This window comes from Gouania willdenowi, chromosome 1 (genome assembly GCF_900634775.1).
Source record: "Gouania willdenowi chromosome 1, fGouWil2.1, whole genome shotgun sequence".
Classification (NCBI taxonomy): domain Eukaryota; kingdom Metazoa; phylum Chordata; class Actinopteri; order Blenniiformes; family Gobiesocidae; genus Gouania; species Gouania willdenowi.
The window spans coordinates 4968534-5084479 of record NC_041044.1 but is presented as its reverse complement, the minus strand read 5'-3'; the positions used below and the strand labels follow the sequence as shown (position 1 = coordinate 5084479).

Below are 115946 nucleotides of genomic sequence, written 5' to 3'. Positions count from 1 at the left end.
GTTATCACTTGTGACCTGGGCTTGGTTTCATGCCAGTAATTCCTGGATCTACAAGTGTTTTTGCTTTAGGACATTGTTCTTGTTTACCCTTGCTCCATGTCCTTGGTTTTGCCTTTTTGTGTTTTTGGATACCTCTGCCTCCCTGGACTGACTACCGGTGTGCCAAATTCCTGCTTGCCTGACCATGCTTAAGAGAACAATAAATATTGGTATAATGCCTCTGTCCCTACACTTGGGTCTGCACCTACACCTGCACGTGACAGTGAAGTTGTTCTCGGCGCACACAGGGGGGCAGACGTCACCTGCTTCGAAGCTGATCTTTCACAGAGTGTTTGAAAAAAGCAAATCTTTGATTTGCTCCACCTCTGATGTAGAGATGCCAATTTTCATCTTGGTAATGTTTCTTTTCCTGTTTCACCTCAGTGGGCGGGGCCTCCGAAACAGTAGGGCATAAATCCCACAACGCGAATGTAGTGTGGTAAAAATCCACAAAGAAGAATGACGATAACGTTAATGCCAGCACCCGATCCTTTCCTCACTCCTTCATGGATTTTTACAGGACTGCGTTTGTTTTGTATTTTGAGCGTTCATGTTGTGTTGTGGAGTGTGTATTTGTGTGCGCTTTCGTTTTGTGGTGTTTGTCATTCTCTGTTGTGTTATGAGCTCTCAGGGTGTTTTTTTGTTGTGTTGTGGAGTTCTTCATTTTGTGTTGTGTTGTGAGCTTTTACGGTCACCGTAGCATTGCATGTAAATATGGAAATGAGTTTGGTTACGTTGGTCTTTGACTGTACATTCTTGCACATGCGTGGTTGTAAAGTTTAACTGAGAGGTTGTTGGAAAGACCTGCATCAGTCGTTTAGGCTTTAGACAAACTCACTCCAACCATCAAGTCTTCAGTTTTATTATTATCAGTATAATTAAAATGTTTTCCTGCTGTATTCCTATCAACACAAACGGTGGACAACGTTGACTTATACCTGTCAGTGTGTCTTCATGTCGTCACTATAATGAAAAGCAAAGCAACAGTTGAGCAGCCATCGCCCTGTGCCAGATGAGATCAGAGAATGCAGGAACAGAAAAGGCTGTAACAATGCTGCGTTGGTCATGATTAAGGGATTTTCAGGGCCGCTGCTCTCATCTGTGGCCATCAGTAACTAGAGTACAGCAAGGATCCCCAGGCTGTGGCTGGATGAGAGTTAAATATGTCCTTTACACCTCCATATCTTTCCCTCATCGCTTACTATAGGCCTTGTTTGGTATCTGGCCTGATTATGTGCATCACTACATTGTTGTAAAGTTTATTTTGTAATGCCTGGAAACAGGGTTGGGGTCAATTATAACTTGTCGCGTATTTGATAATTATTACAATTATGGCTCTATTATCATCTTAATTTTTAAAATATGCTTTTGCTGTATTATTCCTAATTTAATTGTAATTGAGTTTAGATTATTGACTTTGTAATTGTAATTTCCATGAAAGTTTTATAAAAAATTGTCAGTTATAATTTAAGGCTCAACTTGTGAACCATGTTACAGTTCTATGAATCAGAACCAGAAAGGATTTTATTCTTCAAGTACAGTTTAAAAACAGCACAAATAATCTAACTTGTGGCGCCATCATGTTTAGATGAAAAGTGGGAGAACAGGAGGAAAGGAGAGGGGGAAAAAGGCAGGTCCTGAACTGAGTTCCCTTTGGAAAGCACAGTGTAGAACAAGGAAAAACCTCCTCAGCAAACATGCACCAAAATAATACAATCACAGCAGAACCTGAAGTGCCGGATTTTGCTCCGGCAGGATGCGGCACAAATTAAGCTCTGCAGAAAGCTAACACAAGAGGAAGGTTAATGCTTTATTGGTTATTTAATTCATGCTCAGTAATTGTGATTAATTGTAATTGAACTTTAATAATTGAGAACTTAATTGTAATTGACTTTCTGAGGATAAAAAATAATTGTAATTTCATTGTAAATGGAAAAAATGCTGGTCACTGTTCTCGTCATTGAATTGTAATTGAATATGGGTAATTGAAAACGCATTTGTAACTGAAAAATGTAATTGACCCTAACCCTGCCTGGAAGTGCAGAGAATGTTATTAAGGATACTAGTACAGTGCCTGTCGGAAGTGTGTATTCATATAGTGGGAGGAGCTTAAGTAGAGTTGTCAATAATGGCCAAATGAGTATGTGTTGAAGGTTGGATGTACAAAGAGATGTACTTACTCTCTACTCTGTAGTGTTATAAAGGGCTTTATTTGTGGGTGCAAAGAAATATCACAAAATAGCGTTTTGCGATTTCCCTGGTTTAATTCTTGGTGACATGAACATGATTAATGTGTTTGTTTTTTTTACTCATTTTCATATTTTTTTGTGTGGTGTATTTTTCTGTAATGTATTTTTTTTTGAGTCATTGTGTATTTTTGTATCTTTCTGTTGGTTTTTTTTGTGCATTTTTTGTATAATTATTGTTTTTGTTGCCATTGTAGTGATTCTGGAGTCATTTTGTGTATTTTTGTTTCTTTTTTTGTAGTTTTGTGCATTTCTGTTGTCATTTTAGTGTTTCTTTTTGTATAAATATTTAGTTTAGTATATTTTGAGTCATTTTCATAATTTTGTTGTCGCTTGGTGTATTTTTCTGTAATATATGTTTTTTGGAGTCATTTTGTTTTTGTGCATTTCTGTTCTGTGCATTTTGTGTACTTTTTGTATAAATATTGTTTGTGTGTGTGACTCGCTACCTGCTCTCTCTCACACACACTCGCATCAGCCGCACACATGCACATACTCGTTCACATATTGTTAAAATGCATGTGTAGCCGCTGGAACTATTTGAAACTTTCGAGAACTCTTCCGTTGTCGCAACTCCCTCTCTAAACTGCTCTGTGTGCGTTCAGCATGTACATCCAAGGTGCTCTTTTGGTTCTATAGCACATGGTGAAAATATCAGCTTTTATAATGCCGTATCCGCGGAGAAATGTGCAGCTTTCAATAAACAGCTCCTTGAACTTTACAAATGTATTTAATCAGTATTGTGATTAATTATAGATGAAATTGGCTGAAGGCATAATCATTTTTAAGACATTTTTTTAAAAGCATTTTGATCGTTGATTTCTTTTAATGTGATATTTATTGTCTCAACCTGTTTATACAAATGTGTAACTACCACTTTTCAAGGTAACTATTTTACCAAATAATACGAGAACTATCACTAATAAAACACTGCAGTGTGTGACACTTTAAATGTGAAACTACACATTTTTTTCAACTGATATTGTGTGAGTGCAAATTTATTGATCCATTGGATGCTGACTTTGGTGTAACTTAGAAATAATTCTACATTTACTTCTTTATAATCAGCTGGATTTGGAAAATGAGCTTAGATTTCTCATCCTATGACGTTTCATTGGAGGCTATTCTTGATAAATGAAAATGTTGGTAAGCAACTCAGAGGAAGACCCAAGACACACTGGAGAGACCATGGCTATTTGCTGGACTGGGAATGCCTCGGGATCCCTCGAGAATAGTTGAACGAAGTGGCCGGGATGAGAAAAGTCTGGGCCTTGCTGCTAAGGATGCTGCCTCCGCGACACGACCACGAATAAACGGCAGAAAATGAACGTAATCAACTTATTCATCCATGTTGTTTTTTTTAACAGCATGGACGATTTTCCTGATGATTTTAATAAAAAGCAATAATGTACAGATTATTTCATTCCTGGGGAGAATTATGTCAAATCTAAATCTAGATTTTCTTTATAAAGTGAGTTATCTGATCTGCTAGTTTGTCTGACTTTTAACTAACACTAAATTTTGACTTAATGCCCTTTTTGTTCAGTGTTTCATCTCAGTGTGAAATTCTCTTACATTGACACTGAATCACATTAAAAGAAAAACTCACACCCTGCACTGCTGCAGATACTTTTTTATTGTGTGATTTTCTTGTATTTTTCTTCTTCTTTCTTGTTAATTTAGTTTTGGACTATTTTCTATCATATTTGATATATTTTAAGGCAGGCACTGTGTATCAGAATCAGAATCAGAATTGCTTTATTAATCCCAGGGGGAAATTGCTTATGCTACAGCCACAGAAAAGAAATGTTTAACAAACACAAAAGAAAGAAAAAAACTTTAAATAAGTTTATTATTCAGTAAAAGACTGTTAAAAAATAGGGATCAGATACACACACATTACAGAAGTAGAAAATAAAGTAGGATAGATATTACTAATAATGATAATAATAATATACAAATTATTTACAAATATGTTACAGATATTTACAAAAATATAGATGACCTGAGGCTACTGAGGCACTTGAAAGTGGTCGCTATAGAAACCAACTGCCACTATAAATGTGTGTGTTTCTTAAAACCTGCATTAACAAACCAACTTTTAACTGAAAAGCAGCAAAACATCAGTCTCCAGTGTAGAGAACCATCTTTCTTCTGTTTTTCAGCTTTTAAAGAGAAGAAAATCAGCCTTGATAGTGTCCATCGCTCACTGATATTTAAAATAGTTAATATTTTTTTAAAGCATCAGCAGCAAAACATAAACGTTTCCAGCCAACTCACAGTAAGTGTTTTTAAAGTGAAATAATGTTTCCAAACTTAATGTGACAGTGACCTGATTCATATGGTTTCTGCATAATTACCATAAGTGTTATCAAATATACATCATTTATCTATAAATGATCAATACAGAGAAATACAATGTAACAGTGATATGAATGAGATTCTTTCATCTCTGCTGTGGTTAACATGTAGTGTGGTGAGTTTTATTATTACACTGCAATAGATCACAGTTAGTGTGTATTAATATTTCTATTTGTATCAGAATAATGTGTATTAGTAGAAATAACTTTACCAATTGTTACTAATACATGTCACTGATCTGCTCACTGAACCTCTTTCCTCCCTCAGAGTATGGAGGATATTTTATGTCTCAATGATGAGCAGCTGTGGACCGAACTGCAGGAGTTTGTTCAGCTGGTAAGAACCTGGACAAGCCCCCATACTGTTCTTCTGTAGAGTTCTCTACTTAATAATTCATGTTGATGTGTTTCAATGGTTCCTAAAATATGGATGCTTTTCTGCTTTTCAGGAACAAGTTCCTTTTTATTGGCCTGAAGAGCACAGGTACGGGGCCCAACAGAATGGGGGCCAGCAACATCAGGGCCCCACAGCTGATGATTGGTATGGGGCCTCAAACAATGAGGAAGTCAGAAGCTTCACCACCTTGTTGGATGTCGAGGACTGGCCCTCACAAAATCCTGTTCCTTCAACCATTGCCCCCATTCCTAATGTGGCCCCACAATGGATTGACCTCCAAACCATTGACCTCCTGGCTATCACTGTGCCTGCTATGACAGTAAGATCTTTGTTTATCACATGTCTTCATGTATTTCTGTAGATCTTTGTATTAATACCATGCAGGGGTGGGGTCAATTATAATTGTAATCGCGTAATTGATAATTAGTTACAATTATGACGTAATTTTAATTGTAATCGTAATTTTAAAAATCTGTTGCTGTTGTCATCATAATTAATTGACTTTGTAATTGTAATTGCCTTGAAAATTCTATAAAAATTATAATTTAAAGCTAAACCTGTGAACTATGTTACAGTTCTATGTACAGTTCTACACATATGTAGTTAATAATTATTGAAATATGTTTCATATCAAGCTTTCACACTTTTTACCATTTAAAACAAAATGTAATCTAGGGGTATACTGACACAAAAAGGCTCAGACGCCCACACTAAAAATATTAAAACCTATATTTTCATTGATTATGAAGCCTAACAAGGAAACCAATAGATAGGAAATACATTAGATGATTGATATTTGTTATTAGTGTATTTTACAGCTGATTTAGGACCTGTTAGCATTAGAGATGCTAACAGAAAGCTAACACGAGGAAGGTTAACTTTTATAAAGTTATTTATTTCAAGCTTTGTAATTGTGATTAATTCTAATTGCACTTTATTTGAGAATGTAATTGTAATTGACTTTCTGATGATAAAAACAATAATTGTAATTTAATTGTAATTGGAAAAAAATGCCAGTAACTGCAATCATAATTGAATTGCAATTGAACATGGTTAATTGAAAATGTAATTGTAACTGAAAAATGTAATTGACCCCAACCCTGATACCATGACAGGGTGTTTAACATTCACATGTTTCTGTGTCTCCAGTTTGATGGAATCCCAGTGTACGCCCCAGGGGGTCATACAGCCCCCGCTTATGGAGTAGAGTAAGTAAAGCCAACAAACAGACGAGATCAAACACTGACGTTAGTTCACATGTGACGTGATTTCTGATCCAGTGTGTGTGTGTGTGTGTGTGTGTTTGTAGGAATGGGAATGACTTTGTGCCCCCAGTGCAGACAGCGCCCCCAGTGAAGGCCCCAGTCTCACAGTGAGTTGTTTTAATCCTACATGTCTTTCTTGTGTCTGACTCTGGGTCGTGCTCTTACACTGCGTATTTATGTTTCCTTCCTTCAGAAAGGTGAAGAAGCCTCGGCAGAAGAAGGTGGCAGAGGGGCCGTACGTCAAAAAGCCCCTCAACGCCTTCATGCTCTTCCTGAAGGAGAACAGGAAGTCTGCGGAGGAGGAGCTGGGCAAGAGGACGAGCGCTGAGGTCAACAAACTTCTCGGTCAACGGGTGAGTTAGTTTGTTCCTCCATGAATGATCTGTGATCTTTAAACTCTCGTCTTCAGTGTGTGTGAGCGACACTTTTCTTGTTGTCCATCCAGTGGAAATCATTGTCTGCAAAGGACAAAGAGAAGTTTACTGTTGGGGCTGAAATGGAATCTTTACTCCACTCTGTTGAGTTCCCCGACTGGACCAGCAAAACCAACTATGTACGTGTACTCTCTGACATGCTGACACAGCAACCTTATTCACCGTTATGAAAAACAAGTATATTTAAGTGTGCTTAGAGGATACTTGTTTTAAACTGAAAATTATAAAGTATACTTTCAGTTTACATTTCCCGTACTTATCAGAAATACACTTAAAAACACATCACTTTAGTATACTTGCAATGCACTGAAATATATACAATAAAGTACAAGTAAATTTACTTCATACTTGCATTTAAACTTTTGATATACTTAGTACAAGTATTTAAATTACCTTTAAGTATATTCAGCTTGTGAATGTGCAGATCTTAGTGATTGCAGCCGAATAAATACTTTTCTCCCCACGTCCATAATAGCTTTATAGCAATAAAATGTGAATTAATACTTTTTTATTAAAAAATCAAAACACAGGTCAGTTTACAAGTCTACGAGAAATAAAGTCAAAAGTATATCACACAAGAAGAGCTCATTTAAATGAAAGTGGGTTAAATTCTAGTATAATAATTCTAGTACAGTATTTTTGTACCTATAAGTTTATTTGCAGTATAAAATAAAGCTTTTGATAAACTAAAATTGGCCCAATTTAGTCCCAAGAAGTATTGAATTAGTACATTTTGAAGTATACTGTTAGTATATTAGGTAAGTGTACTTGGTACATAAAAGTATACTGAGCAAAATATACTTAAACTATACTTAAGTATACTTAGTATAATGCACTTTAGGTATACTTCTTTTTGGTAAGGCTAAAGGTGACGGTGAAAGTGTTTTATCATCTGACTCAAAGTTTCATGTGTTTGGTTTTAGGGGAATAAGAGGAAACGAAGTAAAACCAAAGTCTGAACCATGGACACCAACCAACGACACTACACAACATCCTGTTCCTGAACTGTCCTTGGTTTTGGTGGAGTTGATGGTTCATCCCAACTGGTGTCAATATCATGTTTATTGTATATAATGTTAATAAAGTTTGTAAAATTATTATATTCAAGTTCTTTCATTTAAAAATATAAACTTGTGAACACACACACACACACGCACACACACACACACACACACACACACACACACACACAGACACACACGCACACACACACACACACACTCATAATTTCTTTTATAAAAAAACATCTTTGTAACCTCAGAGGTCTGTAGATATTATTCAAGTTTAATGATTTGTTTAAATATCAAACACCACAAATAATGTACAAAGCAAAACAAAATCAATTGGTGGGAAATATCCAACAAAGAAGAAAGAACTTCAGAGATATTATAATTTACACAACTTTCTGTAATGTGTGTCTGTGGAACTGTTTGGATATGAAGCTCAAACACTGTCTCAATATGGACATAAAAAAAGCCTTGTTTAACTATCACATAATAACTTTAATATGGTGCTGTTTATTTATCATTTGAATATTCTTTTTTCTTGTTGTTGTTGTTTGTTATAAATATGTCATTTTTGTGTATTTGTATTGTTTTGTGTGTTTTCTCAGTTTCTGTTGTCTTTTTGTGTGTTTTTATGTAAATTTTGTAAGTCTTTTTGTCTATTTCTGCTCTTTTGTGTATTTTTCCATAAATCTGTATGTTTTTGGCGTAATTTTGTTCATTTTTGTTTTGTGTTAGTTGACTTTTTGTGGATTTTTGCAGTCTTTTTGCTTATTTTTCTCTAAATGTTTTTTTTTGGAGTCATTTTGTATATTTTTCCACTAAATTTGCATGTTTTTCAAGTCATTTTGCATATTTTTTGTATACATTTGTATGTTTTTGGACACTTTTTTTTTGTATTTTTCTCTCAACTTGTTTGGTTTTGGATTTTTAGATAAATTATTTTTTTGTTGTTGATGTTTTGTAAATTCTTTAATTTTTTTTTAGTGTATCTTTGCTGTTTTGTGATTTTTTTTGTGTTTTGTGTATTTAGTTTTATGCAGTCATTCTGTCTATTTCTGCTCCTTTGGTATTTTTCCATTAATTTGTATGTTTTTGGAGACATTTTGTGTAGTTTTGTTATGTTTTGGTTTACCTTTTGTGTATTTTTTAAGTCATTTTGTTTATTTTTCACTAAATCTTTATGTTTTTGGAGACATTTTGTGTAATTTCCTGCAGCACATGATTAGGCCGAGAGCAGCATGTGGGCCCCGAACCACCAGTTGCTCATGTCTGCAGAAATATATTAACTTTTTTTTAACAAAACATGTGACAATGTTATAAAGAGAGGAATCCTTAGAAAAGGTGTGTGTGCGTGTGTGCGTGTGTGCGTGTACACAGTATGTGTCATTGCCCACAAATGGTGCAAGCAGCTGTAGGGCGATCTCCCTCATTACATCCACATCTAAGCTGGGCTGCACTCTGTGTGGCCTTTCAGCGTTTGACGTTTTGACATTTATTTACACTATCCCCCAACAGGCAGCGTAATGTCATTGCAAAAATGCTGGAACAATAGATCTCATTGTTCCCACTTTGTTCTGTGAAGTGTTCCCACTAAGCCTGCAGCAGAGCCAGTGGAGCAAACAGCTTTCCATGTACACATGTACGTATAAGTGTGAAACGCTCAGGTGCAGCACGGACACATCCTGAGCCTTCCTCAGTGACAGGTCGGATGTTAGAGGTCACACAGACACTGCACAAAATGACCCCCACAACATACAACATAAATACACAAAAAGACAATTATACCAAAAAATACCTGAAAAATATACAAATGCACAGAATAATAACAAATATTCTCAAAATAACTAAGTATTCTACCAATAGTCAACAAAAAAGCACAAAAACAAGCACATTTAGAGGAAAAGGCCCTATAGGACAACAAACCTACATAAAATAATCAAAACATTTAACAAACATCAACAAAAATGGGAGGAAATTTACACAATGACTCAAAAACACAAAAAAAAAACCAAAATCACACAAAATGACAAAAAATATACATAAGGAAAGAAACAAAAATATGCAAAAGTTTGACATTTACGTGCAGTAATTAATGAAAATATACTAAACAACAAAAATGTACAGAATGACAACAAATATACAAAAAATACCTAAATATTCTACCAATAGTCCACAAAAAAGCACAAAATGACTCCAAAGACAAGCACATTTAGAGGAAAATACACTAAAGGACAACAACTCTACATAAAAATACTGAAACGTTTAACAATTATCAACAAAAGTACACGAAAATGGGGGGAAATTTCCACAATGACCCCAAAAACACAAACAACAATCACAAAATCACACAAAAAGACAAAAATGTACACAAAATAAGAAACAAAATGTACAAAATGACCCCACAAACACACAAAACAGCAAAAATACAAAAATGACTCCAAAATATACAAAATTAGAGAACAATACACAAAAAGTCAACAAGAATACACAAAAGCTCGACATTTATACGCAGAAAAAAGTACACAAAACATCAACACAAATGCACAAAAATGACTGTCAAAACAACAAAAAATACATAAAATGGGAGAAAAATATCCACAATGACTCCAAAAACAACAAAAATGCTGGAACAAATGCAGATCTCATTGTTCCCACAGACATGTCTGTGTGGGATGTGAGACACAAACTCTTCTGATCTGATGAAAATCACTGATAAACACTATCAGGTTTATCTTTGAAAACTCCTGGAAAATAATCATTCTTTCTCAGATAAAGTCTCTGATCAATAAATTAAAGATTATTTGCTCAAAAAAAATGTATATTTTGAAATTGTGGCTCAAAAGTTTGTTTTAATCTCTTCTGTAAACCCTTTTCTTGAACAAGTTTGGTGAATTGCATTGTGGGATGTGGAGTCCTGCAGACTGATGCATAGAAGTGTTTTTACTTCTTTCTTTCTGTGATTTCTTTTGTTTCTTTTCTAAACAAGGAGGACAGTGTTCCCAGTGTTCCCAGTGACATCACCTCACTCTGTGAGACGTTTAATTTCAGCCAGATTCAGATCTTTCCACGTAAAACCCAAAAATAAACCTCTGCCTTTGTTTTGCTCCTCCATTCAGTGAAAACATCTGAAATGTGTTGGGAAGCAACTTTGGGAGAGTTTTTGGGGATAAACACAAGAAATAACAGTAAGAATGATGTAAATGTAAAAACACTTCCATCTAACCGACTACAGGACTCCACATCCCACAATGCAATGCTGACAATGTTAATAAACTAGATGCTTGTGTTTCACATTTTTTTTTCCAAGCAAATGAGCTTCAATGTATTGATCTGTGAGGACTAAACTATGTTTTTACAGCAATGTATTTAGTATATTAATTATTTATGCCATATTATATAGTCATCTGAAAGATGTAAACCCTTGTTTTAATCAGAAATAAAATGGGTTAAATGTGACCAAAAATGGTAGAAAAGGTGCTGAAATGGGATTTTAAAAACCACAGAAATTGATTAAAAGTAAAACGAACAGAAAAAGGGTTCAAAGTGTCAATATTGGCTTAAAAATGGTGGAAGTGGGGGGGGAAGAACCATTAGCTTAAACTGGATAATAATGTGCATGACAAACCGTGAATGTGGTTGAATTGGAAAAAAAAAAAAAGCATTAAATATGGTGAAAAGGGGTTAAAAGTGACAATAATGGGTCAACATATGTGATATTAGGAGGAAAAGTGGTGGAAAGGGTTTATAAGTGCTGAGAATGTCTTGACAGTGGAAACAATTTGCAGAAAAGGCATTGAAATCTGATGGAAAAGTGGCAGAAATGTATCAAAAATACAATAAAAAGAGCTAAAATATGACAAGAAAAAAAGATGAAAGTAAGTTAAAATATGGCCAGTTTGGTTTGGTTGCAGATAAAGCGTAAAAAAAAAAAAATGGGCTCAAATTGTTCAAAAAACCTAATTAGTGTCTTATAGGCATCTCTCAGTGTGTCGCAACCCCAAATGGGGCCCTGACCACAAGCTTGAGAACGCCTGCACTGTAGTTCACATCCCACAACGCAATGCGTAAAACTCTTCCAACTATAACAATAGGAAAGTGTTTCATATCCGTTCTTCAGCCAAATGAGCTTCAATTTATTGATTTCTGAGGCCTAAACTATATTAAAACAAATCATTATTTAATATATTTCAAAATCTGGGGATGATTTTATGTGAGATGTTTCTTTTTCCCTTTAAATTGTGTAAACCTGTGTCAGTGAGAACATGAGATTTGATCATGTGCAGCCATCAGCAGAGGGAGACACTTTCACAGGCTAGTGGTTAGACTGAGGAGCTGTTTCAGCACCACACATACAGACTGTGTGTGTGTGTGCAGCACTATGTCAACACTCACAGCACTGACTGCACAATCACAGCATTTACAATCATGTCCCATTTCAGCAAATTATGCAGATTTTCTGTGTAATAAGGTATTTTGTTTATTTTTCCCCATTTTGTTTCATTCTTCTGGTCATTTTGTGTATTGTTTTTGTCATTTTGTGTATTTTTCTTGTTAATTTGTGTGTTTTGGGGTCATTTTGTATTTTTTTTTGACATTTTAATTGTCTTTTCAATGCATTTTTGTTGTTTTTTTTTTTGTCATTTTGCATATTTTTGTAGTCCTGTGTATTTGTGTCATTTTGTGCATTTTTGTAGATATTTTGTGTGTTTTGGGGTCATTTTGCATCGTTTTGTTTATTTTTATTCTTGTTTTATGAACTATTTGCCATTCCATGTATCTTTTGTCATTCTGTGCTGTCATTTTGTGTATTCTGTTGTGATTTTGCATTTTTATGTCATTTTGTGTCTGTTTTTTGAGGGGGTTGCATTTTATATTCTTTTCCATAATTCCATGTATTTTAATTGATGTTTTACATATTTTTTTTTGTCATGGCATGTATTTTGTAGTCATTTCAATACATTTTTGTGGTTGTTTTATTTTAAAATGTTGTTATTTTTAATGTCTAGTGTACTTTTCTGTGTTTATTTATTTATTTTTTTCTCCTTTTGTTTTAGGGGGCTGTGCAAAAGTAGACCGAGATGCACGTGTATCAAATGTTACAATTACAAATAATACAGGAAAGAAAGAGTGTTTTGTTGTTTTTTGTGTGTAAGAAGTTATTGTGTTTATTTTTTCCCCATTTATGTTATTTTAACTGTTTTGGGGTTATTTTGTGTAGATTAACATTGTTCTTTATATTTTCATTGTTATTTTGTAGACTTTTTGTCATTCCATGTATATTTCTGTGTGTTGTTGCTGTCATTTTGTGTAACGTTTGTCATTTTGTATAATTTTTCAGCTGAAAGTCTTGAGCGTATGTCAGAGAAAATGTTAAAAGCTATGATGAAAACTGTGAGTTTGACACAGGGATTGTTTCTATAGGATAGTTCCTCTTCCATTACTGGTAACTTGTGTTTTATCTCAGCTGCTGTGACTGTGTTTGAGTCGTGTGTACGTGTGATGTGATTGTGAAGCTCTTCTGAAGCACCAGACATTGTCAGATATGAAACATATGAGAGTCCAACACAGTGAGCACAGATCAGCAGCTTTTATAACCTCACCATCTATTTCTATTAAAGGGGGCCACGCTCTCAGCCCGCTGAGTCGGGTGTTTTACTGCCACGTCGCTCTGAGTTTCTAAAACCTGCTCAGAAACAATAATGTGCTGATGATATTAGCATGTGACATTATTGATTCCTGTCACACTTGTTTTATTTCTCTGAGCATTCCTCAGTGAAAGGTCAGATGTTAGAGGTCAGACAGTGAGCAGCACCCAAGGGAGCACAGAGAGGGAGGAGTTTAGTGAAACACTTAAGAGGTGGTCCGGGAGCCACATGAGGCCCTCGGCCCCATTTTGTGTGGCACCTAAAGTAAACCCAGAAAGTGATAAAAAGAAAAAAATACATAAAATGACAGAAAAATAACTGGAAAATATACAAAACATCACATCAAGAAAATACACAGAATGACAACAAATATACTATATTCTATCAATATTCATCAAAAACATGCAAAGTGAGAGGAAAAAATTACCGGGAGCTCAGCGCTCTTAATGGGAGCTCAGCGCTCTTACAGGGAGCTCAGCGCTCTTACAGGGAGCTCAGCGCTCTTACAGGGAGCTCAGCGCTCTTACAGGGAGCTCAGCGCTCTTACATGGGGTTCAGCACTTTTACCGGGAGCTCAACGCTATTAACGGGAGCTCACCGCTCTAAACGGGAGCTCAGCGCTGTTACCGGGAGCTCAGCGCTGTCAATGCCGCTCACACACGCAGCTCTGCTGGTCACAGTCTACCTGCTTATCGTCGTCAAAACATAAAGGGCCACAGATTTATTAATGGTCAGATTTAACACTTTTATGGAAGGATAAAAGCTAACATGTCACACATCATGTGAAATACATTTTGGTATAAAACTATTGTTGCTATTCATCTGTCCCGACTTGTGAAACACAATATTTTTAATTATATTTTACGTGTTCACAGACAAACCTGGCCTCATTAGACAGTAATGTAAATATTGTGATTATTACCTAAATATCTTGTTAGTACTGCTCTCAGTATATTAATGATTACATCATCAGTCTGACCTAGTTTAATTATAGGAAATCAGTGAGATATTTATCAACCATAACTTTATGTAACTTATTATCAGATATAAAATAAACTAGATTCAGCAGCAGTAAAAACACTATTGTAGTTATTTTTGCTTTTAATGAGCTTTTCATTTTTTTTTAAAGAAAATAATTATATTATAAATTAAGAACTAAATTAATTTTGTACAATTACACTGAGTGACCCACATGCACAAACATGTTTCATAAAATATCAGCCCATGAGATCAATGAGTCAGCAATTATTGTAGCTTTTTTTAATGTGTATTGAATTGAATTTATGTTTGTAAGGAACCTGTTTACACTTTATGTTGGGAATTGTTTTATTTATTTTTCTATTGTTTTTATTTGTCATAATTTGCCCCAAGACAAATTTAAAAGATTATTAGCATTACAGAGCAAATAATTGTACGATTTGTCATCATATTAGTCGATTAATTGTTTCAATAATCGATGACTAGTCGACTATTAAAATAGTCGTATAGTTGCAGCTCTCGACTCTACACCATGGATATATCTATGTATAATGAAATATCTATTATGAAAATAAATAATAGCTTTCACGTTTTTATGGCTTGTCAATCACTGAAGCCTCTGTGTTTCCTGGTTTTACGCCTTGGCCATGTTTGCACTTTTTTATTTATGTTAATTTGTTTTACTTTTAAATGTGACCAGCAATAGCTGGTTTTAAGATTCAATAAGATTTGACTTAAATGAAAACAATTGATTTTATTTATTTATTTATTTATTTTAATTTATTTTAATTGTATTTTTTTTGTGTGTTTGTTAAAACCATATTTCAAAATTGTGCCCTTTTGTAAGACTCTACGTTTAAGTATCGTTAATAAATGGCTTATAATAACACATTATTGTCATAATTTCAAAATTCCTCTCAACTTTTAACATTTTTTTTTTATAAAAACACGGTGGGCCAGTGGTGGGCTTCTCTACCACCAGGCTTAGCACATTTTCTGGGGGAAACCTTGGCTGATATAATCTTAAAAATTGCAAAGTTTGAATGTAAATCAAAGGAAAAGAGGTTACCAGGCTACGAGGAACAAAAGTGAAACGAAAAGAACCTCACATTGAGAATGTTTGCTCACACTCAGAAATATGAATTATGTTGAATAAAACATAATGTGGCTGATTCCTTATTCTTGAACCACAGAGTGTCTGTTTTATGTCAGTTATAATCTGATAATATGGTTTACATATAAGATATGGGTTTTAGATAATTTATTTAAAGTTGTTCAAAGCATTCTGTTGCATTGGTAATTTACACGATCTCCGTCCCTTGTCGGTCATCGTGACTTTTCGTGAGCGCTCGGGTGTGCGTGTCTCTTTAAATGTTGTCGCCGCAAGGAATTGTGGGTCAGCATTATGTGTTCTCCTTTAGTAAAGGATGCATCAGTGTTTCCTAGGCTAAAGGAGGTTATAAAGGAAGTATTGAGCCTCCTTTCCTGAGCTTAAAAAAAACTTGAACGCTTTTTATCACTTAAACACTTCTGGGTGTGTAGGAACAGTGGATAGGAAAGGAGATAGGAAAGGAGATAGGAGGGACTATTCGGACACAGCTTTAGTTTCTTGTCTTAACTGTTGTCTTTGTGTTCCCTTGTGTCTCCTCCTCCCAGTGATGTCAGTGTATTTGTGTTGTGAGTAATTAGCTGCCTCATGTTTCCACCCAGGTGTGATCCATTCCCAATCAGGCCTCCCTCACTATTTAGCTGACTGCTTGGACACGGAAGGTTTGCTGGTTCACCCTCGTGTGCTTCTGCGTTTTTGCCTCTTGTGCCTCGGTTTCCTTGTGCATTTTTTGGATTTTGGTTTTTTGTTGCCTTGAGAATTAAAAAGGAGCTGTTTTTATCAACGTAATCTGTGCCTGCTGCCTCCACCTGTCTCTGCATTTAGGTCCTGCACCAACACAACTCCACATCATGACAGGACTGAGATATCTACAACTGATTCATGTGGTACTTTACACAATGATTGAAGTTTTGTCTGTTTTTTTGCCGAATTAGATTCTCGTAGGGGCTCGATTTGGCCCCTGGTCAAATTTTGAAAAATAACTCAAAATATGATATTGTGATAAAAGTCAAAGGTTTGCTAATGAAGTCAAATCTACAGAAGCTGACTGGGGCCAATTCACCATATATGACAACAACAGTGTCCATCTAAACTGGCCCTAATGTGTTTCCGTGGCTCCTCAATAGCCACAGACGGACTGAATGCTCCGCCTCTACAAACTTTAAGTCCTTAAAAAAATACAACACTGTTTATGAGCTAAAAGAGAGAATCTCTTTATTAAACCCAACTTTGAAGTATAGTTTAACGCAGAGGTCATTTTCTAACAGCAACACCATGTCATCAGTTAAAACTAAAATCAGATTTACCAGATTTCAAACTAGAAACATGCTTATGACAGATGTAGTCAGAGCCTTAGTACATTTAAATACTGTTAGACCTGATACGTTTTTGTTTGTTTTGTCTTTTTTTAAATTAAATGTGTATTTTTACTGAAAGTTTTGGACAAATGTGGTCAAGTATCACAGATAGGATTCTGTTTAGGTTGATGCAGATTTGGTGTTTAAAATAAATAAATAAATGAAATTAAAGAAGAAAATTGTTAAATTGTGAGAATGTGTTTCAAGTACACGTGGCTAGCAAATTAAGAACATGATGATTCCCTATGAAATGCTTCAGAAATGGCAATTTGAAAATGTAACAATTGCAGAAATTAAGAGAAATAAATTGTAGCATGTTGAAATGTATCTTTTTAAGTGGGTGCTAAATCTTCCTTAATTTTCTTTCCCTGTAATTAAAACAAAAATTCAAAAATTGTGGTAGTATTTCAGTGTATATTAAACTAGTAGCCCGTAGGATTATTCAGTAATGTTGAAGTCACGGTTTCAGAAAGGGTGGTGTCCCCTGGTTTAACACATTCACCGATAAATGACCACGATCTGCTGTTTGTTGTCGTGTGGTGAATAAGCCTTTCCACACTCTCGGAAATCTCGCTCTTGTTCAGTTCTCGTACATGAGGTCAAAGGTCGAGAGGGATAAACTCAACTTGGCTGACAGCGAGTCTGACAGAGATTTAGTTATTTTACCGTTGTAGCGTTGATTCCTTGAAAGATTTTTTGGGTAAACGTGGTGTCGGTCTCCGAGGCAGAAATACTAAACACTTCTAGATTACTATATAAATAAAGTTTCATTTCATTTATTTAAAGCTAATGCTGCACACGAGCTGGAAATTCTTTTTTTCCCCCTGGCTTTTCAAACTAGGGACGACCACGTACGACGGCCTTAAGTAAAAACATATCACCAGAATGACTGACAATTAGGAAGAATAATAGTCCTGATGATCCACTCAAAATTTGAAGCCACAATAACATCCTCCACAATGCCTTTAATTCTCAAAATTTCATGTTTTTCTCGACTTTTTGAATTTATTCTTGATTTTCCCAAAAATATTTTCTCCAACAAAAATGGCTGATGTGATAATAATGTATCATGTTGTTCTGCAGTCAGTGTCTTCTCCTCGTCCTTCTCTCTCTGCTCTGTTCCAGGTGTCATGAAGCTGATGATGTCAGTTCCTGATCTGTGGTTCACGACTCAACTAGTCTGAGACACTCTGATGTTCTATCTCTCTATCCTGTTCTGTTTGTCCTTCTGTCCACTAACCACAACCAGTCCACGCAGATGGCTGCCACCTCTGAACCTGGTTCTAACGGAGATTTCTTCCTGTTTAAAGGGAATTGTTTCTTCTCACTGTCACTAAATGCTTGTCCATGAGGGTCTTGTTGGGTTTTTTCTTTCTTATTATGAATTTTATATTTTGATAAGCGCATTTAGATGACTTTGTAGTAAATTGTGCTATACAAATGAAGTTTTGACTAAAAATTTATTAGGTGTTGTACTTTTGGTTCAACCATAGAAAACACAGATTTGAGTCAACCTGAGGAGGACTTTTTTTTTTACAGTGTGCTTGTTTTTGCGCAAAGAAGAACTCTCTCTCTCTCTCTCTCTCTCTCTCTCTCTCTCTCCTCTCTCTTCCTCTCTCTCTCTCTCTCTCTTTCTCTCTCTCCTCTCATCTCTCTCCTCTCTCTCTGTCGTTCTCCTCTCTCTCTCTCCTCTATCTCCTCCTCTCTCTCTCTCTCTCTCTCTCTCCTCTCTCTCCTCCTCTCTCTCCTCTCACTCCTCCTCCCTCTCGTCTCCCTCTCCGCTCTCCTCCGCCTCTCTCCTCCGCTCGCTCTCTCTCTCTCTCTCTTCTCTTCCTCTCTCCCTCTCTCTCTCTCTCTCTCCTCTCTCTCTCTCTCTCTCTCTCTCTCTCTCTCTCTCTCTGGCTGTTTCGCTTTTTTTTTCATCCTCTTCCTCTAACCATCCTCCTCCTCCTCTTCCTCTTCCTCTTCCTCATCCACTTCTATCTCTGCTCAGAGGAAGAAAAGCCAGGAAACCGAGGATTGATGTGTTGCTGCTCTCCTTTATATATATTTATATATTTATTCTGTGCGTCTTTTTGCGCGCACACGAGCCATATAAACGCGTGTCAGACAGTGCTGCCACACACACACCAAAAAAAATCGCTGCTCCCGGCTCGTTTTTTTTATTTTATTGTATTTCTTTATGAGATGACAGCGCACGGCTGATCCGTGATAGAAGCGCTTGGATGCCGGAGAAAAAGACGCTGAGGCTCCGGGAAGCTCCGTCCGTCCCTGGCCGCTGCTGGTCCTGGTCCTGGTCCTGGCCCTCCTCCTGGTCCTGGTCCTCCAGCTCCTGGTGCTGATGCTGATGCTCGGCCTCTCTGCCCGGATGCTCCTCCGTGTCCGCGCTGTGCCGCTCGTGTCCCGCTGTAGCAGATCTCTGTTGCCGGAGAAAGGTCTAGGGACCACATATGGAAACTGGGGATCAGAATTTTAGGAAAAAGGGAAACTAATCAACCTCTCGTTTGATTTTTTTTTCTTCTTCTACAACTTAATACGTTTTGCTCCTTTTCATTGTGAGTGCTTTTGGAGACGGGGGAGATCGACCCTGGTTGGTATATTTTTCCATCATCTCCAGAGGAATGGATCATAGTTTTCATGGCTGATAATTGTCAGTATCTTTGATTCAGTTCTGCTTTATTTTCCTTCCTCTGCACATTCAGTTTTGATTATTTTGACTCCGGGCCCTGTGTTGCCCTGTGTTGCCTGTCTTGTGTTGCCCTGTGTTGCCTGCATGTCTTCCATCACACTCTTCCTTTACTATTTCTTCAGAAAATGCCTGAGCTGAGCGTCCATCCTTCACTGGTTCCTCTGGGTTACATCCAACCGGTTTGATCTCATCTCTGCTCTGTGACATCATTGGTTGGATGTTGGATGTTGGATGCTCTCTGGTTTTTTTGGTTGGTTTTATTAAGAAATCAAGCCGCCAACTGTGTCAACCACACTCCACCGCCCCCAACGCTCTTCCATCCGTTTTTCAGTATGAATTAATTCATACTGCATGCATGCAGGCACTGTTCCACGTACAGGTGTGTGTGTGTGTGTGGCCAAAGTTTGTGAGCGAGTGTGTGTGTGTTTTAGTGTGTCAGACCCCATTAAATCCTTTAGACACATACTCCATTGATCGGTGTTGGAAATAGTTTGGGGTTGTGTCGTATATTTAGTCACCTTAACCAGCTCAACAAGCCAAAACTAGCCATTGAGAATCTGAGCCAAATCCTGCATCTTCACATCATCTCAGCCTTTTTTTTTTAAGGTTCTGTCTTTTTGATTCTACATCGTAGGCCTCAGATCAAAGCAGCTGTTTTTAGGTCAACATTAGTGGTTCAGTCCAATCAGGACAGTTTGATTTCATTGGATGGTTAGAGCAGAGGAAGTTGAAGGTTCTCCACCCTTCAACCTAACAAACTTTACCCTCCTTCTTTATTTTTCATCTGTTTGCTGGTCACCACCCAAAACCAACCATACGATTTCCTCCGAGCTCCCCTAATTCCCCCGCCCCCCCAGCGGCCCCCCGCTATCGTCGTCCGCCCAACGCCGCCCACCCCCCTTCTTTCGAGCTGGCGTGGCGACGCAAACTCACAAATATTTACTTCCTATACATCAAGAGGAAAGGGGGCCCCCCTTTCGTGGAATGCGGCAACATGGGCGTGTTTGACCGCGGAGTTCAGATGCTGCTGACCACGGTGGGGGCCTTCGCCGCCTTCAGCCTCATGACCATCGCCGTGGGGACAGACTACTGGCTGTACTCACGCGGCGTTTGCAAGATCAAGAGCACCAACGAGAACGAGACCAGCAAGAAGAACGAGGAGGTGATGACGCACTCAGGCCTCTGGAGGACCTGCTGCCTGGAAGGTGAGCTCACGCACACACACACACACACACACATCCGCAAAGTTGTATATATCTACACGCACGCACATCAGAAAGTAGATCTGCTCCTTCCCGCCCACGCACACATTCACACAGATCAGCATTCACACTTGCATGCCTACACATACGCTTAATAGCCCACACACACATCCCTGCATCTATTTCTATACATGCAAACTCTATCTATCTATCTATCTATGGGACAGATGAACAAGGCATGGTGGACTTTGTCTTTTTCTTTTGCAATTTTGACATCACAAACCAAAAATACTTAGGCTTAAAAATTTACATTTGAAACCGAAAACATGGGCCGACAACGGAACACAAATGAATCCCATTTGGAGAACCAATTTCTTTGTTGCACGCACTAATACGGTTCTGCAGCGAGGATTCATTAACAGTCTTATCGTTGACACCTTTGGTTTCTGTGTGTAGTCGTGAAGAAGAAACAAGCACGTGTCCTTGTGAAAGCAGTCTCACACACAAACCCTTTGGGGTCCATTGACGCGTCCTCGGCCCAGTAAGACTCATCGAACAGGTCTCAGATCTGTGAGTGAAAGGTGGAGTCGTTTGGGCAAACTTTCTTTTTTTTTTAGTGTTGTTTTTGTATTTTGTCACTGAACTTGTTCCGCCTGGGCATTTGATGTTATTTACAGTTGAACTGTTTCTACCTAATTCATGTTGAAATTTTGATGAAAACATTTCCTATTGGCTCCCTAATTGTTCTCCCTCCTTGGAAATCTGTTGGATTTCCTTATGTGTCAGACAGCACCAAAAACTGGGAGCATCCATCATATTTCTAGTCATAAATCCATCTAAACGCTCACTGTACATTCACCTGATTAATTAAATTATTGTTTTCTGATATTCAGAATAACTCTGGACCTATTAGTAGCTGTGTTTCCTTATACCCTTGGAAATGCACAAAATCTAAATAGTGATATAAAAACTGCTAATGTAAACACCTACATTGGGAAAAAAACAAGTTTTTACGCTTTCATGAGTTGGAATTTGAGACGTATCAATATTGAAATGTGTCGCAAAAGCTCAATGGCAACACTTTTTCCCCAAATACACGTCACAGAAAGTGACGTACCTGGTCACATGACCACTTCCTTCTGAGAAAACATGGCGCGGTACGTGTGGACAGAAGAGGCATTTCTTAGCATTATATTTTAAAGTTATTACTGGCACATGCAGAGTGTTATAAGGAGGTTCTGAGCGTCCGTCTTTTTGCAGAGAAGTCTCGAGGGATGAGATTTCACAGGAGTTACGAGGCTCCAAAACAACCTTCAATGGAAACACGTTCAGAGCACAATTAGACTTTAGAAATATCACTTTTATTTTGCAAAAATCTGTAATAGAAACACAGCTAGAGGCTTTTAAATACATAGAAGAGTTTTGTTTTTCCCCCTGAGAATTTGGGGAAAAAAAAAATAATTTGTTAATAATTGACATTTTTACACGTTCTGCTTTGAAAGAGTTGTAAAACACCTTTTATTTTGTCTGTCAAAGGTATTGAAACGAAACTAAAACTAAGGAGAGAAAGTTCTTTAACTGTTCAGCTTTGTCATGGTTTTTGAACCCATGTCAGTCATGTCTCGGTCTTGGCTTGGCTTGGTCGCGACTCCCAAAAGTCTTGATCTTGTCTTGGTCTCGGTGCATTCAGAATGGAAAGAAATCCCGTTTGCAAGCACTGACACAGTTCTGCAGCTAGGATTCATGCACACATTAACATCTTATCTTATTGTTGACACCTTTGGGTTCATTTTGGCATTCTCATCTTTCATGTGTGTAGTCGGGAAGCTATTTGTGTTTATGAAGAAGAAATATGCATGTGTCTTTGTGAATGTAGTTTTGCACAAAAACCGTTGGGGTCCAGTAGGACACATCAAACAGGTTGCAGATCTCTCTGATCAGCAGAGTGAAGCCATGAGCTCTAAAATGTGCTGATTGTTCTTTGACTTTTTTTTTTTTTCTGTTCACATGTCGGTGATGATTGTGTTCACGTTTGTCAGTTGAGGTTTATGGGAAGTAGCGACTGTCAAAAAACATGTTGTATGCAGAAATGTCAGGCCTGGAACAACATTGGGGAGTAAACATGACACAGTGTGACATGTTGCTGAGTCGTAATTCCACCCACCATTCTGTTCACGCTGTGTGTGAGTGTGTGTAGTGGAATGTGTCCATTCATAGTGTGAGTCCCTGCAATCGTTGTCTCAGGAGTTAGTGCTTTGTTAGTCATCCTCACTCGGCCAATCAGGAGCCTTTATATGGATAACTCACTGACTTTATCACCTCAGGGCTTAGAGAAGCTAAAAACTAAAGTGACTTCTTTAAGTTGTTGTGTTTCATGCAAAAAAATTCCAGCAGCATCAAATTGTATAATGAAATGAAGTGTACGGTAGTGGATGCTCAGATTGTAGATCAAAGATGGATCAAAAAACAGAAAACACACAAAATGACAACAAAAACACACAAAGTGTGAAATATAAACAAGATTCCATTAAAAAAATTTAATAAAATTGCTACAAAACCACAAAAACACAAAATAAGAACCAAAAAATGTTATTTAAATACGGTAAAAATGGCAAATGACAACACACACACAAAAAGCAATAACAAAAACAAGCAAACAGAGTGAAAAATAAACAAAATTACATTAAAAACTATATAGAATGGCTTCAAAACCAAAAAAACACAAAATAACAGCTGAGTTATTTTTATAATTACAGTAAAATTGAAAAATGATGACAAAAACATGAAAAGCTACAACAAAAACACACAAAAAAGAGTAAAAAATTAAATTACATCAAAAACTATATCAAATGGCTCCAAAACAAACTGTGTTGTAAATGTTATACTAACGTACTAAGTATGATGCCAAAATGAGTACGTAGTGCGTTCACGTTAGATAGTATAGAAAGATTGACTGGAACGTAAATTCGTCTTGGGATCAAACATCCCCTTTTCAAACTAAAAGCATCTCTTCTTGTCTTCTATTAGTTTTTTTTTTTTTAAATGTTTTTTTTACTCTTTTATAAATAGGGCTCTTATTTTGAAGTTAACCGGAAGTTCTGTCAGTAGCACAATGGAGGGTCTTCGAAAATCACTGAAATGTGTGAATGAAATGTGTTTACGTGAGTTTTATGGATGAAATGAGCACATGTTGATATTCTATTTGGTCACTTTCTCATTTAAAACACTACCTCAGAGCGGCGTAATACACACTATCCAGAACGTAGTAAGCAGCGGTAAACGCACGATCTTAAAGGCTTAAGCACGTTCATACAAACTACTTGTAAAAGTCAAATTGTGTCCGTTTCAAGGACAGAAATCATCAAATTGTATCGAAATGCAGCGATACAACTTTGCTGTCAGCGATGAGCTTATTTTCCTCTTTCAGTGGCTTTATTTTTCACACTCAAAGCTTTGGCACCAGAGATTAGAGACGGTTTAGAGCAGAGAGGAACGTGAGAAGGTTCCATACTGTGCTTCTCCATCATAGCCACTGTTGCAGTGTTTAGCAGAGAAAAGAGGAAAGAATTTAGTCGTTTAAGGAAAAAGAAGGATGTTTAAAGAATAACAGGGGGGCGGAGCTGGCAGCCACGGTGACACCACAAACACAACTTATACTTTCATTAAAAACATCATGTATAAAATGTATCAGTTACTGGTAATTAGTTATGATTTTAGTTACAAAGGAAAGGATCAGTTCAGGTAAATTTCCACAAGAAGTTATTAAAAAATAGTCATATTTCCTTGGAAACTGCGAGTCATTTTAATCAAAACCACAAGTGTCATATTTAAACCTGGCTCTTTAAAAACTCCCAAATCAGCACACGGGAGAAAATAAAATATGACCCATTGTAAAAGTCACCAACTAATTCAGTTGTAGATATCTCATTACCTTCAAATACACAAATTCAATAAAACTGCATATTTTTTTTACAGGTTTCACAGTTTCACATGATGGCAGTAATTTTTAACTTCAAATTATCATAAGTACTCTTTATTCTTACAAAATGCTACATTTTTCCTCACATTATTTCCCAAAATCCTGCAGGGTAGGATATTTTTCACTTATTGCTTAAATGTTGTTGGTGTAATGTTAATGTAATGTTAAAATTGCTTAGGATCAAATATTATAATAATATTAGGTTCCACGTAAAATAATGCAGTTAAAATCATAGATTTATTTTGAAGTGGAATTTTACAATTTTTCAAGTTTTGTAAGCATCTTGTTTTTCTTTCCATCTTAAACATGACAAATGTGATTTCAGATTAACACTTTAATAATGAAATATGTCATTGGTACAAACAGCGTCACTGATACCAATAACACATAATAACTGCTCTACAAGCACAAACAGTTTAAACTTCAGTTTTTTGATGGAACAATCAATTCTTTCACAAAAACATCAATGTTGATTAAAATATTACTCATCTACGTGACACCTTATTACAACACATGGTTAGGGTTATGTATGCAGGGGGCGTGGCCTCCATACGCCCCTGCAGTAGCAGTGAGCCATATGCATGCTGTGATTGAGGAATTATTAAGTATACTTACATTATATCTGGTTGTTAAAGTTAAGATTGTGCTAAAATATATCTTTGTAACTTTCCCTTTCAGGACCAACCTTCAGTTTTGTAAATTTCCCGTTTAATCCGGTAAATTCTTGTTTATTTCCATTGATTTCTATAAATTCCAGTTAATTCAAAGTTTCCAACCTTGAAAATTCCTGGAATTTTTCAACCCTGGTTATGATGAACTTTAGGAAACAATTACAATTCTTCGTTTAAATGATTTGTTTGTGCCTAAAAGTTAATTAAGTTTGCTAGGATTATTATTATTATTAAAACAATATCTTGGTATTGGGGTATGTTTTATGAAATTGCATGCATTCAAGACACACTTTTATTTATGATGCAATTTTTTAAATTGCGTCTTTTGTGAATTATTAATCATATGATGACAAAACTTGAGAACAACTTAGGAATATTTTAGGCTGTAAAATGAGGCATTTTGAACAGAATCAAAGGTCCTACACACTGTTATGTACAGTATGTGTTCTATTGAAGCCCTGGGTGAAGACAGGAGCTCACAAACAGTCCCATCCAGCTGTGGATTTTGGTTTGTGTAAAACAAGTGAGTGACAGGTGAAGTGTGCCATCGAGTCTCAGCAGTGTCAGTACAACTTATCCTGGAAACAGGAAGAAAAAAACCTCTTTATTATAGAAATGTCACTTTGTCCTTCAACACATCATCAGTGTGGCTGCTGCACTCAAGTAAAAAAAGTGTTGCAGGTTAGGGCTGGGGGCGATATGACCTTTTCTCAATATTTTCAAGCTATATCACGATACATTATATCTATCTCAATATTTTGCCCTTTGCCTTGAGATGATGCTTTGACGCATACAATCCAACCAGAATGGCAACAATATATACTGATTTATTTTTTTTTTTTTTTAAACAATATATATTGTTTGTTGATGTTTTTCTGTGATGTACTGGGGGTTTCCCATTACCATTATAGCATAGCGTACCTATTAGTTTCTTTTTCCCTTAAAATAAGGTCATTCAGTTAAAGTCACATGTCAAATGTCACACATAGACCTTTATTAACAGAGGTGTAGAGAACAATATTAACATTTATAAAACATATTTTAACTATTTTACACTGTTATAATATTAACATTTATAAAACATACATTTATCACTATTTTACACTGTTCAGTTTACACTTTTCTGCAATGTTCTGTACTAAGTAGCGATGTCCGATATAATACCAATATTGCAGCCTTGCATATCAGCCGATACCGATATTGATCCAATAGCAGCATAAATCATACATACTTTTTTTTTTAATTTAAAATTTTTTATTTTTTTAAAATAAAATAATTACTTGTTTTTTAGTGTGAAATGTTAGATAAGGCTTGATCAAGTGATGTTACTCACACAGAGAACAATAGTCAGCAACACTAGAGATGAGAAAAACTGACCCATTTATTATTAACCAATTGGTTAAACACATTTTAGCCTTCAACAATATATCTACAGCATTCTACAATTGAATAAAATACATGAAAAATTAATGTTCAGGCTAATATCGGACCGATATTCGATATTGATATTGGATTGGGACAGCCCTAGTACGAACTCCTGTTTTTATTTTGATACAAAAACACATTTATTTTAGAAAGTTGACAAAAAACCAGTAAAACTATGAATGTATTTTAGTTAAGTTAGTGCTTTGTGAACAATGCAATCATAATATTCTTTATTCATATTACACATTATTTTAGCACTCAGTGATGGAAATAATAAACACTAATTTGTTGTTTAAACTCATTTATTGTTTTCAATGATTCAAAATCCAAAGGCAATTAATTTATATTAATTAATTACAAAGTCTAATTAATTGGATACTTTTTTTAAATTGAGTCCCACCTCTAATATAAATATAAAATTACTAACAGTGGTTGACCCGATTAACCCTAATTAGCATGTTTGGGATGATTTTGGGACGTTTAATAACCAGTAAAGTCATCTGTAGGGAAAGACGATGGGAAGGAAATTAAAATGAATTCAGGACATTTAGGCACTCGTCATGTTGTCACGTTTTAAAAGACAAAAGTGCAAGAAAATAAAGGCCATGGTTGTGACATACAAAGATTTACATATTGGACGTTGTGTATTGTGGTATGTTGGTCAAAATTAGCAACAAAGCTAAATAAAAGACAGAGATAAGTAAGTACTTCATCCACATGATGTTAAAATTGTACGTACCTAATCCAGATTAACTCATGCTCTACTAATCTCATCCTGGCTCATCATATATATATATATATATACATATATATATATATATATACATATAAAGGCAGTGTAAATGTGTATTTGTACAGTGTGCTATTATAAGTGCACAATTCCTCAGAAATACACACAATCCCATGCAGTGTGTGATAGCCATGAGTCACCATCCGTCCCCTTGGAGCCGGCTCTCTCCTTCTGAATTCTGCTCCGCTTGGACTCACTCAGCGTGCCTGTCATCCATCCAGGACGGATGAGTGGGTGTCAGTGGTCCAGCTGTGGGTCTGACTGCACACGTCCACCCTGTCCTGGACCTCCGTGATGGATCTGGCCCCAGGACAGTGTCCTGTCCTCAGGTACAGAGCGTAGCGGCCCGAGGAGCTCTTTTCCCTGACAGGTGGAGCTCAGCGGGCTCTAAACGCTCCCATTAATCTGAATCATGAGTGTGTTACAGGAGATACAGTAGGTTTCTGGGAACGCAGCGTAAGGGGTTACATTTCAAAATGTATCAGACTGCCTGCTTTGAGAAAACACACAAATCTGATTGTTTTGAAAGTTTTGCAAATTATCTGCGGAAAGTTATATGAATCAAAAAAGGATAAAAACAATAAAATCAATATATAACGGAAATATCACCCACACATGCATATTTTACCACAATATTACATATTTACACATAATTCTTCCACCGTAAACGAGTGGGCATAAAGAAAAACAAACATCTCGCACAAAATATGATGTAATCTGAAGCAATATCATGGAGTTCACCTCCTGAAATACATTTTTCCACTGTAAAAAGGGTGTTATATTACAGGGTTTCTCAAATGGCACCACAGGGGGTACACAGGTAGTTTTATCTTGTTTATTTTTAGTTAAAAATGATAATCATATATGATGGTGGAAATAATCGTAATTAAAACATGAACTGAAAATACAAGGGTCGGACTTTGTCCCACACCTGGTGGGAAATGACCAGAAATGATAAAAACTGTATAAATAAATCTTTTTAGGAGCCAATAAATACTGTTTAATTTCACTTATTTACAATGGGATTCTTTAAAATGTGTGTTAACATTCATTATTATGCTCTATAGGTGTTTTTTCATAGAATTAGGGGCAAAATATTGTAGTCGGGCAAAGGGGGTATTGGACCGAAAAAGTTAGAAAACCACTGTTAAAGCAACTTTAGCAAAATCTGTCGTGATTTAAACGCAAATACAGCGTAGAAATACAAGTCAATTAACTGCATTAACTCTATCCTTGGGGTCAATTTGACCCCATTCAATGTTTATCATTCCAAACTTAATAGTTGACTTTTGTTCCCTTCATATTTCATGACTTTTCCTAATTTCATGGGTACAATTGATTTGACGTATTGCATACATTGTTTTTCCTCTTGGGTTAATTTGACCCCAAGGTGTTTTAGATCCAGATGAATGAATTCTAAAAGTTTGTCCTGATGGTGGCGCTAGAGAACAGGTCAATGTTTCATTATTAAGGACTTTTTTACGCATTCAACAAATAAACAAAGTGTTTGACACAAAAAACTTTGGTCAACAATTTTCTGAAAATCATTTTCTGGAGGCAAATATCCCTGGGGTCAGATTGACCCCAAGGGTAAAATGTGTATTTGAGGATAATTGGAGGGTTAAGCATGTTTGACATGATTTTGAACATTTCTGAAGTCAGTAATGACATCTGATTAGTGCTGGACAATATATCGAGATTCAAAATATATCAAGTTTTCTATTTCAGCGATAGAGAAAATGACAATATTGGCTCTATCGAGATCATACCTGTAAAGTATCCCGTTTTGGAAACTCCCGTATTTTACCCCTCTTTCCCGCCATCGTCCTGTATTAGTATTTTCCCGTAAATATCCCGTACTTTAATGTAATAATAATTAAAAGATGTCTTACTAAACTGAACGCCATCACTAGCCTCGTGTGAACTTCCACCTGAAATGGACTGAGTGACAGTTCTCACGAGATTAGTGCTGACATCGGCAATAAACCCAGAAACAACTCAGAACAGAGATGATGAATGAAGACGTTCTGGTGAAAAAAAACAAAGAACTGGTGTAAATACATTGTAAAATATAACATAGAGTTTATCTTCATAAAGACCATCAGGATGTGACACAGTTACACGTTCTGTTAGATTAATAACTGATATTATAACGTCTACCACAGCAGAAAGAACCACGTAAGTCACCATGAAAAATCATCCAATCACAAGCTCCACAAATATACACTGTTTATAAAGTGTTAAAGCAGTGATTCTCAACTGGTGGGTCGGGACCCAAAAGAAACTTTTCTTTTGACAGGGGTACTGTGAAATGCATGTTACACGGGAATATACTGTATATCAATTTATGTTTAAAAAAAGATTATATATATGTGTGTGTTTTCAACAGCTATTTTAAGGCACTTATAAGCTCTTGCTTCGGCCCACTCCTTTTGAGCAGAACTTTAATTGCTCAAATAAACAAATAAACTAAACTAAAAAAATTAATTTGGTTGGTTGAATTCTAAAAAAAAAAACTGGGTCACAATTTAATGGTTGGGTAAAATGTGGGTCACAGGGTAAGACCAGCTGAGAACCCGTGTGTTAAAGGATGTAAAGTCTGTAATAAATGTGTCTAATAAGTCATTAGTGAATACCAGAGAACATAGCATGAGAAATTAAAAGAAAATATCTAATGAAAATTAAATGTTAATGTCTAACTTAAAGACAAACAATGTGAAATTAACAGTAAATATGCAACATGTTGACTTGTATATAAACTGTAAGTATATTGAATAAACACATGTGCTTCATATACACATTTATGTTTTTATTTAGGCTGTTTTATAATTCAGGAATTAGGGCTGGGCGATATATCGAGATTCAAGATGTATCGAGTTTTCTATTTTGGCGATATAGAAAACTATAATATTTCATATATATGTATATATTATAGCTTATTATGTATCAAATACTAGTTTTAGGAGTCGCTGCTTTTACTTCTCAGAACAACATGTAAAGCTCAGTTAGATGATTAATGAGTGTCACATATTGATCAGCTGTTTGTTAATAAATGAACCTGTGTAGCATTTTGCATCAGCAAATTTAACCCAGAAATGTTTTTCTGGTCAGACTTTATTTAATAAAATTATCCAGATTTATATCATAAATCTCCATTTTGAGAAAATATATTGAGATATGAGTTTTGGTCCATATCACCAGCCCTAGTAGGAATGTTCACAGCATTTTAATGTTAATAAAGGTCGAGCTACCAGATTATAATCTCATAATTATATTTAGTAAGTGGTTGATAAGTGAATATTTTAGATTTATTGTACATCTATATTAAAATATAAGAGATACTGGAGCTTGGTTGGGTGGTGGGACGGCTTGTAGTGGGCGCCAGAAAATTTCCCTTATTTTCAAATCCAAAACTTGACAGGAATGATCGAGATATATCTTTTGTCTTTTTTTTTGTTTTACTTGTTTTTATTTGTACAATCACAGTACAAATCACATCATATGTATGTAATATTATTCATTCAGTACAGTCAAACAGTGTCCTTCTTTACAATGTTTTCATTTCTCTGAGATGTATATTTTATAGCTTATTTTGTATTAAAATACTCGTTTTAAGAGTCGCTGCTTTTGTTACTTTTCAGAACACCGCAGTTAAATAGATTTCTGAATGCGTCCTAACTTACACCTTCCCCTAAACAAGCCCCACTACAGAACTCACTCACACGTGCTGTCCCTTAGAAGAGGAAAAGCTAAAAGTGGCACATATTGTGCAGCTGTTTGTTAATAAATGTGTGGCATTTTGAATCAGCAAATTTAACCCAGAATTGTCTTTCTGGTCAGACCTTATTGAGTTAAAAAAATATTAACATTTTGAGAAAAAATTATGGAGATATGAGTTTTGGTCCGTATCGCCCAGCCCTACATCTGATTATTAAAACAAAACGGAAAAGAGTAAAAGTGACAGATTTTGGTAATTTTGAAATGAAAAATGGGAGGCTGTAGATTTCTTGAAGTAGTTTTCTTGTTGATCTTTAACCTTTAGTTACAAACATTTGAAAAGGATATGATTTGCTTTCTCACAGGATGGATCTTTAAGACGTTGTGTGTGCTTTCATGACCACGGTTATTCCTCCCATGAAGCTCTCCTCATTACCTGGTGAAAGAGGTTTTGTTGTAGCTAGCGCTCCTTGTCCCTTTTCATCGTGGTATCGTCGTGACAAAGCGTAACTATGGCGATGCAGCACAGGGTTCGCCTGTCAAAGTCTCTATCATGGTCACTCCATCACAGACGCTGTTTAGGAGCTCTCACACACCACCTGGGACGGACACAGAGCCACGGGAGGGCCATCACACACACACACACACACACACACACACACACACACACACACAGAGAAACAGGTGTTGTGGGCATACAAGGTCATGTAGCCTTCATAGAAATTGTATATTATCATTTTTTAAAAAAATGTAATCATGTGTAAAGGCCTATTTTATACAGGCTGAAAATTTCATGAACGCTTTTGGTTCCCATATCTCACATGCACACACACACACACATCTGTAGTTTGACAGCTTCATTTGTTTTACTAGCTATAAGATGGGCTATACAAGTGCTTTACTGTCTATATTTCACAGATAAGTATGATAATAAAGACTCAATCCACTGCCTGTAATTTGACACCAGCCTCATCCAGCATGTATGACAGCGAGCGGTTGTAAAACATTTTATGTTGTGCCTCTCTTTGAAGAATGAAAAAGCAAAAATGGGTCAAAAATGTATTGAAAAAAGCAGAAAGTGTCACTATTTTTTCATTCAAAAGTCATTAAAAAAAAATAACATAAAATAGGTCAATCATATATCATAGAACCATAATAAAAGATATGTTTTTATATTTTGGCTCAATCTTCAGTAAGGCTTGTTAGAGTCTGATATGTAACAAAACCTGAATTGTTTTTTTTACAATTTAATAAAAACCCAAAATGAATAATTAATGGCACAAGACGCTGAGCCCAGAACACACCATCTTTTTGCCTTTCTTATATATATATATATATATATATATATATATATATATGTTAAGATTGTCCAAAATTCTATTGGAGGACAATTTTTGCCTGTCCCATATTGTAATAATGCAAAAAAACAAAACATTTTGGGCTCAGCATCTTGTTACATTGTTAATCAGTTATTACATGTCGTGCTCTAACAAGACTACGCTCACTGTCATGATGTCACGCCCCCCAGTTTTGGATCATTTTATTATTACTATTCATTAGGTGTCTGTGATCCACATCATACCTTGTTAAACTACTTCACTAATCAATGCATTTTAGCTTAAGGATGATTGTACTTTATTTGTTTAAAGTATGTGGATTCTTAAAAATTAATAAATAAATAAAATAATTCAAGAACTTAATGGGATCATAATCTGTTGTAGAAGTTAAACTTTTTTGAAAAATGTAATTTAACAATTTGATAAACATACTACTTGTTTTTGATATTTTTACTTGAATTACAGTTAGTTACCATTTATTTGTTCTCACAAGTTCAAAAAAATAAATAAATGAATTGTATTTTATACCATTTTGTAGTTGTAAAGGTGAAAATTGTAATTATTGATATTGTGATACCAAGTTAAAAACATTCTTTTTCTCTACTGTGTCTGACATTGTATTAATATTATTAGTTTTTAAGCTGTTGAATGTTTTCTGTTGCACTTTTTGATCATGTAAAGCACATTGAATTGCCTTGTGCATGAAATGCGCTATACAAATACATTTACCTTACCATGCATAGTGTATTGTTTAGTATCGGGTTATATCGTATTGTGACGTGCAAATTGTGAATTGTATCGTATCGTCAGATTCATAGCAATGTGCAACCTTAAAATACACGATTCATCTGTTATTCTGTCCTCAAAAACAAGTTTTTGAAGCTTTAACAAATTGGTTTAATTTGACTTATTTCATATGAAACTGTCTTCGACACATCCTCATCTGTCATTTTTTACTGTGAAAGAGCTGTTCCAAAACTTCATCAACAGAAAACCTTTTCCCCATGTCATGTATCAACTCAAAAGTATCAACTCTCCACCTGCGGGTGTGGGGATGTAAGGTCACACATGGGTCACACGCAGACAGACAACACAGTTAAAACACCTTGTGCTCAAATTGACCCCGGATTAACACCAACAAGTGTATATTTTTTAATAATAAACATTGAATGGGGTCAAAGTGACCCCAAGGACAATAAGAGGGTAAACATGCACATTATGTTTAATATTTACATGTCATGTTATATGCACGACTCGTACAGGTACGCTGTAATACGCTGTTATTAGTGTCGGCCGATATGGACCAAAACTCAAAATGGCGATATGCGATATAAATCTTGATAATTTTAATTTAAATGAAGTCTGACCAGAAAGACAATTCAGGGTTACATTTGCTGAGGCAAAATGCCACTCAGGTAAATTTATGAACTAACAGCTGCACAAAATACGCCACTTTTAACTCACTCACACAGGACAGCATGTGTGAGTGAGTTCTTTAGCGTAGCTTGTTTAAGGGAAGATCAGGGTTCGGACACTCAGAAATCTATCCAACTCTGCTTTTTAATGAGAAGTAGTGAAAGCAGCCACTCCTAAAACAAGTGTTTCAAAACAAAATAATCTATTAGCATTAGCATAGTGTTAGCATTAGCCTAATATTAGCATTAGTATTAGTCTAATTTCTGCAGGTCAACTATCACACACACACAACCTCCCACAGCTGTATGTGATCACTGCTGTTACCATGGTAACTATTTAACTGGTGATTAAATGTGTGATATGCATGTTCTCTCAGTGCTTGCATTGCTCATGTTCAGCTCTCTGATCCCTTTTAGCTCAAATATTCAACCTTTTTCCAAAATTTTCAATCCATTTCAACTTCGTTTTTTTTTAACCTTTTTCAACTTAATTGCTAATATTAAGCTAGTGCTAGGTGATATATAGGTTATAGGCGATATTGTAATTTTCTATAACGCCAAAATAGAAAACTTGATATATCTTGAATGTCGATATATCGCCCAGCCCTAGCTGTTATTTTGTCTTTAAAGTTAGGCTTTTGTAACTTAGATCATTTAATCAATTAATTCAATTTACAAGTTGTAATACATGTATTTAATTACTTACAATACAAGATTTATATGAAAATCTCTCTGGTGTGTGTGTGTGTGTGTGTGTGTGTGTGTGTGTGTGTGTGTGTGTGTGTGTGTGTGTGTGTGTGTGTGTGTGTGTGTGTGTGTGTGTGTGTGTGTGTGTGCGTGTGTGTGTGTGTGTGTGTGCGTGTGTGTGTTAATCTTAAAATTGCTTTGTAAAGCTGCAGCAGTGCGTCCAGCCGTGTGTTTGCTCTGCTGCAGATGCTAAAGTGTTTCACTAACACTGTTACGCAACAGGACGGAGCTGTTAGTGTGTGGTGTGACACGAGGCGAGTGTGCCAGAATGTGTAGTGAGTGTGTGTAGTGTGTGTGTGTAGTGAGTGTGTAGTGTGTGCGTGTAGTGAGTGTGTAGTGTGTGCGTGTAGTGAGTGTGTGTAGTGTGTGCGTGTAGTGAGTGTGTAGTGTGTGCGTGTAGTGAGTGTGTAGTGTGTGCGTGTAGTGAGTGTGTGTAGTGTGTGCGTGTTGTGAGTGTGTAGTGTGTGCGTGTAGTGAGTGTGTGTAGTGTGTGCGTGTAGTGAGTGTGTAGTGTGTGCGTGTAGTGAGTGTGTAGTGTGTGCGTGTAGTGAGTGTGTGGTGTGTAGTGAGAGTGTGTAGTGTGTGCATGTAGTGAGAGTGTGTTGTGTGTGCGTGTAGTGAGAGTGTGTAGTGTGTGCATGCAGTGAGTGTGTAGTGTGTGCATGTAGTGAGAGTGTGTAGTGTGTGCATGTAGTGAGAGTGTGTAGTGTGTGCGTGTAGTGAGAGTGTGTAGTGTGTGCGTGTAGTGAGTGTGTAGTGTGTGCATGTAGTGAGAGTGTGTAGTGTGTGCGTGTAGTGAGTTTGTAGTGTGTGCGTGTAGTGAGTGTGTGTAGTGAGTGTGTGCGTGTAGTGAGTGTGTAGTGTGTGTGTGTAGTGAGAGTGTGTAGTGTGCGTGTGTAGTGAGTGTGTAGTGTGTGCATGTAGTGAGTGTGTAGTGTGTGTGTGTAGTGAGTGTGTAGTGTGTGCGTGTAGTGAGTGTGTAGTGTGTGCTTGTAGTGAGTGTGTAGTGTGTGCGTGTAGTGAGTGTGTAGTGTGTGTGTGTAGTGAGAGTGTGTAGTGTGTGCGTGTAGTGAGTGTGTAGTGTGTGCGTGTAGTGAGTGTGTAGTGTAGTGAGTGTGTAGTGTGTGCGTGTAGTGAGTGTGTGTAGTGTGTGCGTGTAGTGAGAGTGTGTAGTGTGTGTGTGTAGTGAGAGTGTGTAGTGTGTGCGTGTAGTGAGTTTGTAGTGTGTGCATGTAGTGAGTGTGTAGTGTGTGCATGTAGTGAGTGTGTAGTGTGTGCATGTAGTGAGAGTGTGTAGTGTGTGCATGTAGTGAGAGTGTGTAGTGTGTGCGTGTAGTGAGAGTGTAGTGTGTGCGTGTAGTGAGTGTGTAGTGTGTGTGTGTAGTGAGAGTGTGTAGTGTGTGCGTGTAGTGAGTGTGTAGTGTGTGTGTGTAGTGAGAGTGTGTAGTGTGTGCGTGTAGTGAGTGTGTGTAGTGTGTGCGTGTAGTGAGTGTGTAGTGTGTGCGTGTAGTGAGTGTGTAGTGTGTGCGTGTAGTGAGTGTGTAGTGTGTGTGTGTAGTGAGAGTGTGTAGTGTGTGCGTGTAGTGAGTGTGTAGTGTGTGCGTGTAGTGAGTGTGTAGTGTGTGCGTGTAGTGAGTGTGTAGTGTGTGTGTGTAGTGAGTGTGTAGTGTGTGTGTGTAGTGAGTGTGTAGTGTGTGCGTGTAGTGAGTGTGTGTGTAGTGAGAGTGTGTAGTGTGTGCGTGTAGTGAGTGTGTGTGGTGTGTGTGTGTGTAGTGAGTGTGTAGTGTGTGCGTGTAGTGAGTGTGTAGTGTGTGCGTGTAGTGAGTGTGTGTAGTGTGTGCGTGTAGTGAGTGTGTAGTGTGTGCGTGTAATGAGTGTGTGTAGTGTGTGCCTGTAGTGAGTGTGTAGTGTGTGCGTGTAGTGAGTGTGTGTAGTGTGTGCGTGTAGTGAGGGTGTAGTGTGTGCGTGTAGTGAGTTTGTAGTGTGTGCGTGTAGTGAGTGTGTAGTGTGTGCGTGTAGTGAGTGTGTAGTGTGTGCGTGTAGTGAGTGTGTAGTGTAGGAGTGTGGAGTGTGTGCGTGTAGTGAGTGGTAGTGTGTGGCGTGTAGTGAGGTGTAGTGTGTGTGTAGTGTAGTGAGTGTGTAGTGTAGTGAGTGTGTAGTGTGTGCGTGTAGTGAGTGTGTAGTGTGTGTGTGTGTAGTGAGTGTGTAGTGTGTGCGTGTGTAGTAGTTAGTGTGTAGTGTGTAGTGAGTGTGTGTGCGTGTAGTGAGTGTGTAGTGTAGTGCGTGTAGTGAGTGTGTAGTGTGTGCGTGTAGTGAGTGTGTGTAGTGTGTGCGTGTGGTGTGTGTAGGGTGAGTGTAGTGAGTGTGTAGTGTGTGCGTGTAGTGAGTGTGTAGTGTGTGCGTGTAGTGAGTGTGTAGTGTGTGCGTGTAGTGAGTGTGTAGTGTGTGCGTGTAGTGAGTGTGTAGTGTGTGCGTGTAGTGAGTGTGTGTGTGTGTGCGTGTAGTGAGTGTGTAGTGTGTGCGTGTAGTGAGTGTGTAGTGTGTGCGTGTAGTGAGTGTGTAGTGTGTGCGTGTAGTGAGTGTGTAGTGTAGTGAGTGTGTAGTGTGTGCGTGTAGTGAGTGTGTAGTGTGTGCGTGTAGTGAGTGTGTAGTGTGTGCGTGTAGTGAGTGTGTAGTGTGTGCGTGTAGTGAGTGTACAAAGACACAAAGAGTTGACTGTCCTTCCTTCATCCTGGATTAACCAGAGTGGAGAAATGTTGCTGCTGCTGTTGCTGCTGCTGCTGCTGCTGCTGCTGTTGCTGCTGTTGCTGCTGCTGCTGTTGCTGCTGTTGCTGCTGCTGCTAGTGCTGCTGCTGCTGTTGCTGCTGTTGCTGTTGCTGCTGCTGCTGCTGCTGTTGCTGCTGTTGCTGCTGTTGCTGCTGCTGCTGCTGCTGCTGCTGTTGCTGCTGCTGCTGCTGCTGCTGCTGCTGTTGCTGCTGTTGCTGCTGCTGCTGCTGCTGCTGCTACTGCTGTTGCTGCTGTTGCTGCTGCTGCTGCTGTTGTTGCTGCTGCTGCTGTTGCTGCTGTTGCTGGTGAGACTTTCTACTGGAGATGTTTGTCATCCAACATTGATCTTGTTGTTGGACTAACAGCAGATGTTGCATCCTTCTGTGTGTTTTCCATGTCAGTGGTTCTCAAGCTATGGCTCGAGGACTCCTGCAGGCTTGTGGGTCCGGCGAGAAAAAATTTTCTGAATAAAACTAGTATTTATAAGCCTTTTCACACTCTCGCTCTGGTTCAGTTCTTCTGCATTTGGTCAAAGGTCAAGAGGGATAAACTCGCAATGGCTGACGGTGTAGGAAGTTAGTCTGACAGTAGTTTAGATTATTTCTACCATTGATTCCTTAAAAGTTTTTTTGCGCTAATGTGGCATCAGTCTCCAAGGCAGAAAGACCGAGTTAGCTGCTAAAGCTATTGCTGCTAAAGCTAATGCTGCACACTAGCTGAAAATTCCAGTTTCAACAGTGACCCAGGTTATATATACATTTTGTAAACGTGAATCAGCTGATCAGTGCTGTTTGACTTAATCAGAATCAGAGAATACTTTATTAAACCTCGAGGGCTTTAATAAAGTAAAATATAAGTACAGCATAAACTGCAAAGAGTGGTGTATTAAAAAAACAACACTAATAATGATTATTATACACACGCAGAATAAAGGAGCAAGAAAAAGCAAATAAAATGAAATGTCCATATTGTGCGTTTCCTTAAAATTTGTAAATTTGAATAACATAAAGAGATTTTCACCATCTCACAGCACCATACCATTAATACTGTATATGTTTAGTTATAATTTATCATATTAAACAATATAATACAGTACATAATTTATATTTATCAATTGTATTCACACATTCAGCTAACCGTAGATTATACCAGCCACTTTTGCTGCTCCTCGTCCATTACAATTAAAAATGCAAATACTCAATGAAACGTGTTTGTTTAAAGCCGGTATAGGTGAGTGACTGCAGTTTGCACTTGCAATATATTGAATGTTAGATCGATTAGGCCTTTATCGTACAAAAAGTCAGCTGAAAATGTCAGCACATAACACAATCAGCGCCGTGTTTTATTTACTTTTTTGTATTAAATCGTACACAAACTGCCGTAAATTAGGCCGACCGGATGTAGACGGCTTTCACGCATGCGTTGAAAGGATCCAAAAGGATCCAAATGGTTCAAGCCTGTGAAATGATTGTGCGCTGACAGGTGAGCGCAATCACACTGATGGAAAAATCACACAAAACGCAAAACCAAAAGATCTACTGGTGAGCTCATAATGACTGGACTGTTCAAATGTGATCTCATCGTTGTATAAATCATTTGCTGAGTTCATGAAGTTGTTTGTATGAGAAGAGGAAAATAGTTTAAAATTTGCTTAAAACCTTGTTTATATAATTAAGGATTTCTCTTTAATAAAATTCAGGGCAAAAAATATTTAATTTATGTATGAAAATAGTACAATGTAATTGATATAAAGTTGATGCCTGCATTGATTTTGTAAAAATAATACCTTAAAATATACTTTTTCCTATTTAAATGTGCTAATTTAAAAGTGGTGCTTCCTCATGTATGTTGATTTGTAACAATGATAGTGGTATGATGCAAAAATATTTCTTGGAAAGCGTTTTACAATTAATTGTGTAAGCAGGAATGTGGTGGGTGTAGTTTTACATTATGTTTATTAAAAACATTTTTTTCTTTATTAGATATATTTTTTAATGTATTTGAATGGTTTAAATAAGTAAAAAGAAATGTAAGTAGAATATTTGCATTCCTGAAGAAAATGCAAGTGAAGATGCAGGTGCTGGCCCGCGTCGCACTGCATCAGCTTAGCATTAACATTAGCATTAACTTGCATTAGCATTAACTGGCATTAACATTTGCATTAGTTAGCATTACATTTAGCAATCGCTAGCATTCCACTAGCCTAGTGGTAGCATTAACCTAGCATTATCACTAACCTAGCATCAGCCTAGTATTAGCATCAACACTAACCTAGCATTGGTCAAGCTATAGCATTAACTAAGCATTAACCTAGCAATAACATTAACTTAGCATTAACACTAACCTAACATTAACATCAGCCGAACATTAGCAATAACTTAGCAATGGCATTAACCTAGCATTAGCATTAGCTTACAATAGCATTAACCTAGCAATAGCATTAACCTAGCATCAACAGAGCATTTACTTCACAATAGCATTAACCTACCATTAGCATTAACCTAGTATTAGCATCAGCCTACTATTAGCATTAACCTAGCAATGATATTAACCAAGCATTAGCAATAACTTATCATTAGCTTAGCAATAGCATTAACCTAGCAATAGCTGAAAATTAGCAATGGGTTGAAGGCAATAGCTGAACATGTTAAAGGTTTAACTCAATTGAAGAATGGTTGAGGATGAAGGGCTTCAAAGTTGAAAAAGATGAAATTTCCAATGGAAATTAATGGGATAGAAAATACGTAATAAGTCAAAAAGTTATAAATAATAAAAGTATGAGCATAAATCTGAATTTTTTTCATAGCTTATATGTGAAAATCAGACAAACTTTGTAGGAGGAGTTAACAACGATGGAAGAAAGAATGGTTAACAATAGTGAGGATGTCCTGCTTCTCACTAATAAAACAAAAGATGAATAAAAGTAGTGAAACAAACAAACAGTTTTTCAGTGTGAATGTGTAGCAGAGATTCCTTCTATAGTAGCAGTGTGTGCGTCATCGTTCACAGCAGAGTCCAGTGCTGTAGTAACAGCATGTCACGGCCATTGTTTTACAGTATAGTTGCAGGCAGCAGAGCTGTTGGCACCTCCACGCAGCCTGTTTAACGCCTGCTGGGAGAAGTGCGGACAGGCCGATTCCTCCTGGTTCCCACAATGCATCAGGAGCCAAAGTCAATGCCAAGCAAGTGTAGGGATGTCCAGGAAGCTGCACAGCGTTTAAAATGACCAATGGGTGCCATTAGACCAAATAACAATACTGACATCTGTAAGCAACATGATTAATAAGCTATTTAACAGTTTTATGACTCATTAATGAACTTCTTTCTGCTCTGTTTGTTTAGTTTAATCTACTTTATTAAATAAAAGGCTAAAATATAACTAAAGCGTTTGGGATAAAGTGACCATGGTCTGGTTTTAAACTGAAGTTTGAACCAAATTGAGAAACATCTTCTGATGGGATAATGGTTCCAATCCAAGGACTTGGCAGGTAATGAAGGCAGAACCGTAAAATATGTTCTAAAGCAGTGGTTTGGCTCTCGTCCCCCCTTTCTCTTACTTTTGAATCTAAGTACCCTCTGACAATATGTCTGACAACTACATTTTGCTCAGAATTCTGTGAAAAAACAACTACAGATCATAATGATGGAATAAATTAGTGATAAAGTATTAAAAAAAGAATCTCATTTTATAAATAAGTGAATGAAACAGTATTTAGTGCCTAGTGAATAGATTTATTTCGATAGTTTTGATAATTTCTGGTAATCTCCCTCCTGATGTGTGACCAGGACTGACCTTGGTATTTTCAGTTCATGTTCTAATCATTTCTATCATTATTTTTGTGTGTTTTGGTGTCGTATTGTGTATTTTGTTGTTGTTAGTCTGTTCTTTTTAATATTTAGTAAATTTTTCTCCTATTTTGTGTGTTTTTGGTGTCGTTTTGTATGTTTTTCTTTTATTTTTGTGTATTTTCTAGTGATCTTGTGTGTTTTTCTCACATTTAGTGTCTTTGTTGTCATTTTGTGTGTTGTTGGTAATGATAAGTATTTTTCTCTCTTAGTGTGTGTGTTTTTGGTGTCATTTTGTGTATTTTGTTGTTGTTTGTTTGTTCTTATTATTCAGTATATTTTTTCTTTTATTTTGTGTTTTTGTTCTTGTTTTGTGAGTTTGTGGTATTATTCAGTGATTATCATTTTTAACTAAAAATAAACATAAAACCCATATTTTTAATGCTTTCATTTGTTAATTTTCCTGTCTCTAGTACCCCCTGTAGTTCCATCACGTACCCCTAGGGGTACACGTACCCCTATTTGAGAAACCCTGATCTAAACGATTCCTCATCCCAAAGTACAAAGATGGTTTTCTGTGGATCTGTACGATGGATCTGTAGTAAGATAAATGACAGTGGCGTCCAAATTAAGGCTGAAAATACCGTCTGGTTAAGCCTGTATGTCCGCGTGTGTGTAATAAGTCTGTGTGAATGTCTGCATGTTTATGCTTCCGTCCGTCTTCTAAGGTTCTTTTAAATAAATAGTCTCGGCTCTTGTCCGGGCGGCCATCTTGGATTATGTCGTCACTATCGCGACTGAGCGAGCGTGCTCAGAATGACTGGAATTAACTTAAAGCAGAATTAAATGTTTACAAGATAGAGAAATGATTTAATTCAGAATTAAAATCTTAATAAACCAGCTACCTAATTCGGATTTAAGTTTGATTCGGATTTACATTTGCATTAGGAATTAAGTGTTTACATGGTCAGAGGAATGATCTTTTATTCTGAAATAAAGGGGAATTAAAGCTTCCATGTAAACGTGGCCATTGTCAAAATGTTTGGTGCAGATGTTCAAAATGTCAATGGGAACAAGGAAAATAATTTTCATTATGTCACAAAAAAAACACTCATTATTTGATATTTGTTTCCAAAACCAAAATGAAAAAAACTTTTTAAATTTAAGCTCTTTTGCTTCGGTAGAGAAAACAAAAAAATGGAAAACGAACATCTTTATTTGTTTTGTTCATTACCAATTTGCCAAAGTACGTGACCCAGAAGTGTACTCTCATCCGACGCTAACGGCTATGCTAACGGCAGTTCGGCATGACAAGATGGCTGCTTCCAACTGTGCATCAGAAACGTTTCTCTTTAGCTGGTGTTATAACAGAACGTCCTCACGGACATTTAGGAGGATTTAGAGACTCAGAAGTGTTGCAGAGCTAAAGATATCTCAGAATGTGTAATGCTTCACTTCCGGGTTGGTTTTGGAAACAAATATCAAATAATGAGTGTTTTTTTTGTTTTTCATGTCTTTGTTACATAATGAAAAACGAATGAATGAATGATTCACAGATTAAGGAATAATGTGATCTGGCAAAATTTGGAAAACTTTACGTTATACTATTATATTTTGAACCACCCAATTGAGCATGGATAGTTGAAGACGTAATTGTAATTGACCCAAACTCTGGTTACGAGACCTTCATAATGAAAAAGAGGCTATTTGGGGCAAAGCGATGTGTGTCTGTGTGTGTGTGTGTGTGGGGGGGGGTTTGGGTGTTTGTATTTGTCAGAGAAAATAAGTAATTACTTGTGTGTTTAGACTGGAACATGAATTCTGCTTCCAATCAACCCTACAGCAAAATGATCATATGTCTACTTTACACACACACACACACACACACTTGTGCAGCTAGCGTGACATGATGTGTTGCACATTACTGTGACCAACCCAAACAACAAGTAGAACTCTTTTCCCTTCAGGACTCGTCAGCTGTGTTTTCACTGCAGGAGAAAAACCAAAGAACATCTGGCAGATGTGCAGAGGTGCTACTATTGGGCAGCGTTGGGCTCAATTACTTTTTTCAGTTACATTTATGTTTCCAGTTACCCATGTTCAATTACGATTACAGTGACCAGCATTTTTTTCCAATTACAATTATTATTTTCCCTCTGAAAGTCAATTAAAATTACGTTATCAATTACTGAATTTCAATTACAATTAATCACAATTACTGAGCTTTTAATGAATAACACCATAAAATGTAACCTTCCTCTTGTGTTAGCTTTCTGTTAGCATCTCTAATGATAACGGGTCCTGAATCAGCTGTAAAATACACTAGTAACAAATATCTATCATCTAATTTATTTCATATCTATTGATTTCCATGTCATAACCATTGAAAATCTTTGTTTTAATATTTTTGTTATGTGAGCATTTTTTGTGTCAGTATAGCATCAATAATTATTTTTTAAATGGTAAATTGTGGAAAAGCTTGATATGAAACATATTTTTATAATCATCAACAACATATGTGTAGAACTGTACATAGAACTGTAACATGGTTCCCCAATTTTGAGTTAAATTATACTTGACATTTTTTATAGAATTTTCATGGCAATTACAAAGTCAATTACAATTTAAATATGATGACAACAGCAACATATTTTTAAGATTACAATTACAATTATAATTACGCTAAAATTGTAAGTAATTATAATTCTAATTTACCCCAACCCTGATGTGGGGCCAGACCTAGAACTGGGTTTAGAATGCAGGAGATGTTTTAAAGGAAGAGTTGATGAAGTGAAAGTAATGGATTACAAGTACTCACGTTAATGTAATTGAGTTTCTTTAATGACTACTTGTACTTTTAGAGTGTATTTTCTGAATCAATCATTTTAATTGTACTTAAATAGGTTTTAAAAGAATGAAAGTAATTTGGTAAGTTTCTACACCCCATTGAGTAAATTAACTATATTTTTGTTTTAAAATGATCAGCGGACATTGTGAAACTGCAAAAAAATAAAATGACCAGAAAACAATCGAATGCATCACATCATATCCGACCAGGCGTTTGATCAGATCAGATTAAACGTAATGCACCAAAACAACATTGAATGGAGTTATTTTCTCAGTTTCAGAGTTCATAAATATATCTATACTTAGAGCCTGATATTTTTTTTATTTTGAATTGAATTCATTGGTGTTATTTTATTTTATTTTTTTAAATAATTGTACATTTTAACAAACCTTTTATTTTATACAGATGCCTTTATAGAAAATAAATTAATTTCCTATTATGGTAGATTTGGTCTCTTCCTTTTTAAGTTTATACATGAGATGTTTACTGTATCCAAGGGAACCGTGGCAAGATTGGGGTGAAAATAACTAGTAACTTTTATTTTTAAGTACTATTTAATTCAACTACTTTTCACTTGTACTGGAGTTTTTTATGTATAACTTACTTGTAGTACAGTATTTTATGTATAACTTACTTGTATTCGAGTATTTTATGTATAACTTACTTGTACTAGAGTATTTTATGTATAACTTACTTGTAGTACAGTATTTTATGTATAACTTACTTGTACTAGAGTATTTTATGTATAACTTACTTGTACTAGAGTATTTTAAGTATAACTTACTTGTAGTACAGTATTTTATGTATAACTTACTTGTATTCGAGTATTTTATGTATAACTTACTTGTACTAGAGTATTTTATGTATAACTTACTTGTAGTACAGTATTTAAGTATAACTTACTTGTAGTACAGTATTTTAAGTATAACTTACTTGTAGTACAGTATTTTATGTATAACTTACTTGTACTAGAGTATTTTAAGTATAACTTACTTGTAGTACAGTATTTTATGTATAACTTACTTGTACTAGAGTATTTTATGTATAACTTACTTGTAGTACAGTATTTTATGTATAACTTACTTGTACTACAGTATTTTATGTATAACTTACTTGTACTAGAGTATTTTATGTATAACTTACTTGTACTACAGTATTTTATGTATAACTTATTTGTACTAGAGTATTTTATGTATAACTTATTTGTACTAGAGTGCAATTTCAATCATGTAACAGTACTTCTACTTGAGTAGGATATTATCAGTACTCTTTACATGTCTGATGAAGTGTGTGTGAGGAGGAAGGAGAAGAGGAGAGGACGACATCTGTAAAGGAGGGACTCAAAGCTGTGAACGCCAGCTTTGCAAACAACATCTGTAGATCAACATCTGTAATGAGAGGGCGTGAGGAGAGCAGAGATGAGGTCAGAGGACAAACGGTGAGGACTGATGCTTCATTGAGTTGATGATGAGTCACAGCTCATGCCACAGGACATCAACCATTGTGTTGGAGTTCACACGTTTGCCCTTTTTGGTGGGAAATGATGCTTCAGGACATGGGTGGAGTTTGTGATTTTTAGCAGGGGGACAAAAAAAGAAAGAATTAAATATATTGAACGTCGATCACTGCAGTCACTACGTCACTACGTCACATCAATGCATCACTACGCTACTACGTTACGGTTGGAGAAAGCTCCTGATTGGTTAACGCGCCACAAAAGTTCAACATTCCCAACTCTAGTGTCGGCTGTGTTGGAGGCATGGGACGCACGTAAAGCTTCAAAACGCGTGGCACAGGAGGAGCAGGATGGGTAGCGGGACCTCTTGACACTACTAGATGATGATGATGATTGATTTTATTTAAATGTAAAGCACAAGCAGGCCCAGCCCACAAGACACTGACTCAACATAAGCAATAAAACAGATGGTTACAGGCCAGTTTCACAAACATCCTTCACAAAACTTAGCATACTGGATTCAGAATTGTTTCCCGTTTTTCCAACGTTTTTACAAATAAAACAAACAAAAGCAAAAGTCTCTTTTCTATAAAGCCAACTCATAATCTTCCCCTCAGGCATCCAAAAAACATCTGGGTTAGACAAATGTACACTTTTTGTAGAAATGCGTCCACCATATATTGTGTATGTACACCTGACGCTTTTGAAAGCTGTATTATGGACCTGCCAAAAAAAAATCCAAAATGTGTAAAGTTGCTGAAATTAAGCACTGTTATTATTTATCAGTCAAGTCAAGTCAAGTCAAAGTGTTTATTGTCATCTGTACAGTTAGAAACACGTTTCCCTGTACAATGAAATTCTTGCTTTTGCCGACCGCCAGTGAATGCCTACGTAATAAAGGAATAAATAATAAAGGACTAAATCGAGATAAAGAACTATAATAAATACAGTGGCATGCAACACTGTTATTCAACAAAAAAACCTGAACATTAAATACAAAACACCTGTACAATTAAAAATACAAATATATTAGCTATACAGAGGAGAGGTGATATATACAATGGTATGTGCAAAAAAGCTGTTTCATAATAGAGAGACATGGTGTTAGCTGTGCATGGGCGCATCTAAAGTACGAATGCAGGTGGTGTGCAAAGTACAGTGGAGAAGGGGGGGGGGGGGGGGGGGGGTGAATGAATAGTTCATTAGACTCCAATCACTTATTTAGGAGTCTAATGGCCGAGGGGAAGAAGGAGTTTTTGAGTCTGCTGGTCCTGCATTTCACACTTCTGTACCTCCGGCCTGAGGGTAGAAGTGTGAACAGTCCGTGTTGGGGGTGAGTGGAGTCCTTGATGATGGCGGCAGCTCTCCTGTGGACTCTGCGCTTGTAGATGCTCTGCAGAGAGGGCAGAGGAGACCTGGTGATCTTCGTAGCAGTCTTCACTACTCTCTGCAAGCGTTTGCGGTCCATGACAGTGGTGTTGCCGTACCACACGGTGATGCAGCTGGTCAGGATGGGCTCAACAATGCAGCTGTAGAAGTTGCTGAGGATCTTTGAGGACATCCCAAATTTCCTCAGCCTCCTCAGGAAGTACAGCCGCTGTTGAGCTTTCTTCACCAGCTGTGTGGTGTTGAGGGTCCAGGTGAGGTCGTCTCTGATGTGGACCCCAAGATATTTGAAACTGCTCACCCTTTCCACTTCCAGCTCCTGGATAGACAGTGGCTGATGAGGACGCCTCTCCTCTATTTATGATGTTCTACATGATATATCATCATCCAACAACGTATATTATGGCATTAAAAGTCACCCACGGGGGGGGATGGGAGTAGATTAGCACAACACCGCTCAATCCACCGCTTCATATCCCCCCGCATACTTTGCGTACGCTGCGGGACCTTCTTTGATCACCATTAATTTTATCGATTAATTTTCCTATTCCTGTGCTTGACAAGTTGTCCTTCCTGATGACACTCATCAATCTAAAATCGTTTTAAAAACTAATCAATTGATTGTATCGATACAAAGAAATAACACATTGGATTTAAGCACGTCAGACTTTATATGGATGTGTTTTAAAAGCTATTTTAATAATAAAGACGTTACGGCCTGTGACGAGCAGACATCAAAACAGCATCAGCATCAAAACAGCATGGAGGAGAAGCCGGCGAACGAGAAATCGATGGTCGCTCACTGTGTTCACCGCCCACCACCACGACCTTCTGACAGCGTTCACTGCAGCAGCACATGTAGCGTTAGCTCATTAGCATTAGCTCTGCAGAAGCCACATGATAAAGTATCAGGTTCAACCACTGCTGATTAAACATGAACAGATGTTATTAGCACTTCATCTTTAATATTATTTGTATTAATTTGATGTACGAGCCCATAGGAAACATGTAATGCTATAGAAAAGTGGGAGCGTAAGTAGCTTTTTCATGGATGGTTAAATGAGGTTGTGTTTGAAGGAGGGACATCATCACTGTAGAGCAGGGGTCCCCAATCCTGGTCCTCAGGGGCCACCATCCAGCATGTTTTAGATGTTTCCCTCTTCCAACACACCTGATTGAAATGACCAGGATCGTTATCAGGCTTCTGCAGAGCTTGATGATGAGTTCATCATTTGAATCAGCACATGCTAATAGCCTGGGAGGAGTTAAAGGACAATAATAAGAACTCCAACGAGAACAATGTATTTGGCAATTTTCATTTGCCAAATACAATGATACGCCACATAGTGTATCCATCACAAATATTGATGAAAAGTCGAGTCAATGGCTCACATGTATCGTTTACTTTAAAAAAGACTGATACAGACGATCGTAACCATGGAGACGCGATGCGAACAGATCCAATCTGTCAAGTTATTTGAGTAGGAAATCCTAAAGAATTCATCATCTATTGCAAATAAAAATGTATAAATAGAAATCTCCATCTTTGGAGGCTAAACATTCCACAGAAGATTAACTGACGTTTAGTTTTTCTACAATCTCATAAAACAGCAGATGATTCTAGACTTTTTTTGATTAAAATCACTGGTAATGTAAATCAATCAACACAGATTTCTATTGTTTTTGCGAAAACAATTAATTTACATATCATCCCTAAAACACATCCATATAAAATTTTCTGCGCTTAAATCCAATGCGTTATTTCCTTGTATCGATACAATCGATTGATTCCCTTTTAAAACGACTTTAGATCGATGTGTGAATTGCCGAGCACAGATTGATGTAGTTGATCACAGGAATATAAATCGACCCATGGATCTAATGGATCAGTGCTATCATACTTATTTTAGTTCAGGAGCCAAATACTGACCAGTTTGATCTCAAGTGGGCTACGGCGTTATGATGAAAAACAAGTAATGGATGAATTGTTACACTCTTATTCAGGGCTACAATTACGTTTTTAATTAGAATTCAATTACGGTTACATTTACCAGCATTTTTTTTTTTTCCAATTACATTTAAATTACAATTATTTTTATATCTTCAAAGTCAATTCCAATTACATTCTCAATTCTTAAACTTCAATTACAATTACTGAGTTTAAAATAATAACCTAATGAAAGTTAACTATTGTCTTGTATTAGCTTCTCTTATGATAACAGGTCCTAAATCAGCTGTAAAATACATTAATAATAAATATCTACCATTTAGTTTCTTTCGTATTTATTGATTACTTTGTTGGGCTTTTTAATCAATGAAAACATAGGTTTTAAAATTTTCGGTTTGGGCATCTAAGCCTTTGTTTGTGTCAATATACCCCTAGTTTTCAATTATCTTTTTGAAATGGTAAAATGTGTGAAAGTTTGATATGAAACATATGTTAATATTCACTACATATGTGTAGAACTGCACAATTTTCATGGCAATTACAAAGTGAATTATCAGAACTCAATTAGAATTTATTTATGATTAAGACAGAAACACATTTTTAAAATTACAATTATAATTACACCATTATTGCAAATAATTATCAATTATTCAAATACAATTATTACTGACCCCATCCCTGACCTTATCATTTACCCATCCATCAGAAGTTCAAAGGTCATGTTTTTGAGTGAAATATCTCTCCTTTAAGCTGTAATTTAATAATCATATATTTCATATATAGTTCAACCTTGAACATGATTTTAGTTGTGATATTAAAAGGTTTTACTGGATGTCTCTACGAGCCCTATCGGTGGCATTAGACTGTTGTGTTTATTATTCCTTAGGTCTCCTGTTAATTGGCTGCTCCTCGATCAGAGCTGGTTGCTATGGAACTATATGAGCTTTTTACTGTGGCGTTGCTATGCAGGGAGAGAGTAAAGAGAGCTAGGACGGCAGCCAGAGGCCCATGCAGTGGATGAGTCATAGCCCCCAGCACACACACACACACATGCTTCCTATACCAATCATCTCAGCAGTAGTCAAACCTGTTAACATGTCTGCGCTGTGGATAATGGCACAGGCTGACTGTAGTGTACGCACACAAATGAATATGAACATCATACGGTGAAGGCTTTTTACGTGCTAAACACACACACACGGGTTCCCCACCTCACAGCAGTTTTACCAACTGTTCCTTTGGTGTTATTTGAGGACAGCAGATAAAGTTTCTAAAGAGCTGAGATTGAACAGTGACGTAAAACCACAAACGTTTATCAGTTTTCCCTTAAAAAAATGCATGTTTAAAATGACTTGTGATGTCTTTCAGCAAGACAAATGTATGTGTACTGTATAGTGCATTTCATACACAAAGCAATTTAATGTGCTTTTCATCAGTTTTTCTCAAATAGGGGTCCGTGTACCCCTAGGGGTACGTGATGGCAGTACAGGGGGTACTTGAGAGAGACAGAGGAAAATCAACAAATGAAAGCATTAAAAATATTAGGTTTTACAATGTCTATTTTAGTTATATATGATAATCAGCAACTCACAAAATGACAACAAAAACACACAAAAGAAAAGAAAAAATATACTGAAATATTAAAAAGAACAGACAAACAACAACAAAATGACACCAAAAACACACGCACTAAGAGAGAAAAATATTTACTATTACCAGGAACACACAAAACAACAACAAAGACACACAGAGAAAAACAACAAGATCACTACAAAATACACAAAAATAACACAGAAACATACACCATGACACCAAAAAACACACACACTGAGAGAGAATAATTTAAATAATACCAAAAACACACAAAATACGAGAAAAATATACTGAATAATAAAAACAACAACAAAACATGAACTGAAAATACAAAGGTCAGTCTTGGTTCTATGAGGGAGATGACCATAAATGATAAAAACTATAGAAATAAATATATTCATGAGGCACTAAATACCGTTTCATTCACTTACTTACAAAATGAGATTCTTTAAAATGTGTGTTATTACTCATTCTTTCCATCATTAAATGTTCTAGTTAGACCTAAGGGGGTACTTGGATTCAGAAGTTAGAGAAAGGCGGGACTTAAGCCAAAAAAGTTTGAGAACCACTGCTTTACGTGATTAATAAAGCACCAGAAATATTAAACAGTTTAAAAATCATTTAAAATCAGCAGTAAAAACATTAAATCAACGATATGAATAAAAAAAATCCCTCTCCCTCTCTGTGGGTGTATTTATTTTATGTTATTTCAGTATATTACCTGGCAAATGACTCAGTTACTGTGCTGTTTACGTAGCATAGCATGTACGCCTCATATGTAAATAAAACTGATAAAAGACGATGTCCAAGCTTGAGTGACACTGTTTCACCAGTTAAGCACACCCTTTATGGTGGGAGTTATTGGATTTATGGTTGATAGTTCAATAAAAACAATATGGTCTGCTGGAGATAAAAGCATGACTAGTTTCTCCTGATCTTTCTGAGTCATTAAACCTTTCACTCTGGAGATGTTCTTTAGGTGGTAGAAGATGTTTTTGTGATAGATTTGATCTGACTGCTGAATGTAAGATCTGAGTCAATCAGAACACCAAGGTTTTTGACTTGGTCTTTAGCTTTTAAAGATCCAGACTCAGATACTTGCTGACAGCAGTCCTCTTTCCTTGTTACCAAAGACAATCACCTCCATCTTGTCATGGTTTAGTTGATGGAAGTTTTCACTCATCCAGCAGTTTACTTTTCTAAGCAGTCACACACACCTCAATGGGACCATAGTCGTCTGGGTTCAGTGATAGATATAGTTGTGTGTCATCTGCAATAGCTTTGATAATAGGAGTAGGGGCTATATAGCTTCAGGTTAAATGTCTGAGGTGTACGGGACTCTGACAAGTTTTGAAACCACGGAGCTAAAGCAAAAAGTATGCTAACTAGGGTTGTAACAATTCACTCAACTCCCGATACGATTCGATTCACAATACTGGGTTCACGATACAATTCTCTAAAGATTTATTTTACAAAATGGGACTGTAGAAAAATGACTGAAAAATAGTCCTTTATTTTTACTGTATTATTTTATTTTTATTTTTCATTGTCAAAAGAATCTCTTGATAAACTATGCAAACAATGCAATTTAACTAAAAATAAATCTTGAATTAAATAAATAAAGGAATAATACAAATGAAGAAGAAGCCTATTAATTTAAATTCTGGTTCTATAGTAAACAATGCAAAACTGCATAATAGTTATTTTTCTTTTTAAAAGTGCAACTGAAAATGTATTATGTGCCTTAACAATTGGACTTTTGTATTATGTCAGATATTTGTTTGGACCAGCAGAGGGCGCTGGTAACCCAGTGGTCGGTTGGCATGCAGATATTCTTGCAATGAAGAAGAGACGCTATGCTAGCAGACAGAGCTAATGGAAAAACGTGACTTTTACGGATATTCACGTAATATTACAGATATTCTTTCGGTGCTAAAGAGGTAAGGAATCATTTATGAACATGTATAAGAGTAGAAGGCGGCCAGGAAGAAAGTAGTAGGAGATTCTGCCCGTCGCCTATATTTCAGACAAGAGAAGGATAAATATATTTATTTAAAAAAGGTACTGCGATTCAATTTTCAGAGTATCGATGTCAACCGTGATAACTATGAATCGATTTTTAACTGCCTTACGATTAATCGTTACATCCCTAATGCTAACGTGTACAAACCTGATATAGCAGGAACAGAGTTAAGTATCATGTGCAACAGAAATAGTGGACAATCTGTTTTGCTAAAAAAAACAAAACCAAACAAACAAAAATATGTTTACGTCAATCAACATCAAATTATAATACTAATGAGAATAAGAATTTAAATCATAACATTCCATGTAAACAATACAGATGGTGGTGGTGGGATTAGAAAAAACAAGGAAAGCAATTGTGACCAGTGTCTCAGTGTCTCTCAACCTGGTTATTTATAGTCTAAACAATTAGACTTGTTTTGCCTGAATTCATTGTCTGCCCATCTTTCTCTATCTCATCCCTCCATTCTCTCTCTCCATCCTCTTCTGTTTTCTTTATCTGTTTCCTTGCCCTTCTTTCCCCTCTGTCGCTCTGCTCTTTCATTAGATATTGGGTCAGTGCTCCCTGCTCTACTCCCTCCCCCTCACTTCCTGCTGGTGTTCTGCTTCTTTAGCAACGCTACGCAGTGGCTATCGCAGACACACCAGGGGGCATCGGGACAGAGTTGGAGTAAAGAGAGAAGAAGATGGATGGGAAGGGAAGGGGAGACAGTGTTGTGGTCCCGTCAGTCAAACGTTTTTTGACCCAAATACAAATGTGTCCAGCACTGAAGCATGTGTGCGTTACCATCTGCCACACAACAAAATCAGACCATAGTTTAAAAACATTTAGTTTGTGATAGTTTTCTGACCAGAATGACTAAGGCTTCCTTCAGACTACAGCCCAAATGTGACCTCAATCAGATTTTTCTGCCCTTATGTGACCTGGATCCGATCTGTCAACGACACATCTTTTAAATCCAACCCAGACCACTTTCCTATGTGCTCTTAAATCTGATATATCTGATATTTTTCAATGTGACTGCTGTCTGAGTGGCCTTTTATCTGACTTTTACGTAACTGAAATGAGATAAACGTCACCATTCTGCAATCTAGGAGGAGTAGCAGGAAAAAAACAGGAAGGAGAGAAAAGTAGAAGAGTGAGATTTTAGAATGAATAAATATTCATATATTATACATATCATCAATGCCACACACACGTTGAGACAAGATGTCTTCATATTTACTTCTGTAAACACAGTGCATGCCCGCATGATCACGTATTACTTCAGGAACTCTTTTGCACATGTGGGTCACTTCAGGGTCACATTTAGTCCATACTCTGATAGAAGTTACATTTAATGTGTAACATGAACGAGCACGCAGAAAAAAATCAGATTTTTCCAAAAATCCACATTGTGCATTTAGACCTGCGGTGTGAACGTAGCCTAAATAAAGTTCATATCAAACAGTGAAGTTGTTTTGTTTTCGTCCGTGTATTTCTTTACAAAAATGTTGCTCTCCTGGACTTTTCAACAATTACTAAAATCTTGAGGATATACAGAAAGAATGAAAAAGACAATAAGAAAGTGTTTATTAGGCTTAAAAGGCTTGTTGGTTACAAAGTTTGTAGATGTCGGAATCCTTGAATCCTTGGTTGGATTGAATTTTTAAAAAGTAGATGTTATTATTCAGATGATAAGTTGAGCATTACAGAACATGATTTGAAACCAAGTATCTATCCTGATAGCTTCCTATTTAATTGAAATGAAATGACAAAGTTATTACAATAAACAAGTACATAAATACAGAACAATATATAAAACAAATAACCAAAATACACAGAATGCCTGAAAAGAAAAAGGTCATTATTCTAAATGTTGACAAGAATGTTAATAATGTGATCCTCAGGTTGGATACAATCACATTTTTGTGGCCCCGTTGTGATAAAAGTTGGTCATTCCTACCTTACATGTTGCTCAGTTTTTCCATTTCACATACAAATTACAAACACTGCATGTCTAGCGTACAGAAAACACCTAATAAAGGTTTCTGAGTTTTCCCCAATGACTCAAACCAATTTGCTCTGATTTTGCTGGTGAAGAAGCATTTAAAAAACTTAACTGACCATTACTGAAATGACCCCAACCTACCTGCATGTGGAACACCTTCACATCTGTTATATTACAGCAGTCACAGGTCATGTGGTGTTGATTCACCATCATCTTCACCATATGTGGCTTTAAACGTCTGATATCTTTCTACCACTTTACCTCATTTCACTTCTCTTCACTCCATCTTTCCATCTGTGCCAGATGAATTCATCAGGGAGAGAGGGGCTGAAAAACACTGGAGAATGTTTCACAAAACAAAACTGGGATAGAGCTGCAAAGGGACCACAGAGATCTCTGAGGGATTCCTCACATGGGGGCCAGTTTGCCAGCTCGTAGGTGGTTGCAGTCGTTCCCTGCTAGAATATCACTGTTTATTATTACTTACTGTTTGCTGTTTTGACCCTTTGTTTATGCCATGGGCACATTAGCAGCTACTTCTAGTTCTTCAAACGTAACGTGTGTGTGTTATATGGTCCAAATTGGTTGGATTTTGTCGGGTTTTTTATACATTTCCATCACTTTTTTACAAAATGACTAATGTTCGCAGTCATAGATTTATATTTTCTTAGCATTTTTCTTAGCATTTTAAAGGCTCCATAATACAAAATGCATCATATATATATATATATATATATATATATATATATATATATATATATACATTCACTGTTTATCAATCAAAAAATAGTGCATACAATTGATTAAGCATAAATATGTACTGTATATACACTACCAGTCAAAAGTTTTAGAACAACCTCATTTTTTCAGTTATTTATTGCAGTTCAAGTCGTGCAGGTCCAATGAATAGCTTGAAATGGTACAAAGGTAAAAGTACTGAACAGCCAGAGGAAAAAAAAAAAAAAAAAAAAAAAGGTTATATATAAAGTACATTTCAGAATTATACAAATAGGCCTTTTTCAGGGAACAGGAAGTGGGTTAACAATTTAAAGCTGTTCTGCTGTAATGAAGGTTGAATCAGCCTTGAAAGCTGGTGCTACTGATTCCTGCTTTTCTTGGTTACTTCCACCCCCCTCTGTCTGCATAAAGGCAGTGTTGGAACACACTGTACTTTTGATGAGTCACAAATTTAGAATACATTTTGTTCTATAAATTGATTCCATGATTTCTTTTTCAAGTCAAATTGCTTCTTTGTTCTATGTTTTCATTTCAGAGTGCAATGACTCAATAAACTGAATAATTTTCACTAAAAAACTGGAAAAAGTGTAGGTGTCCTAAAACTTTTGACTGGTAGTGTATATTATACACATATTGCACGCATTGGTGTTCAGCTGTTTTAGCTGTGTGAAACTTGTGTGTGTGAAACTTGTGTGTGTGTGTTGTGTGACCTTATATCCCCACACCTGCAGGTGCAGAGTTGATACTTTTGAGTTAATACATGACATGACGAAGATGTCAATAATCTCATAAGAACTTTCCAAAAATGGTCCCTTTCCCCACTTCAACAACAGAGTAGACTTAGTGAATGTGCACCCCAGATTAGAAACTCTATCGATGGATGATTTTCAAGATCCACTAACTCGAACACTGAAAGTTTGACCTGATGGTGGCGCTGCAGGAACCACAACCTATAGGGTTCACAATTTTGTGGTCAATAATGTTGTCAGTAAATTTGAGAAGATTCGGATTGCAAAACTATTGAAGATAAATTCATTCGAATTTAAAAGTTTGTCCTGATGGTGGCGCTAGAGAACAGGTCAAGATTTTATTGTCAAGGGCTTATTTATGTATTCAACAAATAAACAAACGTGTCTGACACAAAAACTTGGTCAACAATTATCTGAAAATAATTTTCCAGTGGCAAATATCCTTGTGTCAGATTGACCCCGAGAGTAAAATGCTAATATTTAAGGATAACAGGAGGGTTAAATATGTGTTCAAGCTCTCTGTGAGAGGAAAGCTCATGGTTTTTAGTTTTTTTAAGTAATTTAAGCATATATAATGTGAATTTAATAACAGTAGTGACTCTATTAACCTCAAATGTGCATGTTTGGTACAGTTTTTGGAAGTTTGTCTATGGTAAATAGAGAAATGGCTCTTTTTTTTTGCCATATTCCTTCATTTAAATATATGAAACTGTATAAAAATGGCCATTTTTTTCTTAAATTTTGTAGCCTTTAGCTAGCTTTGCTTAGCCTTTTCATGGCTTGGTTAGACTGAGCGAGTCTGACTCTGTTTTATATTCATTCAGTCCAGGTACAAACATATGAATTATTGTACGTTCCATCAATAAAAACATATCAGAGCAGATCTGAGCTCTGTGAGACTCAACCAGAGAATCATTTGTTTCCACTAATATAGGTTTTTATGGGTTGTATAACACACAGATGTTCTCTGCCTGACTAGCTGATGAACAAACACATCATCAGGTCATTGCCTTATGTTGTGCGTTGCTTGCAAGTTGCTAGAGATGTTTATATTGTTGTAAATTGTGTGTTTATCCTGGTGCAGGTTGCCCTAGTCTGACTGAGGTGGTGTTAGCCTCAAAGCTAACAGGCTAACATAGAGCTATACATTTACAAGGCCAGGATTTGAACCAATGAGCTTTTAGCATAAAGGCTTTGTTGCTAATAATAGTTAAATGTATACATATTTAAAATGTGTTTCCTGGTTGGAAATAAGATGAACAGCTGGTGATGAGATGGTATCCGACCACTTCATCGCCCTGCAGCACATTAACCATGTTCATCCCATCTATTAGCATTTATCACAGCTACGCAGCTCTGGAAATGTTCTTTTTCTACCCAAAGTTTAGTTCACAAATTTTAAATTAGTTCAGTTCATAGTTCATAATCAAAAAAGTTCTCAATTCCAAAAATGACCTAGTTTCATGTTTGTTTAATATGCTTTTTTACGTGTAATGTATACTACTACTGTATGTATGTACTGTTTTATTTTGAACAAATTGACAATGCAATATTACAAGAAATAATATTACAATAAATATTTAATGCAAATGGCTTCCCTCCAGAAAAAAAAAAAAATAGACAATAATTACATATATTACTGCATACACATACTTTTTTGTTTGAAAGGGAGTAGGTTAAAGTATTATTAGTCCCACCCCTTTTCCTACATTACAATAACACATAATCAAATTTCAGCATCTTGTTTTCTAACTGTTGCTGCTGTTATTACATACATTTTGTCTTTGCTTTATATGATTTTGATTATAATACACACAAAAACATATATTAAACACATTTATTTATGTTATATATTAAATAATTATACGAAAGAGAAATGAGCTCAATGGGATCTTGTAACGAGTGACCAGCCGCCACAGCTTTAAATACTATTATACGTGGAAAGGCAAAATTGCTCCTTTTACCGTATATAATCTGTGGCCAATTTGAGATTAAACTGTTCCGTATTTGGCCCCTGAACTAAAAAGAGTTTGACACCCTTGATGTAGAATATCAACATGTGCTCATTTGATCCAGAAAACTCACGGGAAACACATTTCATTCCCACATTTAAGAGATTTTTGGAGACCCTCCATTGTGCTCCTGACAAAACTTCTGATTAACTACTAAACAATCCACTTCATTTATATGGCACATTTTATAAACAAGAGTTTCCAAAGTGCTGCACATAAGATCAACAGTATTAAATAAGATACAAATAAAAACATTTAAGACATTTAAAAAATTTTTAAAAAACATAAAGAGGACCACACAACTCACACAGTGTTAAAAGCCCGGGAATATAAGTGGGTCTTAAAGGGGCCATATGTAGAATTATTGTGAATTTTCAACTTTTAATTGTGTCTGAAATACTAAAATCAAAATTTGAGTGTTAAAAAACATGTCCTTAGCTGTCATGCCATATGTGATTTTTTTTTAGATTACATAGCCATATATACATTAATAAATATTGCCGACCCGGCCAACAGTACAGGTGGGACGGTTGAGTATGACTAGTGTGCCCACCGTGTATGTAGTAAATATCTGGGTATTTCTCATGTACTCAATCTTTTCAGAATCAGAATCAGCTTTATTTGTCATTGCACACGTCACAGAGCAACAACATTTCATTTCAGCTTCATCCCATTCGAGAAAAACATGAAAAGAATCAAAATGAAAATGATGAAAAAAGGGGTAACAACAGAAGGACAGGTGAGCGGAAAAAAAGGCAGGTTTTAAACTGAATTCCCTATTGTGGAGGTCAGTGTAAAGCTTGGAAAAAACCTCCTCATTGAACATGCACATAGCACGAGGGGGGGGGATATTGACCTGGGGGAGGGGTGTTGGGGTGCAGGGGCAGGGCGGAGAGGGGGAGAGGATTCCAGCCGTTGGGGGCGCGGCATGCTTCAAGCTCCATGGACACTTTCCTTGGTTTGGATGGGAGTGCAGGCGAATGGTGGGCCGGTGATGGCATGAGACAAAACAAAACCTTTGCTTTCACTCTGACAGTCAGGTGGTATGATAACCTTGGAAGGTTTGATTCAGATGGCGGAAAGTCTCGGTGGCGATGGGGGAGGGGAGGGGGATTGAGCAGGGACGGAGCGTCAGATCTGTATCTATCCAAGGTTGAGAGTGGGAGTGATGATGATAAGATATTTGTTTTCAGACGGACTAGTCACAACATTTGACTACCAGCCCTATTGGTCCCTGGTCTTTCCAATAATTCAAATAATGTAGCCCTTTCGTATCCCGAATTCCCCACTCCTCTTAAAGTTCCAAGGTGGATTCCATCTGAAAGTTCTGAGTTTTGAGAGCGCAGCCCCCTCCATCGATGACTAACGGATTCCAATAATGCTTCGATCGTATTCCAAATTGGCGATAAATCAGGAAAATACCAGTTCCAATCAGCAGAAGTCCTGCGATCATAATTCAATCTGGTCTGGTGGACGTCTTCCACATCCTCAGGACTAACTCTCCCATTGCCCGCCTCCTTGGGAGTCTGCTGGTGCCTATCTCCAGCTTTCTTCCTGCGCTAGGCGGGGCTACACCCTGGACAGGGCGGCAGTGGATCATATTTCACATATAAATATTGACCTTATCCATGATTGGATCACAATAATCTCCATACAAGCTGAATATCTACAGGGTAGAACTGAGTGGATTTCCTTCTGTTCCTCTCCAAGAACACAATGAAGTGTTTTGTATGGCTATGTTCTTCTTTTTGTATTCACTACAACTCACTGTATTGCACGATTATGCGTGAATTAGTGAAATCTCCTGAGTCCTCACTGCAACAGTTGCACATCACAGTCGGAGGCGGTGGGGACTGACGGACAGCGGAGACGTTTTTGGAGTCGTTACGCATCCAGTGGAAAAAGTCTGTAAATGTGCTGTAGTGGTACCGATCCAATATGTGAGCGGGTAAAACGATGCTTTTCGTGCCCTAGGGCTGCACACATCGGTTCTGCTGCTACTGAACGCCTTTAGATCCTCGTGCAGGATACATTTTTTAAAGCAATACCCTGAAGTGTTTGTTAGTGTTGCTCTTTACTCTTTAGGAATAATGATGAAACGTTGCATTAAATTCAGCCGAGGTATGTGGAGATGTATAAACTGTGGAGGAGGGGTGGAGCTCTGTTTCTATGAAGAGATGAAGAAAGAAATGTGTGTTTTCAGTGAGCTGAGCTGATAGATACGCACCTTTGCTCTGCAACACCTCGTCTTTGAGCTCTGTGATGTTGGTGCACCGCTGCAGCTCAGGGATTACTTTAATGGTACTTTAGCATACAGATAGACTGAGCAGTGAATTAGCATAAGGAATAAAGCAAGCATTTGCAGTACATACTGTGGCGGTTCAAAGGAGAGCATTTACACTTCACATTTGTCTGTTTTTTTTTCTCCTCAAACACACACACACACACACAACGTTCTCTGCTTCTCATCGTGAGGGTGAAGATGTTAATGCTTTTTAAGAGCTGCGTCTCATCACTCTAACATTTACTTATTCTCAGCAGCCAAGAGGTCAGCCAATAAGCTAGCTTCTGATTGGCTTCTGACAACAGCAAAGGTCTCTCCTTACTGGTATAAATGATGGTTCACACTGAACTTAAATGAGTCCACAGGACCGCCCTGACCCCCAAGGAGCTCAGAACATTATAGTATCTGCTGCATGTTTAAACAGAATGTATAATTTAACAGGGAGAGCGCCACACTTTATTACCACAAGGTTTTACAGTGTGATATGTTCTGGAGGAGCGCTTCAAACTATACGTAGAGCTACAGTATATAGAGGAAAGAACTGTTTGTGATGGTGGTGGTAGGCATTTGATTTAGTACAGTGGTTCTCAAACAGGGGTACAGGAGCACATTGCTGGGGGTACTAACAATTAACAATTCATGTAAGGAATAATCGGGACATGTTTCTAGTTCCTTTTAAGGCTGTTTGTGGGACAAATTCACTACAAACTAACTGTACTATTGCCCAATAAAATACTATATTTTCTTGTAATTTATGGATCCAGAAATATTTAATGCTGTGGAGGTAATTTTATCATATGAAAATAATTAGCTAGATTTTACTCAGGAGACCTTATGTAATTAGCAGGGTTGGGTTCAATCATAATTGTAATCGCATAATTGATCATTAATTACAATTATGACGTAATTATGATCGTATTGTAATTTTAAAAAATCTGTTATTATTGTAATCATAATTAAATTGTAAATTGAGTTTGGATAATTGATTTTGTAATTGTATTTGCAATAAAAAAAAGTCTATAAAAATTGTCAGTTATAATTTAACACAAAACTAAGGGAACCATGTTACAGTTCTATGCACAGTTCTACACATACAGTATGTGGGTATAGTTAACAATTATTAAAATATGTTTCATATCATGCTTTCCCACATTTTACCATTTAAAAAAATGTAAATCTAGAGGTATACTGACAGAAAGAAGGCTCAGATGCCCCCACCAGAAATATTAAAACCAATATTTTCATTAATTATGAAGCCTAACAAGGTAATCAATAGATATGAAAGAAAACAAATGATAGATATTTGTTGTTAGTGTATTTTACAGCTGATTTAGGACCCGTTATCATAAGAGATGCTAACAGAAAGCTAACACGAGGAAGGTTAAGTTTTATTAGGTTATTTTTTGTAATTGAACTTTAGTGATTGTAATTGACTTTCTGAGGATGAAAAACAATTGTAATTTAATTTTAACTATAAAAAGAATGCTAGTAACTGTAATCTTAATTGAATAGTAATTAAATGTGCTTAATTGAAAACGTAATTGTAACTGAAAAATGTAATGACCCTCAACCTGGTATTTACTACTAAAGTAATCACATAAAAGTTGGAGTTTAACTAAATTCAACTAAAATTAAAGACCACTCATTATTTTGAATTTGTAGATTAAGCCTTAAAGAACCAATATTCGAGACACATTAATGGGGTTTAGGGGAGAACCCGCTGTTCCACAAATGAAAAAGTATATAAGGGTACAAATTATTTGACAAAAATGTGATGGGGTACACCTGATGAAAAAGATTGGGAACCACTGATTTAGTAGAAGTTGCTATTAGTGGTTAAATCAATTGTTTTTGTCAAAGTATCTTCCAAATCCTCAGCAGAATTCTGTCCTTGGAAATACAAAACTGGTAATGGGAACACCTGCATGTTGAAAAAACTCTTAAATATCACAAAAAAGGTTTTTACGCTTTCAGGAGGAGGTTTTTCAGACGTTTACGTTATAAAATGTATCGCAAAAGTGCAATGGGTGCACTTTTACCGCTATTACGTGATCTACATAGTCACATGACCACTTCTCTGAGAAACATGGCGCGGTACGTGTGGACAGAAAGGAACCGAGTCATTTCTTATCATTAAATGTAAAAGTGTTTGAAGCGTCTATCTTGAGATTTCACAAGAGTTACGAAGCTTATTAGAGCCCGATTTGTAACAACCACCAGAAATGTCTTAATAAAACCCGAAATGTAATAACTGGTCAATTAACAAAGTACTGAACTTATTTGTGAATTTGTGATTCTACATGAGTCTCAAGCCATTAGCATCATATTTCACTGCTAATACATTGTTCTCATGACTCATAACAGCCTGTTCCTGGGTTTTATTATTGTTAGGGGCCAAGGAACCGCGTATGTAAGCATATGCGGTTCCGAGGGCCCCCCCCTTGGAAGCAAAAACTCACATATGTCCGCCAGCAGGTGGCGCTATAACCAAGGTCAACATGTTTTGGCCTATAACTCCCACACCGTTTGTTGCACTTTCAAAAACTTCATATCCACAGATTCCTTGAATAGCAATGAACCACCTGGGCTAGGCCACGCCCATTTCCGCTTGGACTTTTCTCGGAGCAAAATCACGAAAAACGGGAAAGCCTACTTTTTGGAACTCCTTGGGATTTTGTCCAATCAACGTGAACCTTGGCACGTCGAGTCTTTAGTTGGACCTGATCTAAAGTTCAGCAAATAATTTTGTTCGGGCAAAATATGTGCAAATTATTAACGAGTAAAGTTTTCTAGCTAGCTATAAAAACGCGAACTGGTGCATCTCTCGGTCAAAATAAATGCTAACAACATCAAGTCTGAGATCCTTGGTTGTCATGTGACTGTGAGTGTATGTGCTAAAGTTGAATGATGTAGGCCACTAGGGGGCACTACTAATATGGGATAGTTATATCTATTAAATGGCAAAACCGATATTTACCAAATTTGGTGGGTATGATCTTGGGTCCCTCCTGAGGCCAAATCACAAACTTATTTGAGATTGATCAAAGTGGGCGTGGCTTATTACATCAAAACATATAAATAAACAAACATTTATTTCAGCTGAATTTTTATGTTGAGGGCTGTGAAATTTACAGGGTAGATATAAAAGACCACACAGACCACCCATACCAAAAATTGTGCCACTAGGTGGCGCTATATATGCAAGCACATTTTGGCCTCTAACTTTCACATTTTAAATCACATCTCCCAAAACTTCATATCCATCTGTTCACAGCAAATGGCACGTTGGCCTGTGTCCTGACGCTTGTCACAAGCCGTCATCCTTCGTGACGTACTTCCACGGGCTCCACGAAACCTGGGGGCCGAGTCGCGCGGGAAGGCTTGACCCCCTTTTATAACTGCTGGCAGTTCTAGTTATTATTATTATTAAAAACCCCAGAAAGTGTAGACCAAAGATTAACAATGTTTTTTTAGCAAAGTGGAGGCCGCAAAAATGTGATTGTCTGATCCAAGGGCCACATTATCAACATTCATGTCAGTATTTAGAATAATGGCCAATCGGAGCGTTAATACAGGAACAGGAACAACAAAGAAAGATTTGTGTGTTTTTGTTGTTGTTTTATGTGTTTTTGGAGTACTTTTGTAAATTTTTCTGTCATTCTGTATATTTAGTTTTTGTGTGTTATGAGCGATTTTGTATATTTTTTGTTGTCATTTATCTTTTTTGGGGGGATTTTGTGTATTTTTGTTGTCATTTTGTAAATATTTCAAGCATCCATTTTTAGTTGTGTTGAGTTTATGTAACTGTGTGTTTTTGTTGTCCTTCTTCTGTGTTCGTGTGTAATTTTGTCTACTTTTGATGACTTTTGTGTTTTTCTTTCTGACATTTTGTGTGTTTATTTTGGCTGCACAGAACTCGACTTTGGGCTGCCAGATGTCCAAATCTGGATGTATGCGGTTTTTACTTTGGATGTTACAAAGTGTAACATTACACAGTGGTTAGCATTAGCATCAATGTCCCGCAGCATAGGGATCACAGGTGTATGCCACACTGGGTCTGGTACCAGAGGTGAAAGTAATGGAAGTACTCACATTACTGTAATTGAGTTGCTTTTATGGGTACTAATGGGTTCTAAATCAGTCATTTTACTTATACTTCAGTTCGTTTTAAATTAAGTTAAGTGAATTGTTACATTTCTACACCCAACCATTACTGAGTAAATAATTATTTTTTTGTCTTAAGATGATCAACAGACATTGTGAAACTACAAAAAAAAGAAATGACCAGACATCAATCAAATGCATCACATCATAGCCGACCAATCAGATTAAACGTAATGCACGGAACCAAAACAGCATTGGATTGAATGGTTTTTCAGTATCTGTACTTTGAGCCTGAGAATGATTTTATTTTTAATTAAATTCATTGGTGTTATTTATTTTTTTTTTTTTTAAGAATTGCACATTTTGACAAACCTTTTATTTTCTGCAGATGCCTTTGTGGAAAATAAATTAAGTTCCAATCGTGTAAGATTTGGTCTCTTTCTTTTTAAGTTTGTACATGAGATATTTACTGTATGCAAGGGAACCGTGGCAAGATATATTACCATAAATAAATGAGTAACTAGTAACTTTTACTTTGAGGTCTATTTGATCGAACTACTTTTAACTTGTACTTAAGTATTTTATGTATGACTTACTTGTACTTGAGTACAATTTCAATCAAGTAACAGTACTTGTACTTGAGTATAATATATCAGTACTGAATGGAATGAGATGGAGTCAAGTTGTAGCGTTTACTGGTCAGATGTGGACACAGGGTTTATTTGGTCGAATGGTTTTTGAGGCAGACTGGTCTGGGATTCAGAGGTGTGTGTGTCCCAATGAATGTGAAGTTGTTCTCTGCTCTCAGGGTTTTGTATGCTGCTGATAGTGCTAAGCATAACAATGACAGAGTCTCTGAGATGAGACCTTGACAAATGTTATCAGTGTACGATGGTATCTGGCCTGCTTAGGGCAGTGTGACCAGGACCAGGAGAGATTCTGTTGTCACATCAAGTACTCTATCAGTACATCTGACTGGTACTTAAATGTGGAATTTGCATGTTCTCCCTGGGTGTGAGGTTTACACCTACAGTCTACAAACAAGTGGGACTGTTTTTCATTGGTAGAGTGAAGAAAGATGTTCTTTTATATAACTTGTACGGTGGATATTTTAGGACATCCTCAAAGCTCAGAATCAGGTATCAGATATCAGTAAAACCTCTGTCATTTAGGAGATTTTGCTGAGTCATGAGTCACTTTGGTCTGATAAATGACAGAGGTTTTCCTGATACCAGATACCTCACCCTGACACCTGAGGATGTCCTAAGTTGTACACCGTAGTCTTGTCTTGCAGTTGGAACGCTACCATAACGGCTGATCTAGAGATAGATTTGGACAGAAAAAGAAAGCTGCACCACATGCGTGTGTCAGAAAGAACAAGAGTTAGAAGTAGCTGTATTTGTACTGTACATGTGCTGCTGGTGCTGGTGCAGTGTAGGTGGGGAAGCGTTGGAGTGAGGGAGCGTGTGAAGGAGGGGGGGGGGGGGGGGGGAGGACACTGTATGAAAAAGGTTTGTAGAAATATGATTGTAAAGCGTTCTGTGACATATTGTAAGACGACAGCAAGGAGTAAGCCTAATGCAAAACAGAGTTAAGAACTAGACCATGGCTTTGTTTTATTAAAGCTGATGCTGAGGAACATCATCTTATCCTGGTGGTATCTACATCTTTGTACATCGCCTAGCAACCACTGCATTTTTTATGTGTCATGCTTCGACTAAAAACCTCTTTGCTTTGGAAGCGTGACCTTATGCTGCAGGTTTAAGAATAAAAACATGAATCACGTTGTTGCTCTAAATCAGGGGGTGTCAAACTCATTTTAATTCAGGGGGCAAATATGGACCAGATTGACCTCAAGCGAGCTGTAGATTTTAGGTGGAGAAAAAAAAATATGAATGTTGTTACAGATTTTTATGTAATTTAGAGGAATTTTGTAGAATCGTTTGAGAAATTGCAAGATTTGTGGAAAAATGGAGAGTTATTTCCACAATTTGCAATTAAAAATGATTGCATTCATGTGTTATAAATTAAAGAAAAATGCAAGACCCTGAAAATATTGTAGAGTTGCTGAATTTGACATACCTATAACTAAATTATTTGGTCATTTTACTCTAGTGTTTCTTAAATGGGGGTACGCGATGGCACTACGGGGGGTACTTGAGAAAGAGGGAGAGAGGAGAGTTAACAAATGAAAGTAAATAACATGTGTGTTTTTCTGTTTATTTTTAGGTAAAAAAATGATAATCAAACTCAATATTACCAGTAACTCACAAAACAACAACAAAAACATACAGAATAAGAGAAAAATATACTGAATAATAAAAAGAACAGACAAACAATGACAAAATAATAACACACTTAGAGAAAAAATACTTACCATTAATATCAACACACAAAACAACCACAAAGACCCACGAAATGAGAGAAAACACACAAGATCACAACAAAATACACAAAAATAACAGAGAAACATACAAACAACATAAGAAACAACCAAACAACACCAAAAACACACACAGAGAAGAGATTTCATTTAATACCAATAACACACAAAAAACAACAAAACTCTACAACAGAAGTTTTTATAGGAGGATTTCACACTGTCTATGATTTTACTGTGTTTTAAATCGCCTACTATAGAACTACCTAGTGTTGTGTTCAAGACCACACTATCTAAGACCAAAACTTGCCCGAGACCAGAATGCACCAAAACCAAGACAATAATAATAAATCAAGTGTTTCTAACCCTTCCTTAGGGATCCTCACAATTCTGCAATAAATAAAATTAAATAAATAAAATACATTTTTTTTAATTGCAATAACAAAAGATGCATTGCTGTCTTGAAAAGATTGCACTTCTTGTAGTGTTGACCTCCGACAGCATGTGCAGACAAAGTAAAAAAAAAAAACTGAATATTTCTTTTAACAATTTGAGCCTGTTTTTGCTTATCTTTACCCTTTTTCTGCATCTAAACTTGCCATATTTTAACTTGTTTTCATCACTTTTTCTTGCCATATTTAATGCATTTTTACTACATTACTCCCATTCTTCACATTTCATTGCCTTTTCTGCACATTTTCTCCACTTTCAAGAAATCTTCAGCTTTTTAAACCCTTTCCACCACTTTTTCACCTAATGTCACATACAGTATGTTGACCCATTATTGTCATTTTATCCTCTTTTAACCGTATTTCATGCTTATTTTTTGCCAATTTAACCACATTCACGATTTATCATGCCCATTATTTACCAGTTTAAACTAATTGTTCCAATATTGACACTTTGAACCTTTTTTTAAACCACTTTTTCTGTCTGGATAGTGAAAAAATAGGATTACCAAATCCGGATAAATTCTATCCGGACTAAAACCAGGCCTTGGATTTGGAGGTGCTGATTCTCATCACGACCACTTCACTGTGAAAAGCTGTTTTATTTTACCTTAATTTACATATAAATGTATGTGCTAAACTGGGGCCTGAATTTGTTGACTCACCATCCAAATCATTTATAACAAGTTCGGATGAACTACGGCCAAGCCCGCAGAACGTCTCCGTGCCAAATAACCATGTTCCCGAGAATTGCACCAAGTAAAAGAAGGTCTCCGAGAGGCTCTGGACATTCGCTCATAGAGTATCTATGTCAAATTACAGCCAGATTCAACGAGCATTAACGGAGGAGTAGTCATTTGGAAAATGGGTCCCCCTTACCCCCCGTGGCACATACGGACTTATGGGCCCCATTCACTTATTGATATGTGTCAATGATTCGGTACCACCAACTGTCACAATATTTGACTCACAAATAAATGAGAAATTGACTGGAAATTGGAAATTGCCAAAAAAAATGGCCCTAATTGATTTGTGCGAGACTATGTGCCCATAAATTTGGAAATTACCGGAAATGGGGGGTGAGCCCCTTCACCCCAATTAAAAAAAAGGGCTCCAAGCATCTCATCATATTCATTCATACAGTATTCATACCAAACTGCATTCTGATCTAATGAGAACTAACGGAGGAGTAGTCATTTGAAAAATGGGACCCCCCCCCCCCGATGCCCCCGTGAATTGTACGGGGTAATGGGCCCCATTTATACATTGGTTTGTGCCAATGATTCAGTACCACTAACCGTCGTAATATTTGACTTGCAAATAAATGAGGAATGGATTCATTTTTTCTTTTGGGGGCCCCCCTGGGCCACAAATCAGAAATCGTGCTCCAAGCGTCAATCCGTACACATCCATTGATTATTAATACCAATGTTCAGCCTGATCCGTTCACCAATAACAGAGGAGTAGTGATTTAAACTTGTGTACACAACAACAAGAAGAAGAACAAGAACAAAGTGAGAGGTGTTTTGAGTCCGGTAGCCCGGCCTAAATATGGATGTACCCATGTAACAGTACAAGCAACATATATGAACAGTTATTTTACTATTAGTTATCTTCATGCTTTTTTTCATCTTGACATGAAAAAAACTACAACTCAAGGCAAAACATTTGTTGACACAAGGATAAAACGTCACAACCCCGCCTATGTCCGCTGAAGGGCTTCAGCTGTAGAAGTGTAGAGTAGTGATATATCTAACTTCAATACTTGATAAATGAGTGAGTCATACATAAAATACTAAAGTACCAGTAAAAAAGTAGCTCATTTAAATAGTACTCAAAGTAAAAGTTACTAGTTACTTTCAGCGGCCACGTTTATTTTTGGTAATAAATCTTGCCATTGTTCCCTTGCATACAGTAAACATCTCATGTATAAACTTGCAAGAAATCTTGCGCGATTGGAACTTAATTTATTCTCTACAAAGGCATCTGTATAAGATAAAAGGTTTTGAATAAATTAACACCAATGAATTCAATTCACAATAAAGAAATTGTCAGGCTCTAAGTTTAGCTACATTTATGAACTCTATGAAATTTAATGTTGTTTTGGTGCCGTACATTACGTTTAATCTGATTGGTCGGCTATGATGTGTCACATTTGATTGTTTTTTCGTTATTTCATTTTTTGTAGTTTCACAATGTCCGTTGATTATTTTAAAACAAAAAAAATAGTAATTTACTCAGTAACTGTTGGGTGTAAATTACTTTACTTTTTAAGTAAAATTACTTATTTAGAAATAAATTTGAAAAAGTACCCATAAAAGCAACGCAATTACAGAAACTTGAGTATTTGTAATTCATTATTTTCACCTCTGGTCAAGAACTTGACACACCAACGCTTTGTTTGTGTGTTTGACTCCATCCTGGAGTCATCGTAGTGCCCTTAGTGTACGTCTCCCTTTGTAGTAGTAGCACAGTCACATTTACACAACAAAACAATCACAACAAAGAAGCACAGTATTCATTCATCACATACAGTCGTGTCAGTCTCAGGCACACGCTCAGTTCATGCTGTAATCACACGATGATGAAAGCAAACGTTACTCTGCATGTTGAAAGGGTTTCGTCGTGGGTTCCTGGTGAATTATCGTCTTTAATGCATCCATCAAAGTCTACCTGATAAAAAAACACTTTGTTCATCTGAGTGTTTGCAGAGGTGTATTAAAGATATGTAAATATACCAGGGAGGCTGTTGTTAGATTCCTGTCAGGTTTCCTTTTTGTTTCCCCCCTACAATCACTTTTATGTGCTGCGCTTTGGTTGGAAAATTGTTCTCTTCTCTGCTGTCATGGTACAAAAATATAAAAAAACAAAAGCTTGGTTAGTTTGCTCATCAGAACCGGCGAGAAACTCCTCCCATCTTTCTCTCTGCTTTGTTGCTCTTTTCCCTTTTTTCTCTTCGCCATTACCCAGAGGTGTAAAGAGCACCGATAGTAGAAGTACTCAAGTACAAGTAGAATTAACTCAAACATAAAATACTAAAGTGCAAGTAAAAAGTAGCTCAATTAAATAGAACTCAAAGTAAAAGTTACTAGTTACCCAAAATGATCTTCACTTTTTATTTTCTAGATTTTCTGACCAATTTCTATTTAATTAAGTATGAAAAGTATGTGAATTATGTTTAGCATGCCTTCATAAACTGCTGATCTGAAATCAGTACAGTATGTGGTTTAGGGTGTACATTTTTAAAATAATTTACTCATTAACGGTTGGGCATACAAATGAAAGCTGCTATAATTAATTAGCATCTATTAGCTCTACAAACTCTTAAAACCTTCCATTAGCGTAGCACATCATCCAAGTGAACAGGCTGCTAAGAGGAATATTTACATCTATAAAGATTCAACTTTATGGTCAAGATTGTTTTCTAACAACCAAATAAACATGTATGTTTAAAATAAAAATATGAATGTGTGAAGTACTTTAACAGTGCAGTGTTGGATGCAAGACGTATCTCTCTATGAAAGTAAGGAATCTGTCTGTCTGTGATGATGATGTAATTGCTGTAGAGAGTGATGACGTCAGAATTTGCAGAAGTTACACAGTGATGATGTCATCAGTGCCAGCTGGGAGCAAATACAATTTTCAAGGGGGCGCCATTGAGTCATTTTATCATTCACATGTCCAATCCCCCCAAAATACCAAATTTTTCACCAGTCCTAATACGCATTAAAATTTTAGTGAGTTATTGAACGTGTTTAGGCCCTAAATGTGATCACTTTTTTGTAATAATAATAATACTAATAAAAAAGAGGTGCATTACAATAGGGTCCTACACACTGTTGTGCTCGGGCCCTAAATATAATAAATTACACTAAAAACACACAATTAACACTAACAACACCAACAATTACAAGGGAAACACACAAATAACAACAAAAACATAAAAAGAACACCTAAAACACACAAGAAAATCACACAAATATGACACTCGCCTAACGTGTTTAGGCCCTAAAAAATGTGATCACTTTTTTTGGAAAAAGAAGAATAAAAAAGAGGTGCATTACAAAAGAGTAATGGGTCCTAAACACTGCTTTAGAGATATACTCAAAAAAGTACTTGTAATCCATCACTTTCACGTCTGCCATCACCTCAGTCCTAAAAGCTTCCAAACTTCCATGTTTCCGTCATTTCTGTTTCCCTTCAGTTTAAAACCACGTTGCGTTCACATTATGTCTTACATCTCTTCTCTTCATTCCCATCTGTATTTTCATGATGACTTTCATGACGTAGCCACAGATAATAAACATGTAGACAAGATAGAATGGGTTCTACTCAGTATTTCCAAATGAAAATGAATTATTCATTGAGTATTTATGAGTCGTGTGTGCTTTCATCCTGTCACAGGTTCTTTCAAAGGCATGTGTAAGCAGATAGATCACTTCCCCGAGGACGCCGACTATGAGGCGGATGCTTCGGAGTACTTCCTGCGTGAGTCGCTCCTTCAATTCATTTCTTAAGCTTATTTTATCCATGTTTGTCTGTCTATTTCCTTACGCTAGTTGGGTTTAGTAAGATTGGCCGATATTTCTTCACTATCTTCATCAAGTGCTTGGAGAAGAGTCTTGTGGCTGATAATTCATGATTATGACCAAATAAGATTAAACAGTCCAGTTTAAAATCTTGTCATTAAGTAGCGTTCATCAAACCGTGAAAGTCTGACCTGTCAACTGGAATGAAAGTCAGTCTGGGCTGTAACTGGACTGTAACTGCTATAGGACACTTTAGCCCCCCAAAGTAAGTTATTATACACAAAACAATAGATAAAACCCAGAAAACTACAGCAAAAATACACACATTTACTACAAAAACACACGACGACCAAAAATAACAGAAAACATATACAAAAACACAAGAGTACAACAACAAAAAACCCCATAAAACAACAGCAGAAATACATGAATTTACTCAAAAATCACACACGATGACTACAAATATACAAACACCTAACTTACACAGACTGACTCAAAAAACGCACAAAAAGACTCAAACATAGAAACTTATAACCAAAACAAATTAAATGACAACAAAAAAACACAGTGACTCCAAAATCATTAAAAAAATACAACAGAAATAGACTAAAAACACGCAAAACAACAAACACACCAAATTATATATATTTACATATCTATTTACCTATAAAAGCAAGAATGTTCTGTGTGTGTGTGTGTGTGTGTGTGTGTGTGTGTGTGTGTGTGTGCGTGTGCGTGTGTGCGTGTGTGTGTGCGTGTGTGTGTGTGTGTGGTGTGTGTGTGTGTGTGGAGCAAATATCTCCCTGACTCGGTGTCTGTTCGACCTGAAACTTTGTCAACAGCTTCCAAATACCCCAAGTATGTGCATCCGTTATTTTGGAGTAATTTGAAAAATCTACCAAACAACAACAAAAATAAGAAAATGACTCAAAATATACAAAACTAAATATTTATGCAAAAAAATAGACAAAATGGCAAGAGACATGCACAAAACTACACTAAAAGATACAAAAATACACGGCTCCGAAAAACACATACATCTCAGAAAAATACATCAAATGAAAAAATATAGAAATGAGTAAGAAAAAAAAATATTTATCATGCACATGTCCCATAGAATTAAACCAGGGAAATCGCACATGCTTTTTTACTTTGCACACATAAATAAACCCCTTTATAACACTACAGAGTATGTACACCTCTTTGTACATCCAACCTTCAAACAGATACTCATTTGGCCATAACTGACAACTCTACTTAAGCTCCTCCCACTTTATGAATACATACTTCTGACGGGCACTGTACTAGTGTTTACAAAACAACACCAAAAACCCTTTGTTTTTTCCTGTGTTAATGCTCAGATTGGTCATTATTCTAAATGCTGACATGAATGTTGATAATGTGACCCTCAGGTCAGACACTGTCACTTTTTCTTTTTTTGCCTCCATTGAGATAAGAGGTACTTCTAACACGTTACTGCCCATCACTACTTATTGTTTATTACACTTTTTGTGTGTATACCTGCTGTTTTCTAGTCACAGTAATTTACCAGCTGCTTACATCAGTGGCTCCCAATTCAGGGGTCCGACCCCCTTGGGGATCGCAAGCCACCGAGTGGGGGTCATGAGTTGATTTCAATAATGCTCCTCGGGATGGGCGATAACGACAGATTTAGGACACTCACGTTTGCCCGTCACTTTACTGCACCACAGACAAGCACAGGTGTGTGAGGCCGTATTAGTTCACATTAACACACTGCATTAAGCTTGGGACAACATCTTTTAAATTAAGCGTTGTATGGTTTGCCGCCGTCGCTCGTACCTGAAGCCCCACCCAACCGGCCTCTCTTCCTCGTCCACGGGGAGGGCGTGGAAGTTATCGATTTGTCCAGCCCCGGGGCTGTGGGCGCGCGCATTTTTGCACCGGTCCCTCTCGACTTTACCTCCCTCCCCTCCATGCTTCCGGGTCAAATGCCTTCAACTTCAGGCATTAGGGGAGAAGGTGAAGGAGAGGACCGCAAAGGGGTTCTTGCATACAACAGTTTAAAGCCCGTAAAAATGCTCAGACATATAAAACTAAACACCCTGCTATTGCTGATACTGGATATGATCACCATTCACTGCTGCGTCCGCAAGTCACCTGTTAGCCACATGCAGGATGCACTGGATCAACCTTAAAGTGGCAGTATTATGAAAAATTCACTTTATAATGATTTTGCTACAGTGATATGCATCCCTTTAGCCTCATTCAGAGGGCTAAAGTTGAAAAACTTTTGTTCCTCCCTCCCTTGTTATTCCACATTTTGTAAAAATCAGCTTTAAATAGCCCAGTTGGATTTTTCTCGTGTTGTGACGTCACAACGCGGAAACTCCACCTACTGACAACCCTGGCTCCTCCTAAAAGAATGTGAGCTCCTCCCGCTCAAACTACCTCACAGGTAAAACAAACAGTTTACAATAGAATATACATTATACTTTATAGTCATATATGTAAATCTACATACACTAAATGTGTTCTCTGCATTTAACCCCTCCCTGAAGAGCAGTGGGCAGCCATGGTGTAGTGCCCAGGGAGCAGTTCCATTTTTAGTATCTGTTATATTGCCTCGTATCACCTTTGACATGATCTGACGTGTTTGTGACACAATGCGACGCAGCGATTGGACAAAACAAATGATTATCACCTTAAATGCACTATTCCTGTGGTTAGGAGAGATGAGGAGGAGAAGAAAGTGACTTAGCAGCTTAACACTCTGGTGAGTGTTTCAAACAGATGACTGACTCTGCAGCTGATGCTGCCACACACATACACATATGTTGACGCACTGCAACGTTTATAGCTATTAAACCTTGACTAATTGTTCTGATAACATGTCAATCATTTCATGATGTCATGATGTTTTTCTCTGGTCTGCTGGTGTTAAGCCTGTGTTTGTTTGAGGTAATAAATGCACGAGTCCTGTGTGCACATTTTCTTTTACGTTTTCAGTCTCCACCTGGGATAGTGGGGGTTGCCAGTGTCTGTCATCTTTATTTTTGGGGGACTGAAAGGTTTGGGAACCCCTGCCTTAGAATTATTGCCTAAACTTTTACGTCACCAACAAAAGTTGGATGAGAAAAGAAGCTCAATAAGTTAGGGTCATGTTATTGAGAAAAGATCAGATAAAAGAAATAAAGTTGATTTAATAAGCAGCAAGTGGACGATGTCAGGCGAGGGTCACTGATTTGCTGAAGAAAATTAATGACCACAAAACGATTGTCTTTATGGAGGGGCGGGGCTTCAGGTGAAAGAGTAGCGCTATGGGTCCAGAGCATGACGAAGGTTGTGGAGGTGAAGGACAGGGAGTAGGAGTAGAGGAGTAGGGTACCAGTGCTGAGCTGTGGCCGTCCCCACGGCTCACCAATTAGGACACTTTCATCTATAAATACTGCAGGCTGTGCTAAGTGGGTCAGACCTCTCCCTCTCTGTCTTCACTCCATCCATCCACTTCCTTCCTTCCTTCTTCATTTCCTTCCATTTCAGCCATTGAAGTCCCCATGTCTGCGTTACTCATTACCACGGCCGGGGTCAATTACATTTTTTAATTACAATTATGTTTTTCATCATGATTATGAAATGAAAATAAATTATAATTATCATTTTTTTCCCTGAAAGTCAATTATAATTACATTTTCAATTACTAAAGTTCATTTACAATTTTGCTAACTTTTATTCATATAGCATTGTGATTAGGGGTGCACCAATTGCAACTTTCTGCCGATTTTCTGCCGATTTTTTTTTTTAAAGCCTGACCTGCCGATTCCAATTTTGGCTGATCCCGATTTTTTTTTCTTCATAACAGAGCATACGCCTTTAATGTTCCAATCTTATTTTATTGTAAAACATTGAACAATATGCATGAAACTATACGAACTTGTTGTTTTAACTGCACATGAGGTAGTTACAAATATTTTTATATATATAGTTGTATTATTATTTTTATCAAATCTGTTCACATATAGCAGTTATTACATTCATCATATTTTTTCTGTGACTAAGTTGCCACTGTGAAATGGCTATCACATCCAAATATGTTCTTGGGATATACAGTAGTCTCTTTCAAAACACTTGGCTAGAATTTGCCACCTGAGGTGGTACCGGTAAGTGAAAAATCTGGTATGGGCCATGGACTGTTGAAATATTAATTGAAAATTTGTGTGCAAGGTCATTGAATGCCTCTCTACCCAATCTGTGGCTAAGTTAGGACAAAAGGATTCCGTCATGCTTACTCCTCTACCCCCCCCGTTGTTGTTCTTCTAATAGACTCAATCAATTCACTTTATTTGTATAGCGCAAACCAGAATTAACACACAAGTAGTCATACAAACAAAGTCATCTCAATGCGCTTATCAAAATATAAAAATCATTATAAGAAAGAAAAAAAGCCAACAAGATCCTCATGAATACGCATTTAGTGACAGTGGGAAGAAACAACTCCCTTTAAACAGGAAGAAATCTCCGTTAGAACCAGGTTCAGAGGTGGCAGCCATCTGCGTGGACTGGTTGTGGTTAGTGGACAGAAGGACCAACAGAACAGGATAGAGAGATAGAACATCAGAGTGTCCCAGACTGGTTGAGCCATGAACCACAGATCAGGAACTGACATCATCAGCTTCACGACACCTGAAACAGAGCAGAGAGAGAAGGACGAGGAGAAGGCACTGACTGCAGAACAACATGATACATTATTATCACATCAGCCTGTCTTGGCCTTGGGCCTCACTCCCAGTGGCCTAGTCAACACTTATTATAAAGGTGACAAATCTCTTCCTGTTTATTGGTAAGCTAACAGCGACTCCAAGGTCTGTAAATGTGACTGTTCACAGACGAGCCCATGTCCGCTCTAGTGGTTAGGTTATGTTATGATTCAGTCCTGTTTATGCGGACTGTAAATCATAACTAGCTACATCAGAATTTGAATCTCTTCCTGTTTATTGAACCAGAAAATGCGACTGCTCACAGATGAGCAAATGTCCGCTCAATCAGTTAGGTTATGTTGTGATACAGTTTGATACAGCCTAGAGAAGGGGTATTCAACTCCAGTCGTCAAGGGCTAGATTCCTGAGACTTTTAGATGTGTCCCTGCTCCAACACACCTGGTTGAAACCAATGTGTTGTCATCAAGCTCTGCAGAAGCAGATAACGAGACATTCAGGTGATTCATTAAAAAAAATGTAAGTTTGTCTTTAATGGTTGATGTAACGCCTTTCATCAATTCTCAATTTATCCATTATCTGCAAACTGCAGGATTCTGGTGTTCTCATGCACAGCCACACTTACACTAAACTTGTTGGTTTCCTGTTATCTTGTTCCCTGTTAGCTAATCAAAGCTCATTGTAGAGCTGCAGCTCACTCACAGTAACAGTGTCAGCTAAATTATCCTAATAACAATCTGAAATGAAGACGATGACACATTGTGACAGATGGAAACGGTGCAACATTTGTTTGTCAAAGTGGGATTTCCTTCTCAATTACTGTGCTTCAGATTAATGTTGTCATCCAATTTCTGGGAACAGCCACCAATCTTTGTTCAAGTGAATGAAACAAGTGACTTGATATCCAACGTCTGATGGAGAATAATATGTTGTGTCTTAGTGTCTTTTATTTTGGTAAATACTAGTCTTGGAAATTGTCATTTTTAATTTACAAAACAACAGCAACAACAAACATAAAAGCCATTGTTGTTTCCTGTGTTAACACTGAGATTGGTCTTTATTCCAAATACTGATGTGAGTGTTGATAATCAGATCAGACAATTACAGTGCTGTGATAAAAGTTGCTTTACTGTGTTGTCGGGGGTGCAATAGGGGTTTAATATTGGATCATTGATAATGTAACACTAAGTCATTGTATTGTTCTATGTTGTTTGGTCCGTCTCTAATAGCAGAAGGCAGACGTGTAGTGTCTGGGATCAAATGAGCTCCATCTAAGATAACATGTGTTGTTGCTCCCATAAAGCCCAGCAGTGCAGTGCAATCATTCCCAGTTATTAGGCTTTAGGGTCTATAGCTCCATCGGATCGCAGAGAGCATCATCCTCCACCAATAAGACAAGTGCAATACTCATGTGCTGCACAGATGGACAGATGTGTCACAACTGGGGAACCCTGCTAGCATCTAAAGCACTTCTAACGTCTGAAACACAAGGAGACTGATATTAAATAGAACACACAAGTCATCATTCATTTTGGATGCTTACACTCACTCTCTTCTATTCTCTCTCTCTACTTTCTTTTTCAATCACTCTGTCCCACAGGCCTTTACCATCTCTCTCTCTCTCTCTCTCGCTCGCTCGCTCGCCCCGGCCCTTCCTCCTCCATTCCTCCTCTCGCCTGTGAATTTGTACATGTGGTTACATAAGAGCGAGGCCATAGTCAGCCTTCATCCTGGTGCAGTTGTATTATCAGCCTCAGCCAGAGAGAGATGGGGGGGGGGGGGGGGTGATGGGGCACCACCCCAAATCCTCCTCACTACACCAAATTGTGGAAGGCGCTTTGCTTTGCCTTTACTTTGCTGGTGCTTCGTCTCTCACCCACAGAGCAATGCTGTCATTGTTTTATGAATTACTTTGATTGAATTAGTTTAATTTTAAAAACTTATAAAAACACATGTTGCAGAATCGTGTATTTTACTCAGTTTAACCCCACAGTGCCAGCTGTTTTTTAACATTTTGACTGATTTTTTTTAAAGACCCTAAGAATATTTTGTACTATGACAATCTGAATTCTGACATCAGATTATGAAAGATTAAAGTCTATAATTTCATCAGAAAAAATCATTTTGTTCTTGCTTGTTTCGTTCTTCTTCGTGTTGAATAGAGGCACGTTTCACACAAAAACTTTCACAAAAGGCTGAGAAAAACATATTTTTCTGAAAAAACCTATAGTGACTTTGAAGCATTTTTATTTTTTGCTTTCGGAACACCTCAACATTGGTTTCCTTTTATAAAACTACAAAAAACAACACTGTGACCAGGTTTTTGATGGTAAAATTATTATTATTTTGCTATCTATGTCAGAGTTTAATGGATTTCTTACGTATTTTGGCATTCCTCCAAGTCTCTCCCCCCCGTCATTCTCCACAGATGTAACCTTCCTCTTCCTCCCGACATGCAGAGATGACCCATTTGGCCCAGTTAGTTGATGGTTTTATCTCACGATCGCAGCATAATCACTAATCCCTCAGGTTCACACATGTTCTGTGTTAGTTATGTGGTGGCTGTGAGCTGCTGGATACTTCACAATATCACTCTGTAGCGCCATAATCTCTCTCTTGTCCCTGCTTCTACCTGCTTAGCTAATTGTCGAATCAGTTATACAGATATTTAGCAAAATAAAAGCGATATTTCTAATGTCGACAAAGTATAATTGCGCTTTGACGTGTTTCCATTGAGGGTTGTTTTTGGGCAAGAGCCTCATACTCCTGTGAAATCTCATCCCGCGAGACTTTGCTACAAAAAGACGGACGCTCCAAACCTCCTTATAACACTCTGTATTCCTTTTTTGTTTCACGTTTTTTAAGTATAATGCTAAGAATGTCTGCTCTCCTCTTCTGTTTACACGTACCGCAGTCATGTTTTCATGTGACCAGGTTACGTCAATATTGAAACGTCTGATAAAAACCTCCTCATGAAAACGTTATAAACTTTTTCGTGATATTTGAGTGTTTTCTTGAACTTTAAGTGTCTTTTTTACCAGTTTTTATTGCGCTATTTAAATTTTGCACAATTCCAAGAGTAATGGCAACACAGCTAGTGATCTCCTACTGCAGAGATGGGCAACTTTTATCAGAGCGGGGCCACAAAAATGTCGTCGTCTGATCCAAGGGCCACATTATCAACATTTATGTTGGCATTTAGAATTAAGACCGATCTTAGCATTAACACAGGAAAGAACAGAGACTTTTGTTTTTGTAATCATTTTGTGCAGGTTTACTTAATGTTTTTGAGTTTTTGCGTGTTTTTGGATTCATTTTGTCTATTTCTTGTCAATAAGGCTCATTTTTGTTGCCTTTTTGTGTATTTATCGAGTGTGTTTTTGTTGCATTTTTCTGTTATTGTTGTAATTTTGTGTATTTTTCTGTCATTTTGTGCAATTTTCTTGTCATTTTGTGTGTCTGTGAAGTCCTTTTGTTTATGTTGCTGTTTTTTTTTTTTTTCATTTTGTGTTTAAGTGGTTATTTAGTGTGTTTTTGTTTTGCATTTTGTGTACTTTTGTTGCCATTTGTGTTTCTCAAGTTTTTGTGTGTGAAGTTGGGCTTCATATAACTTCCAACTTCATGAATTACAATTTTGTTTCAGGGGCTGCACCAAATTAGACCAAAAGCCACATGTTGCGTCGCTAGAATTGAGGTCACCAGAGTAGCTGAAGTTGCGTACGGTGTGAACTCACCTTTGTACGTCACATATTATATCAGATATTTAGTCATAAAGCTATCATTTTGTCAGGAAAGCATTTTCTGTTATGTTTTGGTAGTGGTTATTGCATTAGATAGTATGCAAAGATTGAGTACGCAAAAACTACCCAGATGTATACTATATGGGGACATTTTTTAAGTATGCACGATGGGCACACTAGTCATACTCAAATGTCCAATGATGCATTGCGAGCAAAATGTAAAATGGTCCTGGGACCGGCTTCAAGTTAAAAATCAAACCCTTTTCAAAATAAAAACATTTCTTCTTGTCTTCCATTAGTCATAAATACGGCTCTTGTTTTGAAGTTAACCGGAAGTTTAGTCAGTAGCACAATGGAGGGTTCCAAAAATCTCTAAATTGTGTGAATAAAATGTGTAAACATCAGTTTTATGGATGAAATGAGCACATGTTGATATTTTACTTCGTCACTGTCTCACTTTTAAATGTTTCCAGAACTTTCAAAGTTGGAGAAATCAACAGAGATGTTTAGCCTCAGTGTGATTCAGGTTTTTAACGTGCTGTAGGTTCCAAATGCATCTTGGGAAACTTGGAAATATCCTTCAGTGGGAAACGCTCATCATCCTAATCATACTTATAGTACGTATATAATAGACAGTATATACTCATTGAGTTTGTTGTGTATAGTACAGAGTGTGACAATTCGAACACAGCCTTAGATTAGATATTTACCTCAATCCAATGAAAGTTACAAAAAGTAGTTAAATAATAATAGTTATCCAGTTAGCTAGCTAGCTAGCTAACTGGATAACGTTATGTTAAATTAGGATGAACACAAAACCATTATGTGCATCCCTAACTCAAACAGTCATCCTAGCATGAAACTCTACACTAATGCACCTTAAAGGGACGGCAACATTAGTGGAGCTAAGTTTAGAAAGCTCGATCGAATACGTGATGCTAGTACGTACTCGGGATTATAGAACGCTGGGAGACACGTGACGTCAGCCGCGGACGACGTCACCGCCCTCGCTGATGTCACTGCAGCTATTTGTGGAAAACCCAGTTGTGACATGGAGGCATATCACCATTAACATGAGTAATACGACATAATAACAGTAATGAGTGGCAGCTAGGCTAATAATAATAAATAACACAACAACAACCACAACACAGTCTTACTTTATTTAAAACATAGACTGACTGGTGTGTGTGTGTGTGTGCGTGTGTGTTTCCTCTTCTTCTATCTTGGAAATAAGACGTGTATTACTATTGGAGAGCACACACACACACACACACACACTCATGCTGTGGTTATTCCCCTGTAGCTGTTTTTGCTGAGTTCCCACTACCACATGTTCTCTGCTGCTGGGTGCTCCCATGTGGGCGATGCGTGTGTGTGTGTGTGTGAGAGAGGACATTTTACAAGGAGTGTGTGTGGGAGCTCGCTTGTTGCTGTGCGGTGTGTTCGGGAAACACCCCACCTTTGAGAGCGAGCCAGTGAGTGGGTGGTAGGCTGATTGATGGGTTAGTTCACTTCTCTGTGGTGTGTGTGTGTGTGTGTGTGTGTGTGTGTGTGCGTGTGGTGTGTGTGTGTGTGTGTGTGTGTGTGTGTGTGTGTGTGTGTGTGTGTGTGTGTGTGTGTGTGTGTGTGTGTGTGTAACATTCCAGGGGAGCTCCCCTGGTGTTGTCCACCTCCATCCTCTATAATTCAGCCACAAATTACAAGGCTCTCTCTGCCGCAGCTAATGAAACCATAAGTCAAACGGATCAGACACCACACACACACACACACACACACCACTGCAGCACAACAAAAGCCTAACACAGAGTAATAAAAGGATGGTTGAAATTGGATGCAAGGATATAGACACAAAGATATCCAGGCAAGCATAAATGTTAAATAAAATTAGGATTAGAACAGCACTGCTCAATCCAACGCTTTATATCCAGACAAGCCGCACTGAGCGCAGGGTTCGCTCGTTTTTTTGATCCAGTCGGCTTGTTTTTTCGGTGCATCACTACAAACGACAGACATTTGGGTCTACAGAGCCTCCGTGGTGTCCGCCATGTTGTAAACAAAGCTCTGAGCTGCTACGGGAAGCAGGAGGGTCAATTATCATTGGCTGTTGTGGTCCTTTAAAACTTTTTTACTTGATTTTATTTTGCAAACCTGCTTTTGCAGTCTTTATCATTTCCTAGTGACTGCGTTTTTGACACTTAAAATATTTGTATATTATGTAAATTATATTAAGAATTTTATGGAATTACGCCCACAGAGAGAGCATTGTGAAAGACCAAAAAACTTAGGAAAAATACAAACGAGGTGTTAGTGGAAAAGTTCTGCTCCGCCTGAGTCCGAATATGTGCATCCCTCACGGGAAGAATCAAAACTGCGCCCGCGAGAGGCAAAAAACAAAATCGCGGGATATAAAAGTGCTTTTTTCATGAAAAACGTAGCACCAGCGAATGTGTTTTATTCAACTAAGTCTGAATATATGTTTTTTTTTTGGCTATGAGTCAAATTGCGCCCGCTGGAGGCCGCGGAAGTTTGGTGTGCTTCAGCAGCAGGGTCGGGTTAATGCTAATGATGGCTCCGTCACATACGGCTATGATTTCTGACCCGCCCATTAAATTCTGAACACAGAAATTAAAAATAGTTATTGAAGTCAAGCTCCATAATTACATTATAAATGGTTGAATGGCTTATTGCATGTTTTTTGGAATAATTTATGACATTTAATGTCTTTAGAAGAAAATGTCAGAATTTGCTTTACACTGTCTTTAACAGAATCAGAACTTTGAAAATTTGTATTTGACAGTTTGATAAACATACCACTTGTTTTTTTTATATATGTACTTGAATTACATTTAGTTACCATTTACAGTACTTGATATATTGATATATCATGATTTATATCGTATTGTTTAATATTGGGATATATCGTATATCGACATGCAAATTGTATTGTATCACCAGATTCATGGCAATGTACAGCCCAATCATACACTCGTACTACTAGTGAGCCTTATATGCTAATAAGGGGGAGGGGAAAAGCAAAGTCATGTTTGCCATTGGCGCTTTGAAAATATTACAACCAATCATAGAGCTGGATTTCATTCTAATCTCTCCCACTTCATTTCCCACAAGTGAAATTTCAACTATACTAGTAATACTAGTTTTACTGGTAAAGGTTTTTGGCCTCTAGTGTATGGCAAGCAGTAGACTTAAAATATTTCACTAGTAAATTTTGCTTTACGAGTATAGGGTGTAAGAAAAAAAACGATTCTGCGATATATCGCAATATTTAACCGCACGATTATCATATCGATCCAAAAAAATGTCCAAATCGATTTTTTTAATCATGTTATTTAACGAAAAAAAACATTTAATTGCATAACATATGCATAGCACATAAATGCCCAGTCACTAAGTGTCAGTGAACGCACCATCAGACCTTGTTAAACTACATCACTACTCAATGCATTTTAGTTGGAAGTTGATTGCACTTTATTTTCATAAAACATGCTGGGCACTTTTATAGATGTATGTGGTTACTTAAAAAAATTAAGAACTTAACAGAATCAGTATCTGTTGTAGAAGCAAACGTAAAACATCTTTGAAAAATCTAATTTGACAGTTTGATAAATATACCATTTATTTTGTATGTGTTACTAGTCAAATCTCAAAGCTTTCCTAGTTACACAAAATAATCTACTACTAGACAATTTTGTGTTACTAGTGCGCATAAAACCTTTACAGGGAAAACACATTTTGATTACTAGTAGTACTAGTACTCTCAATATCCTCCTGAACTCACCACTTCCTATAACACAACTGGCCCCCATCAAAACTAAAACTGTCTTATTCAAACACTCTGCACCCTGGTACACTCCCGAACTTCATAAAATTAAATCCTGCAAACTTCCTCCTTTATAGTTGATGAATGTAACGCTTTTCTTTCATTTTTCAAACCAAAATTGACACCATTTACAGCAGCTTCAACACCCTCACAGTCTCCTGTTCATCCATACCTCATCATCCAACCTCTGTCTCAGTTCTTTCCTGTGTTCCCAATTGAGCTTCCCATCATTACCTCGAACATGAAGTCCTCAACCGGTATTCTTGATCCCATCCCAACCAGTCTCGTCAAAAAGTGTCTCCCAACCATTGCGTCACTCATAACCTCAATCATCAACTCCTCCATCTGCTCTGGTACAGTACCCACAACTCTCAAACTGGCAGCCGTCACCCCCATCTTCAAGAAACCTGGACTCAATACAGACAGCATGTGCAACTTCCGCCCCATCTCCAACCTACCTTTTCCATCAAAAATACTGGAACGTGTTGTCTCCTCCCAAATCCCACCTCTCCTCCAATAACCTCTTTGAAGTATTCAAATCAGGCTTCCGTTCCCAGCACAGCACAGAAACAGCTCTTCTTAAAGTCACCAACGGCCTCCTCCTTTCCTCAGACTCTGGCCTCTCATGGTTAAAATCCTACCTCACTGACAGACAAAAAATCCTCAACATCAATACCTGCTCCTCCTCCATAGCTCCTTTGTCCTCAGGCGTTCCCCAGGGTTCAGTGCTTGGTCCCATCCTGTTCATCATATACTTGCTCCTTCTTGGTAACATTATCCGCCAGCATGGTCTCCATTTCCACTGCTATGCAGATGACATCCAGCTTTACATCTCTACCAACTCAATCACCAATGAAACCCATTATGCCATGACAAACTGTTTCAATGAAATAAAGAAAAGAATGCACACCAACTTACTCTCTCTCAACTATTCCAAATAAGACATCATAATTATCGGCCCTTATCCATGCATTCATCACATCCAGGCTCAACTGTTGCAAGAACATCCTGTTTGGCACATCATCCCAAGTCCTTCATAAATTTCAATACATCCAAAACTCTGCTGCATGCAAATTCTCACCCACACCCGGAAATGCAAACGCATCACCCCTGTCCTTCAAAATCTCCACTGGCTCCCTGTCCCTTACCGTAACAATTCAAAATCCTTCTCTTCACACATAAAGCCCTTAATTACCAGGCCCCACTCCCTCCGACCTCACAGCTCTCCTATACCCCCATACCCCTCCATTATTTTCTAAAGCTAACCTTCGATCTCTCCCTCTCCGAACCAAGCACCAAACCTGGGGGGGCAGAGCCTTCTCCATAGCTGCCCCCTCCCTCTGAAACACACTCCCTGCACACATTCAGCACTGTACTGACCCTCCAACCTTCAAATCACTCATCAAAACTCACCTTTTTAAACTAGCTTTTAAAAAGTAACGAATAAAGCCACAAGATTCAATCGAGTTGTAATAATTGCTTTTCCCCGCCCTCTTATTAGCTTATAAGACTCACTTGAATTAATCAAACAATGTTGTATCTGTCACTATTGGTGTGGAATGAAAACCAAAGTATGATGTGTTCCAAAAATATCCCAGAAATCCTCTCAGCTCATCATCATCGTGTAGCATTGACTCGCTGTGAGACCATGACGTCTTACAATTGGTGTTTCTGACTACCACAACGTGCTTCATGTTGTTGTGTAACTGTTGTGTTACCTGAGCTGTGTTGTTGTGTAACTGTTGCGTTACCTGAGCTGTGTTGTTGCGTTGCCTGAGTTGTGTTGTTGTGTAACTGTTGCTTTGCCTGAGCTGTGTTGTTGTGTAACTGTTGCATTGCCTGAGTTGTGTTGTTGTGTAACTGTTGCGTTGCCTGAGCTGTGGTGTTGTGTAACTGTTGCGTTGCCTGAGCTGTGTTGTTGTGTAACTGTTGCGTTGCCTGAGCTGTGTTGTTGTGTAACTGTTGTGTTGCCTGAGCTGTGTTGTTGTGTAACTGTTGCGTTGCCTGAGCTGTGGTGTTGTGTAACTGTCAGATATCTGTGTAACTTTAAAGCCTCCATATGCCCACATACCATCGCTAGTCCTACTCTTTTAACGCCGACGCACACGCCGTGTCTGTGCGTCGACACTAGAGGAGGAAGAAGAAGAAACGGGAACAAGTTGCTGTGGCAACGACACATTAACTTATCACACTGTCGTTGCTGTTCACATCTCTAGCTGACTGCCTCACCTCTGTGGTTAGGATCTCACAGTTTAAAATGATTCTCTCTTTAACCTGTAGTGGTCTGTTCACATGACGTTACCTACAGCAGTGGTTCTCAAACTTTTTTGGATCAAGTCCCCCTTTCTCCTACTTTTGAATGTAAGTACCCCATTATTTCCGACTACTACATTTTGCTCAGAATTCTGTGAAAAAACAACTATAGAGCATAATGATGGAATGAATGAGTGATGACACACATTTTAAAGAATCTTATTTTGTAAATGAGTGGAATAAAACAGTATTTAGTGCCTCTTGAATAGATTTATTTCTATAGTTTTTATCATTTCTGGTCATCTCCCTCCTGATGTGGGACCAGGACTGACTCTTGTATTTTCAGTTCATGTTTTAAACCAAGATACTTTCTATCATCATTTTGTGTGTTTTTGGTGTCATTTTGTTCTTTTTATCATTCAGTATATGTTCCTTTTATTTTGTGTGTTTTTGGTGTCGTTTTTGTGTGTGTTGTCTGTATTATTGAAATTATTCTCTCTCAGTTTGTGCGTTTTTGGTTATTTTTTGTATTTTGTAGTGATCTTGTGTTTTTTTCTCTGATTTAGTGTGTCTATTGTCGTTTTGTGTGCTGCGGGTAATGATCAGTGTGATTATCATTTTTAACTAAAAATAAACATTATAAAACCCCATATTTGTAATACTTTTGGACTTTTCCATCACTTTCTCTCTCTCTCTCTCTCTCTCTCTCTCTCTCTCTGAGTGAGTGGCAGCGTGAGTGTGAGTGGAGGCTCGGAAACCCGGTGTTTTGGAGTTTTGTGAGTGAGTTTGAACCTTTTTTCTTCTTTTTCTGGCTTATTTCGTCACTCTGTGTGATAGTTTTGCGTTGCCTCGGTTTCTGTTGGGTGGTTTTTGGTTAGATTGCGCAGTTTGGTGAATTGTTTGGCGGCGGCTAACGCCGTCGCTGCTCAGGTGAGCATGACAGCTCAGGTGAGCTCCGTGGGGCGGAGCAGCCCCGGGCTGGAGAGACTGACCCGGCGGCACGGCGTGAAGCTGTGTACGGGGCCGGGTGTCTCTGTGGAGGAATGTAGTTTGGCGGTGGGTGAAGTGGTGGGTTTCGGGAGCGTTAAATCAGCCTCACGTATGAACAGTGCAGTGGTGATCTTTGTGGAGAGCACGGAGAAGGCCAATCAGCTGGTGGAGAGTGGGGTGGTGATCCGCGGTGCTCTGACTCCGGTGTTACCGTTGGGGAACCCTGCGAGAAAGGTGATGATCTCGAATGTTCCGCCGTTTTTGAAGAACAGTCTCCTTGAGAAGGAGCTGTCCCGGCACGGTCAGATAGTATCTCCGATTAAACTGATCCCATTGGGCTGTAAGTCTCCTAAACTGAGACATGTCGTGTCCTTTAGGAGGCAGGTGTTTATGGTCCTCAGCGGGAAACAGGAGATAAACGTAATCATGAGATTCCGATTGATGACTTTGATTATACCGTTCATGTCAGTTCTGACAATTTAAAGTGTTTTGGATGCGGGGCAGAGGGACATCTCGTCCGCTCGTGTCCGGACGGAGGTGGCGCGCGTCGATCTGCCGATGCAGAGGCTCCGCCTCCTGTCAGCGCGGGGGGGCTGCGTGTTGGTCAACGTGACCCCGATAGCAGAGATTCGGAAATACGGGGTGAAGCGTTCAAATCGACGGTCACTGAGGGAGCACTGATTCATTCTGTCTCACAGAGCACAGAGAGAGAGCACGGAGCACCGGGGGGCACACACTGTAGTGAGGTGGGAGCCGTCGGCTCACATGGGGAGGGGTCCCCTGCTAGTGACAGTCAGAAGGAGGATGGCAGTGAGCTGGCTGGGGTTAACGTTCACACTCAGCCAGAGCTAGGGCTCACTGGTCTGAATGGGGGTTTACTGGAGGAGGAGGGAGATGTGGTGATGGATGAGGATTTTCTGAAATCTTCATCAAAACGTAAAATTACAGAGAAGATTGTTAAAAAGTTCACTAAAGTGTCTAAGGTTGACACACATGGCATCTCACACACTGATGTCACTTCACCTGATATGCACACCGGTTCACTGGCCATGCACACATGCTCACAGGGTGCACACACAGTGATACAGGACGCACACACAGATTCACAGGGTACACACACAGAGATACAGGACGCACACACAGATTCACTGGGTGCACACACAGTGGTACAGGACACACACACAGATTCACAGGGTGCACGCGCAGTGATACAGGAAGCGCACACAGATTCACAGGGTGCACGCGCAGTGATACAGGACGCACACACAGATTCACAGGGTGCACAGACAGTGATACAGGACGCACACACAGATTCACAGGGTGCACACACAGTGCTCCAGGACACACACACAGGTTCACGAGGCGCACACACGGCTTTAAGCTGCGCACACACAGATTCACTGGATACGCCCACACTTATGGAGGATACACACGCAGATGCACTAGATACACACATGGTTTCACAGCACGCACTTGGAGATTCGGTACTTACAGACTCGCAGGCCACGCACACAGTTTTGGAGGAGCACAGTGACTCACAGGACTTGCTCACACCCTCTCAGGATGCACACGCCGATTCACAGGTCATAGATGCAGGGGCCCCCTCCCTATGCGCTGGGTTAGGGGGTGACCAACAAAGCCAGTACTCCTTTCAGAGGATAAAATCCTTCCTCAAGGATACGAAGGGAATGAGGCTGGTTCGGCTTGAGGCTTATTTCTCGGACCTCCAGGTGTTCCATGACTCTGTGGGACACTTTATGAGGAACCCAGGAAACCTGGGGCAGGACGTGTTTTCGGAGCAGGAGATTTTTCGGTTAAAAAAGTTTCTGACCAAGATTAGAAAACGGGCCTCCCAAGATGATCAGTTTTAGGGTGTGTGGTTTTTTTTTCTTTTGTGTTTTTATCTTCGTTAGTTTATTCCCAGCTGACACAATGTGTGAGTTCGAACTTGGTTCTCTGAACTTAAACGGGGCCAGAGAGGCGGTGAAAAGGGCCTCACTGTTCAGCCTCAGTCAGGCTAAAAAGCTAGACGTCTTATTTATCCAGGAGACACACAGCACACCAGAATTAGAAGCAGACTGGAAGAAGGAATGGGGAGGGCAGGTTCACCTTAGTCACGGAAGCAGCACTAGTAGTGGGGTGGGTGTGCTCTTCTCCAGGGGTTTTTTACCTGTCTCCAGTTCCTCTGAGGAAGTGATCCCGGGGCGTCTTTTAAAAGTTAGTGCTGTTTTTGAAGATGTGCCAATGGTGTTTATTAATGTGTATGCTCCCACAGTGGGCAGCCAGAGGGTGGAGTTTTTTAGTGTTTTAAGTGACGTCCTGTCTAACTGCAATGATGATGTCCTTCTTTTTCTGGGGGGGGATTTTAACTGTACCGCTAACCCTGGATTAGACAGGAACCACCCAGAGCCACACACAGCCTCCAAGAGCTGTTTTTTAAAAGTGATTGAGGCGTTTGACCTCTGTGATGTGTGGAGGCACATTCATCCAAGGGTGAGGCAGTATAGCTGGACTCACTGCAGGGCGAACTATCTGTCCTTGGCCAGGCTGGATCGTTTTTATTGTTTTCAGCACCACGTTAATGTTTTTAGGGGTTGCCAGATTAGCCCGGTTGGTTTTTCTGATCATTCCTTGGTTAAAACTTCGGTTTTTAAGAAAAATGTTCGATGTAAGAGTGCTTATTGGCATTTTAACACAAACCTGCTCAAAGATCAAGTTTTTAAAAGGGCTTTTAAAATTTTCTGGCAATCCCATAGTAGTAGAGAGTCTGATTACAATTCTCTGCAACAATGGTGGGATGTTGGGAAGGTACAGATCAGACAGTTGTGTCTTCAGTATACGCTCAATGTCACTAGAAGCATGAATGGGTCACTTAAGGCTCTGGAGAGAGAGGTGGAGGAGATGCAAACTCAGGCACACTTCACGGGAAATCGAGAGCATATTGAAGCTCTCAAAACCAAACGATCTACTCTATCTGACCTTCTGGGGGTCTCTGCACAGGGAGCCATGGTCCGCTCTCGGTTCCAATATGTGGCTCTCATGGATGCTCCATCACATTTCTTCTTTGGGTTGGAGCGGAAAAACGGCCAGAGGAGGCTGATGCACTCTCTGCGCTCCAGCTCCGGGCAGCTACTGACGGAGTCGGCAGAGATCAGGGAACATGCTGCCTCCTTTTACAGGTCCTTATACAGGAGTGAGATCCAGGAAGGGGCGGAGGAAGCACAGGCCTTCTTTGAGGGCCTCCCTCAGGTTCCTGCTGACCTGAGAGCAGAGCTAGATGCCCCATTAACTGCTGGTGAACTACAGGCAGCACTGAAAAGTATGCAGAGTGGGAAAGCTCCGGGTATCGACGGGCTGCCTGTGGACTTTTATAAGGCTTTCTGGCCTGAGATGGGCAGAGACCTGCTGAGGGTCCTCAGAGACAGTCTCAGGACAGGGCGGCTGGCCCTGAGTTGTAGGAGAGCGGTCCTGACTCTACTCCCCAAAAAAGGGGACCTGCAGGACATCAAAAATTGGAGGCCTGTGTCCCTGCTCTGCAGTGACTACAAACTGCTGTCCAAGGTGCTGGCCACTCGGCTGAGGAAGGTGATGGAATCCGTGATCCACGTAGACCAGACCTACTGTGTGCCCGGTAGGCTCATTTCAGATAATGTGACGCTAATTCGAGACATTTTGGACCTCTCTAGAGCATTGGGCTTCGACCTTGGTCTGATTTCTCTCGACCAGGAAAAGGCTTTTGACCGGGTTGAGCATCTGTACCTCTGGCGCACGCTGGAGGCTATGGGGTTCGGCTCTGGTTTTATAGCCATGATCCGGGTGTTGTATGGTGACATTGAGAGTGTGCTGAAAATAAATGGTGGTCTGGGGGCCCCGTTTAAAGTTGAACGTGGGATTCGACAGGGCTGCTCAATGTCGGGGATGTTGTACTCTCTGTCGTTGGAGCCTTTTTTACATAGACTCAGGGCGCAGCTTTCCGGGGTGTCATTGCCAGGGTGCATGACCAATTTTAAAATGTCTGTATATGCTGATGACCTCATTATCCTGGTGACGACTCAAAGAGACATTGATGTACTTAATAAGACTGTGTGTGCTTTTAAGAAGATTTCCTCTGCCAAAGTGAACTGGCTTAAAAGTGAAGCGGTCGCAGTTGGGAACGCTTCGACAAGGACACTGTGTCTACCTGGAGGCCTGACGTGGAGGTCAGGTGGGCTGAAATACCTCGGAGTTTATCTCGGGGATGAGACCTTCATTGCCCAGAATTGGACTGGTGTTTTAGAAGCTGTTGAAGGTCGTTTGAAGAAATGGAAGTGGATCCTCCCACGGATGTCATACAGGGGCCGAGTCCTGGTGATCAACAGTCTGCTCGCTTCCATGTTGTGGCATCGGCTGGTGACTGTGGAACCTCCAGGTGACTTGTTAGCGAGACTGCAGGCCATGCTGGTGGATTTCTTCTGGGATCGATTACACTGGGTTCAGCAAAGTGTGCTTTTCCTGCCAAAGGAGGAAGGGGGGCACGGTCTGATACACCTAGCCAGCCGGGGAGCTGCCTTTCGCCTCCGCTTCATCCAGCGGTTCCTGACCGCTCCTGCCGGCCTGGTGTGGCGACCTTTGGCGTGTGCCATATTGAAGCAGTGTGGAGGGCTGGGTCTGAGTGAGTCGCTGTTCCTGATGGATTTTAAAGGTCGGACAATGGATAAGCTTCCGTCCTTTTACCAGGGAGTTTTTAAAGTTTGGAAACTGTTTTACCTTCGCCGTTCCGAGCCCTGTACTTCTTTGTCGTGGCTACTGAGGGAGCCGGTTGTGTTTGGGTCCCGTCTTGGATGCGAGGCAGGATCGTCCGCAATCCTGAACAAACTTTGCAGCTCGAAGGTGCTAACCCTTGCGGACGTTGTGGTATTTGCCGGCCCTCTCCTCAAAGATGCCGAAGGATTGGCATCGCAGATCGGCGTCAGGTCGGTCAGGATCGTCAGCCAGTTTCTCCGTCGACTCAAGGGCCAACTTGTGGAGTCTGAGCTAAGGCTCCTTGCAGGTCACGGTAAGAGGCGATGTGTGCCAGACCCCACAGATACCTTCCCGGAGTGTGCGTTGATGCCAAGAATGACACATCATGGAGAGTTTTTAAGACTGAGGGCCTCTGCGGCCATTTCGTTTGAGGAAACTGGGGGACGGGAGTTTTACTACCTTTCTGTTAAAGTTTTAAATCAGGTAAAACTAAGTGGTAGACCGGATACTCCATGGAGGTCACACTTGGCCCTGAGTGACTCACGAAAACCTGAGTGGAGTACACTGTACAAACCTCCACTGACTAAGAGGGGAGGGGACCTACAGTGGCGCATTCTTCATGGCGCAGTTGCAGTCAACTCTTTTGTGTCAATTCTTGACCCCACGGTGTCTGATCTGTGCCCTTTCTGCTCCCACAGGGAAACTGTTTTTCATTGTTTTGTTGAGTGTTCTCGGCTTGCTGCCTTTTTTTGTTTGATGTCCCAGTTTTTCTTGTTGTTTGGCCTCACTTTTAACACACATTTGTTTATTCTAGGGATCAGACAGGTAAAAAAAAGGAAAGTTGAGTGCCGGTTACTGAACTTCCTGCAGGGACAGGGCAAAATGGCCGTGTATCTCAGTCGGAGGAACAAGGTCAATGGTTGTGGAGATGATGATGTGGTCATTATCTTTAAGAGAATGATCAGAGTGAGGTTAAAGACTGATTTTCTTTATTTTAAGTCATGTGACAACCTGCAGGAGTTTGAAGATCTGTGGTCACTGAAATGTGTGCTGTGTTCAGTGGTTAAGGGGGAATTAATTTTTGGTACTGTTATTTGAGTGTTCTTGTACTGTTTTAGCACCGATTTGTAAATAAATGTGACTTGAAAAATCAAAATCAATCTCTCTCTCCTCTCCTCTCCTCTCTCTCTCCTCTCTCTCTCTCGTCTCCCTCCGCGGTCGCTCATCTTCGCTCCTCTCTCTCTCTCCTCTCTCTCTCTCTCTCTTCTGTAGTGCCATTGCTTACCCCTAGGGTTACACATACTCCCATTTTCAGAAACACTGACTGATTCATTCATTCACTCACAATAAGGATGTAACGATTAATCGTAAGGCAGTTAAAAATCAATTCATAGGTATCACGGTTCACATCGATACTGTGAAAATTGAATCGCAGTACTTTTTTTAAATATTCTCTTGTCCAGAAGTGTTGGCGGCGGGCAGAATCTGCTACTACTTTCTTTCTGGCCGCCTTCTACTCTTAAACATGTTCATAAATGATTCCTTACCCCTTTAGCACCAAAAGAATATCTGTAATATTACGTGAATATCTGTAAAAGTCACGTTTTTCTATTAGCTCTGTCTGCTAGCATAGCTTCTCTTCTCACTGCAAGAATTTTTGCATGCCAACCGACCACTGGGTTACCAATGCCCTCTGCTGGTCCAAACAAATATCTGATGTAAATACAGTGAAATGACTGTTTTTTTTTTTTTTTTTTAAAGTCCAAAAGTTAAGGTACATAATACATTTTCAGTTGCACTTTAAAAAATAAAAATAACTATTATGCAGTTTTGCATTGTTTTACTATAGAACCAGAATTTAAATTAATAGGCTTCTCTTCATTTGTATTATTCCTTTATTTATTTCATTCAAGATTTTTTTTAGTTATAGTTGCATTGTTTTGATAGTTTATCAAGGGATTCTTTGACAATAAAAAAGTCCCATTTTGTAAAATAAATCGTGAGAGAATCATATCGTGAACCCAGTATCGTGAATCAAATCGTATCGGGAGTTGAGTGAATTGGTATATCCCTAACTCACAACATAACTTATTTAGCTAATAATTGTCATCAAGGCCTCGAGCGTTTGCATTAAAACTCATTAATTACTCCTCCAAGCCACTAGGTGGTATGAAAAGGTGCCGTGTGGCTTTTAAATGTGTCCCAGGAACTTTCTTTAAAGCATGAAGAGTAGCTGTTGGATGATACACTGAGTCACAAAGTTCATGAGATTGATACAATTGATGTTGACTTTGAAAAGGGAAAAAACACAAAAAAAGGATATACTTAATTTTTTCTTCCATTATTTGGGCTGGTACTTTAAACGCGTTAAGTGTCGTTAATTAATTACAGGAAAAAAGCACACAAAAATAACAGTTAATTGCTTTTTTTTTTTTTTTTTTTTTTTTTGCACTCCAAACAATGCGCAAACTTTTTCATTGCATGAGTGTAGCAGCTAACACCTCAATGCTAACATGTAGCAGCTAGCAGGGACAATGGTCCTAATGGAGCAGACAGTGTCTCCAATCCACACTGACACTCAGACAGGATTCAGAGACAAAAGGAATAAATCCATGAGTGACATGAGTGTGGGCGGGGCTAGAAGCGCTGCTACAGATAGCATCGTCTGACCCAATTCATCAACTGTTATGTAGAAAAACTATTTCAAACTAAATTCATCATCTTCATCAGTTGCACTGTTTATTTCATGATATCCACAGATATTCTAATTATTTACACTGTTCAGTTTATATTTCTCTGGAATGTTCTGGACTAAGTGATGTTTTTATTTTAATACAAAACACATTTGTTTTAGAAAGTTTACAAAAAATCAGAAAAGCATGAATATAGTTCAATTTAAGTTAGTGTTTTGTGAACAATGCAATCATAATATTATTTATTCATATAATATGTTAGCACTCATTGATAGAAATAATAAACACTATTTTATTCTTTTCTTTGATTCAATCATATACCAAAATCCATTTAAACTGAAAAACGTTAATTAATTACAATAGTCTCTGATTAACTAGATATTTTTTAATCTAGTCCCACCATAGTTTTTATTAGTGAAAAAAATATGAATTTATTTTGATAAAGTTCTCGTTCACAAGTATTGGTTTTTAATTATTCATAAGCTAAGTTTCAAAATAGACGTGATATTTCTAAATGTCGACAAGAATAATTGTGCTTTGAACGTGTTTCCATTGAACGTTGTTTTGGGAGAAGATTTCACTGCAGGAAGACAGACCCTTTATAACACTCTGCATTCTTTTTGTTTCACGTCTAATGTGGAACTAATAATTTCACACGTACCACGTCATGTTTTTTGGAGAGCAGTGGTCACGTGACCTCATGTTCTGTGGACGTGTGTGTTGAAAGTCTGAAATTCTTCCCCATGAAAGCGTCAAAACTTGTTTGCGATATTTGAGTGTTTTTCTTAAATTCAGGTGTTTCTATGACCAGTTTTTATTGCATTATTTAGATTTTGCGCATTTCCAAGTGTAATGGAAACACAGCTATAGTCTAGTTATTGTCATGTAATAAAATGTAGCAACATTAACACTGATGAGAAGTTTAACCTGTAATAACTAAAGGTATACACGATTAATATGAAACAAAAATGTTACTTTTTAAAACACTGACCTATTTGCAACATTGTGGTAAAATAATAATAATTAAAAAACCACTTGATTGAAAATGTTGTTCAATACAGACGTGGAAGTGATGTTAAGGACTAATCATGGACGCGTGTAAAGGATCTGATGTAGATTACAGAGTGATTAGAGCAGAGATTATTCATTGAACACTGCAGATGGAGAGTAAATGTGGCTTCTCTGTGCTGCTGTGATGTGCTGGGTGGCAGGGAGCGCCTGGAGGCCAAGGCACATCAAGAATTCTTTTTAAACTCTGCCTTCTGCTCAGAGCACCAGAGCAGAGACAGAAAACGCCCGCGGCCATGCAGCTTCAGAGAAGAAGAGAAGAGAAAAGAAGAAACGGCCCGCAGTCGTCTTCATTCTCTTCTCCTCTTCTCCTTTTTACATCACAATCTCTCATTCTCCTACTCATCCTTCTGTCCTCCTCATGTTTTGTGAGGTTTAACCTCAAACTGCAGGTGCCTTTACGTACCTTTACGTGCCTTTTGCTCCTGCTTGCTTCAGCTCTTCTGCTACACATTGATATCTTTGCATCAGTCACTCCTGTGTTTTTAACCTGTTGTTTCTTCGACGTAGAAGTGACAAAAAGCCCCCCTGAGATGCTTCACATGATGGTGGAGCTCCAGGCTGAGCTGCTGGAATGGTTTCCTTCAATCCTGAGCTAGTACTGTTAGAACACAGGTTTTCAACCTTGGGTTCAGGACCCCATTTAGGGTCACCAGATGCCTTCAAGAAACTAAGTTATATTTTTTTTTATCAATTTCAGCCCTTTTGTACTTTTTTTATTTTTTATTTTTACTCTATTTCCAAAACTACACCAAACTTGCATTATTTTAACCTATTTTTAAAAAAAATTCTTGCCATATTTTTTTGCAACTTTTAATGCTTTTTGCTATATTATTCCCATTCCTGCGACTTCTCCATTAAATTTTGATGCCATTTCTGCACATTTTCTCCACTTTCAAGACATTTTCGGCACTTTTAAACGCTTTCCACCATTTTTCCCTCCTAGTGCATATACAGTATGTTGACCCATTATTGTCCCTTTTTACCTTATTTCACCACATTCTGTTTTTTTTTTTTTGCCAACTTAACCACATTCATGATTTGTCATGCCAATTATTTGCCAATTTGAATCAATTTTCCCTACATTTTAAAATTGGATTACCACTATTTTCAACTTTTAACCAATTTCTGTGGTTTTTAAATTCCATTTCACCTCTTTTTCTACCATTTTTGTCACTTTCTGATTAAAATAAAGATTTTCATCTTTAAGATGACTATATACTATTGCACAAAAATAATAAAACATCCTGGATAACAGTAGATATATCCAGATGAATAAATAAATGTGGTTATCACAGATTCATAGAACAATAAACCATCATTTACTGACTTTATGGATGGACCCCAAAAATCTCTCCCCTTTATTCCCCTTATAGATGGTCCTGTCTCCACATGACTGTTCTTCAATGTTCATGTCTGTGTTCAACCACCTGCAGCTACAGTGGGGGTTCCTGGTCTCTGGAACCTTTATTTTGGGGGTCGTGGGCTGAGAAGGTTGAGAACCATCGTGTTAGAAGACAACAAAAGAGGAGGAGGGCACGCTACAAGAAAAGCACAAAGAGTAAAGGAGGCACTTACAGATTACAGTTGGATTTAAATCAATGCTTTGGGGATAATTTATTCATTCTTCAATAATAAATCAGACACTTTTGGAATAATGCTGCACGAACGGCCGAGACCAAAGAAGTTTAAGAAAATGGTAGATTTTACTTACAGTAATACACAGTGGTTCATCATACTGGGATCTTTATTTATTCTTCTGCTACTGGAGGCTTTGAATTCAAAATGTTCAGTTCTTTCTGAGTGAATATTTTTGTAGTTTGTCTGTAGCACACATTCACTTTTACAGGCCATTTAGAAACAGTTTTAAACAGTTCAAAAGCATGAAGTGCAGGAAAACACATGCAAACAACTCATAATACCATGTTTCCAAGTTGGTAGCAGACAGTGCTGCCGACTATTTCCGGTAGGTGGCGCTAGATTGTGTAGCACATTGATTAGCATACATATGATGTTGTATAAAACACTTTTAAAAGAAACAATCGATATCAACTCCATCACAGCGAGGGCAACAAAAATGTGATTGTATCTGATCCGAGGGTCACATGACAGCATTTATGTCAGCATTTACAATATTGATCGATCTGCGCATGATTACAGGGGAAGGTTTTTGTCAATTTCTAATCATTTGTGTGTTTTGGAGTTTTTTTTGTGTTCTTGTTGTAATTTTGGTATTTTATCATTTTCTGCATTCCTGTTGTCAATATGTGCATTTTTGGGGTCACTTTCTGTATTTTTGTCATTTTGTGTAATTTTGTTTGTTTGTCTTTGGAGCTATTCTGTAATGTGTTTTTTGTGTTTTCGTAGTCATTTTGTTTGTTTAAGTGGTTGTTGTGTCTGTCTGTTGTTGTCATTTTGTGTATTTTTTTTATTTTTTGTGCTTTTGTGACTTAATGCATTTTGCTGTCTATTTGTGTGTTTTGGGAGTTGTTTAGTGTATTATGTTGGGCTTTATATTCCTTCCAACTTCTTGAAATAACATTTTTGGGCATTTGTTTGTGTGGCCACCAGGCCACCATGTGCCTATGTCTGCGTTAACGGGTCAATAATGTGACACAAGCAAAGAATTGAGGGAGAAGTACCATAATGTCTGGCCTATTGAACGCACCACTGTATTGGCTTTACAGTAATTTAGCGAAAAGGCAGCTCTGTAACATAGGCCGCACCCTATTGGCTGATGAGGGTGCCCTTTAAACGACTCGGCCAATCAGAACGGGCAGGTTGGTGTTTTTTTTGTGTCATTTTGTTTATTTTGTTTGTTTCATTATTCAGTTTATTATTCTCCAATTTTGTGTGTTGTTGATATTATTTAAATTATCCTCTCAGTGTGTGTTTTTGGTGTTTTTTTTGGTTGTTTCTTATGTGTTTTGTATGTTTTTCTGTTATGTTTGTGTATTTTGTAGTAATCTTGTGTGTATTTCCCTCATTTATTGTGTGTTTGTTGTCCTTTTGTGTGTTGCTGATAATAGTAAGTATTTTTCTCTCTTAGTTTGTGTGTTCGGTGTCATTTTGATATTTTGTTGTGTTTGTTCTTTTTATATTCAATGATATATATAATTTTTACTAAAAAGAAACATTATAAAACGCCATATGTTTTATTTCATTTGTTAATAATCTCTCTCTCTTCTTCTCTCTCTCTCTCTCTCTCTCTCTCTCTCTCAAGTACCCCCTGTAGTGCCATTGCGTACCCCTAGGGGTACACTTACCCCCATTTGCGAAACGAGTATACGCTATACAGGTGTCCGCCCCCGTCTGTGGGTGCCCTCTGTGTGGTGATCTTAAAATGTGAAGCTCTCGTCCCAGTTTCCCCGTTTTTTTAAAACAGAAAAACGCTGCTTGTCTGAGTTTGGATATTTCTGTATTCATGTATAAACAAAATAACCACACTGTTAATTAGTTATTTTGATTTGGTGTTGGTTTTAAAATGGAATAACCAAAGAACGAAGGCGGGTACATGGTGTGGTTTTGCTCCTGTGATTATGATGGTGGTTTTAGGAAGAGAACGGTGAAGTTGACGGGTTGAAATGCACTAATCGTGTTGGACTGAGCTCAGCAAAACACTCAATAAAAGCTGGACTGGGAAAACACAGCCCTGCTGTCGTCCTTATAATAATAGGCTGTTCATGGCAGATTGAGCCTGATGTTGTCGGCCTTTCTCTATAACACGGAGCATCATCCAGCCAGCAGTGATCAATCAAGCAGAGTAACAGGTGTGTGTGTGTGTGTGTGTGTGTGACATGAGGCTTTTTGCTTACGTGTTCCTCTGCGTGCATCACATAGTCAGCCCATCATACGCCACAGTTTTCCACCTTGAAGACAATCTGCTCTGACAGCCACATGTCAATGAAGATGAGGAGATGGGGTTTAAAACAATGGGATGGAGTGGGAACGTTGGTGCTCAGCCAGCTCTGAGGTCACCTTATGCTGTTTGATCTGCTTGACTGAATGAAGCCATCAGTTCAGATGCTGTTGGACAGGACGGAGAGGAAGATGAACGAGGTGGAAAAATGGAGGAAAGGATTATCTTTCGAAACCCAATAATCAAACACGATTGGCTCTGTTTCACTTTTGGATTACTAATAAAACTTCAGCAGAGTCACAAGTTGGCTTATGGGAAAATAAGGGTCAATATGAGAAACGTGACGCTGTCAAGAAAGGTTAATAGTCATTCCATGTCATTTCAACAAATATCCAGGACATCCCACACAATATCTCAGGAACTACATCACATGGGAAATTGAAATTTGGTGTAGTAATACAGATCCACCTACTCTCTCAGAATATACAAAAAATGAAAATAGTTTTAAAAAACAAGTTTGGATGAACTATCTATCTATGTCAAATTACAGCCAGATTCAACCATCATTAATGGAGGAGTAGTCATTTGGAAAATGGGGCCCCCTGGCGCCCCCATGGCACAAACGGAGTATTGAACCCCATTTATATATTGGTTTGTGCCAATGATTCAGTACCACCAAATGTTGCAATATTTGACTCAAGGGTTGTTTTTTCCATTGATTTGAAGTTATTACAGGTTACAGCTGCTACAGTTGACAGATTTTATTCGTTCCTTTTTCAGAGTTCATACGATCTTAGTTTCTGTCAGGACATAAAGACAATTTAACCCAAAAAGTGTATCTGGAGAGAAAATTGCCAACCCTTAGCTTTAATTTCAGGTATTCCACAAACAATAAATAATAAATCTCCATAAATGTCATACTAACCATTCTTAATTTCAATTGGGTTTTTTTCTGAACATGAAACTGCCCTGAACATGAATGAAACATGAACATTTCTTCTGAACATGGCTTTCTCTTGCCTACTTCCTGCTGCCAGAGACCCTGGCAGCACTTCCTCACACATAGCTGAGCTACATTGTGTCACTCTCTAATAAAGTTTTTTTTTTCTTCTAGCAATAAAGTTCAAGTCACGTGTTTAGCCAAACCAGACGCACGGAGAACGTCATTTCCGCTTTTTCTTCCGGCAAACAACAAGGTTGCGGATAATGAACCATTCCGGCAGCAATCGCATTCTTTTTTGCACTCAAGTTAGTATTTCGTGATGACATGATGATCGTGACATTTAAGATGGTAGAAAGTACCGAGCTAGAGAGCAGAAAAAAAGGCCATCGCCAGTGGAGTGTTTACTATTCGTCGGGACAGTGGGACATTAGCCGATTATAGCCGATATATAAACCATGGGACGCAGTCACAGAGGCGTTATTACTGGCTTTTTATTTTCTTTTAATAACTCCATGGAATCAGCTGCACGTTTCCAGCCAACACAGTTGTTTCGTTGACTATAACCAAGGCGGGTAGGTCCCCTATGAGCCCCCAGCCTCGGAAGCGGGACGGCGGTGTGCGAGCTGGCTGGGTGGGTGGCTCCATCGGAGGTGTGCTTCCCTTGGTGACATCATCAACGCACCAATGCTGTAAAGTGCCATTCATATTGTAACAGACTGGGTCCTATTTAACTGAGTTATGTTCCACGTCTAGTTTATTAGTCAAGTTCCTGGGTTGTGCAAATCTCGAAGACCCTTGTCCTGGTGCCTCAACTCTGCATCACTGGCCAAAAAAGCTAATCAGCGCCTCTACTTCCTCCGCAAACTGAGGAGAGCAAGAGCCCCATCCTCCATCATGCACACATTCTACAGTGGGCACCATTGAGAGCATCATGTCCAGCTGCATCACCGTGTGGTACGGCGCTTGCACCGTGTCCTGCCGTAAGTCTCTGCAGCGCATCGTGAGAATAGCTGAGAAGATCATTGGTGTCTCTCTTCCCCCCCTTCTGGACATTTACAACTCACGTCTCACCCCGCAAGCCACCAGGATTGCAGGTGACCCCACCCACCCGTCCTACAGCCTCTTCAGCATGCTGCCATCTGGGAGGAGACTGCAGAGTCTCCGTGCTCGAACGAGCAGGCTCAAGAACAGTTTATTCCACCAGGCTGTCCAGGAGACTCAACTCCCTCCCTGTCTCCCTCCCATTCGTCCACTCATCCCCTTTCCCTTTTCCTGCCCCTGCCATCCCCATCCCCCCCCTCCGCCTCCTTCCACCCTCTGCCCTCAGTTGTCTACCCTCCTTCACCCCTCTGCCCCCTCTGCCCTCCATCCCCCCCCTTCATCCTGCCACAGTCTGCCCCTACAGGACCTGGCATCACCCTCCTCCACCTCCACCCCCCGCGTGCTCCACTAATTCACGCACCCTTAAACTCTGCACAGCCGTCATTGTATTGTTATGCTATTTGTACTATTTGCACACTACCTCACTTTTTAACTTCATCTGCACTCTGTTTATATATTAATACTGTAATTTATTTATATTCTACCTCATAGTAATTTATCCACATTCTACCTCATTGTTGTTCGTTATTTGTTATTTGTTGTCCGTTATGTCTTTAGTTAAGTTATTTGTTGTATAGATTGCTAGTTGTTTTTTTTGTGTGTTTGTTGTGTGTTTTTGTGTTTTAAGTGCTCTTTTTATGCACTGCAGGTTTGCACTGGGGGTTGGGGGGGGATTGCAATTTCATCTGTGCTGTATGGTTAACATGGGGCATATTTGACATATAAAGAACCTTGAACCTTGAACCTTGAACCTTGAACCTTGATTCAATGTTAACAGGTGTTGTGGTTTCCCACAAAGCATCGTTGTACAGTACATGCAGCTCTCTGCCAATGTTCGTCTTTGTTACATGTGTTCTGCGTGTGATTGGCTGGGAGGATGAGGAAGGGCGGGGCGTAGGCGGAGAATAAGACTTCTAGTTAAAGGCTGCTAAACCTTTGATAATGGCTTGGTCATGTCATTACAATACAGTATAAAACCGCACTAACATTACATTTTTATATTGTCCTGTGGGCCCACAAATTATTAGCCCACGAGAATGAGACCTCTGATCTAGAACATGCACACAGAGCAGTTTTTAATGGACAAACATGCTCGTTTTTTTTGTTTGTTTTTTTTTAGGTTTAATTATGTGAGTCTTTAACTGATTGTGTGCAACTTAAATGGTTCCCTTTCAAATCATATCAATAAATAAATAAATGATAAAACGATTTGTTGTGTTTGATGTTGAAGGTTTTTCTTTGATGCATTGTTGCTGTGTTCTTTTCTACTCACGTCTTGTGCAGAACTGGTCGTAGTAATGGGTGCTAACGTTACGTGTGTGTGGTGTGTGTTTGTGTGTGTGTGTGTGTGTGTGTGTGTGTGTGTGTGTGTGTGTGTGGTGTGTGTGTTCCAGGCGCTGTACGAGCCTCCAGTATCTTCCCCATCATGAGTGTGATCCTCCTCTTCATGGGGGGCCTTTGCATCGCCGCCAGCGGAGTTCTACAAGTCACGCCACAACATTCATCCTCAGCTCCGGCATCCTCTTCGTCTCTGCAGGTATAGGAATGATGGAGCAAATAAACGTGTGAGGGGTGATTTCACAACGTATGGAAGAATATTTGACACAGCTAAGGTCTGATTTTGTGCACCCCATGGTAGGTGCAAATGCAAAAAATTACAGAAAAATAGAGAAATGGACAAAGGAAATGTGCAGAATAACGCCAAAAACACATAAAATTATAGAAAGATAGCCAAAACAGCAAAAAATTACTTCAAGAAAACATACTAATGTGGATGAAAATACACAAAAGAACAACAAAGTTTACACAAAAAATATACAAAACATCAACAAAATATAGGACCAGGTCAAAATGTACAAAATACACAAATATATAGAAAAAGGACTTAGGAAATGTGCAGAATGACACGAAAAACACTCAATATGACAGAAAAATACTCAAAACAGCAAAATACGTAAAAGGAGTCCAAGAAAGCATACAGCTTTGGATAAAAATTCACAAAGAACAAGAAAAATACAGAAAATGACAAAATTATACACAAAAATAACATAAACATATACAAAGCATCAACAAAAAACCCAAAATGACAATAATATATACACAATGACATAAACATTTACAAAAATGACACAACAAAGAAAATGACATGGTTTTTAATTATATGAATCACTTTGAGTTACACTTTGTATGAAAAGTTTGATTTGATATGAGAAAAATATACAAACCCTTTGGTGTTTCCTGTGTTATGCTCAGACTTCAGTGTAAATGCTGACATGAACGTTGGTCATGTGACCCTTGGATCAATAATAATTTGATAGAAGTGACGATCTATGGGGATGAAATGTAACAATACTCTTCTGTTGTTCTGTAAAACACAGTTTAATAAAAGTTATACAGGTAAAAGTGACTGTTTGGAGAGAAATGCTTTTGTGTGTGTGTGCGTGTGTGTGTATGTGTGTGTTAGTACCTAATTCCAGGCCATGGCCTACTGTACTGCACTAGATAACCACTTTGCTTCTTATTCAGAAGTGAGAAATGTTTCACTTTCTTCTCTCTCTCTCTCTCATGTGTGTGTCTGTGTCTCTCGCCCTGTTGCTAGGCTAACAGGGGCCCACTGGGAGTAGAACACTCTTAAAATACTGCGTCCCTGATACACTTTTTCTCTGATCCATCTCAATCAGGCCTTCCACCGTCCCCTCGCTTCACTCTACATCCTCTTCTCTATATTAACAGTTTGTTTTTGACCTTTATATGCATTTATTTGTGCTTTTTTTGTTCCGAATAACAAAATAGAAATGTAATGGCTATAAATACAGAATTAAGTGATAATAACTCTTATAGATCAAGCGTTCTGATCTCATCTATGAACTTTTTTCAATATCTAACATTGGCCCTAGCAGAAGCCACAAATATGTGATTCTCTGATCACTTTATCAACATTAAAAATCAGAGTATAATCCTGAATATAAAGTCAGCTTTTTAAAATCCCACAAAACTGAACATTAATATTTTCATTTTTTTTTTTTGTTTTTTAGTGGCGTTTAGTATCTTTTTCTCTTTTTTTTATGTGTTTTTAATGTTGTTTTGTGTCTTTTTGGTGTCATTACCACCACCAAGAAGATAATATTTTTACCAGTGTTTTTTTGTTTGTTAGGCGAGTGTCATATTTGTGTGATTTTCTTGTTATTTGTGTGTTTTTGGTGTTCTTTTTATGTTTTTGTTGTTATTTGTGTGTTTCCCCTGTAATTGTTTGTGTTGTTAGTGTTAATTGTGTGTTTTTAGTGTAATTTATTATATTTAGGGCCCGAGCTCAACAGTGTGTAGGACCCTATTGTAATGCACCTCTTTTTTATTAGTATTATTATTGTTACAAAAAAGTGATCACATTTTTAGGGCCTAAACACGTTCAATAACTCATTAAAATTTGAACGCATATTAGGCCTGGTGAAAAATGTGATATTTTGGGGGGATTGGACATGTGAATGATAAAATAACTCAATGGCGCCCCCTTGAAAATTGTATTTGCTCACAGCTGGCACTGATGACATCATGACTGTAAAACTTCTGCAAAATTCTGACGTCATCACTCTCTACAGCAATTACATCATCATCACAGGACAGACAGAGATTCCTTGCTTTTATAGAGACTAGTACAGTGCCCGTCGGAAGTATGCCTTCATGTGGGAGCATAAGTAGAGTTGTCAATAATGAGTATGTGTTGACGGTTGGATGTACAAACAGGTGTATATACTCTGTACTCTGTAGTGTTATGAAGGGGTAAATTTGCGGGTGCCAAAGTAAAATATCATGTGCGATTTCCCTGGTTTAATTTTATGGGACATGTACGTGATAAATGTGTTTGTTGTTTTTTTTACTCATCTTAATGTATTTTTTTGTTTGATGTATTTTTCTTGTAATGTATGTTTTTGGAGTCATTATGTGTATTTTTGTATCTTTTCTGTTGTCTTTTGTGCATTTTTTCTATAATTATTGTTTTTTTGATGCCATTGTACTGATTCTGGAGTCATTTTGTGTATTTTTGTATCTTTTTTGATGTAGTTTTGTGCATTGTTGTCAATTTTGTGTAGTTTTTGTATAAGTATTTAGTTTTGTGTATTTTGAGTCATTTTCATATTTTTGTTGTTGTTTTGGTGTATTTTTTTGTAATGTATGTTTTTTGGAGTAATTCTGTGTGTTTTTGGAGCCTTTTTGTATATTTTTATGCATTTCTGTTGTCATTTTGTGTACTTTTCATATAAATATTGTTTTAGTTTTTAGTTTTATTTTACTCATTAGTATATTTTTATTATAAATACTGTGTGTGCGTGTGCGTGTGCGTGTGTGTGTGTGTGTGTGTGTGTGTGCCAGCCATCTCCTCCATGCGTTATCTATCCACACACGTGCTTGCACATAATCCGTCGCAGGTGTTTAAGAGAGACACGGTAAACTACGGTAGCCAGTAAAGTCAACTATTCATCAGCATATATGTCTATGCTGTTACAACCCCTCGACTAACAGAGAAAGTTTGTCCCCAGTGCACCACTGGATAAGTTGTGTAGAGCCCTGATAATAATAAATATGTTGATAGGGATATAATATTAATAGTGAAAGTAGTAATAGTAATAAAAGTAATGTTGTATATTAATGTTAATAATTTCAAAACAAAATAATATAATAATGCACTAAAAACTATTTTAATAATAAACAATATTAAATAATTATAGGTAATATAATGATAATATACCAATGCTAATAATACAATGAGAACACCAGTAACTATCATAAAAATATATATTAATAATAAAAAAATAATAGAGAGAGAGACCCCGAAGTACCACGAAAAATAAACGTTTTGCAACACCAAAGTAGCGGACTCTCTCTCAACGGGTCTGTGTGCGTTCACAATATACATCTCGATCTAGTGCGCGCATGCACGCGCATCAGCCGTGTGTGTGTGTGTGTTTACATTGTAGCTGCTAGCATCTTTCTTAGCACATAGAAATTATAAGAAAAAACACTCACCATTGCGCAGAACAAACAATAATCATAGTGGACCCATCCGCTCACAAAAACGTTACATTCCTCTGTCTGAAGAATCAGAATGTTTGTGATATAATCGGCTAGCGACCGTCAGCACCGCCACCGCCCACACTCATGGAGATGAAGGAGGAAGTGACATCTGTGACCCGAGATTTAAAGTAAGTTTGGAATCACGGGAATAATATTAAATCACCATGGACTATTAACTTAAATGACTTTTAGCGGTACAAAAACGTTTTTAACACGTCATGAACCCGGAACCGGAAGTGGTGATAGATATAGATGGTGCGCTAGCGCCCCCTCACACCCTGAGGTCAAAAGTTGAATAGGTTTCATTTCGGGGCCGTCCAGAAATGAAATAAAATTAAAATAAACATTTTGAAATGACCAAATTACTCCAAAATAACAGATACACGGGTATTTGGAACCCATTGACCAAGTTTCAGGTCGAACTCGCACCGCGTCGGTGAGATATTTGCTCCACCCGCACACAACACACACACACCCACACACACCACACAGACATTCCTTGCTTTTATAGGTAGATACGTCTTGCATCCAACACTGCACTGTTAAAGTACTGCACACATTCATATTTTTTTTTTAAACATACATGTTTATTTGGTTGTGTTATGAAACAATCTTGACAATAAAGTTGAATCTTTATAGATGTAAATATTCCTCTTAGCAGCCTGTTCACTTGGATGATGTTACACTTTATAGTAGTTATTAAGAGTTTATAGAGCTAAGTAGATGCTAATTCATTATAGCAGCTTTCATTTGTATGCCAAAAAAAATTATGTTTTAACCCAACTGTCATTCATAGTCATAGCGCCACCTATTGGTAAAATGAAATCATAGACATTATATTTTGCACAGAACATTACAGGAAAATTTGTGATATAATCCTTGAAAATGGTCAGCTACGTCTCAGCACTTTAACATTTCTGCCACACCCCGACATGCAACACACCTCAACGTACGCCACACCCCGACATGCACCACACCCCGACATGCGTGTGGTTGCGAGGGCCTGTTCATCGCTGCATGCAGCTTTAATTTCTTCTTGTGTAATTGTTGTTTTTGTTTCTGATGTTGCCTTTTGTCATTTTCCTGTTAACGTTGTGTATTTTTATGTAATTGTATGTGTTTTTGGGGACATTTTGTACGTTAACCTTTGGGGGCCTGCACAAAATTAGACCGAGGGCCACATGTGGCCCCCAGTTGCTCATGTCTAATCAAACATATGAGAAAACGATGTAAACGATGGTAAATATGTGCTGCACATAAAGCATCAATTAGTTATCAAAAGCCAGTGCATGAGTTCTCTTCTATGGTGTCGTCCCTCCGGCAGTGACGGCTGTGTGTTGTGACTAAATATTGAATCATTTATGCTCTCTGTGAATAGCTCGTCTACTCAGTGTCAAAATAATGACAAATCATCATAAGTCATCTTAAAACCCCCAGAGCTTTGATTTGTTAAATCAACAGCTTCACAATAATTCATTTAGAGGCTGAATGGGCTGTTTTTTCATCTTATTCACCACTCTTTGTGTCATTTGGAAAGGTATGAGCAGGGAACCATTCAGCCTCCTTTATCACTATGTTAGGGTCACAATAGGCCTGAATACTGATATAATATTAATTAATAAATGAATTTGTTGTGGTAGTTCTCAGCTTTGTCTCTGAGTGTCAGTATGTGTGTATTAATTAAACTTGAAGATTTTTCTTTTGCTTCTTGTCTCCACACAGGTGTGCTGGGTGTTCTAATAACCTTCCATCAGCTATTTAAAAGAGTTTTTGGACACAAAGGGTCCTAAAATGTACTAAATTGCAAAAAAAATATAAACAAATTGACAACAAAAACACAAAACAATAAAATACAAAAAATCCTTCCAGAAACACACTAAACGACCACAAAAATACACTAAAATTACTGGAAAATATACAATGAGACTCCCAGAACCACACAAACCCTTTGTGTATTAATGCTCAGATTGAGATATTTTTCTAAAAACTGACATGAATGTGTCAGATTCAAGATTCACAGTGATTGTCAATTTTTTGGTGTTATTGTGTCTGTTTTTGTGTATTTTCATGTATTTTTTGTGTTTTTGAGGTCATTTTGTGCGTTTACTTTAAAGGCGACACAATATCAGCCCCCGGGCCGCCAGTTGCCCATGACTGCTTTGGACATATTCTTCCATTTCGATTGGACAAAAACCATAACGACTGTTTGGAACAACTATTTAAAGGAATGTTTGGACTCAAAGTGTCTTTAAAAATGTACTAAATTACAACAGAAAATTAACAAAAGGACCCAAAACACTCAAAATGACAACAAAAACACACAAAACAATTAACATCCAAAAAAGCCCTCCAGAAACCCACTAAACAACAACAAAAATACATGTTAAGTACTGGAAAATATACAAAATGACGCCCAAAACCATACAAACCCTTTGTTCTTTTGTGTATTAATGCTCAGATTTGGTTCTTTGTTGTTGATGTTGCCCTCGGAATCAATATTACCAGTGATTTTTGTCCATTTTGTGGTGTCATTTTGTCACTTTTGTGTTTTTTTTTTGTGTTTTTTCGGGTTCATTTTTTGCACTTACTTTGAAGGTGACACAATATTAGACCCAGGGCCGCCAGTTGCCCATGTCTGCTTTGGACATATTCTTCCATTTCAATTGGACAAAAGCCATGATGACTATGTAGGACAAAGACATTATAAATGTTCTAACTACACTTTTATTTGTATTGATTAATTAATTGTTTAATGTGATATTTTCTTTGAGATGTTTTTTTTGTCTTAGTTTGAGTTTGTTTTTGTGTCATTTTGGTCCAGGGTTGGGGTTGATTATAATTGTAATCTTGTAATTGATAATTAACTACAATCATGGCATAATTATGATAGTCATTTTAAGAAACTGTTGCTGTTGTAATTGTAATTAAATTGTAACTGAGTTTGGATAATTGGACTTTGTAATTGCCATGAAAATTTTATAAAAATTGTCAATTACAATTTAAAGCTAAACTGAGGAACAATTGTTACAGTTCTGTGTACAGTTTTACACATATGTAGTTAACAATTATTAAAACATGTTTCATATCAAGCTTTCCCACATTTTACCATTTAAGAAAAATATAAATCTAGGGGTATACTGACACCCACACCAAAAATATTAAAAGCAATATTTTCATTGATTAGGAAGCCTAACAAGGTCATCAATAGTTAGGATATTTGTTTTTAGTATATTTTTACAGCTGATTTAAGACTCGTTATCATTAGAGATGTTAACTTTTTATTATGTTTTTTTTTTTTTTCAGGCTTTAATTGTAATTGAACTTTAGTAATTGAAAACATAATTGTATGGACTTCTGAGGATTAAAAATAATTTGTAATTGGAAAAAAATGCTGATCACTGTAATTGTAACTGAACATGGGTAATTAACAATGCATTTGGGCGAATGTGGCTCAGTGGTAGAGTGGGCCGTCCGATACCCGAAGGTTTGAGGGTTCGAATCCTGCTCTATCCAAGTCATTGTCGTCGTGTCCTGCTTAGCAGCCACACTTCTGTCAGTATACCCCTGGGCAGCTGTGGCTACAATAGTAGCTTACCACCACTGGTTTGACTGATGTGAGTGACTGGTGTTAATGACTAATGGTTTTCTGTAATGCACTTTGAATCTCCTCGAAAAAAGTGCTATATAAATCTAAGCTATTATTATTATTATTATTAATAATAATATTATTTATTATTATTATTATTATTATATATTATTATATTGTTATTATTATTATTATTATTATTATTATTATTATTATTATTATTATTATTATTATTAACTGAAAAATGTCATTGACCCCAACCCTGTTTTGATCCAAATGTTCTTTTTTTTATTCTCTTTCCCAGGCCTAAGCAACATCATAGGGATCATTGTGTACATATCAGCCAATGCTGGAGACCCTTCCAAGAGTGACTCGAAGAAGAACAGCTATTCCTACGGCTGCTGTCCTTATACTTTGGTGCCCTTTCTTTCATCATGGCGGAGATGGTGGGCGTTGTGCTGCTGTGCACATGTTCATTGACCGCCATCGAGAGCTGCGTGTGGGGGCTCGAGCCGCCCGACTACCTCCAAGGTGCGGCCATCACGCGCATACCGAGCTACCGCTACCGTTACCGGCGCCGCTCACGTTCTTCGTCCCGCTCCACGGATCCCTCGCACTCTCGCGAAGCGTCGCCGGTGGGCCTAAAGGGCTTTGGGACGCTTGCCCTCCACAGAGCTGTCCATGTACACCCTTCCCAAAGGCCAAACGGGCACTCCGACGGCCACCTATAACTCCACGGAGAGAGACCACAACTTCCTACAGGTCCCACAACTGCATCCAGAAGGACCTGAAGGACTCAGGTGGCCATAGCAACACCGCCAATCGACGCACTACCCCTGTATGAAAGTGACAGATCAACCGCTAGTAGAACCACCAATAGGACGGACTTTGGCGGGAGGGAAACAGCAGAGAAACAGATGGAGCTAACGGAAAGATGTAAAGGGAGAGCTTGAGAAGTGGAGTTCTGTGTCGTACCTCAGATAATCACTGAGTTTCTGTTTTAAAAAATGAAACGGAGCAAAAAGAAACTTGTATGATTTCCCATGAATCGTTGTTTAACAAGTTTTGAAATGGTCTGGGAAGTGTTGAGGGGAGGATGGGGTGGTGGGACGGTGGGCGGGGCCAGACTGCCTATCTTAAAGTCCAACTCTATATTTTTTACTCTTCCTCAGTCTGATGAAAGGAGGATGTCCCTGCCTACCGAACCCACCCTGACACTTCCATCCCACGACTCCCCAAAAAACACGACCCACTCAACCCCCGCCCCCTTTTCTTTTGGTTGTATTTTCTTGATTTCATTATTTATTCGCATAAATACTGTGAAACACTGCGGTGAGGAATTTGAACAGGGAGAATTCAGGCCGCAAAAAAGGAAAGAAAATCAAGAAAAAAAACACATCAGTTTATAAATGTATTAATAATATATATAAATATATGAATATATGTTAATAAATCATTAATACACTTCCCTGGCGCAAAAAAAAAAGAAGAAAAAACAAGAGAAAAAAGTTTCTGACAAGCTAACAAAATCAAGTCTTCTCGCAACCAAGATGGTGGATTCATTGACACTGACGCTCATTTAACGAGCAAAAGTTTTCCACCTTCTCGATAATCAGATATTGGTTAGTATTAGACAAATTATCACATCCTTTTACAGAAGGAAAACAATCTTTACGCCTTCCGCCAAAGCTCTGGCAGCCATCGACTTCGGGTGAAGGGTTGACCTCAAAAGTTTTCTTTTTTTCTTTGTTCGCCCCCGAGAAAGGGGCGGAGCGACGATAGAACTGTGGGTGGAGGATGATCTCTCAGCAAACTTGAAGATGACTGTGGACAATATATCGTCACTACTGCCAAAGACACAAAGTAGTGCGTGAGAGCCCACGGCTACCAGCGAGCTGCAGCGAAGTGACTCCAAAAACGAAGAATTTACATGCATGCTAATCAAAGTCATCCGATCTGCTTTTAAGGAACATACGTTTTGAACAACTGAACAATGATACAATGTAAGGGCAGTTGGAGTGAGTAGAACTTAATGTTACAGTACTGTGTCTATTTAAAACCTTTCTTTGTTTTCTTTTCTCTCTTTTTTTCCTTTGAACGGGAACTTTGGGGTCGGGGCTTCATTACGCGTGAACTAAAAACAAATTTTAAACAACGTATCAGTACTTTTTTTTTTTTTTTTAAATCTAAAGATGATCATATCTTGCCTTTCCAATCCTTTTCTTTTTGTTTCCTTTCTTTCGTTTTGTCTTACACAGCCTTAGCATCATTCTTTATCTTCTTATTTCTTGTTCTTTGGTTGTGTTGTAAATCAGAATTTTAAAAGCGCAATGTCTTCTAAGGTGCCAAAACTGAATGATTCTGAACTTGGATGCATCAAATCCTGATGACGAATAAAAATTGAACCCCCCTGTAGGGAAATGAATGAATGAGCTTTGAGCTTTTGTTGTTGTGAGTCAAATAAGTATGTTTTCTAGCTTGTACTCCCTGATCTCATCCCTCATTACATTTTCTTGTTTTAGTTGTAATCTAAGGTAAAACACGTACCAAACAGACTGTTTTACGGTGATGGGACAGTATCTCAACCCAATATTAGGGAAAAAATGAGTCTCATGACACATTTTATAACATCCATCCATACATTTACCGTCATTTGTTCCTTTTCTGGGTACAGTCCATCGCACACTCCCAATCACTCCCAATCTATCGAGAGAAATCTACACTTGAACAGTCATGTTTTTGGATGGTGGGAGGAAACCCACGCAGACAAGGGGAGAAGAAACATGCAAACTCTACATAGAAAAGACCCAAGTGTCCACCCCAGAACTTGAACCCACAATATACCAAACATTATCACAATTTGGTTATGATTAAAGCATACCTGTAGATGTACAAGAAATCTAAAATAGCCACTCATCAACCACTTACTAAATATAATTATGTGAATAGAATCTGGTAGCTCGACCTTTATTAACATTAAAATGCTGTGAACATTCCTACTAGGGCTGGTGATATGGACCAAAACTCATATCTCAATATATTTTCTCAAAATGGTGAAATATGATATAAATCTAGATAATTTTATTAAATAAAGTCTGACCAGAAAAACAATTCTGGGTTTTAAATTTGCTGATGCAAAATGCTACACAGGCTAATTTATTAACAAACAGCTGATCAATATGTGTCACTCATTAATCATCTAACTGAGCTTTACATGTTGTTCTGAGAAGTAAAAGCAGTGACTCCTAAAACTAGTATTTTAATACATAATAAGCTATAATATATACATATATATGAAATATTATAGTTTTCTATATTGCTAAAATAGAAAACTCGATACATCGGGAATCTCGATATATCGCCCAGCCCTAATTCCTAAATTATAAAACAGCCTAAATTAAAACATAAATGTGTATATGAAGCACATGTGTTTATTTAATATACTTACAGTTTATATACAAGTCAACACGTTGCATATTCACTGTTAATTTCACATTGTTTGTCTTTAAGTTAAACATTAACATTTTATTTTCATTAGATATTTTCTTTTAATTTCTCATGCTACGTTCTCTGGTATTCACTAATGACTTATAGACACATTTATTACAGACTTACATTATTAACACTTTATAAACAGTGTATATTTGTGGAGCTTGTGATTGATGATTTTTCATGGTGACTTACGTGGTTCCTTCTGCTGTGGTAGACGTTAAATATCAGTTATTAATCTAACAGAACGTGTAACTGTGTCACATCCTGATGGTCTTTATGAAGATAAACTCTATGTTATATTTTACAACATATTTACACCAGTTCTTTGGTTTTTTTCACCAGAACATCGTCATCCATCATCTCTGTTCTGAGTTGTTTCTGGGTTTATTGCCGATGTCAGCACTAATCTCGCGAGAACTGTCACTCAGACCATTTCAGGTTTAAGTTCTCGCGAGGCGAGTGACGGCGTTCAGTTTAGTAAGACATCTTTTAATTATTATTACATTAAAATACGGGATATTTACGGGAAAATAGTAATACAGGACGATGGCGGAAAATAGGGGTAAAATACGGGAGTTTCCTGGCCCAAAACGGGATATTTTACAGGTATGGATTAAGGCCAGAGGTGAAGTTAGGTTTGAGTAGGTATAGGAGAGGTTAAGATCAGAAGTAAACTGGGATTAGGGATTAAGAAAGGCAGTAGTAGAAGAAATTAGGATTTACGGTTTGTAAAGGTTAGATAATTTAGGGTTTGAAAGTAAACTGAGGTTAAGAAAATTAGGATTCGAAATGGGCAGGAGAGGTTAGGGTTAGATTTGGGTTAATAGAAGAGGTTGAGGTTATTATTGTAGGTTGGAGACATTAGTATTGGAAGTAAAACTGGGTTAGGATATGTATAAAAGGTTAGGGTTAGAGTTTGGCTAAAAAGAAGTTGATCTTATGATTATTGTAGGTTAGAATAGGTTAGTATTAGAAGTAAAATTTGGTTAATAGGATTTTAAAATAGGAGAGTTTAGGTAGAGGATCGAGATTAAGATTAAAAATAGGGTAGTATGAGAGGTTGGGGTAATGGATTAGGATAGGTAGGAGAGGTTAGGGTTAAAGTTGGGCAAAATAGAAGATGTTATGGATTGTTTGTAGATTGTAAAGGTTAGTATTATATAATTGTGGTTAGTAAGTTTAGAATAGGTAGGAGGTTTGTAACGATTCACTCAACTCCCGATACAATTTAAATTTCTGGTTCTATAGTAAACAATGCAAAACTGGATAATAGTTCTTTTTAAAAGTGCAACTAAAAATGTATTTTGTGCCTTAACAATTGGACTTTAAAAAAAAAAAAAGTAATTTTCACTGTATTTACGTCAGATATTTGTTTGTACCAGCAGAGGGCGCTGGTGGTCGGTTGGCATGCAGATATTCATGCAGTGAAGAAGAGATGCTATGCTAGCAGACAGAGCTAATAGAAAAAACGTGACTTTTACAGATATTCACGTAATATTACAGATATTCTTTCGGTGCTAAGGGGGTAAGGAATCATTTATGAAACATGTTTAAGAGTAGAAGGCGGCCAGAAAGAAAGTAGTAGCAGATTCCTCTCGCCGCCAACACTTCGCCCTCTAGCACCGTCTGCTGTTAAAAAAAGTACTGCGATTAAATTTTCACAGTATCGATGCGAACAGTGATACCTATGAATCGATTTTTAACTGCCTTACGATTGTTACAAATCCTAGTAGGAGGGGTTACTGTTAGGGTTAAGATTAGGTAAAATTAGGAGAGATAGGATTAGGATAGGTAGAAGAGGTCAAGGTTTGGATTTGGAGAGGTGGGGTTAGCATTATACTTAGCTCGTTTGTAAATAGAAATAAATTAAAACTGGGATTTCATCCTCTTTTCTAATATTCTGTTGGGATTTGTCATGATTTCCTGTAAAAACATTTAGGGTGAGGTGGGTGGTGATTATTTTATTTTTTTAAATACTTGACAACGCGCTGACGTCATCTGTAGAATGGCCTCATGTCCGAATATTTCATGTGTTACAAAC

At 37.9% G+C, this 115946-nt stretch overlaps 2 protein-coding genes across 2 annotated transcripts; both read left to right on the top strand.

Moving 5' to 3' along the window:
* Nucleotides 1–4397: 4397 nt before the first annotated feature.
* Nucleotides 4398–7790, top strand: LOC114470554 (transcription factor 7-like 1). Its single transcript, XM_028458792.1, has 8 exons — nucleotides 4398–4566; nucleotides 4914–4982; nucleotides 5095–5361; nucleotides 6192–6250; nucleotides 6352–6414; nucleotides 6501–6660; nucleotides 6753–6860; nucleotides 7665–7790. The coding sequence occupies exons 2-8, from the start codon at nucleotides 4917–4919 to the stop codon at nucleotides 7698–7700; spliced, it is 759 nt and encodes a 252-aa protein (XP_028314593.1). The 5' UTR covers nucleotides 4398–4566; nucleotides 4914–4916; the 3' UTR covers nucleotides 7701–7790.
* Nucleotides 7791–18819: 11029 nt separating this feature from the next.
* cacng2b (calcium channel, voltage-dependent, gamma subunit 2b) lies at nucleotides 18820–112548 on the top strand. The gene is given in 11 exon segments (XM_028454783.1): nucleotides 18820–20731; nucleotides 71729–71812; nucleotides 103152–103231; nucleotides 103233–103259; nucleotides 103261–103294; nucleotides 110718–110812; nucleotides 110815–110871; nucleotides 110874–110930; nucleotides 110932–111072; nucleotides 111074–111178; nucleotides 111180–112548. Coding segments are annotated over 11 exon segments (969 nt in total). The 5' UTR covers nucleotides 18820–20520; the 3' UTR covers nucleotides 111258–112548.
* The last annotated feature ends 3398 nt before the right edge of the window (nucleotides 112549–115946 follow it).

What these genes read in the sequence shown, in the direction of transcription:
- LOC114470554 (XM_028458792.1), top strand. Translation starts at nt 4,917, where the DNA reads ATGGAGGATATTTTATGTCTCAATGATGAGCAGCTGTGGACCGAACTG. An exon ending in GCCCCCGCTTATGGAGTAGA is followed by an intron (nt 6,251 to 6,351) that starts GTAAGTAAAGCC and finishes GTGTGTTTGTAG; the next exon opens with GAATGGGAATGACTTTGTGC. An exon ending in GGACCAGCAAAACCAACTAT is followed by an intron (nt 6,861 to 7,664) that starts GTACGTGTACTC and finishes GTTTGGTTTTAG; the next exon opens with GGGAATAAGAGGAAACGAAG.